This window comes from Artemia sp. Qi Xiang Cuo, chromosome 10, assembly GCF_049724085.1.
Source record: "Artemia sp. Qi Xiang Cuo chromosome 10, ASM4972408v1, whole genome shotgun sequence".
Classification (NCBI taxonomy): domain Eukaryota; kingdom Metazoa; phylum Arthropoda; class Branchiopoda; order Anostraca; family Artemiidae; genus Artemia; species Artemia sp. Qi Xiang Cuo.
In genome coordinates, this window is record NC_142803.1 from 26,160,557 (window position 1) to 26,304,735 (window position 144,179).

The following is a 144,179-nucleotide window of genomic DNA, read 5'->3' on the forward strand; positions in this document are numbered from 1 at the left end:
CAGCTGATGGAAGAGCCTTAATGAAGGTCCTGTGATTGTATAGTATACTAGACAAGTATGTTAAAATGAACAATGCTATGCATGAGAGTGATATTGCTGTGGTTAAGGTAAGAAGTTAAGTCAGTAGTTTCTTTGATGTAGAAGCAGAGTTGTGTCCTATCCCTGTTTACATAGATTATTTTGATGGACTCTGTAATAAGGAACATGACAAAGGCTATGGGAGGACATTGAACTGAACTGGAAGGTAAAAATGTTGGATACTTAAATTATACAGTCCTGCTTGCATATTATTTGATTTGCATATCTTATTCTGTCTCTTTACATATGTAATTGAAATAAATTATCTAAGTAATTTATGAAAATATAGGGAAAAGGACAGCATTATTCAGTCAGGGATATACTCTATTGTGGAAAGTATGACATTTTTTTTGGGGGGGGGGGCGAATCAGTATTTGTATATATCAATTCAGTGATTGGTTGTATGAACTTAATTCTTCAATAAAGGGGAATAGTTTTCAGGTTTTTTTTTAATATGGGCAGAGAGAATTTTCCAGTAGGAGAATAGTTGACAAGCAAATTTCCTAGAGAACATTTTTTTATTACTTTTAGATTTATGAATACAACAAATTTCCAAGAGAAGAATGTTCCATGGGGAAATTTTTTCAAATAAGTTAAATTTAAAAATATAATCATCATTAACATGGGGAATCTTCTGTTATGAAGGGAGGGAATTTTCTGTGGGAAAAAATTTTGCCAGGAGGGGAGTTTTCTTCAAGAGAAAATTGTCCTTGAACTTGCTTTCTTTTGAGATTACAACAATGCATGACAAGAGGCTAGTACAATGTAACATAATAAATAAAATAGAAAGTAGGACCTATAAAATAAAAAAAAGACAAAATGTAGGCCTAAATGAACATAAATTTGAAATAATGTAAATAACATAATTTAATAGTGAAAAATAGTAACAATTAAAATAATTAAAAAATAATAAAAATGCCACTGCTATTATTTGCTCTGTGCTAAAAAATAATGTTATACATGACATTTTGTATTTATTAGAAGTGAGCTTTGTTTACTTACCTTTGCTTGTTTGTGTTTTTTCTTTATTTTCTATTCATTACTCTAATTGTGATTTTGTATCTTTAAAATGGGCAATAAAACACATTCATTTTAAAATTCATTCAATATACATAATAATTGTAGCAAACATATTTAGCATGCAACCCCACTATAATTTACTGTCAACCCACCTAATTTACAGATATATCACCCAAATTAGATATTTCTAATGTATTATGTGCAATAACTCTTGTCTTATCATAGTTGACTGAATTTATGGTTACATAAGTTGAAGCAAGAGAGACACATTGGGAAAATGTATGGGAAACATCTAATTTTTGCTATATAATTTCATATTGGGGGGGGGGGGGGGGTAAAGCATAGCAGAGCTGCATGTAAAATAAGTTAGCTACAATTATTACTGTAAATTATACCTACTTGTTAGCAATAGGACAAATCTTGTGTTTCTATTCTGCATATTAGGAAGTATGGATTGTTTTTTAAACATCTTTCCTTGTCAATAGACTCTAATTTGGGCCTTTACCTTTTTCTGCATATTTTGAAGTAAGAATTGTTTTCTTACCATGGTTCCTTCTGAGATGGGCTGTGTCTGCAATTGAACCAGGGATTCATTTTCTTCAATGAAAATGGGCTACAAGGAATAGACTAAGTATTTTCAACTGCAATCTAGGGAACAACTGAACCACCCTGCAATTTGCAACCCTGTTTTGAAATCATGACAGCAGTTACAGCCTAACCTGACATAGGTCAAACCCTAAAATTGAGCTGTCTGTGAAGGGGATACCACCAGATGGCTAATTTGACAGTGTATATGTATACAATTCTTTGAGTTAGCCAACTGATCAACCAGTATTTTAAGCCTCAGAGTCCAGATGGACATAAGGAAACATTAAGAAAATAATCCTTACTCCATAATGTGCAGACTAATCCTAGTTAACACATTTTGCAGGAGGAGAGCCTTTGACTTCACTTCTTTCCTTGTTTTTCCAGTTTTTCTAAGAAATTCAAGAATTTCTCAGAGCCTATAGGCTATATTCACAGAATATATACCCTATCCCCCTAATGTGCAAATATACACCTAGAATTGCATCCTCAATCTAAATATATCATCTATTTTCATCATAAATAAACTTTACTCCCATATTAGCCATGTGGTGGATGTCAATCTGTGAAGTCAATTTGAGGATCATCCTGTCTGTTATCTTATTGACTTTTAAATTGGCAAGGCTATATATAGATTGCTTAGTCCCTTCAAACACTGCAAATGAAGAGTCTTAAGCTTTCAATTGACCAAAACTCCCAGAAAAAAGTACACTAGAAATAGCCTAGGCTAGCCTATGTCACTTTCATTTAAAGTATTTTCTGTTTACCTTTAAACATTCCTGATAGGTTTTGAAAGAAGGTTCACAAACTTCATCTGTTACCTTCGAACCTTTAAGAAAGTGATCACTGAACCAAGTGTTAAAACAACGATCATAATCTTTCTTTAGGGCATTACACTTTTCCAGCATGCTATTCATTTTAAATGCCTTACAGCCAGTGTTGCCAAGTTTTTGGCATTACAAATAGCCCAAACAGGAGCAATCACTAGCCCAAAAATAGCCCAAAAATAGCGAACGCTATTATAACCCCTATATAGCGCTGTTATGGGTAAAACGAGGAAGAGATATAATCGGTATATCAGATAACCTACACATAAGTATAAGTCAAAAGCAAAAAAGAGCTCTGTGAACGAACAAAAATAACAAATCCTCTACGTATACCGTCGTAAAATTGACAAGTGGTTTACTGAAAGCAAAAAGGCAAATTGTTCTTTACACACTTGGTTTATTGCATGCATACCACGATTTTATAGAAAAAGAGTATTATGTAAGCTTAAAAGAATACCTAGTAACAACCAGAAAATTTATATCTGCACTGTTTTGTTCCAAACTTTTAGCATATCACTGGCGAAATTACCGGATAAATATGCTCCAGAGGCTCAGATGCGATAATTGATAATAGATGCAGCCCACTTTGGGGCTGTTTTTATCTAGCAGTGGGAGAACAACCTTTATTCCATTTATTTGCTTTCAGTAAAGTGCTAGCCAATTTATGACAGCACAAGTGGAGGGGTGATAATTTTGTTCGTTTTTTATTTCAACTTCGTTCTATCAGCCCATTTAACCCATGGAGGGTATATACTTAATTATTATGCATTGTCGGGCATTCAATCTTTATCCAGTATGTTCATAAGCTAGGGTTAAATAAATTCGGACCGAAACCACAATTACAGAAAGTTTTATTGTTAACTGGGTTCAAACTTAAAAAATACAAGGAAATCCCATACATCAATACCAATACCTAGGGTATTGGAAATCCAATACCTTGGGAAATCCAATACCCCAAAAACCCCACTTCTTCGATGTCGCTTGATTCAATGTTTTCCTCAAGCTTGTACAATGAATGATTGAACCTCTGCAACATCAATTGAGATGGAACAAAGGTTTGACAGCACATTCCGTCCCCAGAAAAACATCATCTAATCACTAAGATGGATGAGAGCAACTGTAAACTCATTTTGTTTCTAGCTTTTGTTTTTACACAATTCATGGCACTGAACACACGCTCCAGGAAAGCGTTTGACACTGGAAGGGCAATGAGGTCAAGAACAGCAGAAGCAAGCTCTGTAAATGAAACCTCGACGGCTGTATTTATGTAGTGGTATGCAGCGACCCAGAGTTGTTCAGTTGACATGGAAGTGTCTTTATCTGAAACCATATGCCAATTTACTGACAGAAGCCTTCACCATTGACCTTCAAATGTTTCTATTTTTCTTAAATTCTCATTCTGGTCACTAACCAAAGAAGAAGATAGGTAGGTGGTCGAAGTTACATCTACTTTGGCTAAGACAGTTTTCTGGGGAGAGGAGATGCATCGATGAAAACAGAGTCACATGGGATGGGACCCTTTTTTTAACCTCCTCACAAAGTTTCTTAACAAAATCATAGCACCGTCTTCTAAGTTATTCCTTCTGTTCTCTACCAACTTGGGAGTTGTTAAGCATTCGACGAAAATCTATCCCAAGATCGGCATTTTTGAGAGTTAGCAAGTTCTCTTCTGTTAAATCTATCTCAAGCAGTTCAGACACAAACATATTTTTGAAACTTTCAACTTTTCTACGGAAAACTGTTGCAGTAAACGCGTCGAAGTCTCTAAAAAGCTTTGCAGAGTCTGCTGAAGTTTGCTGAAACATCAAATTCTTGTGCATGAATTCTTTCAAGAAAGGTAAAATAAAAGTCAGAGACAAATAATTGGTTTCATCTTCATACATCATAGCCAGTGTTTTGGCTGTAAAGCATCGTTCCGTCATGGCAACTCGTTTGAAAAGAGATTTCAATTCTAACCATTGGTCTAGAATACGCTCTAGTGCAACGCCACGGGAGAGCCATCGTTTACCTGATAACTTCAACATACTTTTTGGCTCTTTATATCCTGCATTTATCAAAGAATAGATTTGTTTATATTCTTCTATTCTTAGTGGACTGTTAGAAAACCAGTCGTATGTTTCTCTGATCAGGAACTCGAGGTTTGTAGGCAGGACTTTTGATGCAGCTGAGACACAGAGATGAAGAGAGTGGCATATACACTTAACTAATATTAAGCCAGAAATGCATGTTTTTAACTTGGTATAGTGAGAAGAATGAGCCCCAACCGTATTACTTGCTCCGTCACTCCCAAGACCAAACAAGGTCTCATGCTTTCACCCCATAGGCTATACCTCTTTTCGGCTGTGGCTCTACTATATGGCCGATTTCAAAGGCAGGCCCCGGCCCTCAGCAGGTAGTAGGCTTGAGTATATCGATTCTCGTTGTAAGTAGCAATCTCAAAATGGGTGAGCTTTGTTTGGGTACTCGGGAAAATGTAGGAATCCCCAGGGAACACATAGAACTTTAAAAGGGTTTTTAATGTAACAGCATAACTCTTTGTTTTTTACTTCATTATTTACACGTTCTGGTGCTCACTATCTAGTATTTGCAGGTAATTCTCATACCTTACCTCTTAACCGCATTCCCTTGTACTTGCTGCGGCATATCTTTCAGCCGAATATTTCTTTAATCTTAACTTTTGTTTTTGAGTAATCTTAATTTTTCCTGCAGCTTATCTTCGAACCTTATGTTTCTTTGTTCTTTACGTTTGTTTTTGACTCGTTGTAATTGTTGCTTACGGAAGTATTCTGACTGTGTAAACTTGTTCTTCGTTATCGTTTATCATTACCTTTACATTTTTTTATTTTCCCCGGACACCATCATCCCTATGAACAGCTCTTTCTACAGTTACATTTAAGATAAATTACTTTATCCTAGTTTCTGTCTGACTCCAAGATCCTTCTCCGTGATTGAATTTTTCCAACTAATAAAATTCACCCTGTCTGCTTGGCTAATTTGGTTGTGATTCCGAAACACTCAGAATGCAAAGTTTCATTACATTTTTCGATAAATTTTCACTCTGAATTCTTGCGTCTAGCATTCAGAAGCCTGAATCGGATGCTCAGAAAAAAGGTGTTAGGGTATTATGCGTTTATATTATGTTTATTGGTACGGTAGAGTAGACGTTCTACATACTTTCATTTTCAAGGAATGGTGATGAAGATATGGGGTGGCATATCCACAAATTAGAAGGGGATAACCACAGTCAAGACACATTACATTTATATTTTGGTTCAAATCTACAAAGAAGGTAAATGACCAGATAGGTAAAATTTTCAAACATGATTTTTTTTTGGGTTTCAAGTGAATTCAATTTCTAGCCCAAAAGTAACGAGATTTAAAACATTATAACCCAAAAACCCGCTTCGCAGGTTTGTAGTAGCTTCTCCCGCGAAGATGAAAATTTTATAGCCCAATTGGCGGGAAATAGCCCAACCTGGCAACATTGCTAACGGTAATATTTTAGTCTTTTTCCGCTCCCACCAAAATTCCTAGCCAATAATCTTTGCTAACAGTTTTTGTTAGGACGGTAGAAACGGGATTTTTAATGTTTAGCTAACAAAAAAAAGTGATTTTGCTAACAACAATTGTTTACTAACAATCTACAGAAACTAAAGAGATGTAAAATATAATAGTTGGCTAACACTTGTCATTTTATCATAGGCATATTAGGTACTTGTATGGAATCTAGTAAACACGCGAAAAGTGAAGTTTGGTTAATGGTAATGAAATAAAACAAAATGGGATGGAAATGTAACAGTTTAGAAACAAATTTGGGCTAGATATTTGCATTTTAGGGGGGGGGGGAGGGGGGGGTAAAGCATAGCGTATATTAAATATGTAACCTAACCTGGGTACCTTTTTTTGCCCCTTCAACCCCCAAAAAAACTAACGATTAAATAATTTCCACGCTGTGAACAAAACTCATTAGCCAGCGGAAACCCAGTTTTGAATAAAATTTATAATATTCTATATGTGTTTCTCTTCGCGTGTTTACTAGATTCCATAAAAGTACCGCATATTATTACTAATAATAAACGATCTATAACATGATTAAACGTAGAAAATGATTTCAGAGGAGAAAGACGCTAAGGCTGGCCTTTTAAAGAGGTTCACAGATGTAAATTTAGCGTAAGATGAATTCAGAGTGACGATGTTTGTTAATTACAAATAAACTTTGTAAAGATGCATTGAGCTTTTTGGTCACCCATAATTATTTGCCAATATTTCTAGTGAATTTTGTCTTGTTTAGTGGGGTGTTTTGATATTAATTTTCAGTGATTTTTTTCAAGGACTAGTGATATTTCATATATATAGTGATTTTGTATGGTAAAGAACGTATACTTAAAAGAATAAATCAACAAAGAAGCTAACTTCTGAAAGCAAAAGTAACGCTTTAGGGACAGCTTCACTAAGAAACTGGGCCGATAAAATTTGACAGTGACTTGGTTGATAAAATTATTACCTAGGTAGTTTTATGGCTGTAAGACACCATAAAAAGGTACCTTTTTGTTGTTTTAGTTTATTAATACTATCATTTTAAAATTCAAATACAGCTTCGACATTTAGTGGTCAACGTGTATTGAAATTGGACTCAGCCCTTTGTAAAGTAATTTTTTTCTTTTGTTTAGTTAAGAAAGCCTCCTTCCCTCAATCTCTCAAATATGTTAATGTAATTTTTATATTCAGTTTTGCAGTAAAACATTCTTTCTTGATTTTTTCTGGTGATGCATTTTATCCAAGCTGTGAAATTGTTTCAATAAAGATCAGTGCTGTGGAAGTAATTAATTACAAATATTTAAATGAGTATTTAATTACTTTTCAAAGTATTTAAATACGTGTTTAACTACAAATAAGATCAAGTATTTTAAATACATATTTAATTATTTATATTCTGTATTGAAATACAAATTAACTTTTTCAGATATTCATAAATAGTTTTGTCTGTAAAACACATTTTCTAGAGAACTCACTGTTTTTTAGGACATGATTTCGTATAATAAGAATTTTAAGATGTTGATTTAGAAGAAGACCCATACGAACACTGTGCTGGAGGCATGGGTGCCCATATAGGGCTCCAGCCCCTCTGGCTGAATGATGCCGCCTTATATTTTACATTTTTGTTTTGAGATTTCTATTATACAGCATTGGAAGTACCGATTAGACCAGGTAAGCCCACCTTAAATTTCAGCTTATGGGCACCCATGACTGGAAAAAATAGATACTGAACAAAAGTTCAGTATCTAAGGCAAAATTTTTAATTGGTTGTCATTGTTAGCATTCAGGCTTTTGAAGTAAGGAAGGAACTTAAAGAGTTTTAACTGAACAGGACTGAGTTCTGAGTGTACTCAAATTAAACTAAAAAGTATATTATCTGTGTCGTACATAGTGTTGGGTAATAATTTGATTAAACGATATATCGATATATCGATATTTTTAATTTTGATATTCGATGATCGATCTGTCAATTTCAATATTTCCTATCATTTTTTTTGCTCAGATTAACTTTTGGGTTTGGTAAAATTCAATAACGAAGCAATTCAATAGCAAAAAGAGTATTTTGCACACTTTTTTTTCCGAATTTTGAATAAAATACAGAAAAACTTCTATTACATGAACAAATATTGCAAAAACCCTAGCTTGGAGTTCCTCGGGCTCAGGATAAACATAAATAAGCTACTGGCTTTATTTGCTATTCAAATCAGCAACATATCAATATTTTCCACAGAGAATTGGTTCAGCCTTTCATTAATTAAATAAATAAGAAAATTGTTTTTTTTTAAACTTAAAGTAAGTAGTAATTGTCTCAGCAACACTTAAACTTAAAAAAAACAGAAATATTTGTGTATATTAGGGGTATAATCCCTCCTCAATACTTAGATCTTCACACCAAAGTTTCTATTTGTATTCCAGTAGTCTCCTTACTATAATTAGACGGCTCTTGTGTTTCAGGAGTTATTTTAAATAATCAGGACAAAAAGTAAAAATTAGCATAAAGAGCGAGGTATTGAAAAGGGGGATTTGCCGTCATATATGGTATAATTTCTGTTCTTTTTAAGTTTTAATATTGCTCCTTAGTTTTAGTTGAAATTTAGCGATGGAAAAATTTTAGTATTTGTAGGTATGAAGAAGTAGGCTAGCTATACTAAATTTGGTACTAAATACTGACCGCGTCAAAGGCAATATTATGCCCAAAGGTCGTGAACTTACACTATGTAATTTCTCCAATAGCGCCGCTTGTAGTATTAAAGATTGTGCCGACAATGCCTGCGCCACGCTCAATCATTTGGTGAAAATAAAATTAACAACCAAGTAAACATTACCTCTTTTTCTCGGACAATCTTGGATTCTAAGTGCCTGGGAGCTTATGTCTTGGAGATGGATAAACTATTGGCCTATTATTAGATTTAATGGAGACACATAAAATAACGTAAACACAGATAAAAACGGCACTAGGTAACTTGAACTTACATGCACAGGTGCACAATAAAGGACCCACTGAAATGACAATAGCAGTTAACACGATGGAAGAATATAATCATTTCGCCTGAGCGGTCTTGTCTCTGATTTACTAATCATCTTCAAAAGCACTTCTACCCCCCTATCAAACATAGCTCCTTAGTCCTTCGCCTTGAGAACTGGCTCACCATTGGCCCGACTGGACCAAGGATGGGAACCCGTCGTCCAATAATCTTTCTTAACTATTTTTGATAATTTAGACGTTCATACGGTTCCTATCGTTTAAACTTTCTAAGACATATTGTGCATAGCCTAATTTTGATTACTTACTCTCATAGTGAAATCTAAAGCCTGGATAGTGCAGTTCTTCTTCTGGGGGTGACGGCACTTTTTCTCTTTGCTGATTGAGGACTTTTCATTTTTGAAACTAGATTTAACTTAATTAGAGGAAGACGGAATTATCTTTAAAAAGAAGGAACTTTGGTATTTTAAATACCTCGCATTTTACTCATGGTACATATTTTACTCATATGTACCATGAGTAAAATGCGAGGTATTTAAAATACCAAAGTACCTTCTTTTTAAAGATAATTCCGTCTTCCTCTAATTAAGTTAAATCTAGTTTCAAAAATGAAAAATCCTCAATCAGCAAAGAGAAAAAGTGCAGTCACCCCCAGACAAAGAACGGCACTATCCAGGCTTTAAATTTCGCTAAGAGAGTGAGTAATCAAAATTATGCTATGTACAATATTTCTAAGGAAGTTTAAACGATAGGAACCGTGTGAACGTCTAAATCATCAAAAACAGTTAAGAAAGATTATTGGACGACGGGTTAACATCCTTGGTCCACTCGGATCAATGGTGAGCCAGTTCTCACGGCGCAGGACTGAAAAGCTATGTTCGATAGTGGGGTAGAAGTGCTTTTAAGATTATTAGTAGATCAGAGTCAAGATCATTCAGACAAAATTCTTATATTCTTCTATTGTTGTCACCGTTATTGTCTTTTGAAGTGGTCCATTGCTGTGCACCTAAGCATCTAAGTTCAATATATATATTGCCTTTTTTATTTGTGTTTACTTCATTTTATGTCTGCATTAAGTCTGATCATAAGTAAATAGTTCATATGTATCCAAGGTAAATGCTCCCTGGGAATTGGATTTCCAGATAGTTCAAGATAAAGAGGTCATGTTTACATGGCTGTAAATTTTATTTTCACCAAATAATTGAGCGTGGCGCAGGCCTTGTCGGAACAATCTCCAGTGCTACAAGCGGCGCTATTGGAGAAGCTAAAAGGTGTAAATTCACGGCCTTTGGGCATAACATTGGCTCTAACGCAGTCAGTATTTAGTACCACATTTAGTATAGCTAGCCTATTTCTTCATACCTACAAATACTAAAATTTTTCCATCGCAACAAATGGCGCGAGTCGGAAATTGGAAAAAAACTGTGAACTAATTAGGCTATGAAAACTTTGTAATTAAAATTTAAATGGTGCAGAAATGCAGATACATAAGTAAATTGATTAAGCCTATAGCCACTAGGCTACTACAGAAAAACCCTTTAGAATATCTCATAGGAGATAATAGCCTCCCCCAAATTAAGTTAAGTGAAAAAATTAATTTATTCTGAGTTGATTCAATGCTTGTATACATATATACTATATTTTTATTTTCTTTAAGTTTTAACTGGTGGAAGTTGGGAAAACTGGGTCGAGTTGACTAAATAAAAATTGTATATTGAAACAGAAATGGCTTTGTCAAAAGAGGAAGGTAAATGGACTTCTCTTTTAGCGGTGCTCGAATTAGCAAAGCTTTGAGCAGCTTTGCTTGAACTTTGGCTATTAGAAATAAATTTGTATCCCCTCAAAGAGTTGGGTACAATAGAAAAAATGGAGAAAAGGCTCAATGAAGAATTGTAAAATGAGAAAAAAATAGTATTCAGTTTTTAACAAGTAGAAGCAAGTGTATAATTAGTAGTTTTTTTAGTGTTAGTAATAAATGCAATGTAGAAGTGCCGTATATTACTAAATAATAAAGTGTTTGTACCGTGAATTGAAAGAATAAAATAAAAGATAATACGTAAAGAAAAACAAAATCTAGCTGGACCGATGAAATGTTGGTAGAAACAGAAGAATTTTAGGCATAATAGTAGCAAATGGGGTCCTAATTCAGCCTTACTACAGGTACAGGCTATAAACTTATTGTTCAAGGATAACACTGCTACAATTTAGCAATGGAAGCACATAAATTGTGGTCCGAACAATTATAGGTTAGAAGCTGCGATTTCCGAGTATTTTAGGAGTAGAGATGCTTCAAAAATATGGCATTTTACGACGCAATAAGCAATAGAATTACCTTTGTTAAAGCTAACAAATACTAGGTTAGTTATGTAGCTTCACAAGCAAAGGGAAGGAAAAGATATATAGATATATAATTAAGTTACTTGAGGAAAAGGATGAAAAAAAACGAGAAAAGTAACAATAAGTAAGAAAACAAAAGTGGAAGCTTAGCAAAAGTCGCCGAAGGAAGCAAAAAAAAGAGTTGTTACCCAGCTGTGACTGGAACTCTGCATAAGGCGAGAAATTCGGCGAAAGAAACTGTTAATCACAGAAAATTGAGGCATGGGGATAGGTCTTAAAAGGGTCTCCTTTACCTACACAGATGACCTTCATCTGAATAATGGTGATAGAAGAAAATTTGAATTTTAAACCATGGCTGCTTTAGAGCCATGTAGATGTAAAACAAGCCAGTGTTCATGCTTGTTTACAAAGAATATAAGCCCAGAGATGACCTAGACAGATGACCTTCATGTGAATAATGGTGTTAGAAAAAATTCAAATTCTGAATTAGCTCCGCAAAATGAGTCACAAGAAAATTTGAATTTTAAACCATGGCTGCTTTAGAGCCATGTAGATGTAAAACAAGCCAGTGTTCATGCTTGTTTACAAACAATATAAGCCCACATTAGGACAAACAAAGAAGGAAATGTATCCTTTTGGGATAGCTGATATTGATAATTCTGGTCCGCTCTTACGGTTACTCAATGACGAATCATCCTCAAGTTTAGTCTGATTATAAATCAGTAGAGTTTAGTCGAATATCAGATAGTTTTATATCAGATAAATACGATCTGATTGTCGAAATCAAATAGAGTGAAGCCAATAGTCCCTTATATCCCAATTAGTCGACAAATAGATTGTGCTTAGAAAGCTTATCACGCTAGAACAGAAACCTTATCACGGAAACAATTAAACAGGGCGTTAATAGGTGACACGTAACTTTTAAATAGGTGCAGTGAAACTAATTAAATTACAAATATTTAGAATCAGCATTAAAAGGCGATTCTTTTGATATGTATATTGAAATAAATATAATTTGGGGGAATGAAAAAAAAAAAAAATAATAATACGAGTAATGTCAAAAAACTGGTGATCAGAGAGAAAGGTTGGAACAGAAAATAACCAAAGGTAGGAAGCTCGTGGTCGACTGAAAACGACAAGTGGTGTTGGACCACGTCTTGTGGGAAGCCGGGGTACGAACTCAAGGCCATTTTTTTTTTTTTTTTTTTTTTTTTTTTGTTTAAACGACCGTAGGAAGGGATATTTCTCAGTCTTTCAAGTGTAAGAAATTAGTATTTTTATGCCAATCAGGGCCAGTCAAAACAATACTTAAAGGTTGAATAGAAACTTCTGTGAGCTAGTTAAGTTTTCGTTTTTTGGATCAGAATGCTTTGAAAGAGAAACAGAGAGTTCTCGTTCTTATAGCTCCGAGGCGAAAAAAAAGAGAAAAGCTTTTTAATTTCATTATATTATATCTATGACGTATGCTGTCCTACAGCTCTGTGTTAAACATTACTTCTAAAAAGAGACGGAGACATTAATGCCTTAAGCTCCTTGGCGAAAAATTTATTTTCATTAGTTTATATCTATGACGTATACAATAACAGAGAGATCACTGTTCTATAGTTCTGTGACAAAAACGTTCTTTCATTTCATTGGTTTATCTATGACATATCCTGTGCTCTAATTTTTGTGACATATTCTCGCAAGTCAGTCACGTTATATCTTACCTATACTGACTCAGGTCCCCTTCGGATTTTCTATGAAAAATCGACCTATGTCCTAACTAAGATGGATATTATCCAAAACAGTCCAGAAGTGTCTAGTTATACGAAATATTTTGTGTTAGTGCAGATTACATGTATTCTAGGCCTACACATAAAGTAGGATACTAATGTAATTATGTGCTGCACGCTTGCTTATTCATGTGTTTCTTACTCGAGAAATATAATGTTTCGTACTTATGAAACATATGTACCAATGGTTGGCTATTAATACGTTTATATGTAGAATTTCACGGCGGATGTGGAATTACATCTCAATAATAATATGTAAAATTTTAAAGCCATTTGATCAGTTAAGATATATGGATTGAAACCCTGTGTATGTCCAATGGCGACTAAGTAAAACCCACAAGGAATTCCCTAATAATGTGAAGGTGTTTTTTGCTGAACGGATTCTAATAAGACTTTAATATCATATTTATTTATTTAGTGCTGAAGGGTTTGCTCAAACAATAGCCTTCTAAAAAGATATTGATGTCAGTTCTTCATTACGCTTATATTTTATGCCAAACATCAACTGGAATCTACGCGGGCAAGCTTGGAAATCCTGCATCTAATTACCTTATTCGAAAGGCGAATATGAGGCACCAATGTTGAATTGTAATTACGGAAAAATCCTGAGACTAAGAAGGCTCAGGATTTCAGGAAAACCAAGAGAAGAACACGGGGAAACAGCTGAAATGCAGAGGTTAAACCCGGACCCCTATGAGAACGTCTGAGCCAAGAAATAGGGAAGACATTAGAAAACGAGTGGGTATAGAGGTCTCCACTCGTCCCTGTTATGTCTTGTTCCCTCATTGTAGTATCGTTTACGTAAAACCGTGTGGTTATTACGCTGCAACATGCGTTTCTTAAACAGCACGGACGTGCGTGAACAATGCAGGCATGAAATAATTTGTAAAATTAGACCTCAAAAATTAACCATGTAGCATAAACTCTGTTTAAATGATTATTTTAAATCTAATGTAAAATTAACTAAGTGTTGAAAGAAGTTGAAATAAAGTGTATATAGTAGTGTATATTAGAAAGTATAATAAGAAACCACACTTAAAGTTGAAGAATTAATATTTTATAACGTCGTTAGGCTATAACAACTTAGAAGAAACTTCTATGTATTAAATTTCCCAATGGGAATCATGTCGTTTTATTATAAACCAATTAATAAGTGACTTATTTGTACTATAAATATTTACTTTAAAGAACGTGTGATTCTGCCTCGTTATTTTTATTACAGGAAGTAAATGGACACATTGGATATTGAGCATTACAATGAGCTGCCCAGTACAGATACAACCTAGTAGCTTTTATTTTCATCATACCTCAACCAACGAAGAGTACTCACCATAGACTCCAGGCAATTTTCATCCCAGCTTCCTCTACAAAAACAACAGTTACCTTTGATCGTTGTTTCTTCGACCATGAACCATACTACGTGTCAGGTAACATTATATTTGAATCTCAGTATCCAGTGCTTTATCGAACTATATAATCACATAAATGCTGAGAACCCCATCGGTCAGTACAATATATAAATACATAGATATCGCCTTTGATACTCATTATGGACCCCAGAATCATTTGACTGTATAGTGATGATATTTGAAATTAAATGATATTTAACGATATTTGAAGTTAAATGATATTTAAAGACATTTGAAGATATTCGAAGTTGAAGTTAAAGACAATTTGAAGTTTAATTCTGAGAACCCCATCGATCAGTAGAAGATAAACGATATTTAACGATTTTTGAAGTTAAATGATATTTGAAGATGTTTGAAGTTGAAGTTAAAGACAATATGTTAAAAAAGTCACAATAATTTGATGACAACACGTTCCAAATCCAAACTTCAATTACTCCGTGATTAACCTAGGAATCACCGCAAAGGGTAATCGACGCAAGCCGTGAGCTAACAATTTTATAAAAGGCACAAATGAACAATTTGACGCGAGAATACATTCTCTGTGCCTCAAAATATCCTAAAAATGATATGCTGAGAAGAAAATAAACGCAAGCCCAGTGTTCGATCCCTTAATGATAAGGCACCCTATGAACTATAAAAAAAAGGCAGGTGAGAATGAACCCTGATAGCATATGCCAACACCTGTAGTGGGAATCATCATTTCCCAGTTGACAATTAGAGAAAAGTTGTCGTCTGAACACAATCAGGCTCGAACTGTTCCATGAAGAAACCATAACGTAAATGCTTCAAAATTTTTGCCAAGACAAAAGGAGTGAAGGACAATAATTTGCAACAGAAGGATGGAGTACACTAAGGACTCGAAGGTGATGAAATAGATGTGAATTTACATATGTTACTTCCTAATAACTTTGATAACTCAAAAATCCCAATAGTGAAAGTGTTTTAATATTACCAGTGAATATGGTAAATCCAATATTGTTTGTTATAAATCATTCATGTATGTACCACTACACGTTCAAGTAGAATTAAGTGTAGTATTATCATGTCATTCATTTAACGTAGCATAGAAAGAATGTAGTATGCCATATAGACAGCAAAATAAAAAAAAGCCTTGTAAAAAATTGAAAAAAAAATCTTTAGTAGCTAGCCTAGAACCATGAATAATCTTAGTCCGGTAGATGAACTGTGGATAGGGATGTAGAATAAAATAAGAAAAGTAATAGAGAAAATTTTTAGCACTCCTGATTAAGCCATAACATAAATATAAAATAATTATGTAGAAGAAATAGTAATTAAATGGCGGAAATTTTAAAAGATCAAAGGCAAGCAATTACTAATGATGGGACGTCATTAATTGATGGGAAGGGTAATATGTACCATGAGTAAAATGCGAGGTATTTAAAATACCAAAGTTCCTTCTTTTTAAAGATAATTCCGGCTTCCTCTAATTAAGTTAAATCTAGTTTCAAAAATGAAAAATCCTCAATCAGCAAAGAGAAAAAGTGCAGTCACCCCCAGACAAAGAACGGCACTATCCAGGCTTTAGATTTCGCTAAGAGAGTGAGTAATAAAAACTATGCTACGTACAATATTTCTAAGGAAGTTTGAACGATAGGAACCGTGTGAACGTCTAAATCATCAAAAATAGTTAAGAAAGATTATTGGACGACGGGTTCATATCCTTGGTCCATTCGGACCAATGGTGAGCCAGTTTTCACGGCGCAGGACTGAAAAGCTATGTTTGATAGTGGGGTAGAAGTGCTTTTTAAGATGATTAGTTGATCAGAGTCAAGATCATTCAGACAAAATTCCCATTCTTCTATCGTTGTCAACGCTATTGTCATTTGAAGTGGCCCATTGCTGTGCACCTAAGTATGTAAGTTCAATAAATCTATTGCCTTTTTTTATCTGTGTTTATTTCATTTTATATGTGTGCATCTAGTCTGATAATAGGTAATTAGTTCGCATGTCTCCAAGGTAAACACTCCCAGGCAATCGGATCTCCAGATAGCTCGAGAAAAAGAGGTCACGTTTACATGGTTGTACATTTTATTTTCACCCAATAATTGAGCGTGGCGCAGGCCTTGTTGGCACAATCTTCAGCGCTATAAGCGGCGCTATCGGAGAAATTACAAGGTGTAAGTTCACGACCTTTGGGCATAATATTGCCTTTGACGCGGTCAGTATTTAGTACCACATTTAGTATAGCTAGCCTATTTCTTCATACCTACAAACACAAAAATTTCTATCGCTACAGAAAAATTAGTTTTTTAAATTTAGTTTCTGATCGTTTTTCAAATAATTCCAAAAAATCTGCCCTGCCTTTTCTGTTCCATTGAAAATACCCCACAAGTAAATTACTCCTTGGAAATTCCCTCTCGTGTGAGATCCCCATCCCTAGACAATTCCATCCCTGCTGAAACTTCACCCAAAAAACTTCTTGTGGACAATTACGCTTAACAAAATTATTTTTAGCCTACTTTCATTTGAAAAAGCCTTCTTTTTCTTTTAATTTCTAACTGTTTCTCCAAATATGCCGGGAATTTTCCCTCCGTAGAAAATTTTTCCTGGATTTCTCCCCTTTCAATGTTTCAATTTAAAGTTTGTCCCCTTGAATTTCCCCCATGAAGAATCTCTCTCGCGGAAATCCCCCCCCCACGGGAAAATCACCAAGACAATCGCAACCCCTTTGAAAATTTATCTTGGTAATTTTCCAGGAATATCTCCATACATAAAACTTAATTTGCAAAGAGAAAGTAAGTCAAATAAAAGAATTTTGTATAAGAATTCTGGCAAAGTCCCTCTTGTATAGTTTCTCTTCAAAAGTTCTTCCTCGTAAACTTCCCTCCCCATTGAAAATTCTTCCCCTGTAAAATCCCCCCACAGAAAATCGCCCCTCCCCCACCCACTTAAAATTTCCTCTTCCCAAAAAATGTCTGTTTGCTTCCCAATAACAAAAGCTGTAAGTAAACACTATACAAATTTCATGGCTTACAACCCTTTTTTACACGGACTTGCAGGGTTGTGTCATCCCCAGAGGCATGATACTTGGCCCTGCAATTAAACTAATCAAAATGGTTATTTAAAAAGTTTTATGGATGACTTTGGTAAAAAAAAGGAGCATGGGAAGGAGGGGGAATCTAGTTGCCCACAAATCGGTTTGGTCAGGAAATGGGGAACTAGAACTGTAATTTCTACCCGAGCGAGCCCTCTCCCGATTTTATATGACTATTAGTTCGATACGATCATCCTAACAAAAAAAGGATAAAACAGAACAAATGAACACGCATCCGTAATTTTTCTTCAGGCAACAAAATTTCACATATTTTCAGATGGAAGCTAGAAACCCTCACAATGTGGTTCTCTGATATGCCGAATCTGTGATTTTTATTAAGATGAATTGACTTTTTAAGGGTGTTCCCGTCCTTTCTCATAAATTATACACATTTTCTCAGACTCGTAGCTTTTGATGGGTACATAAAACTTGATGAATTTTATATATCTAGAATCGGCATAAAAATTCAATTCAGTTGGTATATCTATTGATATAAAATTCCGTGTTTTACAGTTTCGGTTGCTATTTGACCGAGTTGCTCCTTACTTACAATATGTACCGCGAACTATTTGATTAGCTAATTGGAAACCACTCTCAGAAACGACATTGGTGGCGGGTATTGACAATAATTTTATGGCAACTTACTAGAGGTATTTCTGAGACCCATATTACAAGACTTCGATGACTTGAGTTGATCAGTTTTGCTTGGAACTAAAGACTCCCTACTGAAAATCTAGAGAGCTATGACAGATGCAGCTGCTGACGAAGCTTGCCTGGCATTGACTACTGGTGTGGTAAAGTAGTTTTATGGTTATAGGATGAAGTTGTAGTTGATGCCTTATTTCTCCCTTTATAGGGGAGAAACTTTTGGTGCTAAGGTAAATAAACTTTGGTAGCGTGCCTTAGGCTATGACCTGACTAATGGGGCGTACCAGATGGGATTATTTGAGGGAACTAAAACAAGATTGTATAGACTTGTCTATACCACAATACTTTTACTCATTTAACACACAACGGTACAAGTCTGATAATATATAAGCCGTCGGGACTCGTTGTCCCAGGAAGTCAACAAGAATAAGAAATCTATGATAAAGTACTATACAATAAGATACTTGAACACTAACAATAATCCAACAATATTCCAAGGTTTTTCTAAAATCAATGGACCAGAGGTCGGTCCAGCATAAAATTAGTATCTCACACCCCGTTCCCATAAAATGTATGTTTTATACATTTCATGAATCACATCTTATCAGTCCCATTGACACACATAGCAAGGAAGTGGTGATTTCTCAATTTCTTATTAAGCATACACATACCAGGATGAGTTCTTTATCTTAATAAAAAGTCCCTTTTTCTAAACTTTGTATTTGCGTCTTAATTTTTTTACTAAATTCCAAATTTGACTTAATTAGAAAGCGTCACCACAATACTTCCTATTTTGAGAAGAGTTGCCCCAACTCTAAATATTTTTCTTTTAACACAACAATTTTTAATTTCGTACATGGTTCTTACACTGCCATTTTTGGGACATTCTGTGCATATAACCTCAATTGGTTTCTTTCGGGTTATGCTTATGGCCAAATATATGCCATATCCTTTCTTCCAAGGATATCAGTTTTTTGGAATTTCTCCTTGTAATTCTCTCTTATCTCTTTTTCTTTTTGTCTTTAAGACTATAAAATTCTCTTTTCACCCTCATTCTTATATGCATCTTCTGTTTTAGTTTGACCCACAGTGGCTTAAACATTATATTAGTGTTTTTGCTTAAATTAGATATAAAGTTATAATAGAAACTATTTGATTAAATAGAGTTTAAATTTATTTCCCATTAATAATTGAACTTATCTGGGTGATGTGGTTGATTTATCATTTATCTCCCGGGGTTAGAAATGCCATGGGTAAATAATACATAACAATTTTTTGTAACCACAGACTTCACTAAAACACAAATTATAGATTTTTTCAACTTAACGGATGCCATTTAGGCTGTAAGCTATTTGCATATAAATCTTAAACATTGAACATTTCTGATTTATTTTTACTTTCCAGTCAATAAATTGGTAATAAATTCTCACTTAATACTGGATTCTGTTGACGCTGATTTTGGACAAAGTAAATGTATATAAATGCATCAGAAATTTGATGATAATACTATAATGCACGAACCAAAAAATTTGTTTGAAATACATCCAACCTTGGTTGATATTGACAAAAATTGAAGAACAATAGGTTGTAAAAAAAACTAGGTCTGTGATCTTAAGAAAAAATATATCAGTGTACAAATAAAGCATTAACAGTTGTATAAATAAGGAAAAAAATTACAAACTACTAATATACAAATAATTTATTTTTGTAAGTAAGAGGCTAATTATTTCCTTACTTGTTTTCTAAACACAAAGTGCCGCTAAAATAGAAACATTTCATTTCTGGCTGGCTTTTAATTGTATTTATATTCTTTAAACATTAAAATTAGCATTATTCATTAAAAAGAATAAACAATTGTCACCAACTTAGATAAAACAGTTATCAAAAATGCATTTGGTTAAAATATTAAAATTTACTTTAAGACACTATATAGTAATATAATAATACACGAAGCAATTTTTTTCTCATGTAGATTTCTCACAAAGCAAAACTAAAATTCAACTAAAATTTGGTATTTTCTTTTCCAAAAGCAGAACACTCAAAAAATCAATTTAATATATTTATATAACAGAAAACTGTGATTAGCCGCTATATAAGGGCTTGGAAATAGTTCATATAACACGACTTTGCTATTAAATGTATACATTTACAATTTTATGCAATAACAACTCAATATTTATTAACGGTTTTCAAAATGCCTTTATAGCTATATATTTTCTCAATAACATTTGTTACTATAATATACATTTTCCATTAAGATTATACATTTATTATTCGTGTTTCTTTTTTTTGAATCTTTGTTTTATAAATTTTATAAAACATATTTAAATGTAGTGTAATTTTTTAAATGGTTCTATTTAAAAAAAACTTGTGTCAGTAGGCTAACTATTTTTAGCTTACTCTATGTCGGTTTGTTTATACATACTTTTGAGCTTTCTAATTCTTTTCGAATTTCAGGAACTTAAGACATTTTAATAACGTCTTTGTCTGTAATCTCTTTTTTCAGCTTTAATATCCTTATGGGACAAGGCTCCGCTTACAGCTTAGATTTGATAAGTTAAAAATTTAGCTATTCACCTTTTTACCTTTTATGACATTATCAACGTACTTGTGCCTGCATCTAAGGTTTGCTTACCAAATGTTTCTTCCGGTTGCTCATTATACATTTCCAGGTTCTCTTGTCTGACAGGTAATGCTGAAAGGACTGTTATGAGCTTGCACACAGCAATTAATTAGTTATAGCCACACTTTTTATTTGTGGTCACAGTTTTCTTTTGGGCTATTCTCTTATCAAACATAGTGGCCCCTTTTCAGGGAATATACCTTGCGTTCATGGCATACGGTAACTTATTTTAAGTCATATAAGCGAGCATGACTATTTTCCCTTTAACTTCCAAACTTTTAGTGGTTTTGCTTTAAATTTAACTTCAACTTAGGTAATTTACTCTATTAATGTGGCTTTTGTAATTATTTATGGCATGCTAGTCATTTTTCCAAAAACAACTCCCACATGAACAGCATAATTTTCCATCTTACCTGAAGCATAACTTCAGTATTTTTATTTAATCCTGGATAGGATTACACCTGTGGCTACTAGGTGTAACCTAGCATAATATTCTGCTGACTTGTAGCAATTTAGTACAAAAGTCTCGTTTTAGTCTAATTTGGTCAGATTAATATGAACGTATATCGAAGTTTAGCTGGCTCCATTGAATTCTATACTGTACTTTCGTCTGACTAAAAAAAATCTATTTGTAGTCATGGTATTTTCCGTTTGATTTTAAGAGCATCATTTAATCAATTTTTGCGCCCATTTGTTTATAGAAATGCAATTTTTACGATATAGTGGTTGCAAATTTTATTTTAGCTTTAATTACGATCTTATTTGCCAAGGAAAAAGAGAAATTAATTTCATTGGCAATGCTAATAGCTTTGAGTGCGGTGTTTGCTATCGGCAGTTTTCATCGTGGACCTATTTATTTTGTGCATACGTGACTTTCATAACAAAAAAATGTCCAGTTCACCTTAAAGTCTGTTTTTGCGACAGGGCTAATCAGAGCTTATGCGATTTCCCTATATCCTTTTATGATTTGCCCTGGCCTTTTTCCTTAGTTTAATTTCTATCTTATTTCCATAGAGTCAGTGAGTGTAATTGTGCCATTTCACGACTTGTTAAATCAGCTGGTAAATGCGATATTTTGACTACTACCTTGTCCTAAAGCCTTATGGGTTTAGTGCCCGAGTGAAATTTCCAACAGGCTTTTTTAGTCTCCTGGACTTCACCCGAGTATTCAGTCCAAACCTCAGCTCCAAATTTTGACCTTAATTTCTGATATACATTCGGTTAGCTTGGTGGATCCCCCCAATGACAAGACGCTTAGCAGTTTTCATTTTTAAATGCCAGTGGTCTTGTCATTGATGTCTTTTGCCTGCAATTTCTTCGCCGTGGTTATTTCTGTGAATGGTGTGGTGTGAATTTATTTAATATGTGAAGTTATTTATACCCAAAACATCGTTATTCTATACTGTGCTATATTTTTTTTTAATTGTGACAAATTTTATCTAAGGATCTTATTTATGTATACTGTCCTTATTGGGTAAGTATTCATTCGTTATCTTCTACTGATTATAATAAGATTACAGCCAGCAGTCGACTTAATGTAAACTCTTGCTGCCTTTATTATTATTATTATTATTTTTTAACTTCCGTCAATTTTTTTTTCAAATTCGATCAGAGATACTACCTCAGACGGTCAAAGGTCAGTAGATGCATTGCATGTACTTAACAACGAGAGACCAGCAGTGATTGAGCTCAATCCAAATTTTCTAGCTTCCAATGACCCTATTTCATTAGTCTACCCTTCTTCGTTTTTTTCAACAACCCCCCACAAAAACTATTTTTTTCAATATACATATCAAAATAATCACCTTATAATTTTGGTTCTGAATATGTATAATTCAGTTAGTTTCACTACACCATTTAAAAGTTACGAGACAATATTTATTTACTGCTATGAAATGTGATTTCGATAAATCTATCTGAAAACCATTGACGAAGTTTTACTTTCTCATGGAAAAAAAATTAGTGAATAGGAAGCTTTGACGTCACTTATATCCGAGTTGTTTTTTCTCTGGGAACCGTTTAACAAATCTTTAGGCTATGTCTTTTTAGGGGTTAATATATCTACGTTAAGAATTTTCACTCCGGAAATGTATTATGAAGGAAACTTTTACGTTGTTTACTTCTTCCTTGGTTACAATTATTATTATTCAAATACTAAGCGACTGGGCGCAAAGCTAGTTCTGCCTTTTTCAGTTTCCTGATCTGAATTTTGTATTCCAAATTTTTGTTTCTCCTCTTAGTAATATTGACAAGTTTTTCCGTGGTCCCTATAATGTGACTTGCATGGTTCCAATTTTGAACATAATTTTGTTGCTTTGTTAAATATGCTTAACCTGTGTTCTTCTTAAAGTTTGGCTTTTTTCATTAGTGATTTGGCCACACTTGCTGCTAAAGAACGAACTCGCTGCTGCATTTTTGGCTTCTTAACTTTTCTCCACAGTTTTTCTCTGAACGTGGCTTTTCTTAACGAGGGCCCATGTTTAGTTATATCTGTTTCTGTAGAAGAGTTATCGGTTTCACATTCTGTTAGCTCGTGTCTGGTAGATGGTGTTTGTTCCAGGAACCATTTTTTTGTTAAGACTGTAGGCGAGTCTAGCGTATGAAATTCAGACAATTCTTGGGTTTCTTCCAATTTTTCTTCTTCTTTGGACTTAACTTATGGTTTATTATCTTTGGAACCAGTAGGTTGTCTTTGGAGTTCTTCTCTGTCACTTTCATCGCTAGTATTCAATTGAACATTGCCCCTTTTCTCTTGCTGGTTGTGGAAAGTTTGTAGCCAATACTGGGCAGAATATTTCTTCCATCTCTCCCAACTGTTGTGATCGTTAAAAAGTTCATAGGATTCATATGGCCTTCTGATATTTACTGGTGCAATTGTTTCATCTATTTCCTCATCTGAAGAAATGGGATCTGATTTCCATGGTTTTGAGAAAAATCCTTTTTTGATTCTATTAGGGCGTACTATTTCTTCCTTTTCTTTATACTGGTGCTTTAAAACATAGGTTATGCTATTTGGTAGAATTTTAACAATTTTAAAAGGTCCATCCCATCTCGATTTTAACTTTTTTGTTCCTTCAAGGTAGTTTTGTGTAGATAGGCCAAGTCACCTAAACAATAATTAGTCTTATTTTGGCTTTTTCTGTCATATTTTTTCTCTTTGTGCTGTCTTCGCATCTTCCAAATTGTCTTTACCTTGTTCCATTTCTTTTTTCATACGCATAACCATTTCTTATTTATATTGATTAATTAAAAAAAAATTTCCCACAAAATACGTTTTTCAAAGAAAACTAAAGAACTCCATTAAACAAAACAGAGCAGAAATAAAATAAAATAATCTACCAAGCGTGAAACTACCACAAATCAGCATCGATAAATAAATGAAACCCAAAACGAACAGAAATTACAATAAATAACCGATTAAAATTCAAAACGAGCAGAAATTAACACAAGTTGGGCTCAAAACCCCTATGCCTTTCCAAGGCCAGAACATAATTTGCACTTTACTGAAAAAATATACATGTTTTTATATTTATAACTTTAATAAATCAAATAATATTAACATTTTGATTACTATATATCAATATATGTATATTAAACTGACAATACACATTCAATTGATTTTTTTTCAGTAAAGTGCATAATTATGTTCTGGCCTTGGGAAACCCATAGGGGTTTGGAGCCCAATTCCCAAGGCCCAAAATCAGTTTTGGTCATTCCATACTTATCTTCCAGTTGCGGTTTCGATGACATTTGCTCGTGGCTAGTAAAATTTACGCTTAATTCTGAGCTGCTTAGTGATTTTTTTTCTGTATTTGAAATATTTTCCGCTGATCCTAGTACTATTTGGTTTAGCTTTACTTTATTATTACTTTGATTTTATAATTTTGAATATTTGATATCATTTTCAATTTTAATAATTTGATTTTCTACGAGAATTATGGGATATTCTTCAAGGGTGTACCCTCCTATAATTGCATCCATTGTTTTATTTTTTCCATCTTTTGTATTTAGTATTGCTAACACTTTAGCTGATGTTCCACCTTCTATTGTGATTTTCCCGTTTATTTTAAAGTTATAATCCGAATTGTCACTATCTTTATCTGTTGTTACGCAAACTTGCCTATTAGTTTCGTTTGGCTGGTTTTTGCTTATTTTATCAGTTAGGGGTTCCCAAGCGATCCTATATTTGCTTATAGCATCTACTCCTAGAATACACGGACATGGTAATTGTTTGCATATTATCACCGCTACTGTTATTTCTTTATCTTCTGTGCTAAAGTTTAATGGACATTTCTCCAAAATTGTCAGCTTGTGACCTGTTACTGATTTCAGGGTATTCTGGCATCTCTTTACGCGATTTTTTATACTAGGAGGAAAAACTTCCTCTCGAATTAATGATTTAAGCACACCCGTATCAAGTAAACACGGTAAATTTTAGAAACACTTAATTTTAAAACAACGCAAAATCGGTCGATTGTTATTATTTGAATCTGTATCACAACATTCTAAACTGTAAAGGGGTCTTTATAATGGTTCAGCTCTGACAACCCTTACAGGCTGGTTTCTCCATTTAAATGTCCACTGTTTGACCAAAAGTTTTCGGGGTTCTCCAGTGTTACTTTTTTGACCTTGGGTGTTGTTTATCGTTTGATTTCTAGGCGTGAACTCAGAAATATTACTTGGTGTTTGCCAAGTATTATTTGTTCCCTGCCGTCTTAACTTTCTCCCCCCCCCATGTTCTGAACTAGTGTCCTGTGTTTTACGTCGGGCATTCTTTGGGTATTCTATGCCAGCGATCTGCCGCATAGTGAGTCGGTTTACCACAATAATAGCAATTGAATCTTTTCCTATATTGCTTGAAGATTTGCCCTTCCGCATGGGATATATAGCTATTTCTGTATATTCTTGACCTGCTACTATTTTCTCTACTATTTTCCTCGAAAGGAGGAGGTGGGTACCCATAACGCTTGGTATTCCAAGTCATTAAGGGTCTAATACCATGGGATTGGTCGTCAAATGGGGAGGGTTCAGTCCATGGTGGGCGATTTCGGTCTTCCTCGCGCTTTGGCTCCCCAAAGCTCATCTGCTTTTCTCTCCTTCCATAGTTTACATGTTCTTGGTTTCCTGTGCTATTTATTGACATCTGGTTAAACTTTTAATGGCCTCGTCAATTTTTACCTCTGTTTCTACTAGGATTATAGCCAGCTCTAGATATTCTGGTTTTCGTGATAATTTTAGTCTTAGTAGCTTTTTCAGTAACCCTTGCATAAAAGTATGTAATTGTACTTTTTGCACTGTCTTGTCACTTCCTCCTTTCTCTATACAGACCGACAAATTTTGTCTGCATATTCTTTGATATTAGCTGAGGTACTGAATGTCACTACCTCTGTTCTTAATCTCTCGGAAACACTCGTTTTTATGAACCTTGTTTTGAAATATCCAATTAGAGTGCTAATGTCCTTAGGCTCTTTTTCTTTAATTACCTCAAAGTGTTTAAGAGCGCTTCCCTTTAATCTAGCTGCAACGCATTGATCTTTAACCTTATGGTCAAACAACTCAGTTAATTCACCGAAAATTTTCAATTTTTTAATAAACTCATCGAAATCTGAAATTCCCGTGTAACCTAGTATAATTTTGTCAATTTCAAGCACCGTTGATAAAGAAGTCATTTTTTCATCTGGCAAAGCCATTTTATTTCAATATACAATTTTTATTGTAGTCCTCTCAGCCCAGTTTTTCCGAAATGCCACCAGCTGTGGTAAAGAGATTGTCAAGGTATTAGGGTGAAGTTACAGTCTTATTTGTAACTAAAATACGATTGTAGAGACGTTGTCTATAACACAACGCTTTTATTCATTTAACACACAACGGTACAGGTCTGATAATATATAAGCCGCTGGGACTGGTTGTCCCAGGGAGTCAACAAGTATAAGAAATCTACAATAAAGTACAACACAACAAGATATTTGAACACTTACAATAATTCAACAATATTCCAAGGTTTTTCTAAAATCAACAGACCAGAGGTAAGTCCGGCATAAAATTAGTATCTCATATCCCGCTCCCATAAAATTTGACTTTTATACATTTCATCTCCACATCTTATCGGACCCATTGACGCATCTAGCAAGGAAGAGGTGATTTCATAATTTCCTATTCAGCATACACATGCCAGGATGTGTTCTTTATCTTAATAAACAGTGGTATTTCTAAACTTTGTAATTGCATCTTAATGTTTTTACTAAATTCCAAATTTGACTTAATTAGAAGGCATGACAACACTGGAACTTCACCTTCTGATCCCCACAAATTGGCTTGATTCTTGATTCTGCACTTGTATCTACTAATACAGATTCCAGTTAGGCCCAATCCATGTATCTTGCTATTTTACTCTCAGCTTGGGGAAGATTGTCAGGGGTAACATACAATTTCTAGAAGTGTGGATTGAAGTATGTGGCAATCATGAAGAGTGTAATCTGAGCAAGGCCTATAAGCTAAGGAGGTACTTTATCTAGCCAAGCCTTTTGGAGGTTCTCACCCACATTTGAGAGCCCACCCTAACTAACTGTAGTTTCAGAACGACCTATGCCATCTTATGGATGCAGTTGTGCATGCCGTGTATCTTCATTCATGAGTAAGAATATTGAATAGATTATTCTTCTTCTCAGCCATTTTCGAAACAATTTTCTATGTTGGATCTTTTCTGCTGTACGTTCACTGGTAGATACCAGAAAAAGCCGAAATAATATCGTCTTCGATATCGATATTTACGTTTCGATATTTGATATCGATATTTGGTGCGATATATTGATATCGATATCCGATATCACGCAACACTAGTCGTAAAAGGTCCAAGGCACTAAAAATAGGTGGAACATATGGGGAGAAGCCATTTTTGAGAAGTTCTTAAAATCTTTGTCTATGATTCAAGCTTTTACTTTTTATCAGGAAAATCATACCATCAGGTTAAAACAGAGACTCATGTGCAGATGATCTCATGTGCAGATGACTCATGTGCAGATGAGACTCATGTGCAGATGTGCAATGATCAACTTCGTAACATATGATAGCAGGTAGACTTGTAAATGTCTACTTGCCAATTATTCACTACTGGCTGCGGCTCTTTTCTTTCATAACAATTTTTTTTCTCTCCTAAAGCTTAAATTGTAAATCAGCAATTTTAAACTTATTCCTTCAACCTTAAAGACAAGGTTTGAGATGCAAAATAGCTTTTAATTAATTAAGAATGATTCGTGGGTCTTTTGGATGTCACATTAGAAGATTCATACTAAAGCATGGATGTACAAACTGTAAGGAGGTTCAGAATAAATTTTTAATTGCTGCAGTTCACGAATGCCTGAAGAAGAGGTTTTTGGACATCTACTTTCCTAACACTAGACTATTTTGCCTTGTTTTGTAAAAGAAAAATTGGAATCTTTGAAAGATGGGGAGACAAAAAGTATATTTGTTCACATCTACTTTATTTCTGTCTAGATATCTTGAACAAAATAAAAGACATTGTTGCTAAACTTTTTCCCAATTATATCTCGCTCTGTTGAGGTTGTTTATTTTTTTCCACTTTTTGGTATTTATTTTTGGCTCCTAGAGATTAAACGATGACCTTAACCGAGGGTCAGCTGCAGTCACTTGTCAAAGATTCAAAGGGACTCATGATTATTCTTATTTTGCCGATCATCATAACAATATTCACAAAACATAAGGTCTACTGTACACAAAAATTTTGAAAACTAACAGACAATTGCAATAATTTTTTTGAAAGCTTTCAAGGAATTTGCAAATCCAGTCCGCCCCACTGACACTAAGCCTGACAGAAATGATGCTAATGGAAATTCTGAAAGTGAAAATGACACCTCCGTAATCGTTTCAGTTGGAAATTTGCTTGACCTGAAGACATAAAAGTGGGATGAAACAGAACAATCTGGAAGTAAATGCTACTTATCCCTTCACTTGTGTTGTGTAAGCCACACGCTGACTCTTGTTGATAATAAAGATAGTGAAGCAGCCATGTCAAATATGCAGTGTAAAAAAACTTCATCATGCTTTAATTAGAAGTGGCAAGCACTGTGACGCGGCAGAGCTCAAAAGCCTCTGATAAAGTCCAAAATTTAATGTCAAAACAGCTAATTGTTTCCCAACACAACTCGGTAAAATTATTGACATGGTGTTGTGAAAAGGATTGTCAGGATGGGGGACTAGTTTGGGCAGGTTTACACCGAACTAAACTTACCAAAGTTAAAAGCGATTGACATCGCTTCTCAAAGACTATGAGTTTCTCAAAGACTATGCCAAGATAACTTAGCCTGTCACCAGGACACTTGACATACAACAGGGGGACAAGAACTGTTTTCTGGGAACACTGTTGCCCACCTTGATTGCACTAAGAAAGAAAATGATTGATACGAAACAAAAAGGCTCTATCAAGCACAACACAAGCTCTTGTAGAAGCGACCTTGGATGGTTTAGAGAACCGGTTTACACATGATTTTACAATGTAGCTAAGTGAATCTAGTTTTAAGGAACTAGCAATAGCTAGGGGAAGGCACCCTGGTTTAAATGGAAGATGGACACTGGGAGATATCTATGACCGGATCATTGATGTGATTTGTGACAAAATGAAATATATTTTGTTAGCCGAATCTGATTATCAGTAGACTAATTGTGTTGTCGAGTACAGCAAAGTGATGTTGATCAATTTTGATGAATTTTTTACTTTCGATAGTGATGGTGTTGGGACGAGCACGGATTCTTACTTTAGCTGTAACATGTAAATTCTGCTATTGAGGCTCATGGATTATAAAAACCATTCGGTTGAGTCCTTGAAAAATATCCAGACGTTGCAAGAATTTTCTAAAAGTTCAATACTGCCATACCACTGCCTGCTCCAGTAGAACGTCTTTTTTCTGTTTGGGGTTTGAGTTTCACTGGAAAGCTGAGTCTGCTTGGAGATCAGAGGTTCAAGAGACTTTTGTTGTTAAAAGCAAACTCTCAACTTTAATAATGTATTTCTTAAGAATTTTGATCATAAACTGTACGCTTTGAGAAAAAGGTGTTTTGTAGCTAAAGTAATTCGTATTTTAAATATGTTTTTTGTAATTAAATACAAATTACTCCACTGGCAATGTATTTCCAAATACTAATTAATTACTTTACGGTGTAAGTAATTAGTATTTGTAGTTAATTACATTTTAAAAGTATTTCTTACAACACTGGTAAAGATGAAAACAAAACCAAGCGTGAACGCAGTACTTTCGCATAAAAGGGTGCATATAAGTAAAAGAGAAATGTAAAATGAAATGTGAATTCAAAAAAATATGACTTTTGACATTTTAATGAAGTTTGAAGTAAAAAGTTATATTTTCCATCAGAATTTTTACACACTAAAACACAAAAGTACTATATTATCTTAACATAAATGAATATTTAAAATTTGAGTAACAAACGGAAGCTTTCCGTAATGATCGCTTTGAAACTACAGGCCTTTTAAAAAAGCTCATCCGTGCATAGAACGTTACATGATTGGCACTTTGTTTTACTTATAAAATCTTTGGTGGAAAAATAATAACTGGGTGGGAAATTTGAAAACCACAAGCTTGGAAATAAACTTAGAAATTTCAAGGATTGTTTGACCAAAAGGACCTCAAGCAAGAAAAAGAAAAATAATGCTAAGAATACGCTAAGCGTAAGAAATATTTGGAACCCTGAACTCTCTGTCAATGTTGTAAGCATATATACTAGTCAGTTTTTTGAATATTGCGCTTGAAATTCTCCAACAATTTTCTTTATTAATTTGATTTGCTAAGGAAGTTTTTTTTTAGTAATTTAAGCAAATAATTTTTGTCTAGAAGTTGTAAAATAATTGCTGGGATAATTCGAAGCTGGCAGTTTTTGTTTGGATGGCAAAGTAAAGCCTTTTATTTGAGTTGATGTCATTGTTTTCAGTTCTTTTTCTTGCTACAAAATGATCTTTCTTGGCTTTATCAGACACAGTTGGGTATGGCAAAATGGTCGAATCTCGCTTAAGGTCGTTTGATGGTCACGCATACTTTTAAAATACTACTACTGCTAACAACTCACCGTAGCACCAAACCACCTGAGACCAACATTAATTTTCAAACCTATTCTTGCACCCTGAGCTCGCAAAACCTCAAAAAGTTCATTCATTCTACTCCCACTTTCCTCTAGGATGCTTGAATCAACAATATAATCCAAGTCCAGGAGACTTCTTCCTCCCTATTTGATTCCGTGGTCTCCAATTGCCTTTTCTGTGCTCCTTAAGACAAAGTCCATCAAAATAATCCATATAAAGGGGGATAGAACACAACCCTGCTTAACTCCTGATTTAATACAAAACTAGCTGCTAACCTCATTTCCTACCTTAACCGCAGCAGTGTTATTCTCATATATAGCACTAATCACTTTAATGTATTTGTCTGGTACACCATACAAGGATAAAACCTTTACTATAGCTCTTCTATCAACAGAATTGAACGCTTGATCATAATCTATAAAACTGAGGACCAAAGGTGCTTGACAGCTCGGGCACTTCTCAATTATTAACCTAAGAGTGTAAACTTGGTCGACGCATCCTCCACCTTTTCTAAAACTGCACTGTTCTTCTCTTAAAACTTTGTTTACGGCATCTCTCAGTCTAAAAGGTATCATATTACTAAGTAATTTGCTAACTACAGAGACCAGACTAATCCCTCGATAATTACCACACTCAATTTTATCACATTTCTTATAAAGCGCCTTCATTAAGATTTTCTTAAATTCGATAGCTACTTCCCCTTTTTCAAAAATCATATTCATAATCCTTAGTAACTTATTTCTAACCTCAGAGCCACCACATTTAAAAAACTCATTTACCGCCCTATCAGCAGCTGGAGCCTTATTATTTTTTAATCCTTTTGGTTCTGTCGCTAACTTTTCCTCACAAAACAAATCTTCCTTCATATCCATGGTATCACCAACTTTTTCATTTTCCTCTATATCTTTTCCTGCAAATCTATTTCGGTTTAGCAAATTCCCAAAATATTCTGCCCATCTCTCTTTAATTCTTTCCTTATCGCTAATTGTGGCCCCATTCCTATCTTTAACTGGTCCAAGTCCCGATTGACTACTCCTTCTCAATTTATTAACATGCCAGTACAATATTTTACTACTATGCCGTCTAGCTGCATCTTCCAGATCCTCGGCAATTTTTATCCGTGGCCTCCTCTTCACACCTCCTCAGTTCATATTTTAATGCTTTCTCCACTTTGTTTACATTCCTTTTGTTTTCATATGATCTATCACTCAGATAATTCTTGTACAAGTCCTTTCTCCTTTCTATTAAACATAAGGCTTTTCCACTAATATTCTTGGCTCTATTAAACGTAAAGCTTTTTCACTAATATTCTTAGCTGTAGTCCTAGCTTTCTTTCCTAAGACACCCTCAGCAACTTCACAAATTATTTTTCTAAAACTATTCCATCCATCTTCCACATTATCAACTTTTAAACTCTCAAGTTTAGTATTCAACTGTTCCTGGAAAGTTTCTCTCAAATTCTCATCCTGGAGTCTACCAGCCTCTAACTACCCGGAAGGTAGTTACCCTTCCGAAATTTGAGCTTTAGATTAACCCTTGAGACTACTAAATGGTGATCTTTACTTTTAACATCAATAACAGCACTCCTATATACCCTAGTATCCCGTATTGATCCTGCCAGTCTTCGGTTTACTTTAACATAACCAATAAGGTTTGCTGTCTTACCATCACGTGAATACCATGTTACTTATGAGCAATTTTATGACCAAACACCGTATTGGTTGTAACTATATTGTTATACCTACAAAATTGCAAAAGTCTGTATCCATTACTGTTTTCCTTTCCTACTCCAAATTTACCTAGGCTAGGATACCATCTAGCCCTATTTCTACCAATATGGGCGTCAAAATCTCCTAGTAAAAAAAAAAATCATATTTCTACCTGGGACCCTGTCTATTTGCTCCTGTAACTGTAAGTAAAATTCATCTGAGTCACTAGTATTTCTATCAGTCAGTTCTACCGGGACATATACTACTATAACTGATACCCTGAAATTTTTAGTCATAAAAGGAGCAATTCATATTATATTATTAGTACATTCTCAGCCTAGCAGCACAGACTTAGCAGCTTCCTTATTTATCATGATCCCCACTCCCTGTCTATGTACCCAATCCTTCCTACCTGAGTATACAAAGTCTATATCACCTAATTTCAGGCTTCCTACCCCTGGGATATGAGTTTCTGAAACTCCTAAAAAGCCCTGTTTGAATCATCTGAATTTGTCAGTCAAAATAGCGATACGATGGTCATTTTTTAACGTCGTAACATTCCAAGCTCCAATTTTCATGTTCTTTAAATCATTGAAATTATTTTGGCTTCAGGAAAAGCAATGATTCCGGATCCCAGTAAAGGACTGGGATCACATATCTTCTCAAGTCTATACCGAAGTGCTTAAGCCGGCTTAGAACCTGACATTGAGAAGTCCCTGGGACCTCCATCAATGGAGGCTTTGTGCAATCCTGGGCCCATCTTGGTCACAACATGGTTTTCAGCACTTGGTGATGCTCTTCTATCAACAAGAGTCGAAATCCTGTACAGACAATCTCAAGCCTATTACCTCCGACTCATTATATATTAAGGCCTGCAAATATTATGCTACGATGGGGAGGCAGCCCATAGTAGACAAGTTAGCTCGAAGGAGGTTTTTCAGCCCGAAGACGCCCTTCAAAACATACCAAGACCATAAGAATTGTCCATTGATCAGAATCTCGTGCGAATGCTGTGTCGTTTACTAGGCTATAATTTCCTCGAGGGGCGCCAATCCTCAAGTGGGATTAGAGTGGACCGCAAGGTCCCCAGTCTTGCAGGTACCCCGAAAGGGTCGAGACAGCCCTTTGCAGAGGCCGTTGTCCATATATCTAGATCTTACGCCCTGCCGCAATTGTCCTCCGATAGAGGATCCTCTCGCGATGGTGTTCTGCATCACCATGCAATTTAACCCATTAATTAGAGAAGGTTTGTAACTCATGGGACTTTTGGACACACCGGTGAGACCTATCAAGTTTACATTTGAGGGGCCTTCTTCCTCCTCCGCCTGTATTTATGACTTTAAAAATAATTTCTGAATTTTTCCTCTTCTTTCAAAATTAGAGGTTTTCCACCTAACACCATTTAGCATTTTTCTTATTATTTAATACTACTCCAATTAAGCACAAATGCAATCCAATCTTTTTTGCTCTTCTCCCTTTTTCCTTTCTTCTGAGCCGGTCTAGTACTTTTTAGTACTCTTATTCTTTCAGACGTCAATTATCAGGGCATTAGAAACAGCGGCATCAATTGCTGTTTTTTGTGCGTTGGGTGGATGGGGGTGTAAGTTTTGTAAACTTGGTATAGTTCGGAATAATTACCTCTATGCTAAAATACGCTCCTCACATATAAGTGCTCTCTGATTATTTAAAGGGAATTACAGCTTACGCTTTCTTTTTTTAGTATTATTATTAGAAAATATGCCCGTTGAAAGAAAATTTATTTTAAACCAATAAATAAAGGTTGTTTTTATTAACGCTGAGTGTAGTCCCCGAAGCCGCGCCACACCAAAATGACGGCGGCGAATGTGTGATTCAGTATCGGTGGCGGCGCGCCGCCAGGTGCGGCGAAATTTTTTGGGCGGCGCGCCGCCGATTTTAGACCGGCGGCGTGCCGAATTTTCTGATTAAAAATAATAATAAAAATTCCACTTCACCAAGCACGTTCAACCTCGATTTTAGTAAGGATTTTTAATTGGTTGGCTAAAAACATACAAGAACAATATGACAAAAGAGGAATTTTTTGGGCCGTGCGGAAAGTGTTGGCGGAAAGTGTTTATGTTCACCGTCGATCAGACCAAGTAGAATTCTCATTTTTAGCCACTAGACCCAGGGAAACCTATGTTGTGTTTATGTTTAACATCGCATTGTTCCTATAAAATCCCGTGTTTAGTCAATTCCTTCTTGTTAATGATTTGGGCTAATGAGTGTATAACTTTCAAATTTTGAATTTCAAACATCTCCTGTTCATCAAATACATACGAAAAGGAAGTGAAAAAAAAACAAACAAATAACAACATCGAAAAAACACTGTATACAAATCAGATACCATGGCTTAACAACACCAACAATTTTAAATCAGCGGTTACATCACTTCAGTTGCAATTAATGTAACAAAAGTGAGTTTGTTCACTCTGCCTGGAGCCATTGATCTTTTTGCAGTCACTATCAGTCCTGTCGTGCTAAAAAGCCGTTTAGCTGGGGCACATGTGGCCGGTACAGCCAGAACTTGACGAGCGTAAACTGCCACTCGCGGGATCTGATGCTAGTATTGGACCTTGGGGTCCCACAGAATGCCGCAAATGGGCTTCTTCTTTGTATCTGCTGAATTAAGTTGTTTTATAAGGGAGAACAAACCTGCACCTTCACGATAGGGCTCCTGCGCCCTACACTACAGGAGGAACTAAACTGCACCTTTACCCTCTTTTCTTATCAACACGGAATAAACCTCCAAAATTCTTTTCTGAAAGAAGTGATCAAGTTATAACGTTTCAAGTCAAAGTTTAAGGCTACTTCAACTTCAGTGTGCTCTGCTAACTGTGCAAAAAAATGTAATTCATTTCTATAGATATATTTCTATACTAGCTCTAGATAATCTACCAAGCGGGAAACTACCGCAAATCAGCATCGATAAATAAATGAAACCCAAAACGAACAAAATTAACAATAAATAACTGAGTCAAACTCAAAACGAGCAGAAATTAACATAAGTTGGGCTCGAAACCCCTATGCCTTCCCAAGGCCAGAACATAATTTTCACTCTACTGAAAAAATATAAATGTTTTTAATTTTATAACTTTAATAAATCAAATAATATTAACATTTTGATTACTAAATATCAGTATATGTATATCAAACTGATAATGCAAATTCATTTGTATTTTTGTAAGTAAAGTGCAAATTATGTTCTGGCCTTGGGAAGGCATAGGTTGAGCAACTATGTTAATTTCTGCTCGTTTGAGTTTGACTCGATTTATTGTAATTTCTGTTCGTTTTGGGTTTCATTTATTTATCGATGCTGATTTGTGGTAGTTTCACGCTTGGTTGATTATTTGATTTTAATTTTGCTCATTTTTGGTTTAATGGAGTTCTTTACTTTTCTTTGAAAAAACTTATTGTTTGGAAACTTTAAATCATACTTTAAATCTTTTCGCTTTTTTAAGAATTTATAGTTTGGCCTGCTATTTGTATGCTGGAAAACAATTTTCAGCAAAATTTAACAACATATAAAAATCTTATATAGCCCTTATAAAAATCTGGACACAAATAGTAGAGTTTAATTTGGTTTCATACCTCCTCTAGTTGACCTGAAATGGAAAACTTGATGATGCTCGCAAAAAATTTGTTTACTTTCTTTGATAGCTTGGATACACTTACGCTATTTTGATTTGGTCAAATTTTGAGAGCAGAAGAAGCCCTGAAAGTTTGAACATAATACCCTCAGTCGTTCTTGGGATACTGCTGAGATGCCTTATTGGGAATTAGCATAAGCACAGTGCATTTTGATTTAATCTTAAGGCAACATTTACTTTTTAAACATAAAAGTAAATGGGAGGGTGGGCGTGGGAGGGGGATTAGTTTCCCTCTAATCACTTTCGACTATTAAAAAGGACATCAGCCCTTTCTATTTTCAATCGAATTTGCCCTTTTCGAAGTTCCTACGACAACTCCTTCGATACGAAGTGCCCTGGTCTAAACAACAACAACAACAAAAAAAATGATACATTATACCCACATCGATCTCTACTATAATAATGTCAAGCCTTCCAATCACTTTCGATTATTAAAAAGGGCACTAGGCTTTTCGATTTCCAAACTAATGATCCCTTTTTGAGTTTCTACGACAACGCTGTCTATAAACACCGTATATGCCCCCAGGGCATAAAATACAACCCTTACCCTAAGGCGGCTGTGGCAAACCAAAAGGCGGTAAGTGACAAGTTCTCGAAAAATGAGTTTTATACCTATATTATCCTATATAGACCTATATAGAGTTTTATATTATCTTCTTTCGTTCCCGAGATATTCTATCGTGATCCGAGATATTCTATCGTGATCCGTGATCCTAAGCTTTGTGATCCGTTAAAAAGGTGTTATGTGGATTTCTCGGGCTGTCTTGCAGGCCGAAAAGAGTTAAGTTCACCGAAGGGCAAGTCCTGCACTTAACTCCTTTTTGGCTGCCGTGGATACCAGTAAAACAAGTTTTCAAGTTGTCACTTATCGCCTTTTGATTGTCCGCGCCGGGAGTTTTTCATCACTTCCATTACTGTCTGAAGAAAAGAAGAAAACTAGACTATGCAAAATTAATGCAAAAGATCTTGCAAGTCACTAACTTTCGAGTAGTGGCGTGAAGTATACGAAAGTTAAACAGCTCTTGGCTATGCCAAGCACACAGCCTATACGAGATCGTTTATTACGACAATACAACCAAACCGGAGAAAAAAAAACCCTGAAGGGATGAAAAACAAAAAGTAACACTTCTGTACAGGTTACCTACCAATGATGAACAAGATTTGATCCCTGTGTGTCAAAAAAATGTTTAACCACCTTTGGCTTTAAGCACACCCAGGTTCTCGAAGTTGTTGTTGAAGGAATTCTTCGAGACGGTGTGTCATAATTTCCAAAACAAAGAAGGGGTGGGAACCAGCGCAAAGAATTGGATAAAGAGTCTTTAAGGATGCGCATCGAGTCATATAAGCCCTGTGTCGCTCACTACCGCCGATACAATGCACCATATACTAGGTATATATCAAGAGAAATTTCAGTTAAAGATATGTGGGAAGATTTTAGGGAGCGATTCCCAGAAGAGAGTTGTTCGTTGCGCAGTTACGGAGAGATGTTGAGAGCGATGAAGATCTCCAACAAAATGCCAAAGTCAGACGTTTGTGAGTATTGCGATGTTTTTAAGTTGAAGGATAGCGAAGCTCCGCAACAGATTTAGAAAAACAGGAGTATCAGTTTCATGGGCAAATGGCTGAAAAGGCACGAATCCAGCTACAGAGAGACGTGAAGGATAGCTTTTCACCAAAAACTTTGGTTTTCACTGTCGATATGCAAAAAGTTCTAATTCTCCCAATAATGCCTGCTGTTAAGGAGTCTTTTTTCATGAGCCGCCTGGTATATTTCAACGAAACGTTTGTGCCTGCAAAAAGCCGAACCACAGGGTTGGCTCCTCTTCCAGCCTATTGTATTGTCTGGCACAAGGCAAATTAAGGAAGAAGTGGAGCCGCAGTTGCTTCAGCTTATCATGCACTTATTGACGAGCATAGGGACACAGATGAATTCACATTTTATGCCGACAACTGTAGTGGACAAAACCAAAATTATATTCTGTTTTCTATGCTAGTGAGGATTTCGAACGAGTCCTGGGCACCCGCCAAGATCACCATCAAGTATTTGACAAAAGATCATACTCATATGTCTGCCGATGGACTCCATGGACTTATCGAGGCTAAAATTAGGAAGAGAAATGTTGAGGACTTTGGCGCTTTGAAGAAGCTGATGGAAGATTCCAGGGAAAATACTCGCGTCAGGGAGCTTTGCCTCAGTGACTTTCGCGAGTGGAAAAACGAAAAGTCCTCCAAAAAGAAGAAAGAAAACCAATCGATGCTGCTACAGAAAGTAGTTGAAGTTGTGTTCAAAAAAGGAAGATTCCAGGGAAAATACTCGCGTCAGGGAGCTTTGCCTCAGTGACTTTCGCGAGTGGAAAAACGAAAAGTCCTCCAAAAAGAAGAAAGATAACCAATCGATGCTGCTACAGAAAGTAGTTGAAGTTGTGTTCAAAAAAGGTGAATGCTCTATGTTTTATCGTGAGGATTTTGAGCAGGAGCTTGTCTCTTACGATTTCCTTACAGTTGCAGCGAAGAAAGAACTTGGCAAAGGATTGCCAAAGTCTCTGAAACAACCGAAGGGAATAAATGCCTCGAAAAAAGGTGATATCATGACAAAGTTGGTACCACACATGAGAGACCAGAGATCCAGAGAATTCTGGAAAAAGATAGCAACGGAAGACAAAGCATCTGACCTCACTTTTGAGGGTTGTGAAGAACAAGATGGACTATAATGATGTTTGCTTTTTTGAGTTCATAAAAGTTTAATTGAAGTCGAATGTTGTTCCTGTTTTCTGGTCAGTTTCCAAATAACCGAACAATTCTTTTATACGTTCTTTTACATTAAAATAGTTGAAGTTATGGTTCTAAGAATGCGATACATAGGAGAAGTTTCTGCGCGATTTTGACCCCTGCTTTCTGCCTTTCACAGGCGTGGGTGGCATCAGAGGGCAGTTTTCAACATGATCTATTCAGTGAGTAAGAAAAAAAATGTCGGTTAAAAAGTTTAATAGCTGAAAACATTGTCAAAAGTTATATTTTTTCGCACTTGAATTTAAACAGAAAAATGGCACATGCAGCATTTCGGTCAGCTGAAAAACATAACAAAAGGTGACATTTGACAAAAGTGCCTAAAGTAAGTGTAGATTGTGATTTTTTAAAGCACCGAGCGATTCAGCACGAAAAACTACGTATGGTCATGTTCAGAAATGTTTCCTAGCAGCTTAGTTTTCTAGTTTTAAATTAGGTTATTTGTTTAAATAGTTTTTCGTGTCTCCTGTAAAATTTACAAAGTGTCACTTATCGCCTTTTGGTTTGCCACAGTCGAAGGGCTGTGAGGGTGGTTGTCATCCTCTAAGACCTAATTTCCAGAACTTTTAACTACGTTAAACAAAATGGCTATCTCAAAATTTTGATTGTATGTGTTTCGGGAAATGGTGGGCGTGGAAGGGGTGTTAGTTGCCTTCCAATCATTTTCGACTATTAAAAAGGGCACAAGCCACTCCAATCTCTAATTGAATGAGCCCTTTTCGAAGTTTCTACCACAACTTCTTCGATATGAAGTGCCCTGGTCTAAGAAAAAAATAATAAATAAATCATTGTGCCAACATCGTTCTTATATACCTCCAGGGCATAACTACAAAACCCTTGCCCTAAGGGTTGTGGGGGAATAACCTCCTCAAAAAACATATTTTCTCTGTGAAAATCAGTTACTCTGAACAAAATGGCTATCATATTTTGATTGGATGTGTTTGGGGAAACGGTGGGTGTGGAAGGGGTGTTAGCTGCCTTCCAATCACTTTTGACTATTAAAAAGGGCACTAGTTATTCCAATTTCCAATCGAATGAACCCTTTTTGAAGTTTCTATGACAACTCCTTCGATAAGAGTTGCCCTGGTATGGAAACAAAAACAAAAAAAATAATACATTGTTCCAACATTGTTCTTTACTTAGACAGCTCGATTGCGCTGCGTATGACAACATCCTGAATTGCCTAATGCTCTTTTACCTACCTCTTTTCATCCGAAAAATCAGAAAGAAAAATGAACAGAATTTTAAAGTGGAAGGTAGAATTTTTGTTTCAAGAAAAATTTCTTCTTCTCCTTCCTATAAACCGATAAACATGGCAAGCCCCAGATGACAGTATTTATTTTTAAGAAACAGATTAGCCGGGATGACGGTTGAAGCCCGGAGGTCGATATCGATAACCAAAAAAGAGAGAAAAATAAAACAAAAAAAAACTGGCGGCGTATTAGTGACGCCGCCGCCGATAGAATCAGCGGCGGCATCAGCGCGCTGATGCAAGCTCGGTGGCGCGCTACCATTTTTTTTTCGGAAACGCGCCGCCGACTTTTTGGCGTGGCTTCGGGGTCTAGCTGAGTGGTAATAAAACATTTCGTCTTAACGAGCCATAATTAAGGAGTGACGCAGCTCAATAGCAACCAAAACTCTAAACAACGGAATTTTGATATCAATAGACATGTAAAAAATTGGTTTATTATGCTGATTCCAAATATACATAATTAATTAAGTTTAATGTAACCCGTCGAAAGCTTCGAGCCTGAGAAAATTTGCCTGATTTTCTGGATCCGATGCTGAACCGTGATAACCCTCTTTGCTTTGTACTTCTATAGTCGTGACAATCCATATGTGAAGAGGCTGTGGCTGACCTCTCCAAGTGGGAAAACTTTTAAGGGTAAAAGTGAATATTCACTTTCTGGTCACTATTTTACGCCCCTGCATGGAGTAACCACGGTGAGTATTCTACTTTAGATAATAAATACCTTATTAAAATATTATATCAATTTTTTCGAATTACTCTGAAATTAGAAAGTTAGAAAAACTGAGGGGCAAAAAATATACCTTGTTGGAAACATAAGCCAACGATAACGGGGAAATACTGTAAAAAATGTCCATGTAAAAAAATTTTTCACGTTAAAAAGGTCTAGGCAGACACAACGTTTAAGGAGAAATTTAACTTTTCAAGCGAAAAGTTATGTTACACTGATATGTAGAACAAGTCAAACAATATGTTTAACAAGCTATGTTAAATTGTCTTGTAAAACCTATGGGCTTGTCTTGGCCATAGGAATCTCGCAGTAGGTAACATATTTTTGTTGAAGGTTTAGAAAGAGTAACAACTGGTTTGGTTGTGGTTGGGCTACTTATTGGGGGTTAGATCTTCCATAGTTATCAATGAGAGTGCGAGAAGCCTTCTAATATTGCCATTTTAACAAAAAAAAGAAAGAAATTCGTCCATTGCATAGGTTCTGGCAATCTATTGTAAGCAGAGCCTCAAATAATGCATAGCCTTTTACTGTAGTTTTGCAAGCTAATGTTGAAGTGAACAAATAAATTAGGCCAGACATTAATTTTACATTAGTTTTTTACATTAGTTTTACAAGCTAATTTTGAAGAAAAACAATAAATGGGGACAGATGTGATTTTTATAATCTCCTGTTTAAGTAAATCAATAAATTATGCTAAACAATGCTTTTTCAATAATTCTACATTAGTTTTTACATTATTTATACAGGCTAATGTTGAAGTAAATCAATAAAACAGGCTAGTCATTAGTTTTACATTAGTTTTTATATTAGTTTTACAAGCTAATGTTGAAGTAAATCAATAAATTCGGCTAGACATTGGTTTTACAAGCTAATGTTGAGTTATATTAAATAAGAAGACCAAAAAGTCTTCTTTATAACTTTATTCATACTTCTCTATAATAATTTGATGTTTAAAAAGCTATACAGAAGACTATATATGATTTTCCATGTTTTAATGAAACATAATATTTTTAACTAATTTCATTTTTATGTTCCTGGCCTCCCCCAGGCCATTCAGCGTTTCCCCAGGTGGTGATAGGGGATCGCCCTACAGATACGTAGGATTCCTCCACAGGATGCTCGGACCAAGGGGGGACCTTGTCCCTGGGGTCCATAATAAAAACTGGGGCACCCTCGCCCAGGGTCATAAATATAGGTGGAGGAGGAAGAACGGCCCTCAAATGTATACTCAAAAGAGCTCACTGGTTTTTCGACAAGTCCCATGAGTTACAAACTTTCTCCCAGTAATGGGTTAAATTGTATGGTGATGCAGAACACCATCGGGAGAGGATCCTCTATAGGAAGACAACTGCGACAGGGCGTAAGATCCAGATCTATGAACAACGGTCTCTGCAAAGGGCTGCCTCGACCCTTTCGAGGTACCTGCAAGACTGGGGACCTTGCGGTCAACTTTATTCACATTTGAGGAGTGCCGCCCCTCGAGGAAATTATAGCCTAGTAAACAACACAGCATTCGCACGGGATTCTGACTAATGGACAATTTTTTTGGGCTTCTTATGTTTTGACGGGCGTCTTCAGGCTGAAAAACCTCTTCCTAGCTAATTTATCTATTATGGGTTGCCTCCCCGTAGTAGCATAATATTTGTAGGCATGAATATATAATGGGACAGAAGTAATAGGCTTGAGATTGTCTGTGCAGAATTTCGACTCTTGTTGATAGAAGAGCATCACCAGGTGCTGAAAACCATGTTGTGACCAAGATGGGCCCAGGATTGCACATAGCCTCCATTCATGGAGGTCCCAGGGACTTCTTGCTGTCCGGTTTTAAGCCGGCTTAAGCACTTCGGTGTAGACTTGAGAAGATATAAGATCCCCGTCCTGCACTGGTATCCGGGATCATTGCTTTTCCTGAGGCTAAAATAATTTCAATGACTTAAAGAACATGAAAATTGGAACTTGGAATGTTACGACGTTACAAAATTACTATCGTATCGACATTTTGACTGACGAATTCAGACGATTCGAACTGGATTTATTAGGAGTTTCAGAAACAAATATCCCAGGGGTAGGAACCATGAAATTAGGCGATATAGAATTTGTTTACTCAGGCAAGAAGGATGGGTTACAGAGACAGGGAGTAGGGCTCATGATGAATAAGGAAGCTGCTAAGTCTTGTTTAGGCTGGGAAAGTATTAATAATAGATTACTAATTGTTCATTTTATGACTAAAAAGTTCAGGGTATCAGTTATAGTAGTAAACGCCCCTGTAGAACCGACTGAAGGAGATACTAGTGACTCAGATGAATTTTATATACACTTACAGGAGCAAATAGACAGGGTCCCAGGTAGAAATATGATGTTGTTACTGGGAGATTCTAACGCCCAGGTCGGTAGAGATAGGGATAGATGGTATCCTAGCCTAGGTTAATTTGGTGTAGGAAAAGAAAACAGTAATGGATACAGACTTTTGCAATTTTGTAGGTATAACTGTCTAGTTATAACCAATGCGGTGTTTGGTCATAAAATGGCTCATAAGTTAACATTGTATTCACTTGATGGTAAGACAGCAAACCTTATTGATTATGTTATAGTAAACCGAAGACTGGCAGGATCAAAACAAGATACTAGGGTATATAGGAATGCCGTTATTAATTTTAAAAGTAAAGATCACCATCTAGTAGCGTCAAGGGTTAATTTAAAGCTGAAATATCGGAAGGGTAACTACCTCCCGAGAAGTTATGTTGTTGGTAGACTCCAGGAGGAGAATTTGAGAGAAACTTTCGAGGAACAGTTGAATTACTTAGTAATATGATAGTTTTTAGACTGAGAGATGGCGTAGACAAAGTTTTAAGAGAAGAACAGTGCGGTTTTAAAAAAGGTAGAGGATGTGTCGACCAAATTTTCACTCTCAGGCAAATAATTGAGAAGTGCCTGAGTTTTCAAACACCTTGGGTCATCAGTTTTATAGATTATGAGCAAAAGTTAGATTCTGTTGATAGAAGAGCTTTAGTAAAGGTTTATTCCTTGTATGGTAAACCAGATAAATAAATTCAAGTGATTAATGTTATGTATGAGGATAACACTGCTGCGATTAAGCTAGGAAATGAGGTTAGCAGCTGGTTTTGTATTAAATCAGGGGTTAAAGAGGCTTGTGTTTTATCCCCCTTTATAAATGGATTATTTTGATGGACTTTGTTTTAAGGACTACAGGAAAGGCAATGGAAGACCACGGAATCAAATGGGGAGGAAATAGTCTCCTGAACCTAGTTTTTGCTGATGATTTAAGCATCCTAGATGAAAGTTTGAGCAAAATGAATGAAGTTTTAGAGGTTTTGCGAGTTCAGCGTGCTAGAATTGGTTTGAAAATTAATGTTAGGAAGACTAAGTAAGTAAGGCTAATAACTAAATAAGTAGAACAACAGGGAAATTTTTATACAAGACAGTGGAACGAAATTTTAAAGGAATATTTCGACCCTATATCCAAGGGCCGTCCTCAGCAAAACACACGAAGAGAATAAAAAGACTATAAAAGAAACTTACTTTAAAATTCAATCATTAAAACTGTTTAAAAAAAAAAATTTTAAACAGCCCTTTGGATATAGGGTCGAAATATTCATTTAAAGTTGCGTTCCACTGTCTTGTATAAAAATTTCCCTGTTGTTCTACTTATTTATTTATGATGGAAAGGCAGTGTAGCCTTCGTCGCTATTTAAGGCTAATAACAAGCGAAGATGAGAAGGTGACGTTGGGTAATGAAAAGATTGATCAGGTGGACAGCTTCACTTACCTTAGTAGTATTATTATCAAAGATGGTGGGAGCAGTGAAGATGTTAAAAGTAGAATAGCCAAGGCTCATGGTGTTTTTATTGCAGTTAAAAAAGTTTGGAAGAATAGGAAAATAAGTCTGCAAACCAAGATTAGAATATTAGAAGCTACAATGATGACAGTGGTCAGATATGGCTCTGAAGCATGGACGTTCCGAAAAGCGGATGAAGATTTGGTAGATGTTTTCCAGAGAAATTGCTTAAGGATTGTTTTGGGTACCCGGCTGACTGACCATATTTGAAACAATAGGCTATACGAAAAATGTGGTTCAATACCGCTCTCTAGGGATATAATAGAAGAAAGGTTGAGGTGGCTAGGTCACGCTGTGCAGATGAAGGTTGACATATTGCCGAAGATTGTTTCTTTTCGGCCAACCGTCTTGGGCTAAATGGAAAGCAGATCGTCCCCTTTTGGGGTGGGAGGACATCATAAAAAAGATTTAAAGGAAATGGGAACTTCGTGGGCAGGTGTAAAAAGGGAGGCTTTTGATAGATTGCGATGGAGGAGGAGCGTGCGTAGCTCTGTTGGCCTCAGGTGGCTTGGTGCTGCGGTAGGTTGTTAGCAGTAGTAGTAGTAGTAGTAGTATTAGAAAACCATACTGTAGAGACTTCAAGCTCTTATCTGCAAAAGTGTAGAACTTTGTATTTTTTTACCAAAAGAAAAATCACGGATGCGTGTTTAATATTTTTTTTCCCGAGGGTAATCATACTGAAGCAGAATTTGAATATCGAGAGAGGGCTCATTCAAACAAAAATATAATGTCCTAGTGTACTTTTTAAGTGACCAAAAATATGTGAAGACAGCTAGCCCCCCTCCCACGCTTTTCTTTCCAAAAGTCGTCTGATCAAAAATTTGAGATAGCCATTTGGTTCAGTGTAGTTAATAAATACAATAAATATGGCTTTGGAAATGACATGATCCCCTATCCGCACTGAAGGAAGCTTGACCTACCTAGACATGACTAAGGTCTCCTGCCGGACGCCGCTTGGCGCAGAGAGTGACGTCTGCCTCCTCCTTCCACATTAGTCCATTGTAGGGGTTTGCACTTTGCTTGGTCTGCATAAGACCGGTCAAAGCGCTGCTTGTGATCAAATTTCTAATCTTCAGTGATTTATATCCAAATTGACAACCACCATATAAAGAACATTATTTACCACAATATCAGAACTTGGGGTCTCATCATTTTTTAATCTTATCTTCAATCCATTCCTATTTTTAATTGGGACGAGTACAGACTGACTATTTCCTTTTAATTTTGTAACAAACTCATATAATATTTACTATTTTGCCATTTGGCTGAATCGTCTAGATCTTCAGCAGTTTCATCAATGGACTCCACTTCAAACCTCCCTAACTCCTAGCTGCAACAATTTAGAGGTGTTTTACGACACATTTTGCGAAATTGTTTAGAGATACCTACCTAAGCCGAAAATGTATGTACTGGCATTGTCGAATTTGATGACGTTATATTTGAATTGACAAGGGGCGATCTCAGCCCTGTTAATTAAACAAATTTTGGATCTGGTTTCAAATCTTAAGAAAGATCCGCTGAAACTTATTCATGTCAGATGAAGAAAGGAGTCCATTAAGACAAAGAAGACGAGTGGATACAGATGCTATGTCTCAGATTGAGGTTAACTAGGCTAGTTTGATTAACCTGTGCCTAGCCTACATAAATAATTTCACAAATAAAAAGTTGAATGAAATACAGGAATGAATCAAGAGAGCCTTAACAATCCCCTGTGACAATTTTGAAATATATACCTCCATTTCAACCCCCCCCCCCGACCTGGCAATGACCCTTGATAATGCTTCTCAGTCTTAGTTTTATTAAAATGAGACATTGAGGAATAGATATAGCCGGTAAAATTCTACTTTAGCTACTTTTGGCTATCTTGGGAAGGGGTTAGGTTAGGAAAATGAGACTTTCAGGGATGGGTCTATGGGCTAAAGTATGTCCCGGGAAGGTATTTTGAAGTGCTCACCTCCACTCCTTCTCCCTCTAGAGGGTCCTGAAATTTGCCTACATGACAGGTCTATACCCATTGAAATTTTTACAAAACAACATTTTACCTTAATTTTCAGTTATCAGTTTCTATGTCTCTGGCTTTAGCTCTGAAAATGCAATTTCAGTTATTTGAGCAGAATTTTAAGACATATAAACAGTTTATTTCCAAAATTTAGGAAATGTATTTGCATATCTTTAAAACCTTATAAATTGGGATTGAGCAAAGTTGTGAAGCTGAAAACAATTTTGTTGTACTTCATTTAAGCAGAAGATCTACTTTGCTAGGTTTCACTTCTATAACTCCCATATTTTTTAAAGGTCATCAAAGGTCAGGATCCTCTAGAGGGAGAAGGAGTGGAGGTGGGTACTTCAAAATATCTTCCCGGGACATACTTTCACCTGTAGACCCATCCCTGAAAGTTTCATTTTCTTAACCTAACCCCTTTCCAAGATAGTCAAAAGTAGCTAAAGTAGAATTTTACCATATAGCCTACTGCTCAAATGAAGAAACAAGGAAAGTGTTTTTAGCCTCATACCTTTTTTTGAGTCCTGATTTATAAGGTCTTAAAGTTTGTAAAATCTTTTCTTAGATTTAGAAAAAAGCTTTAGGCTATATGGCATAAGTCCTCTTAAAATGGCCCAACAGGAATTGCATTTTCAAAACTAAACTAGAGCTAGTAACAAAAAGGGTAAATATTTACCAAATCATATTAGGCCCTATTGACTTACAAATCAAGTGAATATACCACTTGATTCCTTTTTTTATGCTCTTTCCAAAGATAATACTCATTTTTGTTGGAAATGAATTTTATCCCCACCCCTATATACCAATTCAGGGTATATATTTGCACATTAGGGGGATAAGGGTAAAGTTTAAACTTACGTCCCATTTACATCAGAAATAAAATTTGGTAAATATATACCAAATCATATTATTGAGTTAGGAATAAAGTGAATACACCATTTGATGCCTTTTTTTATGCTGATTACAAATATAATTGTCATTTCTATTGGAAATGAATTTTAGCCCCCCCCCCTATATATATGCCAATTCAGGGTATATATTTCTACATTAGGGGGGTGGGGGTAAAGGGGGCTGAAATTCATTTCCAATAGAAATTATTATTATATTTGTAATCAGCATAAAAAAGGCATTGAATGGTGTATTCACTTTATTCCTAACTCAATAATATGATTTGGAATATATTTACCTAAAATTCCCCCCCCCTAATGTGCAAATATGTTTCCTGAATTGGTATATATAGGGGTGGGGGTAAAGTTCATTTCTGCCAAAAATGAGTATTATATTTGGAAAGAACATAAAAAAGGGTTTTGAGTGGTATATTCACTTTATTTATAAGTCAATAATATGATTTGGTAAATATTTACCACAAAAAGGAAACTGAAAACCCATAATTAAGATTGTTGATAATTAGATGGTACACACATGTGATCTATGCAATCTTCAAAGCCCTTAAAGAATAGAAAGCAAAGCCATTATAGTTTTTTAACACCTGATCAAAATATAGGTAAAGGCACCAATGATTCAACAATACAATTTTGGAACCACTGTCAAAATTTTCCTTAAAAACAGGATAGCCTAACTCAACTTTTTTCACAATCTACAGAGTCCTTAGTCATGACTTGGAACACCATCTCTTGAAGTTGTTGTTACATTTTGGCAATGCGAAACATGGACACTATATCCATTACACTCAGATAAGATAAGAATATTCAATTCAATCAGTTTCCTGTTTTCAATACAAAATGAGCTCCCAACAATCCTTTAGCTATGTAATGTTCAAACTCTCATTACTTGGCTATTTTTTTTTCAAAAAAAGTTGGGATCAGCACCATTGCATCAAGATACACCTGATCTTCTGTAAAATGTTGCCACATTGGCTTTTTCTTGATTAAATCAACTTAAAATGGCAGCTAATATTATATTGACAAAAGTATGTTGCAAGTGCTGAAAATTCTTGTCTGATATAGTGGAATACCAGGCCAACTAAAAATGTTCCTCCAGCTAAATTCAAATGTAGATATTGACTTCTATCATGTGATTCATTTCTTTTGAGAATATCTTTTAGTAACTTTGTCAAAATTTTTGACAGACCCTGTTGAAATATAGGTGACTCTGTCAAAACTTCACTGAACATGTAAAACAGATGAGAAACAATTGGTGTCAAAATCAAAAATTTGCTCCAAAATTAATTTGCTCCAAAGTGCAAATTAAGGTACTTTCTCAACAGCAAGTGATTTTGATGGTTATTATTTCTAACAATATTTCACATGAAAAAAAAAACATATAAAAAGATTTCTAATAAATTGTAGTTTTACTGATTTGATGCTAGATGCTAGATTTTTCCATCATCTGAAAAACTGCCACTTAAGCTCATACCATGTTCATATTTTTAAGCATTTGACTTGGTTGATCACAACATCCTAGTTGATCTATCACTGAATAACTTTGAAGTAGACCCTCTCTTAGTAAATTTTGTGTATGTTTTCTTTCAAATAGATACCGACTTGTAATACACTAAAGTCCCCTTCCCACTTGGTCTAGAATTTTTTAAGGAACCTTATTAGGACCACTTTTATATCTATTGTTGGTTAATGAAATTGGTAAGAGATTCCCTCAAAGGTGTTAATTTGTAGATTACCTGCTGATTCTTGAAGTATGACATAGAAATATCAAAAGTGGCCCCATCAAAATCCTACCCATGTTTAGGATGAGGATAGGAATTTACATACAAATGCAAATTCCACTAAGTCAATTATAATATTAACAATAAATTTCTTAAAATTCTTGAAGTCACTCCTGTTTTTTTAGACCCTATCCCATTCAAAATTCTAGTGAAACATGTTAAACTCCTTGGTGTCACAAATTTCTAATAATGTTAAGTAGGACATGCATATTTCAAGGATTCTGGGTTTTGAGTCAAAGGGTAGTCAAAAATAAAACTTTTAAATGGATTAAAATGGCCAAATGTTGACAATATTTTCACTGCAAACAACAACAAAATCTTTGCTGGATCATTGAAGCTGAGAGGCCCATTCCAGATAGTGTTTGGAGATACTATCCTTGTGGCATATAGTGGCCCATTCCAGATAGTGTTTGGAGATACTATCCTTGTGGCATATATGCAAAAATGTAAAAAAAGAAAAAAGGCATATGAACTAGGTCACAAGATTACACTCCATATGATTATCCAATTTTGTTACTATTCTTGAAACAGTTTAGTCAGTTTTTTGCTTCCACTATCTGAATAATGTTTTATACATTTACACATTAAACAAAGTTGAAGAGAAATGAAGTCTTTTTAAATGACAAAAAAGGTTGGGGGGGGGATTAGTTCCCCTCCAATGCCTCTTTCTTTCCCAAAAATCATCTGATCAAAATTTTGTGGTAGCCATTTTGTTCAGCATAGTTGAAAAGTCCAAAAACAGTACCTTTAAAGATAACATACCCCCCAGACCCTGGGGATATGTCTAAGTTATAAAATTTGCCCATTGTTTATGTATAATATTGCTGTTTGGGAAGTATACAGCCATTTTTTTGGGGGGGGGGATTTTTTGGTTCAGATGGTTTTCTATGGTGATAATTTTCCGTGTGGAGGGAAATATCCAGGTGACGCTTCCAGGAGAAATTTTACACAGGGAAGATATGACAGGATTCCTATACAAAATTGTTTTTATTTATCTTACTTTCTCTTTAACTACTCAATTTTGCATTTAGAGATGTTGCAGGGGAATTGTCCAAGGGAAATTTTCAGTGTTTTAGGATTTCTGGGAAATAATTTTTATGGAAGGAGGGACTCCTGGAGTGATTGGAAAAATGATTAGAACTTAATCTTTTTCAAATGATGAAATTATGCTAAGGAGAATTTTTCAGGCTGAATTTTCTGGATGAAATTTTATTGAGGGGGTGATTTTCAGTGAGGATCAAAATGTCTGGAAGGAATTTTACGGGAGAATGGGAGGTATATATTACATGGGAGGAACTTTCTTGTTAGGGGAGGGAATTTTCCATGGAGTGTGAGCTAGATCTACTGGTATCATTTAAAAAATGTTTAGAAATTGAATAAAAAAGTAATTTTTTCAACTGAAAGTAAGGGGCAACATTAAAACTCAAAATGAACAGAAATTTCTCTGCATATGAAGGGATTGTTCCTCAATCCCTTGCTCTTTATGATAAACTTTGACTGTTTGTCCCATTTTTTAAAAAATGAGTCCTGAAACACAAGGGCTGTTCAATTAGAATAGGAAAGTTTTTTAAAAGTGCTAAAAACTTCAGCATGAAGAACAAGGTATTGGGGATTGGAGCATCCCCTTCATATGGGGAACAATTTTTGTTTGTTTGGAGTTTTAATGTTGCTCCTGACTTTTTATCAAAAAATTTTTCTTATTTAATCTCACTAAAGACCAGAGTGTCATTTGCATTTTACTGAAAACAGCTTGTATTTTGAGCACATTTTTTTATTTTGTCTTCTATTAGTTTTGTTTGATATATTTTTAGTCACTTGTCTAGCATTGTAACAAGAACATTGTTTACTGTTAGTTCTGGATTTTGGCAATCCAGACTATCGTAAGGCTTTTGACTTGATCCGCCACTATACAGCAGCAAATAACCTCAAAAAGATGGGCGCTAGGAAGCATATTTTGCTCTTAGTTGTTGACTTCCTGCGTAACCGCTGTCAGTGTGTCTATGCTCTCTTCCCTAGTGACTTAAACTCTGAGTGGGCTGAACTAACGTGTGGCGCACCACAAGGCACTAAGCTGGCAGCTCTTTTGTTTTTAGCGGTAATTAACTACATTATCCTCGAGTTTGAAGACAGATTCAAATACGTGGACGATCTCTCCCTACTTCTGAAATATCTTGCTGAAAAGTCAGACGTGTATCCCCAGTTCAGCAGTGAGATCAGGAACTCCTTTCTCGAGGCGTGTAGCATTAATGACCTCCAGCTTAATATGAATAAAACAAAAGTCATGAGGTTTAATCCGCTTAAGCGTGACCTCTCATGCCCGGTTCCTTGGTACCCTACTACCTCAACCTCAGTGATTCTCGGGGTTACTTTCAGTGACGACTGTTCATTTAGCGCGCACATCGCCGGTCTGGTGAAAAAAGGTAGTTACGCATTACAGTCGCTAATTACCTTGCGCCGACTGGGTTTCTCACAAAGTCAGCTGAAGACGGTTTACGTCACGTATGTGCGCCCAATCCTTGAATATGCGTGTCCTGTGTGGGGCCCTCAGGCTCATAATATTGAATACCTAAGTGAAGATCTGGAAGCCATTCAAAAACGGGCAGTGAAAGTGATACTAGGCCCGAAATACAACTCTTATGAGGCTGCCCTTAGTACCTTACGACTGCCAACGTTGCGTGATAGGCGCTTACAGTTAATGTGTAATTTTGGGCAGTCCCTTCTTTCGTCCCAGAAACACCGTTCGTTGCTTCCCCCACCTGCACCTATCACCGCCAACACCCGCCATAAAAATCAACTAGTGCCGCCAAAGTGTCGAACAACCCGTCACAGCAATTCTTTCGTGCCTTTTTTTGTTAGTTATTTAAACCGCCAGTGACCAGTTTTATGCAATGTACTAAACAGCGCCATTTAGTCGGGGCTTCGGCCACGGCTACGATAGTTGTTTATAAATAAATGAGTCTATGAGTCTATGAGTCTATGAGTTTTTAAGTTTGGGATTTTGACTTTTAATACTTTTAATTATGTTAAATTGGATTATTTCTGTTTTTCTTTTCCATGTTGTTAGGTTTTTAATTCTTTCAGTTTTTTTTTTTCGCTTTTGATGTTGTTTTTTTTTTGTTTACTCCTTTTTATTTTTATCCAATTGTTTTGTTTTTGTTTTTGCTAAAAAAAATGTTAAAATTTTTCTTTGAGACTTTCTCTTGTAGCACTGAAGAAAGGAAGTGACTCCTGAAATATCTGTCTTGTTTCATCCATTATTTTCCTTGGTCTTATGAACCCAATTCTTGTTTTTCTCCTCTTTTGCTTTTATTCTTTATTGAAGTTTTCATGCCCCCCTCCCTCCACACGTACCTAACGTAAAAGTTTCCACTGTATTCCTTTTGCTGTTCTTGAGATAATGCAGATACAATATTTTGATGGCCTGACATTGATAGTGCTTTTGTATTTACCTCTGCCCTTCCCCCCAAGTCAAAATTTGAAATGCATTTGAACCTCCAACATGCCCTGGGAGTTTCAGCTCTATCTTGCATGCTATTAGAGATTGCACATACCATAATTTGATTGTCTGGGCACATGTAGTGTATTTCAATTTACATTGTTACTTCACCATGAATAGATTCTGATTCCACAAGGACTTAAAGTGCTCAACTTAAATTGGGGGTCCAGGTGCCGCCCCCTAAAAAAATACTCCCTGAAGCTTTCAACTTGAAATTCAAAACCATTATGCTATTGCAGTATTGTAGATATGCTATTTGATAACCTGCCAACATGATGTCTTTTGATTTAATTTGCAATTTAACTGCAAATAGATTCTAAGTTCTATAGGAACTTGTAATATAAAAACAGTTTGGTTGACCAGAGAGAAAAATTCTCACCTCAACATGGAATTTGAATTCCTCCTATTCCTCATTTATCCCTTCTCTAATGCAACCTGAATGTTTCAAATCCATCCCCTGAGCTGTTATCAATCTATTACACATGTGGTATTTTGATAACATGGATATATATAGTGTCTTTTGATTTATCTCTGCCCTGTTACCTTGAGCCATAATTCGATTTCAATTGCCTCTGCCCCCTCAACACTCACTGAAAGTTTCAATTTAATACCTCAAGATTTTTCTGTGGTATTGCAGACATGCTCATTTGATAACTTGGCAACATATAGTGTCTTTTGTACATAGATTATAACTTCCGTAGGAATGTATAGTGTAAAACCTTTTGATGGATCAGAGAGGGTTGACCATTCCCCCTCACCACAACACAAAAGCCCATTGCTCCACCCTCTCCTTTTCTTTTCCAAACAGTACCTGAAAATTTCAACTCACCTTCAAGCTGCTCCTGAGATATCGCTGATAGGCTATTTTGAAGACCTGAATGTCTTTTAATTTTCCTTCCTAGTCTAAATTTTGGAAGTCCAGATTCCAAGTCCAAAGTCCAAATTTGAAAGTTTCAAATCGACCCCACCTCTAAGCTGTTCCCAAAATACTGCAGATAATTTGAAAACTTAGGTGACATGCACACAGTGTCTTTGGATTTACTGAGGAGAGCGTCTTATTTCCAGTGCGTTACCCTTGGGAAACTTTAGCAATCTTGACCTAGCAAACAATCTCTAGGAAGTCCTAGCTTATTGGACTACCAAGACCAAAAAGGGCTGTCTTTTCTACTAAAACCTATCTGTGCCAATGGGTAATTTAGACGCTTTAGCGCCATTGCTCCTGGGACTGTGGGGAGATTTGAATCCTTGGGCCATATTTGTTAGATCCTTCAACGTTTCTGAACAAAAGGGTTATCTCAAAATTTCAATATAATGGGGGCTAGGGGGTGGGATGGATAGCAGAAAAGGGAACAGGAGGGAGGATGGTTGCCATCCAATAACTTTTAGCTCTTAAAAGGGTACTAGAATCTTCAGTTTCTGTTAGAATTAGCCCCCTCCCAAGTTTCTTTGACAACCCCTTCCATACAAAGTGGCCAGGGAACAAAAACGTTTTTAGCCCTTTGTCAAATCCCATATTGAGAAAACTAATGTTTATTCGATTTTTCCTTCTGTATTTGGATCTCCTTATCCAAAGGCCTTAAGGATATAAGTTGTTAGCCCATTGAAAAAGAAGTTTTTTGGCCCTAATTTTTGTGGGGGAGGATTATGACCTGGAACCTTTTTTTTAGCACATTAGGTTCCTCTTGGCTAAGGACCAAGGACACATGGCTGTACGTTTTAAGCCGAATACGTGACAAACAGGGGCGTCATTTAGGGGGGGCTAGATGGGGCTATAACCCCACCCTGATTTTAGGAGGGGCCCCAAATTGGTTGTCTCAATTTCTGTCGGTTTGATTTGAAGTTTAAAAAAAAAATACATAAAAAATTGTTCTCAATTAAAACAAATCCGTTTCTAATATAGCTGTACTTCACAACAATATATAGTGGGCTTCATTCCCAAACACATTTATTTATTATTCCTTTTTCATGTACCATTACGTATTTTTATTGCCTATTTGTTAAAGCCATGGTGACCAGATTTCATTACAATAAGGTAATTGGGCCTAGGATCCATAATAAAATTATACATGTTGGTTACATGATTCTGGAGCAGTGATCCCCTCCATATATACGTATTACATACTCTATATTTCTTTGAGACTGTTTGTGAATCTGTTGTGACTCTTTTCTGAGTTGTGTGTGACTCAGGTCTGCTCTGTTTAAGGACTTGGTAAATAAAACACTACTTTGTACAATGGCAGACTTACTGCATTACTAGTAGCCATAGACGCATTATCAAACAGTTAGTGATAACAAACTGTAAGTAAGGAGCAACCCGGCTCAATAGTGACCAAAACTCTAAAAAATGGTATTTTGTTACCAATAGATGCATCAAAAGAATTGTATTTTTATGCTGATTTTATATATATAATTTTCATCAAGTTTAGTCCTACCTATAAAAAGTTACGAGCCGAGAAAATTTGCCTTATTTTTGAAAAAAGGATGAAAACACCACCTAAAAGTAATAGAATCTTAATGAAAATTACACCATTATATTCAGCGTATCAGGTAACCCTACTGTAGAATTTTGAAGCTCCTATCTGCAAAAATGTGGAAATTTCAAATTTTTGCCAGAAGAAAGATCATGGATCCATGTTTATTTTTTTATTATTTTTTTTTCCCAGGGGTGGTGGTATTGACCCAGTGGTCCTAGAATGTTGCGAGAGGGTTCATTCGAAGGGAAAGTAAAAGTTCAAATGACCTCTTTAAATGACCAACAAATTTGGAGGGCACCTAGGCCCCCTCCCACGCTCGTTTTTTCCCTAAGTCACCGGATCAAAATTTTGAGATAACTGTTTTGTTCAGCATAGTAGAAAAATCTAATAACTATGTCTTTGAGGACGGCTTAATTCCCCACAGTCCCCGGGGAAAGGGCTTCAAGTAATGAGTTTTGTCCATCGTTTAAATATAGCATTGGTGATTGGGAAGTATACAGATGTTTTCAGGGGGAATTTTTTCTGGTGGTGGGGGGGAGGTGGTTTCGTTGGAGGATCTTTCCATGGAGGAATTTATCATGGGAGAAGATAATTTTTATGAAGGCTGGATTTCCCAGCATTATTTAAAAAACAATCAAAAATTAAATAAAAAAACAAGTTTTTTCATCTGAAAGTACAAAGTAACATTAAAACTTAAAACAAACATAAAGTATTACGTATATAAGGGGAATTGCCTCTCCTAAATAGCTTGCTCTTATGCTAAAGTTTTTTTCAGCTTTTAAAAGAGATTATTATTCTAATTAAACAGCCTTTGTGATTCAGAAATCATTCTTAAATAACTGAAATAAAAATCAAAATTAGGTTATTATAAGGTTATTATTAGTTTAAAAAATAAAATTAATATGCAAATTTAATTTTAATTATTAATGTATGGTGAGCAAAATTCAAAACCTGTATTAATTAAAAACGTTCAGAAATTACATAAAAATACAAGTTTTTTTGAACCGAAAGTAAGGAGTGACATTAAAACTTAAAACTAACAGAAATTTTTAGAAAGACAAGAAAAATATATTATATAAAAGGGCAATTCAAAGAATTGATACAGATCTTGAAGAATGATACTTAATCCTACACACCAAAGATCATAACAAAACGAGAATATCCAAAAGGAAAAGATTTGTTAATAAAACAGTTAAAAAGAAATTGTACTAACAATCAAAGACCAAATATTTTGACTTCGCAAATGAAAGACTTTATTAACGGGGGGGGGGCGTAGCTTGAACCAGCTTATAAAAAAAAAGGTAAGAAAACCAGAAAAACTTAACAAATAAGAGCTATACAAGAACAACCTGAGCATTGAAAGAAAAACTCAAACCTATCAATTGTTATCAGTTCAAGAAATTTTCCGATTGGGGAGAGGAAATTACTGTTGAACATCTAGAGGGAGGTGGACATTTGTAGTTTTTACATTTTTCTGTGAAAATACCAGGGCAGTTTCATGAGCGGCCAATTTTCAGGTGGGCAAGCCCGTATTAAATCAACTGCACCGCATGCAATTTACATTAACTGCCATCCTTATAGACTCAACCTTGTTTTGGGGGATTCCATACAGAACTTGAGAGGAATGGCATCTTTTTTCGCCACTCTTCCAGAGCTGCACTGTTTTATCAAGAATAGCAGTACATGCTACCAAGTGTTTCTTAATGCTCAGAAAGCCACTGGCATAACTGTTTTTCAGCTGGAGTAATCATTTACTACAAGATGGGCATACTGGAATAGATCAGTAAGGAAAGTTATGAGAGATCTGATGATAATATTTAGTGAAAAGGCTCTTAGGAAATTGTTGGATTCCAATACTATGGTTAGAAAATATATTTAAATATATAAAATTATTATATAAAATCAAACTATATAAAATAAATCGTTAGAAAACATTTTTAGAAAAATGAGACCTTGTTGGTTCTCAGTGTAACAATGAAACTGTAAATTAATTTCCAACTTAAGTTATCTCTGTATTCATTAAACACATTTAAATTGCTTCTTGCTATTATTAGTCGATTTCGGGAGAGGCCTGTGCTAACCACTGTGAAGAAATATCATTGTTCAACAGCTTTGAGCTGACCAATTTAGGGGTGCTACAGAGGTTGCTTAGCTCCCCTTAGTTCAGAATGAAATGACGCCACTGGTGACAAACAAATTTGAGGCCCTTTTACAGCCTTTCTCCCCCGCCCATTAGGCATTGCGTTGTTCTTTTGATTAGGAGAGCGATACCTAAAAGTTTCAAGCCACTAGAACCCTACATGATATTTAGAAAATCTATCTGTAAATAATGGCGATTTGCATAATTTATGACTCTTGCCCTGGGGGCCATGAGGATTATATCATATCTGGAGGCTATTTATTGGACCTTCGACAAATACTAACAAAATGGCTATCTGAAAACATTGATCTGGTGTATTGAATGGTTATGGGGGGCATTTTAATAAAAAGGGGGACCGGAGGGGGGCTTGTCACCCTCCAGTCACATTTTACTCTAATAAAAGACCCTTAAACTTTCAATTTCCGCTTGAATGAACCATTTCCCAATTTTGTAAGGATACTCCTTCCATATGAAGTGTTTGGCGGAAAAAGCAATAACTGAAAGACACATGCTTGTAGCATAGGCACCATTACAGCGTTTATTATAGGCACATCTGATGTTTTACTTTGCCTTGAGTATGCTTGTTGGTTGTAGCACGTGTTGTAATAGGGTTTGTCCTCTGGCAACATCTTTTAATTCCTACCTCAATCATTCCTATAAGCTTTAAAATATTCAAAAGAGAGTTTTTAAAATTATCTTTTGGTCTAAAATTCTATTTATGAGTGATATATCTTTCATGAGTTATAAATCTTTCAATTATTAGCATTTTATGAGGAAAAGCTCAATCAAATCTGACTACTTTATGGATGAATTATTATTATTTATTTATCTACTATTCCACTATTCTTGGCTCACTCCCACACGTCTTAATGGCGTCGAATATATCCCTGTCCTTTGTGTACACCACCCATTGCTACTACTGATGAATGATTTAGTGAGAACTTCGGACGACTTGCCAAGGCAGCCTCCAGGCCTCAGTTTTATTTTTATTTTTATGTACTTGTGCTAGCTATTCTAGTCAAGAAAATTAATTTCAAAGATCTTTCCATTGCATAAAAAAAGATAAAGCTTATCAGAAAAAAAGAGGAGTGTTTATTATAGAAAGTTATAGTTAAAAACACTAAAATATTACAAACACTAAACGAAAACACTGGATTTACAAAATTACACCCAACCCACTTAAATCTCTTGTTATGAGAGCTATAGAGTCTGTAACCTAAAATGTGATATTAAACAATGATTTCAGTGTTTTAGAGGTTTAAATGCTCAACAGATTTGCCAAATTGGATTATAACTTTCAAACAACCACTTCTTTTTTAAGGTGGGGTCGGGGAAGTTGTCCATTATAAATGTATAGACTAGGAATATTCTTGATAAATCTTTTCAGGGTTTCTTATAAAGTTTTGTACTTTGCTGGGTCGATTTCCATGCTTGAAGATGCAGATAAGAATCCACAATATGTTACCATGGGACCCTTTTCATTAATAAAAAGTACCATATGACAATGACAGAAACATGGTGGTATATCAACGTTGTTCTAAGCCTTTCTTCGTTAATTCTATCTATTTTTTTGTTCTAGCAGGATCAAGAACCTGAGGTGTTCACAAGCATAATACCCCCTGGCGCTGATAAAGGAGAAGAGACTGTCGAACAGGGAAGTGGACATGATGAACCAGATAGTGATGAAGAAACAGTTTGCTCAATATGTTTTGAACCCTGGAATACAGCAGGATCACATAGGGTGGCATGCTTAGCATGTGGACATCTTTATGGCAAGAAATGTATTGAGAAGTAAGTGAGCTTATATCAACCTAAGAACAGATTGCCTATTCTTATCCAGTTATGTCAAATTTAGCTAAACAATTGTCCTCAGGATTACTTTCCTTGATGTTTTAAAGAAAACACCAGAGCTAGGTGACCAGTTTTCTTGTTTCTCATATATTCCTATACTTCTATAGAAAACAAGAGAAGATAAAGAGGAAATTTGTGAGACAATGATTAACACAGTAAATACAACCTCAGCAAATATTTTGGCAGTAGACCACGGCGCCGCGCCGATGAGGGAAGACCGGTGGCGGCGGGGCCAAAAATAGCGCGCCACGCCGCGCAGCCGGTAAGATGTTGGTGGCGCACCGCCGGTAAGATGTCGGCGGTGCACCGCTGGGGCGATCAATGTTGACCGCAAGCATTAATGTTTTCATCAGTCTTTCTCAAATCACAGCTTAAGTTTACAACAGATTCGAGCCTATTAATGATCAAAATTCACAAGTCGCTGGCTGGAAACTGGTCTTCTTCGTTATTCATCAAGAGAAGTAGAAATCTGGTAGAAACGAAATTGCTGTGACGTTTCAGAACCCTTGCATAATACGAGTAGTTGAACTATCCATGAGCTATGTATTCTTAACATAAATAATTATCAAAATTAGTAGTTTTTTTCATCAAGCATTACTGTATACAAAACTTCAAATACCGTATCACAAAATTCGTCAGCTATTTGGGTAAAAACTTTGAATATAAGTTTGAACTTAGAACCTCCATTTTTTTATAATGCCTTTTGCCTATATCTGTTTTGTCACCTTTAAAACAGTTTAAATGGGCGACTTCGGTATTGATTGTTTTTTTTTTGCTCTTTTGGATTCCTAAAAAGCCTTCTTGTATTAAAAACTGGTTTTTAATAACAATTAAAAAAAAAGATTTTAAAGTTTTTTTTGGCTTCTTTATAGAATATGTCTTGTAGGCTAAGGCTGAACTGCTGCTTTTTTATTGGTTTTGGCTGCTCTTTTGGTTATTGTTCATTTTTTCTTTTGGGGATTCATTCCAAATTATAAACAGATAAATACCTAATATCAGTCAAATTATAAACTGCATCTAAAAGGATTAAGTTTATCAAATTGAGAAATACATGATCAACACTTCACATGAGAAGTTTTCAATTACAATGAAACAAAAAACTCTTAATGGTTTATTTGATATGAAGAAAAATTAAGTGCCAGCTATTTTCTTAGATAAAAGATGAAAAGCTCATCTGTTTTAAATGTAACTAAACGAAATAATATGCAGAATGAAGTAGCTCCTGGAAGATGTTGGGATTTTCATCCTAGTTCGTCACTTTTAATCCAAACAAAATGTTAGGACACTTAGTATCAGTTATTGAGTTTAAGCTTTGATTTCCAAATGCTCACAAAAATTCCCAAATTTAAGAAAGTCGCAACAATAAGTCACATGTGGTCAAAATACTCAAAGACACCTCTTTGATCCCCACCTAGGCTCAAAGCTTCTGCTATGGTCATTTCCATGGAAATCTCCAAAGAGTTTCTTTTTAAAATAGCTTTTAAGCGTAGTTAGGGGTATTTAGCCTTTTTTGCTTTTCTTCAAAGCTTTGAAAAATGTGTTATGATATTCCAAATGTTACATTTTTTATATTTGTGTATATTTTTGATAATCATTTGTGGGGTGATCGAATTGTTAAACCACTGTAGATACTTAAGAACGTTGCAACATCTAGTACCCTGAGGTCATAAGACTGTCAAAGACTCCTCCTTGAACCTCCCAAATTGAAAGCTTTTATTAAGACCTGGCCTTTTAATTTAACTTGGGCACTGGACAAAGGGCGCCATTGTCAGTCGAGCGCAACGTTAGGTGGGGATGTCGATATCGTTTTCGTCACACCAATTCGTTTTAGTGTGAATCTGCCTGGTAGTTATGAATGAATGTTTTCAAAGTAAACCCGTTTCATCAATAAGAAAAAAAACGGGTTGGACGCATATGTCCCTTTCCCTTTGGACGACAAAACCATACAAGTGCTGAATCAAGTATAACTCACGAAAATCTTGTTGATTTTTGTCAACTTTTCAACTTTTTAGCATCACTGCTTTAAAAAAAAAAAAAATCAAGGTACTATCACTTAAATACAATAAAACCCTATCCCCCCCCCTCTGGATACCATCTTGATAGGATACCGTCTCTGCTTTAAATAAAAAAAAATTAACTTTTGGCAGCCCTGCTTTCAAAAATAATCGAGGTATTATCATTTAAATATGATAGCTCACTACCCCCCCCCCCTGGGATATCACCTTGATAGGATGCCGTTTCTGCTTTAAATTTAAAAAAAATAACTTTTTGGGATCCCTGCTTTCAATAAAAAAAATTCGAGATATTATCATTTAAATGTAATACCTCCCTACCCCCCCCCCACGGGATACCACCATGATAGGATACCGTCTCAGCTTTCATTAGAAAAATAATTTACTTAATAATTAACTAGGTCACTATATGGTTCAAACAAACACGCAAAATAACGTTAAACAGCCTAGTGTTCCTTGAAAAAAAAAATTGAGGGTATAAGTAAAGGGGTACAAATACAACAACAAAAATATCGAAATTATTCAGATATACCTCAAATGACTGAAAAACTGAGTCATAGATTCGCCGTGGCATTCAATAAGATCCAAAGAATCTAATTAAAATGGAGCACACACAAAAGCCAAATTAGGCCAGTAGCCTCTGAGAAATCGCAAAATACCCAAGACAATGAACAAGTCCTAATGGTGGGCCCTGGGTCTATCAAAATATTTCAATGGTTTCCCAGGGAATTTGATATCATTTTCTTCTGTCTTCACTTTAAATGAAAAAAAATAATTATCTTTTTGGCATCCCTGCTTTCAATAAAAAAAAAGAGGTATTATCATTTAAAAATGATAGCCCCCTATCCCTCCTATAGGCAATAATTTACAATTTATTTATGAAGCATATTTTTACGGTAATTTCCGGTTCAATATTTAATTCCCCAACATTGTACATAGCTTAGTCTATAGATAAATTATGTGTCAATAGAAGGTTGTTTTTTTTTTTTTGTGGGGGGGGGGAAAAATTTTTTCAGAAAAAATATTTTATTTTCTATCAGGGTTCAAAAATTAATTATTAAAAATTAATAAATTATTATCTAAAAACAGCAAAAAAAAATATGCAAATTTAGAATTCAACTGTAGAAACAATCTGTCGGCTGTCAATTTCAAAATCCAAGTGAAGGCTGAAGCTGTATAGTAGTGAATGCGTTCTATAATTCTATTCAACTTAAAAATAAAATTCTTGACTACGAATGATGTAAGAAATAGCGATTAGGGAACTGCATTTGAAATAATTTAAATTCATATCATTAAGACGATTCTTTTTTTGTCAGCACGTGAAGAACTGTGTATATTACACTATTGACACTTACATATTGCATCTGTCACTTTCTTCTGCAAAGTAACAAAAGAGACGAAAATTAATGAACAAGAGAGTAGTTAAGAATTATGGTATGCAAAGTAATATTTGGCAGGGAAAGTCACTGGTGATAAATCGCTAGGGGTGGCACCGTGATTGCGTGATATTCGGGGATTTGGGGAACCAAATTTTGTTTCGGGGTGACGCATAGATTTTTGGGAAAACACCCGAAAATTCGGGGATAGTGCAAGCCCTGCTTGATTTCTAATCAGGCAAGTCGGAATACTAAACCACACGAGAAGAAAAAGCTCCGACTTTGCGGTTGACGCAATAAAGAATTGCTGTAAAGTTAATTTGAAGTCGACCGAACGCCGCCACCTCTGCCGGTGGCGGGGGGGTTGTGACCAGCCCGCTGCGGTACGACACTTCGGTGGCGTTTGACCGGGCTTCTCGTCGGCGGCGTTCGGTCGATCCGTCGGCGCGGTGCCGGGGTCTATTTGGCAGTATATGCAACAGGTGTTATCAGCAGAATACAATATAAAACAAATAAAAAGAAAGCAAACTTTTGGTTTTATATCTCAGGAACCACTAAGGGTATTAGGTTGAAACCTCTAGAAAGTAATGATGGAGATATTAAACTAAATCAAAGGACCCTTTGTGCATCCAGGCTATTGAAACAGCCTATCTGCAATAACTCAGGTACAGCTAAGGGTATTAAGTTGAAACTTTCAAAGAATGTTGAGGGGTACATTGAACTAAATCAGAAGACGCTATGTGCAACCTGGCTGTCAAAACGGCGTACCTACAATATGTTATTAACGGCCACGCGTATTAAGTTGAAATTTTCAAGGTATGTCAAAGGGGGCGGAGGAAGTTGAACTAAATCAAAAGGCACATTGTGCATCCAGGTTGTCAAAAGGCAATATTTGAAATATCTCAAGAACAGCTAAAGGCATTAAGTTGAAACCATCAAGCAATGTTGAAAGGGATGTTGAAATAAATCAAGATATATTATGTGCATCCAGGTTGTCAAAAGGGCATATCCGCAGTATCAAAGAAACGGCTAAGGGTATTAAGTTGGAACTTGGGGAATTTTTGAGGGGGTATTGAGCTAAATCAAAAGACACTATATGCATCTATGTCGTCAAAGGGTGTATCTGTGACATGTCAGAAATCACTAAGAGTATTAAGTTGAATCTTTCAGGGAGTGTTGAGAGGGATCTTGAACTAAATCAGAAGATGCTATGTGTAACTAGATTGTCAAAATGATGTTTTGTACAATATCATAGGCAGCGCAAAATGGCGCTGCCTAAGTAAAGAACGATGTTGGCAAAATGTATTATTTATTTATTTTTATTTAGACCAGGGCACTTTGTATCGAAGGAGTTTCGATTGGAAGTTAGAGTGGCTTGTGCCCTATTTAATACTCGAAAGTGATTGGAAGGCAACTAACACCCCTTCCACGCCCACTATTTACCCAAAGACTTCCAATCAAAATTTTGAGATAGCCATTTTGTTCAGCGTAGCTGATTTCCAGATAGAAATTAGGTTTTTGAGGAGGACTCTCCCGCAAAGCCTCCAGGGCAAGGGTTTTAAGTTATGCCCCGGTGGCATATAAGGTTTTTATAGAAGGCGTTGTTGTAGCAACTTCAAAAAAGGCTCATTTTATTGAATTTTGTAATGGGTACTACCCTATTTAAAATTCGAAAGGGATTGGACAGCAACTAACACCCCTTCCACGGCCACCATTTATCCAAACACATCCAATCAAAATTTTGAGATAGCTATTTTGTTCAAAGCAGTTGAAAGGTCTGAAAATAATATCTTTGAGGATAACACTCCCCCCACAGCTCTCAGGGTAAGGGTTGTAAGTTATGCCCTGGGGGCATATAAGGTTTTTATTGAAAGCTTTGTTGTAGAAACTTGAAAAAGGGCTCATTCGATTGGATAATCAAAGGGCTAGTGCCCTTTTTAATGGTCAAAACTGATTTGAGGGCAGCTAACCCCCTCTCACGCCCGCCTTTTCCCCAAACACATCCAATCAAAATTTTTAGATAGCCATTTTGTTCAACGTAGTTTAAAGTTTTAGAAAATATGTCTTTGAGGATGATGACCCCCTCAGAGCCCTCGGGGCATGGGATGTAAGTTATGCCTTGGGGGCATATAAAGTTTTTATAGATAATGATGCTGTAGAAACTTCAAAAAGGGCTCTTTCGACTGGAAATTAGAAGGGCTTGTGCCCTTTTTAATAGTTGAAAGTGATTGAAGGATAACTAACACCCCTCTCGGACTCACCTTTTTCCCAACCATCTCCAATCAAATTTTTGAGATAGCCATTTTGTTTGACGTAGTTAAAAAAGTCCGTAAATTAAGTTTTTGAGGATGACACTCCCCCCAGAGCCATCAGGGACAGGTTTGTAAGTTATGCCCTGGGGGCATAAAAGGTTTTTTTTATAGAGAACGTTGTTATAGAAACTTCAAAAAGGAGTCATTTGATTTGAAATTAAAACGGCTAGTGACCTTATTAATAGTCAAAAGTAATTAGATGGCAAGTAACCCCCCTCTCACACCCACTTTTTCCCCAAACACATCCAATCAAAATTTTTAGATACTTCTTTTATTAAACGTAGTTGAAAGGTACGGAAATTATGTCTTTGAGGATGACACCCCCCGCACAGCCCTCAGGGCAAAGGGTTGTAATTTATGCCCGGAGTGCAGATAAGGTTTTTATTGAAAGAGTTGTCGTAAAAACTTCAAAAGGTCTTAATCGATTGGAAATTGAAAGTGATAGTGCCTTTTTTAATAGTTGAAAGTTATTGAAGATCAAATGAAGCCTCTCTAAAGCCCAACGTTTCCCCAAATACGTCGTATCAAAATTTTTAGATAGCCATTATGTTTAACATAGTTGAAAGTTCTGGAAATTAGACCTTTAAGGATGTCAACCCCCTCACAGCCCTCAGGGCAAGGGTTGTAATTTATGCCCTGGGGGCATATAAGGTGTTTATAGAAAGCGTTGTCGTAGAAACTCAAAAAGGACTCAATCGATTGGAAATTGAAAGGGCTAGTGCTCTTTTTAATAGTCGAAAGAAATTGGAAGGCTTGACATTTTTATAGTAAAGATCGATGTGGGTACAATGCATTATCATTATTATTATATTTTTTTTTGTTTAGACCAGGGCACTTCGTATCGAAGGATTTGTCGTTGGAACTTCGAAAAGGGCTCATTCGATTGAAAATATAAAAGGCTAATGCCCCTTTTAATAGTCGAAAGTGATTGGAGGGCAACTAGTCCCACTCCCACGCCCATTTGTCCATTATGTTTAAAAACTAAATGTTTCCTTAAGATTAAATCAAAATGCACTGTGTTAATGCTAATTCCCAATAAGGTGTCTCAGCAGTATCCCAAGAACGACTGAGGGTATTATTTTCAAACTTTCGAGGCTACTTCTGCTCTTAAAATTTAACCAAATCAAAATAGCGTAAGTGTATCCAAGCTATACAAGAAAGTAAACAGATTTTTTTTGCGAATGGTATCAGGTTTTCTATTTCAGGTCAACTAGAGGAGGTATTAAACTAAATTAAACTCTACTATTTGTGTTTAGATTTTTAAAAGTGTATATTTTTTTAAAAATAGCTGAAAAAGTTTCTCCAGTATATAAATAGCAGGCGATACTATTAAGTCTTAAAAAAACGAAAAGATTTAAAGTATTATTTTATTTTTCTCTGAAAATACTATGTCAATATAAAACGAACAGAAGTTAATTAAAAAACTTTTTCCACAAAATAAATTTTTCAAAGAAAAGTAAAGAACTCCATTAAAACAAAAATGAGCAAAAACAGAATAAAATAATCTAACAAGCGTGAAACTACCACAAATCAGCATCGATAAATAAATGAACCCAAAACGAACAGAAATTACAATAAATAACCAAGTCAAACTAAAAAACGAGCAGAAATTAACATGAGTAGGGCTCAAAACCCCTATGCCTTCCTAGGGCCAGAACATAATTTGCACTTAAGGATTGTAATAGATTGGGATGGAGGAGTAGCGTGCGTAGCTTTGTTGGCCTCAGGCCAACAAATGATTTAGACAGGAAGTGGTGAAAACTTGTATATAGATATTGTTTTATTTTGATTCAGAATAAAGCCATGCAAGACTCTTATTTAGCCATATTTTTCAAAAACACTTTTAGCATTTTTGAAAAAAAAAATCAAGGTAGGCTACTCAAGATTGTACTTTTTGCAATTGAATGGTATCTCTATCTTAATTTTGCGGAAATACAAGCGTAAAGAAATTTTACTTGGCAAATTAAAAAATGGGAATTCATTAAGGCATGATAAACTTTCTAATAGCTTGCTACAAAATATTGCACGTGTAACGATTGAACCACTTCTTCACGTAATTAATTCATATATTCGTTCAGGTACATTTCCTGGTAGATAGAAAATTGCACATGCAACCCCATTACATAAAAGGACAATATCACTCTATTGCGATATTGTCATCAAAATTAAAGTCATGGAGCAAATATTAAAAGGAAATATTTTTTCTTATTTAGATAAATTAAATTTCTTTACAGAGCGTTAGCTTAGATTTTGACCAGACTGTTCAAGCGAACAAGCGGTTGAAGCTTTTTTTTTATAAATTTAAATGATTTCTTAGATAATAAATACCGTGTTCTTTGATATTAAAAAGTATTTGACACTCTAGACCATGTATTCTTTTTAATAAATTTGGATATGCAGGTTTACGATGGAAGGGGACTAGAATCATGGTTATCCTCAGCTCACATCTTGTAAAACTCATTTTTCCATTTTCGGTTTTAAAAATAATTCATCACTCTTTGGTTGCACCTTACTTAAATTACTTTGCAATCATATGTCTAAACACTTTTTGGGCGCCCGTAAAACCACCACAGAAACTTCAAACTGCAGCGGAGACGCGAATATTACACTTTTTTCCTGAAAATTTTAGACTTGAAACGTATAAGAGATGTAAATATGTAATGGCATTGTAATTTGCAAAGGTCAAATAACTATTTCTACGAGAGGTCACTGGTGATTCAGCCTCCTTCTGGCTCTTCTCCTTCTTCTTCAGCCGCCTCCTGGTATGTACACATTTTAAGTGTACCGACTTCCTAAGGTTCTGCATTAGATATCTAATACCGTTAGCCTCAAATGAATACAGATTGAGATACATAATCCCAACTATTTCTTTTTGCCATAACGGGTAGAATTTGACCGAGAAAATAAATAAGTTTTATTTGTTGTGCTTTGATGATGGAGCTTAAGCGTATTTTATACTATTTTTATTTGTTTTTTGCCCTTTTTGGAGTCCTTCTGGGGATTGCTTGCCCAACATTACTTTACTTGTCCAGTCCTTCCCCCTTTCGGTTATATGTTTTTTTTATTCCTTTATTTTTGTTGTTCGTGCTGAAGCATAACAATTACCAGCTTAGCTCTTCGTTGGGGTTTTATTATTTTTTTTTTTGTAAAGTCGTATTTTATTGAGTAAATATCATGTTTTTCAAATTCATTCATGTTGGCTACCTGATCAAGGATGTTTATTTGGAGAACATGTCTCGTGCATTTTTGGCTAAAAGAACTGACGTTGGATCTCAGTGTTGTTTTTTTTTAAATCCCTCCTCTCCTCCCGTTGACATAAGAATCTTTTTCACTTAATTTCAAAATTCAATGTCACCTACACTAATTTAAAAAGTTTTTTTATTTTTTAATTTGGGTAGCCAAACATAATTGATGAAAACAAGATATACTACTATAAGTTTCAAAACCACAAAAAAATACATTCTCGTTTCGCAGGGTGCCCTTCCGCCATAGGGCACCCCTCTCACCGTAGAAATGCATTAATTATACACAAATATATCTCTTAAAACCTTGTTCTCAATCAACTATACATCATCCTCCATCCTCCCAATCTTCCCTTGGTCCCTGAACAAACCTAGGAGGAGTAGAATTCTGTGCATTTACAATATCTTTAGGCACGCCATTCTAATCCTCCTTTAAAAACACAAATAAACTACTAAAATCTTTTTAATACCCTTTTGGCTACTCAAAATTCATACTTCAACCATTAAAACATAATTAAAATCCTTTCATCTGAATACTAACTTCATTCCTCAAATTTTTTATAATATTTATAATTTAAAACTGTTTATACTTATCAAATTTTCAAATTTAAAACTCAGTTTTACTCATCCATTCCACATCTACTCTCTCCCTCCACACTCGACTCCGTCTCAAGTCATGTACATAACTTTCAAGCCAAACATTCGTCAAAGGAATTTTGACTTGCTTTTGACGTTTCCGCATTTTCCACCCATGCATGTTAACACTTGTCTCTAACAAACACAGCGCATAGTTCCTTGGCTTATCTTTAACTCAAAAGGACAGCTTTAGAGCTTTCTTCTTTTCTTCTACAGACGCTGTTTTGATTCCTTCATTTTCTAATATGTCCATTAATCTTTGGGGTAATCCACTGTTCGAGGGGCATTGAATCAATTCTTGCATCAGTCCGTCAAGCACTTTGTCTCCACACATTGAACAAGTAGGCGTTTGGGGTTTCAAAATGCGAGTAAGTCTGTCACTAAAGGGCAATAATCCATTAATCATTCAATACAAAAATTCTTTCTGTTCCTAATTAAACGGCAATTCCTTTAGATTTTTAAAAGATAACTGGAAATCAGTGAACGGCTCCTTTTCTCAAGCTCTGTAATTTGGTTCTTTCTCACTTCTAAGAACATCCCGCGATACCTTCTTTAGTTCCTCATTTCCCAAGTCACATCTCAGTGCTCCTAATTCCTCTGCTTTCTTCAAAGGGCTGACAATCCACCGCAGAGGGTTTGGAATTTTTTGGCTTAATTTTTACACCTTCTCTTCTGCATCCTCATTCGCTATAGAAAGAAACCACTGCCTCATAATTGCAGTTGATCCCTCCTCTTTAACAACGAGTTCACAAATCTTTCTGAGGAAAAGCGTCTTGCATATTACCCTGAAATCTGCCACTCCAGTTCCGCTTGATTCCACAGGAAGGTGTAGCATTTTCATCTGTAACTTTTCAAGTTTCCCCGTCCAAACAAATCTCCAGATGGCTCTTTTAATTCGTTAACTCTTTCGAACATCGTTTTGAAAAGGCTTTTTCTCGGTTGACCTAATATCCCGACTATTTTAGTCTCTTTTTCCTCCCAAATTTGTCTTGTGTTCAGCACTTTTTCATAAGCCAGTCCCAATACTCGCACTTTTTCCACAAATGGGAGACAACAGTTTCTTGCTATGTCGTCATAATTTGCAGATTTGTTCAAGGGTAGTACACTGCTCTTTTTTCTGTGTATTTTCACGTGAAATCCTTCCTCGTACCAATGCAACCAGTTGCACACAGTTTTCACATCTTTGTCACTTCCTGCGATAAAATTTCCGCCATCTAAGAATGCTGCACTTTTCAGAAAAACATTTTCAGAACTTGAACACCACACATTCTTTCTTCTACATACCGAAAGAGTGGGTTGAGATATAATTCAAATAGCGTTCCAGAACAAGGCTCCCCTCGCAACAGACCTCTTTCTAGGTTTATTATTGTCTTCAGTCTTCCATTCACTTTTATAACCACTTTCTGTGCAAAATATATTCTTTCCATTTTATCTATGACCTTTCCGAAATTCATCTTTAGTTGCATTAATAACCACAAAATCTCTCATATTATGGAATAATATGACCTTCACTGTGTGAATATAGGCCTTCACTATGTGATCTCAGTTGTTTGTACTGTGTATGTGTCGCAGCCATAAAGAAGAACTAGAGATTCAAATTTTTTCGCTGGAGTCGGACCTCTCTCTTTCCAGAATGGTCTATGGAACTGATCGAACACGGAAGATAGCGTTTCTATGCGGGTATCTATTTCATTTCTGCATCGCTCACTAATATCTATGATTGACCCAAGGCATTTGAATTTACGGTAAATTTTTTCATTCGCTAATTATTGAGAGAGATAAAAAAACCTTTAGAATAAGAATTTCATCCTTACTCCAAATACATTGTTCATTTCCGCCGTAATATTACTTTACGCCCACCCCCTAATGATCAAATGTATACCCTGAATCGTATATATGCACCGAAATATCCATCCGTAACTCTTCTTCAAATTTATTTATGGTTTATCAAAACATTGAAACAGTTGTTGCATATACTATTCGGGGTGTATATTTGACTATTAGGGGGGTGGAGGTTGACTAAAGTAAATTTGCGATGGAAATGAAAATTATATTAGGATTCAAGATGAAATTCTGACTCTGAAGTGTATGTATATTTCTTAGCAATGTCAGTAATCAGTGAATCGAAAAATTTACCAAATTTGTCAACTAATTCTATCAGAAAATAATTCAGCGAAAAGTGAGTGAGTGCAATTCGTCCTTGGCAGCAACTTTCCATTTATCGATTGTGATCCTCTGTTCCATGAGAAAACACCAATGTACATGCATTAACACGCTTGGGGTGCTTGGGCATTCCAAAGAAAAGGTGAAAGTCAGCTCAAATTGGTTTTTAGAATTAAAGATTTTCTTATTTTTCTTTTATTCGTCTTTTGCTTTTAGTTTTTTCAAGTTGCACCTCAAAAGTCTTTGTTTTTAAATATATGTCTTTCTAAATACTTTGTAAATATTTTTGTCAAACGGTTTCTTTTTTTTGTGTATTTCAATAAGGCATTGGAGACTACTATCTATGCCTTTTTCAGTTTTCTATATTGGGCGTATTGCATTGGCTTACTTTGATAGTTTTTCTCGTGAGACCGTTCTCTCCGTAAAATGTATACTGCCGCAAAATATGAGTCACACTTTGTTGCTAAAAATCGGACTTGCTTTAATAGTCAAATATATTTGAAAAGACTGCAGTATGAAAAGACAGTAAATTGTCTCAAATTGTCCGCGGTTTGAAGACAAGCGACAATGAGAATCCATATAAAGAAGCCTGTCGCGTGCCGAGTGCTGGTGCCCGGCGGTGAAGCCATCGGGCTCCTGGTACTATAAATATATTTATATGTCATGAAATTTTTACCTCAAGTGGGTTTATCTAATGCCTCCTCCCCTTTAGTATTTTTGCTTGTGAAAAAAATTATATTTGCTGTCCATATCAGAAAAATAGAGATGAACATAACTGGCTATCGCTCAGTTTTGTGTACGCTAGTTCCTCTCTTACCGCATATTAGGCTCTGCCGAGTAACACCTTGTACTGTAGGTTTCAAAATCAAGCTATAAAAAAAAGACAAACTTTAATGGCTAGTGGCTGACTTTCACCATGAAATAGTTCTCTCTGCCATGACAACTTGTCAACTAAATTCTATACTAGACAAACTAGAAAGAATACAAGTACTTTTACTTCAAAGAAATTCGTTTCGACAATAAAAAAGTATCACTATTATTCTGTGCAGTATCTTATTATCTTTACTGGGGATTCTGTTGTTTGAGATGCGTTTATATATAAATGTGTTCACATAGCAGCAGCACTTGCTACTTCGAATTTTGTTATTTTGTTTTTGTGTTTTTTTGTATATTAGCATTCTCGTGCTAGCTGAAACATATGTTTGCTCAAACAGTGAAAAGACATATTCTTTTCTAACAATAATGAGATTCTATGCAGCTTCGCTTTTTTATAGTTATTTCTTTTGCTTTGTTAATTGATTCCTTTCTTTTCAGATGGATTGCTTCTGCTGGGAAAAATGCAGTGTGTCCACAATGTAAATCAAAGGCTAGAAAACAAGATATTCGCCCCCTCTTTGTGCAAAACCTAAAAGCGCTTGACAACACTGAATTAGAACGGACACAACAAACCTTAGAAAAAACACGAGAGGAATTACGAAAAACTGAATTAGCTCATGCAAACGCATTAGCTTTACTGAGGACTCGTGAATCCGAAATTCAGAAACTAAACACAAGAATTACGCTTCTTAAGGAGTCTTTAGGCAGAGGTGAAGGATCCATTGTAGATGCTGATAATGAATATGATGCATCGAAGCGATGGGATATCACTTTAGAGAAGAAGGTTGAAGTAAATAAAGATGGTGGTTGTCGACTCTTAGCATATGACGGCCAGAGAATATTAGTTACAAGTCAGCCAGCTAGTCAGAACAGATTATTTAAAGGATATGGAATTAGGAAAATTTGTTCCGTGACTTTAGTGCCATCTAAGTTTCACCCTTTGCACGAAAAGCCAATTACGGATATGGCTTTTAATCCAGAAAAATATGACCAATTTTTAAGTGTATCTACTGATAAATACGTGAAAATAACAGACATGCAACGAAATGTTGAAATATTTAAAGTTCTTTTGGATTACCCATTAACCAGTGCTGCTTGGTGTACTGAAAACTCTAATCAGTTCTACGTTGGGACTAGTTTAGGACATATCTCACTTTATGATCTTCGAAAGCTAGACAAAGAGGCCGTTGAGAAAATAACTCAAAACGAGCCAACTATTACGTCTCCTGTTTACGGTCTTGCCCATGTTTCAAAGGCCAAACAAAGTGGCCTCCTTGCTCTTCGATTAAAACAGTTTTCTTTTTATGAATTCCAAGAAGAAACTAAGACTCAGTGTTTGTTATCCGATGATGATTTATTTAATTGCTTAAGCTATGAACCTTCAACACACAGTGTGCTAGTAACTACTAAGCCATCTTCAAAGCATCCAAATGTTCGTCATTTTGTCTATTCTCCAAATGAGGAAGGAGCTCCGTTTTCTCCAAGTGTAACTATTTCAGGCTCGTCAAAGATGCGTTTTCTTTCACAATCCACTATTTTCATTAATCCTGGGGGGAAATTAACCGTCGGATCTTCGTTAGAAACAGCCAATTGTGTTGCTTTATGGGACTGTAACGGTGGTAAACTTTCACATACTCTCCCATTAAGAGATGGCGCTTGTGATCTATTGAGTTTCTACTCCAACAATGAGTTATTCCTCGGAGCCATAGGAGAACAATCTCTAAGTGTTTTTAAATGGCACGAGTTGACTTGATTGATTTCTTTATAAGCTTTATATAAATATTAGAATTTTTCAAATGTGACATGTAGCCATAGGTTTGCAAAGGTCAGACAAATATTCAGGTATTCATATATTTGTCAAGAATATTTTCTAGGTTGGTGGTTCTCCAACTGATATTACTCACAAAACTTACCTGAAAGTGTATGTTTTCAGAAGTGGGAAATTTGTTTTAAAGACAGTTTTATCAAGTTAAGTTATGTCCACAGAACGGAGCAATCCTCCCTCACCTCGGAATGACTAAAACACATCTGAAATACAAGCTTTGCTTATTCAAAATGAATATTGCAACTTTGCTGGTGAATAACATTTTTTTCCTCCTTAAAAATGCTGCAAATTCAGGAATTTTTGTCCTAAAATACAGTACCCATGATGAACAGTAACATTTTCATATGAAATTAAAGAAATTAAAAGTCGGTTTTACTTCATTAGCTTTTTCTATTTGGACTGACCCGCATATGAAAAAAAAGAAGAAAAAAAGAGCTGTTATTATCGTGAATAGAGTCTTTGAAGGTACTAAATTATGGTCGGGAGTCTCGGTTGTGTATTAATTTTATATTTGGCAACTTTACCTGCAACTTTGTCTTAAATTCGGCAGGTTAACCGTGTATTTGGGATTTATCATATAAGAAGTATTATCATATAGATAATACTTATCATATAAGTATTATTCATCTTTTATCATACAAGAATCATATAAGAAAAGGTCACAAAAAAGACCTTGTTCCTGAAGTGATGGACTTTCATGATCAAGGCACCCTTTTATCCCTGTCCTGCTACATTACGGAGTTTCCTTCAAATATATTCCGTTCAATATCTAGGGGGGCGGGGGGTATTAGTTTTTGTTTTTTTCAATTCCTCATTGAAAATATAAAGAAAGGCATTTTCTAAGAATAAAGAAAAACAAGTTTTTTATAATCTTGGAGAAAGACAAAAAAAAATTTAAGGTGGCAAATTTAAGGGCCTCCTCCTGCCCCTTCACCAATTGACGCCATTATTATATAGGATTGACTATATAGCATAGGATTGGTTAAATTTTACGAATTTAAGGAAATTAACTCAGTTTTTATTTTGATTTTTTTTTTGGTTTTTTATTTATTTAGTTTTTATTTTGATAATTAAAAGTCAATTTGAAGGAAATTAAAAGTCAGTTTTTATTTTGATTTTATTTTAGTTTTTTATTTATTTTAGTTTTTTATTTATTTTAATTTAAAAAATGGCACTAGAGCTTCCGATTACCAATCCAATGAGTCCCCTTCAAAACCTTATATGCTCCGAATTTAAGAAAACTTCCGATTACCGATCAAATTTAAGACCTGAGTTATCTGTATTTTTATTAAATAAATCTAAGGAAGGATAGATCCTCTTGCAATACCCTTGGCTAGGATTTTCTGTTTTGACTGCCCCGCTTATGGTAAATAAAAAGAGCTGTCATTGTCATGAATGGAGTCTTCAAAGGTATCAAATTATGCTTTGGAATTTCGGTTGTTTATTTTAGAACTCGGCTGACGAAATTAATGCTATATTGATTTACATTTAGATTAAATTGTTGGAATAAGATAATTATTTATTTAAAATACTTGGCAAACTTAGCCCCAATACATTCTTGTATTTTATTTATGTGGGAGGGGGGGGGGGTTATAATACGCTTACATCATTGTTTTGGGATCTTCAGATTTCTTGTCTTTGAGTTTTATCATCTGTTTACAAATTGTTCTTTACAGTTGGTGTCTTAAATTCATATTTGTTTTGTTTTACGTACAAGCTTTTATATTCTTTTAAAATTACTGGTTTTCTAATTACAAGGATTTTTTAAGACCAGTCTTTAGGAAAGATTTTTATTGAAATTTATTATTTGTACCTTTATTTTTAAATGAGGTTTGATGCTTAGTAGTTTGGGAGTAAAACCCAAATGTAAATTATACCTGGTATGTACAAGTAAATTTACGTTGCTAAAAAAAGGTATATAGAGTGTGTTGTTTATCTTAGACAGCTAAATATTACTTATAGGATGCGGTGTCTTAGAGGATCACCCATTCGCAAAACCATTTAACATTCCTTGTTATATGCTGGAGATGGAGATATTCAGCTCTAATAAAACTTACGTCATCAGAAAATCTGAATTTTGTTTTTCCGATTAAACGGAGCTGAATTATGTATCTAAAGTTCAGGAAGGACAGTCTTTAAAAATGTTAAAGAATACCTGCTGAGAAAATGCTAAAAATCAGCTCAAAGGATTAATTATCTTAGCAATTTAGCCGCTTTAGGAGTTTTCTTTGTGGATTTCCTCGGTAGCTCTCGATGATAGCTAGTCCCTTCGGACACTTTGCTTATGGGTGCTTAGTCTTTGTGACCACCAGCCGACGCTGAGGTGCTCAAAATAATCTTAAGATACCGCATCTTCTTATAAAAAAAAATCGAGTCCAGATCTAACTAACTTCTGAGTTTATTCCGTCTTTCAATAACGATGATGGGAAGATCAGTTGCTCTATTTTTGCTCAGCAATAATTTACCTTTATTTTCATCAATTTACACTATAATCAACAAAGAAATTAAAGAAATACCCATTGCTAGGAGGTCAAGTGACCTTTACGCGATGGTTCAAACAATCTAATCAACAACATATGCAAAAGAAAAAGAGAAAACGATTGAACCATGATACTCACCAGCAACCCGCTCTCACCTTATGTCGCGGCTGATAAAGAAATGTCAAAATACCATAGACGTCTGTTCATACCTGTAAACCACAATTCTCTTATGATTTTTCTTTTGGTAGAATCAAAAATATGAAGTTTTAAATGATCTAAGAATTGCAGCTAGGAATGTACGACGTCATGAAACAACAATCATAGTGACATTTTGACTGACAAGTTCAGACGTTTTGAATGGTGATATAGATTTATTCGGTCAGGAAGGAATAATTGCGTGCATAGGCTGAGAGCAGGGCTAGGATGAGTAAGAACTAGCAGCACTTAAGCAGAACTTAGCAGCTTTGGGTAACGAAGCTGCTAAGTTTTGCTTAGGTTGGAAAGGTATTAATAATAGATATATAGAAAATTATAGATAATAGAAAATTATTTCCTAATTCCATATCCTTTAAATAATCTGTTCTGACTAGCTGGCTGACTTGTAACTAATATTCTCTGGCCGTCATATGCTAAAAGTCGACAACCACTGTCTTTGTTTACTTCAACATTCTTCTCTAAAATGATATCCCATCGCTTCGATGCATCATATTCATTATCAGCATCTACCATGGATCCTTCACCTCTGCCTAAAGACTCCTTAAGAAGCGTAATTCTTGTGTTTAGTTTCTGAATTTCGGATTCACGAGTCCTCAGTAAAGCTAATGCGTTTGCATGAGCTAATTCAGTTTTTCGTAATTCCTCTCGTGTTTTTTCTAAGGTTTGTTGTGTCCGTTCTAATTCAGTGTTGTCAAGCGCTTTTAGGTTTTGCACAAATAGGGGGCGAATATCTTTTTTTCTAGCCTTTGATTTACATTGTGTACACACTGCATTTTTCCCAGCATAAGCAATCAATCTGAAAATAAAGTAATCAATTAACAAAGCAAAAGAAATAAATATAAAAAAGCGAAGCTGCATAGAATCTCATTATTGTTAGAAAAGAATATGTCTTTTCACTGTTTGAGCAAGCACGAGAATGCTAATATACAAAAAAAACAACACAAAAACAAAATAACAAAACCTGAAGTAGCAAGTGCTGCTGCTGTGTGAACACATTTATATATAAACGCATCTCAAGCAACAGAATCCCCAGTAAAGATAATAAGATACTGTACAGAATAATAATGATACTTTTTTTTTGTCGAAACGAATTTCTTTGCAATAAAAGTACTTGTATTCTTTCTAGTTTGTCTAGTATAGCATTTAGTCGACAAGTTGTCATGGCAGAGAGAACTAATTTCATGGTGAAAGTCAGGCACTAGCCATTAAAGTTTTTCATTTTTTATAGCTTGATTTTGAAACCTACAGTACAAGGTGTTACTCGGCTGAGCCTAATATGCCGTAAGAGAGGAACTAGCGTAAACAAAACTGAGCGATAGCCAGTTATGTTCATCTCTATTTTTCTGATATGGACAGCAAATATAATTTTTTTCACAAGCAGAAATACTAAAGGGAAGGAGGCATTAGATAGACCCACTTGTAAAAATTTCATGACATATATTTATAGTACCGGGAGCCCGATGGCTTCACTGCCGGGCCCCGGCCCTCAGCAGGCTTTTATATATGGATTCGCATTGTCGCTTGTCTTCAAACCGCAGACAATTTGAGACAATTTACTGTCTTTTCATACTGCAGTCTTTTCAAATATATTTGACTATTAAAGCAAGTCCGATTTCTAACAACAAAGTGTGACTCATATTTTGCGGCAGTATACATTTTACGGATAAAACGGTCTCACGAGAAAACTATCAAGGTAAGCCAATGCAATACGCCCAATATAGAAAACTGAAAAAGGCATAGATAGTAGTCTCCAATGCCTTATTGAAATACACAAAAAAAAAGAAACCGTTTGACAAAAATATTTACAAAGTATTTAGAAAGACATATATTTCAAACCAAAGACTTTTGAGGTGCAACTTGAAAAAACGAAACGCAAAAGACGAATAAAAGAAAAAACAGACAATCTTTAATTCTAGAAACCAATTTGAGCTGACTTTCACCTTTTCTTTGGAATGCCCAAGCACCCCAAGCGTGTTAATGCATGTACATTGGTGTTTTCTCATGGAACAGAGGATCACAATCGATAAATGGAAAGTTGCTGCCAAGGACGAATTGCACTCACTCACTTTTCGCTGAATTATTTTCTGATAGAATTAGTTGACAAATTTGGTAAATTTTTCGATTCACTGATTATTGACATATCTAAGAAATATACATACACTTCAGAGTCAGAATTTCATCTTGAATCCAAATATAATTTTCATTTCCATCGCAAATTTACTTTACTCCACCTCCACCCCCCTAATAGTCAAATATACACCCCGGATAGTACACGCAACAACTGTTTTGTTGTTTTGATAAACCATAAATAAATTTGACGAAGAGTTACGGATGGAAATTTCGGTGCATATATACGATTCAGGCTATAAACTTGATCATTAGGGGGTGGGCGTAAAGTAATATTACGGCGGAAATGAACAATGTATTTGGAGTAAGGATGAAATTCTTATTCTAAAGTATTTTTTAGCTCTCTCAATAATTGGCGAATGGAAAAATTTACCGTAAATTCAAATGCCTTGGGTCAATCATAGATATTAGTGAGCGATTTAGAAATGAAATAGATACCCGCATAGAAACGCTATCTTCCGTGTTCGATCAGTTCCATAGACCATTCTGGAAAGAGAGAGAGGTCGGACTCCAGCGAAAAAATTTGAATCTCTAGTTCTTCTTTATGGCTGCGACACATAGACAGTACAAACAACTGAGATCACGTAGTGAAGGCCTATGATTCCATAATATGAGAGATTTTGTGGTTATTAATACAACTAAAGATGAATTTCGGAAAGGTCATAGATAAAATGGAAAGAATATCTTTTTCACCGAAAGTGGTTATAAAAGTGAATGGAAGACTGAAGACACTAATAAACCTAGAAAGAGGTCTGCTGCGAGGGGACCCTTGTTCTGGAACGCTATTTGAATTATATCTCAACCCACTCTTTCGGTATGTAGAAGAAAGAATGTGTGGTGTTCAAGTTCTGAAAATGTTTTTCTGAAAAGTGCAGCATTCTTAGATGGCGGAAATTTTATCGCAGGAAGTGACAAAGATGTGAAAACTGTGTGCAACTGGTTGCATTGGTACGAGGAAGGATTTCACGTGAAAATACACAGACAAAAGAGCAGTGTACTACCCTTGAACAAATCTGCAAATTATGACGACATAGCAAGAGAATGTTGTCTCCCATTTGTGGAAAAAGTGCGAGTATTGGGACTGGCTTATGAAAAAGTGCTGAACACAAGAAAAATTTGGGAGGAAAAAGAGACTAAAATAGTCGGGATATTAGGTCAACCGAGAAAAAGCCTTTTCAAAACGATGTTCGATGTTATCCTTTACAAATCTAAGTGAATTGCCGTTTAGTTATGAACAGAAAGAATTTGTGTACTGCATGATTCTAAAATGACTGTCTAAAAATTTCTATTGGATGCATATCAGGAAAACACGTGTGTGTGTCTGGGGGGGGGGGGGGTGAGGCATAAGATCGCTGCGCTCTCGTCACTTTGACTCTTCAAAAATGGCACTAGAACTTCCTATTACCAGTCAAATGAGTCCCCTCCAAAGCATATACGACCACCCTTTCTATAAAAACCTTATATGCCCCCAGGACATAACCTAAAATCCTTGCCCTGAGAGATGTGTGTTTGGGGGGGGGGGGGTTCTTCCTCACAGATATAATTTCTGGACCCTTCAACTACGATGAATAAAATTGCTATCTCCAAGCTATGATTAGAGGTTTTTGAGGGAATGATGGGTGGGGAGGGTGGATGCTCTCAAATCACTTTTGACTCTTGAAAATGGCATTATAACTTCCAATTTTAAATCAAATGAGCACCATCTGAAGTTTACGTGACCGCACATTCCATAAAAACCTTATATGCAACCAGGGCACTAGGGGTTTCTCTCAACACTTGAGGCATTGTTATGTGTTTGTGGACTATTTTGAGCAAAATCGCTCTCTCAAAATTTCAATGAGATGCGACTCTTAGAAGGGAACAAGAACTTTTAATTTTTAACGAAATGAGCCTCCTCTAAAGTTAAACAACCAACCCCTCCATAAAACCGTAAATACCCCCAGGGCATAACTAACAGCCCTCGCTCCCAGGCTCTGGTAATTTTTATCAGCCCCAAAAGCCTTGTTATATGATCTTTGGTCTACTTTGAATAAAATGACTGTCTCAAAATTAAAATTGGATGTATTTCAGGAAAACACAACATGAGGGAATAGCAGTCCACTGATCACTTTTACTCTTAAAAAGGGCACTAGAAATTCTGATTACCAATCCAATGAGTACCCTCCGAAGTATATACGACCAGCCTTTCTATAAGAACCTTAAATGCCCCCAGGACACAACTTACGACCCTTGCCCTGAGAGCTATGGGGACAGGGTTTACAGACCCTCCAACTACAATGAACAAAATTGATATATTCAAATTTTGATCAGATGTCTTTGGGGAAATGATGGGCGTGTATCAGGGGTTAGTTGCTCTCAAGTCACTCTTGACTCTTAAAAGGGGCACTATGACTATCAGTTTCAAATCAAATGAGCCCCATCTTAAGTTTTTACGACCGCCCATTCCATAAAAACCTTATATGACCCCAGGGCATGACTAACAACCCTCCCTCAAGGGCACTGGGGGGGGGGGGAGGGGTGTCAATCCTAGAGACATTGTTATATGTTCTTTAGACTATTTTGAGCAAAATAGATATCTCACAATTTCAGTCAGATTCGTTTGGTAAAATCAGGGGTAGTCAGGGAGTAGAGGGGGGGGGGCTAGTTGCCCGCCATCACTTTTGACTCTTAAAAGGGAACTAGAGATTCCAATTTTCAACTGAATGAGCCTTATCTATGGTTTATACAACCATCCCTTCCATAAAAACCTTAAATTCTCCCGGAACATAACTTACAACCCTAGCCCCCAGGTTTTGGGGGTCTGTTTCAACCCCAAAAGCCTTTAAATAGGATATTTGGAATATTTGAATAAAATGGCTATCTCAGAATTTCTACCAGATGTCATTCGGGAAAATACTAAGTGTGAGGGGGGGGGGAGGTATCTGCCCTGTGATCACTATGAAACTTAAAAAGGGCACTAGAAAATTTTTTAGAAATTTTTAGACAGTCATTTTATTCGAAATATTCCAAAGATCACGTAACATGGCTTTTGGGGTTGATACAAAGCACCAGAGCCTTGGGCCGATGGTTGTAAGTTATGCCAATGGGGCATTTAAGGTTCTTATTGAAGGGATGGTTGTTTAAATTTTAAAGGTGGCTCATTTGGTTGAAATTGGAAGTTCTAGTTCCCTTTTAAGAGACAAAAGCGATGGAGGTCAACTAGCCTTCCGTTCTCAACTACCGTTCATTTTACCAAACGCATCTGATTGAAATTGTGCGATTGCCATTTTGTTTAAAATAGTTCAAAGAATATATAACAATGCTTCCGGGGTTGATAAAACCCCCCAGAGCCCTGAGGCAAGGGCTTTAAGTTATGCTCTAGGGCAGGGGCGTCGTTTAGGGTAGGGGCAAGGGGGTGGTTGCCTCCAATAATGAGGAGAAAAAAAAATATTATATGTCTCATGCCCCTTGACTATTTGGATATGAACCCCCTCTTGCCACGTCAACAAATATGCTGGAGATTCGCCCCTGTCCGTGGGGCATATAAGGTTCTTATGGAATGGGTGTTCGTAGAAAAGTTCAGGTGGTTCTCATTTCATATAAGTTAGGCAATTTGTTCATTGCTTACATATAGTATCTGTTATTGAAAAGGGTATGCATGTTTGACTTCTACTTCCCCAAAACACGAAGGGCATTAAGATGAGTCTTTCACGGAATGTTGAGGGCAGTGTTGAACTAAATCAAAACATGTTGTGTGTACATGGGTTGTCAAAAGGGTAACATTTCTCCGAGCTTCTTAATCCCACAAAAGCTCCGTATGATCTACCCGATTTCGAGAGTGTACTTAAGGAGCCCTACCAGATAGATCTACAGCCACCGTCATTTGTTGATGTTCTGCGGGCACTGAAAAACATGAAAAATAACAAAGTCCCCGGAGAGGATGGCATCTCAGCAAAGATGTATAAGTCCCCCCCGCTATTATGTCAGCTGAAAGACTTTCTTGTTGACGTATGGACGACAAAAAAATTCTCGAAAGACTGGAGAATCTCAGCACTTATAGTAGTATATAAAAAGGGATAGAATACAGTCTACTCAAACTGACAAGGTATATGACTAATAGACCACAACTTTATGTCATTCTGCAAGATAATCCTCAGCCATTTCAAGCCTACCCGAAACATTTTGTATAGAAAAAAACACGCAAGTTTCAGAACTGAAAAGGGCAGTCAAGAACATGTTTCCTCGCTCCAGCCAATATTAGGGCAAAGTGAAGGATTTAGATTGTCCGCTATCACTGCCTTCATCGATTTTGTTGCCATTTTTGACTCCCTTATCAGGACAGAGCTTTAGAAGATCATGGTGGAAGACGGTGTCCCAGCACAACTGATCGAGATACTCAAAGGAGCCTATAAGTCTATAATTACAAGAGTCCGAACTACCGACGTCGAAACAACCGAATTTGACGTTAATTCAGGGGTCAAACAGAAGTACCCCCTTTCGCCAGGTCTATTCAATTACATAATAGACTGGATAATAACGAATTCGCTTTGCACCCACAAAGGCTTTGTCGTCGTTGCTGAGCTCCTAAAGATGGTCAACGATGTCTCCTGTACATCAAGGAAAACTGGCCTCATGATCAGCAAGTCTAAAACAAAAATCATGAAAGCAAATGCCCTAAACCACCCAGATATCCAACTAGAGGGCAAAACCATCGAGACTGTTGAAGAGTTCTGCTACCTTGGTTCTATCCTAACACTGAATGGAGGTGCAGAAGCTGACGTTAAAGCTCGAATAGGAAAGGTATGAGGTGTCTTCACTAGCATGAAGAAGTCATTTCGGAATAGACATGAAGTTAGCATTAAAACAAAGATGAAAGTCTACAAGGCAACTATTCAATCGATATTGTTGTACGCCTCTGAAACCTGGCCTTTAAAGGCCAAAGAAACATGTTCACTAGAAGTATTCGACCATCGCTGCATGAGACATATACTACGGGTCAGCCGATTTTTTCATATCTCAAATGCTTAGGTTCGAAGACGTTGTGCCCAGAATGCCCCCCTCTCGGTAATCATAAAACAACGACGACTGAAATTCTTGGGACACACACTGCAACGACCAGCTGGAACTATATCCCAGGATGTCCTCACCTGTGACCCCTTTCAACTTGGAAACGGAGAACAGGCGGCCAAAGGAAGAATCTCTGGCAGACATTAAAGAATGACCTGGATCCTTGAGGTGGCCTTCGACGACATGGACGTCTGTGGGATGAAAACTACCTGAATATTGCAGAAGAGGCTACTGCTGACAGATTGTGTTGAACTACGTCAGTCATCCGATCGTCCATTTTTGCTTGAAAGGATGGACCATCGTCTAATTTCCGCTGAAAGCTTAGCTTACCCTGTAAGCTTAGCCAGAGTCAACCCAGCTCTAAATGGGTACCTGGAGAAATCTGGGGAAGGTAAACAGGAAGGGTTTGCGAAAGCATAGGTTGGCTGGCCCCCAGCCCCCCATTGCACTTCCTGGCTGAAGGGCCACGAAACGGAGATCAGCACCGCCGGTTTGGACCTTAAGGGTCTAGTGCCGCATCCTTTTTTTTTTACTGTTACTACTAATAATACACTATTACTGCTACTACTGTTCCTACTGCTATAACTACTTCTATGATAATAGTGCAATTAAGGCTACACGTATGAAGGTGAAAATTTGACAGAACATTTAGGTGAAATTTAAATAAATCAAAACGCACTATGCGCATACAGATTGTCAAAATGGAACATGCATGTCACTACTAACACTAATACAACTGCTACTTTTATTAATGCTACCACTGCTACTAAACTATTCCAACTGCTACAGCAACAACTTGTAAGACTTAGAGTAAAAAGGTGAAAAGGGCGTCAAAAGGGTGTCAAAAGGCCACATCACATAAACAATATTTTTGGAACGACTTACCGTGTCAAGGTGAAACTTTCTGGGCCTCATGAAAGCTATGTTCAAGTAACCAAAGGGCAATATCCATATGCTACTACCGCTGATACTACTGCTTCTAATACAACACTAACAATGCAGCTACTTCTACTACCACCGAAACTACTGTGATAACAGTACTATTAAGGCTAAGTCTATGAAGTTAAATTTGAAGAATATTAATGGCAAATTTTAACTAACATAAGACACTATGCGCATTTAGATTGTCAAAACAGTATATCTTAAGAATTCATTTTGTATGAAGTTGTAACTCTCAAAGAATGCTTAAAGGGGAAGATCAATTGACCAAAAGGCAATATATGCACGCTACGACTAATACTACTACCACCAGGGGCGTCCTGAGGCTCATTTTATTGGGCGGGGGGCAATCTTAGTTAATTTTACCGAATGGCTACCTGATTTATGCCGAATTTTCTGCAGAAATCATGAATTCTGCTCAATTTTGGCCGATTTTGCAAAATTTCTGCCGAATTTTTACCTTAAGCAAAAATTTTACCGAACGCCAAAAAAGTTGGGGGGAGTGGGGCGGTGCACCCCTACCCACCCCTCTTCGGGACGTCCCTGACTACCACTGCAACATTTACTAGTTCTACTATTACTATTGCTTCAATTACTACTTCTGTCGCAACTACTTGTAAGATTAAGAGCATTAAGATGACAATTTCAAGAAGTATATGAATGATGAGGTTATCAAAAGGGCATATCAACAATGTCATAGCAATGGCTAATTCTATTTAGTTGAGCTGTAATACTACTGCTGTGACTACTATTACAACTATACCTAAGGGTATGAAGATGAAACTTTCAGAGAATATTTCTGAAAATTTCTGTTGTACAGATGACAACCTGCCATTCGTGTGCAGGTTGTGAAAAGGACATATCAGCAATATCTTAGGAACAGTTTAGTGTGTAAAATTAAAACTTACAAGGCTTGTTGTGGGATATTTTGAACTAGCCAAAAGACAATATTTGCATCATAATATTACTACTTCTGAAACTGCCGTATTATTACTAAATTGAAACTGCCGTATCATCAGCAAAATGTTTGCTGAAACAAGGGATTGCCAAAGCGGGGTGAGGATCATTTATATAAATTAGAAAAAGCAGAGGACCTAGGACAGAGCCCTGAGGTACCCCAACCATCGAGGACTGAGGAACAGGCGAAGAGAGGAAATTGCCTCCATCTATTCGTTGCTTTCTCTTATGAAGATAAGATTTAACTAGATGCAAAGCCGGTCCGCGCACACCACAATTATCCAATTTATGAAAAAGAAAACAATGGGATATTGCATCGAATGCTTTTTTAAAATTTAAATATATTGTTGCTGGCATTTCACCTATATCTAAGCATTTATGAATATATTGGATGAGAGCAATGATAGCTCGCTTCTTTAAATCGCTTCTTTAAAAGCAGACGGGAAAACTCCAGTTTTAAATGAAAGATTAATTATATGCCGTAATGGTAAAATTACTGCAGTAAATATTTCTTTAACAATTATAGAACCAGACCCGTCAATTCCCGCTGAATTACCTGGACTTAGATCACACACTAATTTGTTATTTCAGACTGAGAAATACGTCCAAGAAAAATTGAATTACTTTAAGGAGATGGAAAGTATGAAGAGAAATGTTTATTAGTACGTGAATCAAACTGGTTCATTACTGATGAAACAATTTTCTCTCCTATACTAGCGAAATAAGTATGTCGATCCATCTTCTAAACCTTTGTTTTGACAATCCTATTAGTGCGGTTAATTTATTTTTGAAAATTTGAAAATTTTTAATATTATAATCAGTTGGATTCTTTAACTGCTTTTTAAATAACTGATTTTTTTCTTAACTGATATCAAAATTCCAGACGTTATCCACGGCCTTATAGAAAATTTTTCACTGCAAATTTTCTTCGTAACAAATGGGCAACTAGAATCAAGGCAGCAATTGAAATTTCTTAGGAAAGTATCAGCTACCATATCTGTATCCTCCGTGGATATTACATCCTGCCAATCCATCAGACCAAGGCTTTCATTCAGGTGCTTTAATGTTATTTTATTTATAAACCGTACTTGACGTTCCTTACTTACGTGCGGTATTTTATAAGTAAAAGCTAAATCTGAAACCAGCAGGAAATGATCCGATATATCACCTAAAAAAGCAAAATTTGCTTTAATTGGTAAATATATAAAAATATTATCAATGAGAGAAGCAGAACTATGTGAAATTCTTGTGGGCATCAGGCAAGTAGGAAGCGGATATGCAGAAAAGCAAAAAGACAATAAATCCATAGAAGATTCATTTGAAGCTTATAGAAGGTCAATATTGAAATCTCCAGAAAGGATAACATCTTTATTTTGAAAATGAGGTTCATGCAAAAATCATGGAGTTTAGAGAGGAAAGACTTGACTGGAGAAGAAGGAGTTCGGTAGAAACAAGAGAAAGAAATGGAACTTATTTATTGTAAGATGAAATGCGGATACAGAAAAAATTATTGTACTCAATTACTTCATTTAAATTTAAAAACACAAAAAAGACAGAAAATAAACTTATAATAAGCTACAGAGGGACAAAAAACCTCACAAGAAAGCAAATAATAAATCCTATGAACAGAGAAACATTACATAAAGTAATAAAAATTATATCACCAAAGGAATATCATTATTAATCACCCTAACTATTCAATCTTAACCCACTGTAAAGACGGAGACTTTTTACACTCGAGCCATAATTTGCTCCCTTTTTGTTTAATACGCGTAAGATGAACCGAACCGGAATCACGCATGTCCTTTCCCTTAGACAATAGCTCATTCCGTAGGAAATTTAGCTTTGGTGGGAGATCAGTGCACCCTTAAACCTATTCACCTCACTGAGAATCGCCTGAATGCTATGATCTGTGTCTAGTGATTCTGTGATTCATCTAAAATGCAACAAAATTAAAGCTGAAATCCTCTTAAAATAAAATTAATCATTATTTTTAAGAATTATTTTATGTTAAAATCTAGTCAACACGAATTAGGTCTATGTCAGCTCGGTCTATCTTAGAATTTTAAGAAGGCTAGCTAGACGGCTAGTAGGCTAGCCGTCCTAGCAGAGTCCGCGAGGAGGGGGTTCAATTCCTGGTGTCACTGGTTATTTAGTTTGGAACGGGGCAGTGGCGTGACTCAGTAAGCCAGATTCGACCCAGTTCTAAATGGGTACCTGGAGAAATTTGGGAAAGGTAAACAGGAAAGATGTGCAAAAGCACAGAATAGCTAACCTCCCACTCCCCATTGCACTTCCTGGCCATAAAATAGGGCCATAAAATAGGGATCAGCACCGCCGGTAGGAACTGTGAAGTCCAATGCCGCGGTCTTTACCTTTTTTTTTACCTAGTTGACTTTAAGCTGGTAGGCATGATGAGCAAATACTTGTGCTTTCTTTACATCCAAAGATAAAACACCCTAAAAGACAATTATGCAACAGTTTTGGATCAAACAAAGTCACAGAACGTTAGATGACGCTGATGATTTTACCTTTCGACATTAGCAACCGTTTCCATTTATAAAAAGTATCCCTTACCCTTGGCCTAATCTATAATTGCTAACGCCAATATGAATTGCGTTTTCCCTCAGTTTCATAACTCCACTAGATCTAACCTCCCACACACTGCCTTCTCAACTATCCCAATGTACACACTGACTCAAATTCTTATAGGAATACCAAAGAGGTTTCGTTGCCTTCAGAAAAGGCCATCTAGATAAAAATAAGAATAGAAAAACAAATCTTCGAAAAGAATTTTACTGCCCCTTCTCTTTTATTAAGATACCTTTTACCTTTCTTTTAACATACTTAAAGCTACAAGAGACAACTAAATTTATCATAGGCAGCGCAATAGCGCTGCCTATGTAAAGAACGATGTTGGCACAATGTATTATTTATTATTTTTTTGGTTGGTCTTAGACCAGGGCACTTCGTATCGAAGGAGTTGTCGTAGAAACTTCGAAAAGGGCTCATTTGAATAGAAGTTGTAATGGCTTGTGCCCATTTTAATAGTCGAAAGTGATTGGAAGGCAACTAACAACCCTTCCACACTTACCACTTCCCCAAACCCATCCAATCAAAATTTTGAAATAGCCATTTCGTTCAACATAGTTGAAAGATCTAGAAACTATGCCTTTGAGGAGGACGCTCCCCCCAAAGTCCTCAGGGCAAGGATTGTCATTTATGCCTTGGGGCATATAAGGTTTTTATTGAAAGCGTTGTCGTAGAAAATTCAAAAAGGGCTCATTCAATTGGAAACTAAAAGGGCTAGTATTCTTTTTAATAGTCGAAAGTGATTGGAGGGCAACTAACCCCCCTCTCATGCCCACCTTTTCCCAAAACAGATCCAATCAAATTTTTGAGATCACCATTTTGTTGAACGTAGTTGAAAGTTCTGGAAATTAGGTCATTGAGGATGATAAACCCCCCACAGCCCTCAGGGCGAGGGTTGTAAGTTATGCCCTGGGGCACGTGAGGTTTTTATAGAAAGCGTTTTCGTAAAAACTTCAAAAAGGTCTCATTCGATTGTAAACTAAAATGGCTAGTACCCTTTTTAATAGTTAAAAGTGATTGCAAGACACCTAACCCCCCTGTCTCGCCAAAAATTTCCCCAAACATATGCAATCAAAATTTTGAGGTATCCATTTTGTTCAATGCAGTTGAAAGTTCTGGATATTAGGTCTTTAAGGATGAGAACCCCTACACAGCCCTCAGTGCAAGGGTTGTAAGATATACCCCGGTGGCATATAGGGCTTTTATAGAAAGTTTTCTCATAGAAATTACAAAAAGGGCTCATTTGAATGGAAATTGAAAGGATTAGTGTCATTTTTGATTGTCAAAATTTAATGGAGAGCAATTAACCCCCTCTCACGCCCACCATTCTTCCAAACATATCGAATCATAATTTTGAGACAGCCATTTTGTTGAACGTAGTTGAAAGTTCCGGAAACTATGTCTTTGAGAATGACAAACCCCTCAGGGCAAGGGTTGTAAGTTATGCCCTTGGGGCATATAAGGTTCTTATAGAAAGCGTTGTCGTAGAACCTTCAAACAGAGCTGATTAAATTAGAAATTGATAGGGCTAATGCCCTTTTTAATAATCGAAAGTGATTGGAGGGTAACTAGCCCTCCTCTCATACCCACCATTTCCCCAAACATGCAATAAAAATTTTAATATACCCATTCTGTTCAATGCAGTTGAAAGTTTTGGAAATTAGGTATTTTAGGATGAAAATCCCCCCAGACCCCTCAGAGCAAGGATTGTAACTTATGCCCTTGGGGCATATAAGGTTTTTATAGAAAGAGTTGTCGTAGAAACTTCAAATAGGGCTAATTCAATTGGAAATTGAAAGGGCTAATGCTCATTTTAATAATAGAAAGTGATTGGAGGGCAACTAACCCCCCTCCCATGCCCACCTTTTCCTCAAACACAGCCAATCAAAATTTTTAGATATCCATTTTGTTCAACGTAGTTGAGAGTTAAAGAAATAGGTCTTTAATGATGACAACCCCCCCCCAGAGCCCACAGGGTAAGGGTTGTAAATTATTCACAATAAAAAAACGTGCTCCAACCTATAGTAACTGAAAGTTGTGTATGGGTGTGTGGAGTGGTTATAGTATCATAGTTGCAGCCAGCTGTAGCTGCAATCTAGTAAAAGACGAACTGCAGCCCATAGTAACCAAAACTTAATCCGGGTTGCAACCTAGTAAAAGATAATCACGAAAAAAATAAACAAGCCCGTAACTCCTAAAACTAGAGCCGGATCAAAAAAAAAAGAAGTACACTATTAGAACATTCTTGTCCAATACCCCTATATACGAAACTAACTATTCCTTGTTATAACAAAGAACGGACTCTGTTCTATACTAACTGGATCCGGGTTGCAGCGGTAGCTTGCAACTTAATAAGAGGCGATCACATCCCATAATAAGATCCGGGTGGCAGCGGTAGCTAGCTAAAGTAAACAACAAACTCTAGCCCTCTAGTAATTTTTAATAAAAGTTTTGTTTAGACTTTAAATTGACAAATGCGCTAAAATTTGCATGCGGCAGGAATTGAACCAACGACCTTCGGACTAGAATTCCAACGCACCATTCACTACGCTACGCATTACATAATCCGGGTTTCAGCTGTAGCTGGCAACCTAGTAAGAGACGATCACATCCCATAGTAAAAAACAAAATATCACATAACTCCTAAAACTAGAGTCAGATCGAAAAACAAAATACACTATTAGAACCGCATTGTCCAATATCCCTTTAAGGAAACTAACTGTCCATTGGCTTGAAAAACAAGTAAAATATATTGGTTTGAAAATCAAAAAAGTGGCTGCAACCACGATATTCCACATCGAAAGCAGGTTACATAAAGGATCGATATAGTTGATATAAAGGATCGATAATCAACGGTGTTAGTCAAGAAGATCTCATGTATTAGTTGTTAACAGAAGTTTCGTTTAGACTTAAATTCGAAAAATGTGTAAAAATTCCTCCGGCAGGAATTGATGGACCTTCATAGTAGAATTTCAACACGCTATCCACTGGTTCACGCAGGTTTTCAAAAACCCAATTTTAAAATTGTTTATGTTATACTTAAATGATCCGGGTTTTTACACAAAGGACCGGTATATTTGATCATAAATAGGGATTATGTAAGTTTCACCAATATCATGGCTGTAGAGATAGCTATTACCTAGTAAGAACAAACCACAAGATATAGTAACTAAAGGTCAAGGTAGTAAAAGAATCTTTAGGAAAATCGCTTTTCTAGGTTTACATAAAGGATCGATATAGATCATCATAAACGGTGTTAGTCAAGAAGATTACATGTAGTAGTCATTAATAGAAGTTTTGTTTATACTTTAAACTGACAAATGTGGCAAAAATAGCCCGTGGTAAGTATTGAACCTACGACATTCAGAGTAAAATTCCAACATACTATCCACTGCGCCATGGAGGCTTTGAACAACCCATTATTAAAATGGTTTATATTGTACTCTATAATAAAGAACAAATGCTAGCTTACAGTAACTGAAATATTGATTAATAGTTGTAGCCTTAGCTTTAGTAGCATACATAAGGAACCGGTATATTTCATAAATACATACTAAGCCAAGCATTCCATGCTCATCTTAACTTCTAGAACCTGATGAATAGCGTTGTGCTGTGTTTTACATTGCGATACAGGTAATATATTCAGATATATATTAACAAAATAGTTTTGGTGTACGTGCAACTGTTGGCTTATTCACCTCGAGCTATACACCGAAGAATTATCTTTGAGACCTCTCTGATGAGAATCTTACAGCCTTTAGAAGCCGAAAATTTTAGAGGAAAGGTCAATTGCCATGCACTTATATTGAACATAACATAATCCAGTCCCAAATATATCCAGCTACTCCTGCTAATGCAAATTCCATGACATCAAGAGAAGCAATCGAAATATCAGGTGTAGTAAAGCTGATTGAGTCAGAATTAGATTTTAGTGAAAACATTAAGATACTTAGGATATTCAAAGGTATATCCTTTGGTTCGTCTAAATAGACGGACCAGAGGTCACCCTAGCAATTTAGATAAAGTTGCTCGATCTAAAAAAAAAATGTATCTTTTATATCATACTTTAACCACATCATTTTGGACCACAGACCTACATAAGCAAGGAAGCGGTTATACGGGTTGCAGCGATAGCTAGCAATCTAGGAAGAGACGACCACGTCCAATGCTAAGAAATATAATAACCCATAAGTAGAGATGCCTCAGGAGGTCCGATCAGGGCTCCTTATATGGGCATAGAACCACGTGGTTTATGGACTTTGTCAGTGAGAATTTGAAAAACAGTAATTTTGTCACATTTATGGATGGTTTTATGGATTTTCTCAGTGAGAATGAAAAAACAGGAAGTTTGTCACATTTATGTCTGTTTTCATGGATGGTTATGTGTGTTGATTATTTGATGTTTTTATGGATTATTGAGTCTCATGGGGGCAGGTCAATGACACTTCCTTCTTGTTGTTGCTCGATGCAAATGCCAAGGTCAATGTTGTTATTGTTTTGAACAGAGTCATTAGAGAGAACACGTGGTTAATGGGGTCAATGTTATTGTTGTTATTTTGGGCACGCGATAGAGTCATATGGGGACAACGTGGTTAATGGGGTCAATGTTGTTATCGTTCGAAGCAAAGTTAATGACACTTCCTTCCTGTTCGAGGCAGATGTTATAATCCAATTTGTTGTTGTTATCCGAGCCAGATGTTATGAGGTTCCGAGAAACAGTTAATGACACTTCCTTCCTGTTCGAGGTAGATGTTATGATCCGGAAATAGTATTTGTTGTTGTTATTCGAGCCAGATGTTGTTGTCGTTCGAAGCAAAGTTAATGACACTTCCTTCCTGTTCGAGGCAGATGTTATGATCCGGAAATAGTATTTGTTATTGTTATTCGAGCCAAATGTTGTTGTCGTTCGAGGCAAAGTTAATGACATTTCCTTCCTGTTCGAGGCAGATGTTATGATCCGGAAATAGTATTTGTTATTGTTTCCGAGCCAAATGTTACGAGTTCCCGGGAAACAGCTAGATCCCCCTTCTCAGCCAATCAGCGACTCGGTTACATCCCCCTTCTCAGCCAATCAGAGGGCTTTGTTTACCATAACAATTCGACCTAGATATTTCGTATATAACGGGCATGCAATGCGATTCAATTAACAGAAACTATTGTGACACAATTGATATAACAATGGATAAATTTGATGAGCTTGAGGCCTTGGCAGCCGCAATTAGCAATGTAAGTACATTTTTATTTTCAAAAGAATTTTCCTTGGACACCCTCTATATTTCCAGCTAAATCCCCCCCCCCCAACAAACCATACAATCTTTATAGTCAATGTAAATATATTCCTTTACCCTCAACCCCCCCCCAAACCATACAATCTTTATAGTCAATGTAAATATATTCCTTTACCCTCAAAACCTAACCCCCCCCCATTGTCTTACAACCCCATCGCAAAAAGAAATACTTTTTTCGATAAATTCCTGCCCTCTATATTTCCAGCTAAATCCCCCCCCCAACAAACCATACAATCTTTATATTCAGCTAAAATGTAAATATATTCCTTTACCCTCAAACCCCCCCCCACAAACCATACTCAATGCAAAACGTATATATATTCCTATACCCTCAAACCCCCCCCCCCACAAACCATACTCAATACAAAACGTAAATATATTCCTTTACCCTCAAACCCCCCCCCCCAAACCATGCAAACATCATTATAGTCAATGTAAATATATTCCTTTACCCTCAAAACCTACCCCCCCACAACAAACTATACAATCCCAAATTCTCGCAAAAAGAAATACTTTTTTCGATAAATTCCTTCCCTCTATATTTCCAGCTAAATCCCCCCCCCCCCAACAAACCATACTGAATGCAAAACGTAAATATATTCAAAACCTAACCACCGCAAAAAGAAATACCTTTTTGTTAAATTTGGCCTTTCTGTAAGCCTTATCAACTTCTGCATATCTCTTAGCTATTACCCGCTCTGGTTTTGACACAAGGCTCTATGCAAGGTTAAAATTAGCAGTCACCCTCTTTCCGGCTTACAAACGCGGCAGGCAAAGGGACTATTCTTCTGTCAAATTAAAACACTTTTAAGCAATTGAGGATTCCTAGCCTGTATGGAAGGAGAGAAAGAGATTATGTTTAACAATATATTTAGGGCATTATGTGAAAGGGGGCAATACATCGCTTCTAACAGCTTCGTTGTAAGTAAATTATGTGAAGGGGGATTCTGTGTGTAGACATATACGCAAATTGAAAATAAAAATATTTCTTAAATTTATAATTTTTTAAAGAATTCTATAAAACTTATTTTATATTCCCTGGGGTGAATCCTGTATTTTTGTTGGGTGAGAGGGTTAGCGCTTTTATTAGAGATAGAAAAGATAATTGCTTCTTCATCATTTAGTGATTTTAGCTTTAACATTTGAATAAAATCTAGTAAGATATGCCTTTCGCTTGAATAAAACGCATGATTAACTCTATGAGAGAGATGGCTTAATTTTCCTAAATTTGGGGCCGGGAGGGGGGCGAGAATCCAGGATTTGGGCGGGGGAGGGGGTTTGCGCTTTTATTAGAAATAGAAAAGATTATTGCTTCTTCATCATTTAGTGATTTTAGCTATAACATTTGAATAAAAACTAGTAAGTTATGCCTTTCGCTTGAATAAAACTCATGATTAACTCTATGAGAGGGATGGCTTAATTTTCCTAATTTAGGGGGAGAGAATATGGTTTTTTTTTGCTTTACTAAAATGAGATAAAATGCTTTGTCTAAACAAAATTATGTTTAATAACTTTCCTTCTTTAAAAAGGGAGAAATTATTTTGATTTGATTTTTCTTCTCTTCTTTAAGGCAAATTATGAAGAATTTGCGGGCACCACATTGATGAGACCTATGGCTGGCGCAAATATCGAAGAATGCGTGCCCCCTCCTTCCAAGAAAGCGAGGGCCAATAATGCGCCCCCTGCGAAGGCGACAGTTGTCCAATATGATCGTTGGCCAAAGGCCCCCAAACAAGTGTTGCCTGCCCATGTGCAGCCATCCATGCAAGCCCCTGTCCCGGCTACGCAAGTTACAGCTCCTGCACAAGAAATTAACGTCGGCCCCTCCACCCTCCAACAGACGTTACCTGGGCCTTCAAGACAAGCCGTAGGCCAAACATTGGCTCCTTCTCACGCAATATCTGAGCTATCAGCTCCCCATCAAGTGTCAGTGCACTCTCCGTCAAGTCCTGAGCCTTCCATGCAAGATAGAAGGGTTGGCTCCTTCAAGCAAGTCATAGACCAACCAATGGCTCCCTATCATGTAATGGTCAAGCCTCCAGCTTTCTATCAAATGGTTGATCAATTTGAAGACGTGAGTATTTTTTTTCAATCAAGTAAGCTATTTTTAGCTGTTAGAGAACCTTTACTTTTGTCTTTTAACTTTTTTCTATCATTCAGGACCAAGAAATATCTAAACAAACCGATTTTTCAACACTGTGTAAAAGTATATCTATGAGATTTATTAAAATATTAACCTCCCTCCCAACCCTTATTTTCTCTGCCCTCCCTCAGAGATATCCAAATGTAATTTTTTAGCAAAGAAACCATTCTTTTCTAATCTTTGCTATCGCGTCGATAACTCATAAGTGAATATTTTTAGGTAATTTCTATTAATAATCGCTGCATTTGAAACTCAAAATGCTATTTTTCTAATCTTTACTATTTTCTCTGTTGCTATCATATATATTTTAGATACCTTTGAAACACCGACTGCTCTTTTCACGTAATTTGAGAGAGAGATTATCCCCTCTGTCACATATTGACGTTCTAATTTACACTGAATATTTCTATCGTGCCAAAGATTTTAGTGAAGGGGAAACCGAGTTAACGGTTCAATCCTGGAACACTCACGCGGCGGCTTACAATAATTAAACTCATGTGTTCACCGAACCTGTAGAACGGAATTAGAGAGAAACTTGGACATATGCAGTCTAAGCGAATATTTCAACTTTTTTTGGGGCATTATGTAATTGGCCGCGGAGCCAGTGGGTCCGGGAAGCGCCGGGGGAAGCGCCACGGGTCAGGGAAGCGCCACGGGATGCGAGAAGCAGTCGCGGGAAGCGATGCGGGCCCCGAGAAGCGCCACAGGGATGCGCCACGAGTCAGGGAAGCGCCGGGCGGAAGCGTCACGGGAAGCGCCATGGGTCCCGAGAAGTGCCACAGGGATGCGCCACGAGTCAGGGAAGTGCCGGGGGAAGCGCCACGGGTCCAAGAAGCGCCACAGGGATGCGCCACGAGTCAGGGAAGCACCGGGGGAAGCGCCACGGTTCAGGGAAGCGCCACAGGGATGCCCCCCCCCCCACAGGGAAGCGCACCACGAAAAAAAAAAAAAAAAAATCGTATGTCATATCTTAGATTATCTTCAGTTGAATTAACCAAATGTTATTAAGCAATAATAATCCAAATTTTAAAAGCAGTAGGGATGATTTGAACACTTTGAAATAAGCTATTTTTCCTTTATAGGTTGTCCTGGTCCCCTACTCGCCATCCAGTGACGAAGGGGAGGAACCACCAGCGGTCTTTCAAGACAATTCACTATGGGACGATAGCATGGAAGTACCTGACAATATTGATGAGTTTTTAGATGATTTTTTTAAAGTAGATAATAGCGCAGTTGAGCTGATAGACTTGACCCAAAATACCTTACAAATTTTAGATGATTTTACAGGGAACCCCCCTCCCACTGATTGCCTGCTTCAAACAACTGAAGTGGAACAGAGTCCGGATATTGTTGAACAAGTAGGGGGAGGGGATACATCATTCCCAGACTTTCAACTGTCGAATACAATTTTGAATAATATAGTTGTTTTCACTGCAAAATTTGGGGATCCATTTAATACACTTATGGGGGGAAATTTTGTTTTTGATCCTGTAGAAATAGTGCATGCATATGTAGATAAAATTCGTGCACTTCTGGAGAACCAAATTCAATTGGGGGGGGGTCGGGATTCAATTAAGGTGTCTATTGTTTTAAAGGTTTTTTATTTGAATGAAGAGAAAATCGAGGTTTAATATCATTTTATACATTCCGAGATGCGCGTAATTTATCCAAATTTATTAAATTTTGAGGGTGTTTTTAGTGAGTGGGTGGGACAAATTATTGCGCATCTCGAGAACTATAATGAAAATGGGAGTGGGTCAGTAGTTTTATTCATTGAAAATTTAAGTGTAAATATTTGTAAATTTAAGAAAGATTTTATTTTAAGAGGGGGGCATTGGGGCACGGGTACAGTTTTAAATTATAATCCAGATCTAGAAGGTTGTCAAGGTGTCCAGAAGATCTGTTTTGAAACAGATCAAAAGTGTTTCAAGTATGCTTTCCTCATATCAGCATACGAGCCTCTAGCACGTGACGCTACTAAGAAGAATTTAGATCACTGGGCTGTACATGGGAAGGAAGGGTCCGATTTCCCAGTTGTAGATTTTTCATGTTTAGAAGGAAAATATCCAGTAACGCTTCGATCCATTGACATTTTTGAAAGGGCCAATGTCCACTTAAATATCGGCGTTTCTGTGGTACAATACGAGACTGAATTTAAAGATGGAACTCGCTCTAAAAAGAAGGGGGTAGTCTTCCCAGTAAGGGGCCCGTAAGTTGATTTGGTTAAACACTGGGTTTGGTTGCTATACACACCGCCTAGTCAACCAAACACAATTGGCCATTTTAACCCTATCACTGACATTAGTAGAGTTCTGGGGGAGGGGAAGCATAAGGGGGTACGTTTCTACTGTCCAACATGCCTGTCTCGATTTTGGACTGAACTAAAGCTGCGAAATCATATGAGACACTGTAGACGGCATGGGTACCAGACAGTGGAAACGGTTTCAGGGGATTGGGCCATTCTACATTTTAAAAATTTCCAAAAGACTCTCCTCCAATGCAACAAAATATCTTTGGACTGCGAAGCTAAGCTGGTGGAGGTGAATGACCCACAATATCCAAACCGTATCAAAGAACACCAGGCCATTTCAGTGTTCTACGCCCACGCGCAAAGAGACAATTCTAATACCATGCGGTTGTTAGAAGTAGTAGAAACATTGGATGAGGGAGATGAGAGCATGGTCAAGGCATTGACTAAACTGATTGGCACGGCTAATGGTGCTATTTCTCGTTTGAGAAATACGCATTATCCAATGGTGCTGTCTGCAGAGGATCGTCTCGCTATTAAAAATCAAAAAATATGTTGGTTTTGTAAGGGGGAGTTTGTAGAGGAGTATAAGGGCACTAAAGGCACCCGTGGGGAGCGGGCAAACGATAGACATCATGATCACTTGTGGCAGGGAAGATCATCTGGGAGTAGTAATTTTAGGGGAGTTGCGCATCAAGCGTGTAATTTAAACGTTAGCCAACAGTTTTTTATCCCTGTTTTTATCCATAGCTCTAATTATGACTTAAAATTTATTTTACCGGCACTGGCACTTATGCACAGGGAGGGAGGGGGAGTAGATAGTCCATGGGTAAATAATTCATTTACCTACAACATCATTCCCAAATCGGCCGAGAAGCTATTGGTTCTCGAACTGAAATGGCAGGTAGTGGATAATGGACATACGTGCTGGAATAAAATTAGGTTTTTAGATTCTTTTAGTTTTTTCCCCAAATCCCTTAGTCAACTAATTCAAGTGCAGAAAAGCGACAATTTTGATAGCTTTCCCTTGCTTAAACAGCACTTTCCAGACAGTGAAATGTATGACCTATTAACCTGCAAAGGTGTATACGCATACGATTATTACTGTTCTGGCACTCGCTTAAGAGAGGAGAAACTACCTCCAATTGAAGCTTTTCACAATTCACTCACCAACAGTGAATGCACAGTCGAGGAGTACGAGTTTGCCAAGAAGGTGTGGGCTAAGGGGAATTGTAAGAATGGGTGGGATTATTGTAGACTGTACTTGGCCAGTGACGTTCTAACTCTGTTGGATATAGTCAGTAAGAATACAGACCAGATCTATTCAGAGTTTGGACTAGATATAGGATATTATTTTTCTACACCACATTTAGTAATGGATTTAATTTTAAAAATTAGCAGGGAGGAAATAGGCCTAATCACCGATGTAGATCAACACCTTTTTGTAGAGCGTTCAATGCGGGGAGGGTATGTTTTTCACGGGGACCGCGTCTTATCAACCGATCCGAGTGGACAAAGCACCGGTGTAAAGTCAAATGCAGTGTTCTTGGACATGAACTCGTTGTACCCCTCGGCAATGTCCCACTACTCTTTGCCGTGTGGGAACTATCAATGGCTTGAGAATCCTTGTGAGTTCCCCGACATTAACACCGTCGAGGACAACGGGCCACAAGGATGGTTCTTTGAAATTGACGGTCACATTCCGCTGGCCCTTCACGACTCAGTCAAAGATTTTGTTTTTCCCTGTATCAATCGAGCAGCGACCAGGGACTCGTTGAGCCCCTACAATCGATCATTGGTTGAGGATATGGGGATGCATTGGACTCCCTCTAAACAGAAACTGATTGCTGATTTGGACCCTAAAGAGAATATCGTTGTTCACCATGTGCTTTTGCACTGGATGGTGAACAATGGTTTCAAAATCACCAAAATACACAGGGTCCTTCAGTTTAATCAGAAACCTTATTTGAAAACGTTTATCGACACTTTTGTCGATAAACGTTCTAGGGAAAATTCAAAGGTGGAGAAGGAGTTGTACAAGCTCATTCTAAATTCAGCGTTTGGCAAAATGTGCGAAAGCGTACGTAACAGATCTCGCTGTGACGTCGTAACTGCCCCTCTAGAGTGTGCACGAATCATTGCCGACCCTAATTTTACATCATTCACGAGCATAGAGACCGGCATGGTTCTTCTACACAGAAAAAAGCGAAACGTAGTACTGAACAAGAATATTGCAGGAGGTAGTTCAGTACTAGAAATTTCAAAAAAGCTCATGTTGTCGTTCTTTTACAATGTGTGCAAGGTGCAATGGCCACGGGAGGGGGAGGTACAAGTATATTATGGGTATACAGACTCTCTACTACTAAAAGTAAAAACTGAAGATTTATTGGGTGATTTGCATAATGGGCTGCACATCAGCTCGCGGATGGATTTCACCAACTGGAATCCACCACTCTACCCCAAGCTGGCAAAACGTAAAGCCCCCAACCAACTCTTACAATTAAAATCATAAACGGGGAGTGATGTTATATACAGGGGGATTTTCCCAGGTCCCAAACTTTATTGCGTGGAAACACAGAGTGGGGATGATAAGAAGACATGTAAAGGGGTGCCTACACGCTTTGTAAAGAGCAATTTTAACATGAGCGTATGCAAAGACTGTGTAGAAAGTATCCTAGTGCCAAGAGCACAAGTGCTTGCAATTTGCTCTCTACAGTATAGAAATTATACTGTGAGAGTAGAAAAAAATGCAATGTCGTGTATATCTGACAAGGTCTATGTGCTCGAGAATGGTGTGAGTGTCCTACCCCACGGCCACTATCGTATTTCAGATCGAGTTGAATGCGTAGACTATCGTAATCAACTTGGTCTGGATAAACTAATCTGACTAACCACCACTCAACCTCATCTAACCCAAGCACTAACCTATCCACTAACCCGTAGCAGTGACGACAACTTTTTTTCCATCGCGGCTCCAGGGGGGTGGGGACCCTTCCCAAGGCCGGCTCCCGGGGGGGGCGGGGCCACCAATCACTCTAATGTTCAACTGTGCTAGTTCCAAGGGTTGTTTTCAAGTGTTGTATAGAAAAGTGTTGTACAAAGGTGTTGTACAGAAAGTGTTGTATAGAAAGTGCTGTAGATGGACAAAGGTGTTGTACAGAAAGTGTTGTACAAAAAGTGTTATCATTGTTCATGTCGAACAAGTTTTCATGTTGACCATGAAATTTTGTCAATTGTTCTTGTTGAACAAGTGTTTATCGTAATAAATGTTGCCATGAAATATTGTTTTTGTTGTTCTTGAATAGACGGGAAAATTACTACTTATTCATTGGGCACATGTGATTTACAGTTAGTCATAGTCCGACTGTTGTCAACAGCATGTATCAATTTAAAACACCCTTCAGATCGTTTCTGTGTGGAGCCTCAATGTCGGGGAAAACAACGCTTTTAGCTAGAATAATTCAAAATTGCGATAAAATGTTTTTGGAAAAACCGAAAAAAATCTATTATTGCTATAGTATTTGGCAGGAGTCCTATGATAAAATAAAAGCTATTGCCACAACCATACCAATACAATTCATAAGAGAACTTGATGTTTTCAATAGTATTGAACCGAAATCGTGGCTGATTATTGATGCTTTGGCTGAATCCATTGAACAGTTCTCACAGGAAATACTGCAATTGTTCACGGTCCGATCTCATCATGAACACATTTCCATAACCCTGGTACTACACAATCTGTTTCATCAGAGCAAATGTATGCGAACCCTTGCTTTGAATTGCACTATCTATATTATCAATCGAGTCGTTAGGGATTCTAGCTCGCGTATAACTCTCAATAAGCAGATATAACCCCGCGCTCCGAAAATTCTTTTTTCAGCATACACACAGGCAACTAGCAAGCCCTATGGTTACATTTTATTGGATCTTAATAAGAGCACACCCGAGGATCATCGTGTAGTCACCGACATTTTCGACAATGACATTACAGTATATCTTCCGGTGGACAGCAGAAAAGGTTATTAGTCATTATCATGACACTAACGAAACTACATGAACAACGGCATCTGTTTTCCGTTTTAAGCACTTCAAAACCAATGCTTAGGAGGGCTATACTAAAACATGGTGTCGACAATGATTTCATTAATCTAATATTTGAACTTTGTTGAAATTTGACCGAGGGCAATGTTTAACTGCCAGAAGGTGTTATATAACAGATAAAGCAACATCGATCGACTGTACGTGCCTTGGCTTTTAAAAACAAGGTAAACAAATTTAAAAGAAAACGGCTCCTTCAAGCAGGCGGTAGCTTTTTCACACTTTTACTACCGATAATCGCAGGACTTGTAAACAGTTTTCTCTAGAGAATGGCAAAACCCTATAAATTGACTCCATTTGAACTTGTTCTCTCGCCCATCGAACATTTTGAAGACAATCTAAGCAAGTTCATTAACGATGAGAATATTGCCGATGATAAAAAAGTGCTTTTACTTCAAGATGCACTGCGACGTATGGATAAACATAAACCATCTCGCGAGAGACCCATCGTCTCTAAACAAGAAGCATCTCAAGATTCTGCACAATCAAAGGAGAAGGAATTGAATTCAATTGTATTGAAAATTGGAAACCTATTGCCACTGTCCTATCGAGAACAGAGTAAAAGAGTATTATCTTATCTCGTGTTGGAATCTGGTGATCAAGTTCAAGTCGACGGCACAGGGAAACGAATTATAATTCGGGGAAAAAGTTATAATCTAGTTGATTTAATTTGTGATATGGTGACGAATCGTAAAGGACTCTTATCCTTTGACGATAATCTATACAACTTTCTAAGTGTATCAAACTTTCCCAAAAGTCTTATTGGCAATAAGCAAATTCTAAAGAAACTAAATGAACATCCAACAACACCATTTAAAAAAGAAGAAGAAGAAGAAGAAGATACTAGCACCACTGATTTTACAACACCTGTGGCTGCTAGTCAAAGGCGAAGACAAATTGATTGGCCCTCCAGTGTGCCAAAGGGGAGTGGACATTACACTACGTGTTTACGTTCAAAAGGGATGAAGTTTTGAAAGGTGTTTATGAAAATATTGGTGAAGCGGGAAGTTTTTCCCCCAAAACCGTTTCTAGAGCTGTGTCCGGCACCACAATGAAAAATCCAAAAGAGTATCTAGAAAATGAATCAAGTTACACACTACATCGAAATCATAGACTTTACAGTAAAAAATATCGACAAACTAAAGCCTTTTCCCCTCTGCATATAATGCGAATGGATCTTTTAACTTTAGACACAGTTCAACAACGTTAAAATACACCCTACAAATATATTCTAGTGGCAATCAGTATTTTTAGTCGCTATGCCTATGCCATACCACTACGATCAAAGAGAGGTGTTGAAGTTACTCGGGCCATTCAAAGTATTCTTGAACAGGACTCGTATAGAAAAATTCAATCGGATCGCGGCAGTAAATTTGTTAACCCCCATGTGCAAAAGGTTCTTTTGAAATATAATACAACACTTTATCATAGTCATAGTCCGATAAAGGCTGCGTTGGCTGAACGATTAATATGAACGAGTTGTCTATTAATTTCAAGATATTGTACACTGAAAAATACATCAGTTTTTATTCATGATTTAGATAAAATCATGCAGATATACAACCATTGACCCCATCGATCCCTGTCCAACTCTCGCCCTCGGGAAGTTCACTATAGTGACAATACATTTGATGCTTTTCTAAAGCAATACTCAAATGGCAACGAGAAGAAAAAGAAGAAAAAAGTCAATGTTGGTGATACTGTTCTAATTAATAGAACCACCAATATTTTTGAAAAGGGGAATTATCTATGGAGGACCGAACTTTTTAAAGTGTCCAAAATCCTAGACACTATACCTATAACTTATCGGCTACGAGATACCAAAGATGATGAAATTCTCGGTGGTTTTTACGAATATGAACTGCAAAAAGTTAGACTCACTGGTGAGATTTATCAAATTGAAAGGATATTAAAGAGTCGTACTCGTAGAGGCAAGAAACAGTTAATCGTTCGCTGGCTAGGATACAACTCAGATTTTGATTCTTGGGTCAGTGCTGAAGATATTAACAATGCCCAATGATTTCTATGTGACTTTCATGTCCAATGTTTCTGATCCTCTCTACAATGACTTGAATAAAACAAGTGATTTTTGGACAAAACTCTCCCCCACCATCAAATTCGACGGAAAGTATGAAGTGGCTCTTGTCGACTGTATTCTCAAAAATACTTATGACATCCTGAGAAAGGATCGTAAATATGAAATAAAAATCAGACCGTATGATTGGCCACCACCACCAGGTGATCAAGAACAAATTCAAAAAATCAATTGGTTGGATTATCCATATATTGAATTACCCTACGAGGAACTCACCTGTATGAATGATTTATGTCGTTCTATCAATAAAAGAATTTCCGCTCGTAAAAAAGGAGTTTTTCATTGCAATTTTTCAAGGGAGGAAGGCAAGATCTACATTATTTCGCCCATTGCCAGCGAAACCATTATTCTCAATGATAATCTAAGGGATTTTCTTGGCTTTAAGCTGAATATAATCAACGGCAATAGTGCCGGACACACAAATTTAATTTTCGCTGACTACCCACCTGCCTTCTCCACAGACACTTGTATATTTCTCTACGCCTCATTTGTGGAAACATCTCGGGTTGGTAATTCAAATTTCCCCCTCCTACGTGTTCTTGAACGAAAAACCAATCAAGAACATATTCATCACTACAATATAAAGCATCTTCAGTATATTCCAGTAAACACTTCCTATTTGGAACTCTGTCAGTTAACATTAAGAACTGAGTTGGGTGATTCAATAGCAATTTCGAAGGGTTTGGCTGTGATTACATGTCATTTTCGACCCATCGTTCAACAGCAAGATGTCTAATAGAAAAGTGGTATTCACTTGTCCTGATATTGACTGCTATGTTAATACTCTTGGCCCAAGACAACAGGGCAATGGAATGGACTATTACAAGGGTCCCTCTTCAATTTCTGGCTATGGTCTTGGCTGCTGCTCTGCTAAGCTGTATCGCTCTTCACTACCACTGGCTAGAAAATATCTTCTACCAGCTGTGACAGATTTTGCAGCCTCTACACTATACGATTGGGGTTCTGGTAAGGATTTTAAAAAAAGTGCTACGGAAAATCTTAGGTCCAGTGCGCGAACCCTTGGCGAGAAATTAAAACAGATTGGTAAAGGTTTAAAAAGGTTAAGAAACAATGCATCACTCATCAGTCTCTACTCAGGACGGAAACGAAAGACATCCCTTTTGTCAAAGAAAAGAAAGCCAACACGTAGTGTAACCAGAAGGCCCAGGAAGAAAATTGTTAGATCGAAACTTGATTTCTTCTCTTAAGATGTCCTACCTGCCACATAAGGATTCTCAACCTTCAATCACCGCCTCATTGAATCTGTTCAATGCTGAAAATGTTGATGTGAGTGTCAAGCATGGACACTATGAAAAATTCTATCCGCTGCAACCCCTCTCCAATAATATCCACTTTCAAATTTATTCCAATGAGGACTACTTTATGGACATGTCTTCGACATTTATAGATTTGCAAATGAAAGTGCAGAAATCCGATAATACAATGCTAGTTCGAGCTGATGGGATATCCTATGAAAATTGTATACTACATAATTTATTTCGTCAAATTAGCGTCTACATCAATGGCACATTGGTTAGCACAAGCACAACTCTTTCAAACTCTGCAAGCTATATCCAATTCATGCTGATGACACCCAAGTCATATAAGGAATTGAGAGGCGCTTCCAATGGATATGAATATATTACTAATACTGATAGTACAGATGCGCTTAAAAATGCTACAACTAGTGAATTACATCTAGTTGGAAAAATATATCATGAAATATTTAATATACCCCAATGGCTGCCGCCCAATGTTAAAGTAGATATAAAATTGACGCTTGCACCATCCAATTTCATATTTAGAAAGGAACTTGCCGCAAATCCCGACGTAAGTCTCTCCCTCACCTCAGCAATACTTCATGTACGCAAACAGCAGGTTATGAGTTCTGTTGCTTTGGCCATGGAAAAACTGAGAGCCAATGGTAACAATATTAAACTACTTGTTCCTCATACAATCACCAATCAGCTTCATATAGCCATGGGGTCACGCACCTTCACCGACTCATCCTTTATCAATGGTGAAATTCCGTCAAAACTAGCTTTGGCATTTGTAAAAAGCGCCAGTGCAATAGGATCGTGGACTGGATGCCCACATAAATTCGAGATGTTTGGACTTTCATCCCTTGTGTGCAAAGTAAACGGCATCCCACTCTACAATCTATCTTTTGATAAATCCTATAGAACATTGTATGAGTTGACCATGCAAACCCTAGATCATGATTTACAGCTACTTGAAAATGGAATAACCGAAGATATGTTCGCTAAAACACATGGTATCATTGTATTGGTTTTGTCTGGCACACAGGATATGAGTGTAGTACGTACGGGGACTGTGCGTTTAGAGTGTACATTTGCCAACCCATTGGGTGAGAGTATTGCCCTAATCTCACTAAATCAATATGAAACCTATTGGGAAATCACTCCCGAAGGTAGTGTTCTACTAGACTTGGCGCCATGAACACCAGTCAAATAATCTGTGTATTTAAAATGGACCCCTACATGTCCCGGTACAAATCCTATTGTCTACCCTCAGACTGTCTTGGAAAAATTCAAAGTGCGAACAAGACCTTGATTATTGTTAATAGCAGTCCCTCGACTGTGCTGACGGGTCATTGGCTATTCATCTTTCAAACAGCGAAGAATATCGAATTTTTCGATCCTCTTGGACTATCCTATACATTCTACAAACCACACATCAGCAACTATATTGAGAGCAGTAGGAAAACTATTATTCAAAATCGGAAGAGGGTACAGGATCTAACGACTAGATGCTGCAGCTTCCATGCGCTACTATATTTTGTGTTCCGATGTCGTGGCTATGCTTACAAGCACTTTCTCTATATTTATAGTGAAAGCTCCCGTCTGAATCACTTTCTAGTGGAAAATATACTTACAAGTGTATTTAATATTGATTTCAGTGCCCTAAGAGTAAAGTGCTTAAAAAATGTTTGTGAATTTGTTTATTAATAAAATGTATATATACAACAATGTCTTTAAATCTACACTTTTAGATTTCTTCATCGGTGTATAGGTAACTGTCGTGAACCACTAATGCCGGTAAATCATTTGGATTCACTGTATATTGATCTTGATTGACGGCAATGTCGGGGTCACATTTTCTGCAGTACAATGTAACTTCACTCTTGTCATATCTCTTTGTATAGTCAATGATACTATTTGCATTCATATTATGAAATTCACGAGTTTCAATCTGTCTATTTGAAGCAATATCACATAGAGTGTTTTCAAGTGGTGAATCACATTCGGTAACTGCCAAATAAAAATCGCTAGGTTTATAGTCATAGTAGGCAGTGTCTTCACAACGATGACGTAGAAACAAAATTGTCCTGTTACCCCAGCAGTTGAATCTTAGACCAGATTCCTCTTCCCAGAATAATTTAAATCCACGACGATACCAATCTCGTAGAAATAAACTAAATCACGTATAAGATTCTTTCCAATCATAGCGGGGTAAGTATTCTCCCACTGATCACATTTATCATTTCGTCAATTGGAGCATAGGTGCCCGATAGGGTGTGAGTCACACACCTCCTCAAGACATGAATTACATCCTTTAATTTGTATTGCATAACCTCTATGTAATTTTAAAGAATTACATAATTTACACTTTTCATTATAGTCATCAATAATTGTAAAATTCTCACATTGAGTCCAACTGCCAAGAGTGTACATGCACAATGGGCATATATAGAACATTTTGGTTTCCGATGTCAACTCTCTCACAGCTAAAACGAAACTGATCCTCTTTGCGCCATAAATTCAAAGTGTAGGAAAGGGGAGAGGAGTAACTCTGTGACGTTGGCTCTTTCGAAGGAGGAGCCATCTACATTGGCAATGAATGTATATCCATGATATCATTCTGACGTGTCGTGATCAAGATATCAATAAATTGAGTATAAGCATTTGAATCACATTTTAAAAGTTGAAGAGATAAGTCGAGAAAATCATCATCCAAAATCAAATGTTTTTCCGTAAACACTGATCTAATTCTCTCTTTCTCAAATTTATTCATTTTTCAATCCTTTCACTCTGACTGCCAACTCTAGACTGAAAAGAAAGTTGGCTCGGAAACAATAACAACATTGATCTTGACATTCGCTGAGAGCGTGTCCAAAACAACAACAAGAACATTGACCCCATTAACCACGTGTTCTCTCTAATGACTCTGTTCAAAACAACAACAATATTGACCTTGGCATTTTGCCTCGGAAACAATAACAACATTGACGTTGGCATTTGCATCGCGCAACAACAAGAAGGAAGTGTCATTGACCTGCCCCCATTAGACTAAATAATCCATAAAAACATCAAATAATCAAAACACATAACCATCCATGAAAACAGACATAAATGTGACAAACTTCCTGTTTTTTCATTCTCACTGACAAATCCATAAAACCATCCATAAATGTGACAAAATTACTGTTTTTCAAATTCTCACTGACAAAGTCCATAAACCACGTGGTTCTATGCCCATATAAGGAGCCCCGGTGGGAGCTCATGAGGCATCTCTACTCCCATAGCTCCTAAAAATAGAGAAATTTTTCTAGCTAATATGTTATATTGGCTTTGTTGTCTTGTGTTATTGATGATAAAACTAGATGTGGGCTATGGATAAAACTTTTTAAATAAGTGTTGCTAGCTTTTCAAACCAATTTCTTGGCTTCTGCTTCTGAATTACGAGCTTGACGCTAAAATCATGTAAAAACCATATATCGTTCATAAAACTTGGTTTTTGTCGACAAATTTGACTTGATGCGGCTCAGACATTAAATGTCGTAATATCGCCTATGCTTGTCTCCTAGCGAATAGCTCGTAGTTGTTCTTAACTTACCTTTTGTCGTCTTTTATTACTTGTTTTCATTCACAATTATTACTCGCACATAAATCCCCCAACTCTCCACATTTTGTTCTGGTATGAATATAAAAAGTATCTTTTATATTATCAAAGAAAACATTTGACACATCTATTATCGCATTGTTTCAACCCGTGTACCTGTTAACTGAATCTGTGACGAAACAAAAACTGGAAAAATAAGTTATGGTTGGCAGAATGCATGGAAAATATATAATTTGGGTTATTTTATTTTCACAACAGGGGGTTAGGGATTAAGTATGCCGGGGCTGCATGCTAAATATATTAGCTACAATTATTCTGCATATTATGAAGAAAGAATTGTTTTCTAACTGCATTTCTTAAGTGGGGTCGAGATAATACATAAGCACCGAACATTTTTCTGCAACAAGACGAAAGTTATCACCCCACAATTCTGTGGCTTAGTTGAAATGAAGAGAGATTAGTGTTTAATGCCTAACCCCTCTCCCTTGACCTCGCTCTATATTTAGCTAGAGACTAATGGAGAGTGCTAAAATACATTAGTATAGAGAACCTCTATACTAGGGTTCTTTTATACGTTGAATTTGATGGTTAGATTTTTATGAATATCGCCAGCCTTTTGGGGGTGTTTATCACCTTTTCTAAATTCGATGAGTTTGCTCAGGCTCGTAGCTTTCGATGGTTAACTTGGAAGTTAAAGAGATCGCTATTTTGGAATCAGCATAACCAAGCAATTGTTTTTTTGTAATTTTTTTTTAATGTTCCTTGTAATGCACTATTTAAGGCGTCTGTCACCACCCCTCCTGCCTGAACATTGCCTGACTGCCCCCAGCTACTTCATAACGATAGATCTGGAAATAGCTAGTTACAAAAAAAACCTTTGATATCTATTTTCTGTGTTCTTTTTTATCTACCAAAAAAATAACATTACTTTTTACGCTTAGTGAAACCATAAGAGGTAAACTAGCCTACAGTAGGAATATGTATCTTGCTAATATGTTACATTTGCTTTGTTGTATATGTCTTATGTTATTGGTGCTAAAACTATGATATGAGCTATGAATAAAACTCTTCTCAACGAGTAAATTGTTAATTAGTTTCAAAAATAGTTGGAAACAAATGAGTGTTGCAATCTTTTCTAACCAGTGTCTTGCCATCTTAGATTTATGCTTCTGAAATATGAGTTTGACAATAAAATCAAGAAAAACCAAACATCATTCGCAAGGGCGTATCCAAGTTTGTTTTTTGGGGGCGGGATTTTTTTTTGGGGGGCTACAAGAAAACTTCAAAAATGAATATATAATATTTTTGTTACGTTTTTACGAGTAAGACAAAAATTTCGGGGAGGGGGTAAAATCCGGCAACTCCTCCCAATTGGATACGGCTTTGGTCATTCATAAAATTGGTTTTTTTGTCGACAAGCGTGACTTTAATGCGACTCTGGCATAAAATGTCCAATATCGTCTATGCTTGCCTCCTTACGAAGTAAACCAGTTTTTACAACACAAAGGGGATTTTTGCCTTTTGAAAATGATTTGAACTTGAAGAAAAATATGTCTCTGAAGTGCCTGCGGTCAACCTCTCTTTACCACATTGTTTGAGGTCTGTACTTCTAAATCTATATATTTTTTAAAGGAAATGTTCAGGTTCTGGCGGTCTGGTACGAATATAAATTAAATCTTTTATTTTACAACAAATGTTTTTTTTTGTTTTTTTTTTTTCAACAAGAAAGATATCACCTCAAAAAAAGCTAGTCTAACCGACGGGGAAAACAACCTAGAAATTATTGGCATTAAAAAAAACATTTCAAATCCTTTTGTTATGGTACAAATATGAATCACGTCTTTCATGTTACAAAAGAAAACAATATTCGAATTGCAGAAAAATGCTGTCTTTTGTAAAAAATTAAAGAGAGAAAAAGCAGGTTTAATTTCAACAAAGCAGTGGAAGAAGCTTAATTCAGATAAAACCCGTCTTTTCTCTCTTTTTTTTTGTAAATGGAAAAGCAGTGTAAAATTATAGAAATTATTTCCTTTTGTAACGTGTTTCGATCACCCTAAAGATGGCTAGCCAACCCGAGTCAATTATATTGCGCAAGCAACCTTGAAGGGAAAAAACTGGTAATTTGACTATAGAACAAGCCTTTCAGATTTACAGCTAAACATGAAAATAATACCAGGTAAACATGAAAATAATACCAGGTGCCAGAAACTCCTTAGCTATTATTTCTTTCTTTTTTCCATCTCGCTTCAAAATATTATCAGAAAGCCGTCGGCTCGATATATCGCAGTAAAATCACCGTATGCCGTAGTTGTCAAACCTACATGCTAAACAAGAATAAATTACATTGGTTGGCTTTGGTCCGCCCTATATTTTAATTTTGACCAATAAACCACGCCGATTGATACCTATAGGAAATGATGGAGTTGCAAAAAGCGCCACCATAGCGGAATAATTTGGATGGAGCCAATCGAAATGAGTCTTAACCTGAACGTTAAAATATTCTAGCTCGAAAGAGTACATTGAAAGACAAAACCCTAATAAGCTTGTATTGCAAAAATAATCATCACAAAACTACAATTAAAAAGGCACATTTACGATTACAAAAACATTAACTAAAAGGCAAAGCAGTAATTCAATTAAACTGTATGCTAATATAACCAATTATCCCAGAGCAGGAAGATCAAAACTACAGCCCTAAAACTATATGTATTTGCTGGATCTAACCCACCACACTCTTAAAACGAAGTTAAAAACATTCTAGCAGTTTCATTTCAAAGACTTATTATCAAAATGCATAAAATAAAACTTAAAATGCTTGGTGCAAGGTCGGTTTTTAGTTGTTGGTTCAGTTTGGGATGAACTGAATCGAACAAAATTCTGGAAGCGGAAAAGGAATCGAAGTCCAAAAATTGTCCTAATGATAATATTGAAGCGAAATTAAACTCAATTTTAGAAAAGTTTTTGATAAAATGAGTATGTTTAACCCTTAAGATTTCAGGTTTTTTTTCTCAACAGTATTTAGGTTTCCTGCTAAAAGAGAGACTTTCTGAGTACCTTCAAACAAAATAGACCATTAAAATAGACAGAACCACTGTTGCTGATTATTTTGGGCCGACAGGATAACCCCTCCGAAAAGGCACTGGCCAATGGTAGGGTTAACACTTCTCCAAAGCAATATGAAATTGTGATAATGTGTTTGCGAACGGTTTTACTTTTTTAAAATCCAGCAACCCGACATTCAAACAAATCAAGCACCTATGTCGAGAACTAGAAACCAAAACGAGCTAGTTTCGGCCAGAACAAATGTGGTAATTCGGTGGTCCTGGTTTTCGTAGAGTTGTAGGCTAGCGATTAATTTTTTAACTTTATTTTATAGAATGCTTGTTGCAAGGAATTGCAGATCACCGATGCTGTTATGTTTTTCAATTAAACCTGTGTCTGAACAAGTATAAGCTAATGCTAACAAATTGGTACATTTTCCATTGTTGATATTAGTCTGATGGTTAAATTTCAGTTCAGTTGGCACTTTAAAAGGTTGAATTAACCCTCACAATAGAGTATCAAACCGCCACTAAAACTTTGCATTTCTAAACTAAGAGCAGGCCTCTCATGCTTCAGGACCTGCAGTCTGTATAGTCGTAAATATAGTAAAAGCAGTAACTCAATAAACATATTTCTGGGCTATCAGCTCCCTAATAATATTATATGCTTTAATATACTGCTCCCATTCTTAATTGTAAATCATTTCTAACGGAGATACTAGACCAAAGGAATGGCCTGAAACTTTAAGCAAGATTAGGAATAGGCTTTAGACTTTAAGCAAAATTAAGAATAAATAATATATTCTTTTGCTTAATGAGTGTCATAATTTTTTAATATCCAGGTGACCATTTTACTTTCATTTTCTTGTTATTAGTTTTATGGAATTGCAAAATAACAAACATTTGTTCAAAAACTGAACATTTTCTGCCACTGTAGTTTTGATGCCAATTTTTCTAAGTTCATAATCTTCATCTACCCTGTAGAAAGTATATACCATTTAAACATCCCATTAATCCAGCTGTCAATCAGTGCGTAAATATTCAATTTCGTAGATGTCGTTTGTAAAACAGTTTAACAATGTCATACTTTCTCACAATAATACCGTGATTATCTCAGTGACACTCTTGAGTTGTTGATTTATTGGGTGAGATTCATATAATGAAACAGAGAGCCAAATATACACTAGACAACTGAATTTCTTTCCGACTGACAAGCAGCATAAAAAAACTGCACAAGCAACAAAAGATAGCTTTAGTCTTTCTCTGGCCATAAAAAATGTTTAAAGAACGTACAACTTAAAGGTAATTCCAAAGAGAAGAGGTAACTTATAAGAGTGGAAGCCGGCGCAACTGTCGACGAAAAAAAATATCAGCACCACCTAGCGTTCGGCGACATTTGGCATTGTTTCATGTGTAATAAGAAGAATAATTAATCTAATTAGTCATGGGTAAAATTAGATTAGAAATAAGTGTGTGATCTGAAAATAACTATCAAAAAGCTTGAAAAAAATGATAAGTGTTGCCAAAACGCTAGATAACTTTGATAATTTTTTGTTGACAGTACTGTAAGAAATGTCCTTCTAATTTTAGAATTAATATCAGTTGCTATGAATTCAGCTTAAGCCAATGCCCTTTTCAGGGCATTGAACCCACTAAACTTATCTTTGTAATCCTTTCCCTGTATACAATTTCCTTATTTTGCAATAGAAACCCTTTCTTAGAAGGGTTGAATTAGCTACGTTTGTTTGACAAATAGGGGGAACATATCTTTTGATGTAGGGGGAGACTGAGGAGGGTAGGCAGTTGGATTTGTGACTTTGCGCAAGCTTTTCGTATGCATGTAGAATGTAAGTCTGATATGTTCCTTGCTCTTTCTTAATTTTATTATGTTAAAATCTTAGTAAATGGATATATATATATATACATATATATCACATTCTTTAATATTATTATTAAATTCCTGTAAGCAGGAACATATTAGTCTTAATATGCTAGTTATTATGCTTGCTTTCCTTAAATAATAATAAAAACCTTACTTCATGCAATTATAAAACAAGAAATGATCTTCGATTATGAATAATAATCATTGAAAATGGAGTTTATATGAATTAACAATTAACTAAAAGGTTATCTTCTTTAATAATAAAATCTTAGTTTTTCTTATACCTGTGTTGTGTTGTTTATTTATTTTCGATGGTCAGGATTTTGTCAAGATATCTCTCTCACTTGGTTCATTTTGTCTATTGAGGCTTATTTAGGGGATCTCGGGTCTCATGGCTGAGTTTGGCATGGAGTCATCACCATGAGAAGACCCCCCCCTTACAAAATGGTGGCAGCGAAAACGCGATGCGATTCTATTGCATTAAAAGCGCCTCTTTATTTTTTTTAACGCTACGCTGAATTTTGAGAGAGCAGAATCTTGATTATAAATCCTTTTTCTAATTTTTTTATAATTAATTTAACATAATTAATTGAATCCCTTTAATTTTTCTTCGCCTTCACTGCTTGCCTGTACGCTTATGCCTTTTTTAGATCTATAAAAATAAGACTAACCGCAATAATAAAATTGAAACAGTCAAATAATAATTGGATATTGCTCAACTTGGCACCCTCATAAAGGAATTGCTGGTTGGTGGAGTTTGAGAATAGATAGTAGCCTTTTCTTCGGTTCCAGTTCACTCAAATAGGATTAGTTGGTTGCTTAAGTTTGGTAAGCTATAATTAACTTCTCCTTAAGTAATGTCCCTACCTCGGGAAAATGATAAACCGGAAGCTTCAGCCCTTGGGCAAGCTTCTAATGTTAATGCGGGAGCAACGCCCGCTCCAGTATTTCAACATGTAGCCTATGGCACAATTTACCCATTTTCCAAAGTAAAAAGGTTGATTAAACCACAGCAAATTTCCAGTTGGGTTAAGGACCTTCAGAGAGTTTGTAGATTAATGGGTTTAGAAGAATCAGTAATGATCGAGAGGTACGATTAATGTCTGATAAACCGTATAGCTCGTATATAGAAAAATATGTGACCGCTACAAATTTTTCTGGGCTAAAAGAATGCCTGTGCTCTGCTTTTCTTTATATAATTTCACTGGCCAAAAAATTTCAACATACTATGCAAGTTAGACAGGAAAATAAGGAGCCATTCTAAAGATTTTTATTTGTATTAATTTAGAATTTGAGAGCTATTCTTTTGTGGTTAAAAATGTCCCGGGAAGCGAATCCCTTCTTTCAGGTATCAACGTATTAAAACAGCAAGTCTTTGAACAAGGATTAAATGAGAATATCAGAAGATTCATTCGTGAAAAAGGGTTAGGCGCAAATATTGCAGAAGTATTCCAAAAGGCGAAATTATATGAAGAAATTAACGGAATTTGTTCAGGGATGGCCTCCTTATCAGCGGCGGTGTCCACACCCTCTTATAATTTTAGTGGCCAAGGTTCTTGTTAAGAGCCTAGAAGAGGACGGTTTTTTAACAATAGGGTCTTTCATAGAGGTTATGGGAGCTATATTCCTCCTAATAATGGCTCATACGTCGATCCCCCCCACCTGGGTAATTTCAGAGGAAGAAATTCCAGAAATTTTCTGTCTTCTTATAGTAACCGAGGTAATCGAGGTCTGAATTAATCTGGCTACTCTAGACGGGGAAATTAGTATAACTCATTTAATTCTCAAGAAGGTACTCATGGATATCAAGGCGCTACTCCGATTCCAATCCAGATAACTAATGCCAATGCTTCAACTTCCGATAGTAACAATCCTGATATACAACCAAGAATAAGTGTTTTCTGTGTTATATGTAAAACAGATAATCATCACACTTATAACTGTGAAATTGTAAAAAAAGGCCGACATGCTATTCAGTCTGAAAACACAGAGCAGGGACTAACGGGGCTAATTAGTACGGTAAAGTCTATTTTGGCTTTTGATGATTCAAAATCTCTTCATAAACCTTGTTTTTTAAACTTTTCTAATAGTAATAGGAACTCTTTTCCGCTTTTTAATAAGGTTTCAATTTGTAATGTGGAAAATGACTCCTTTTTGGACTGTGGTTCAGAGAAGTCTCTCATTTCGAAAGCCTTCTTTGATTCCTTGTCTCAGCGTAATAGAGAACCTCTTAAACCTACAAATACTGTGATTAAATCACTTTCAGGACATCAATTACCTGTAGTGGGCATTGCAAAGTTACCATTGATATTACCTGGTACAAATATGACAGTTAATCGTTTCTTGGATTGGTTGGTCGTTTATAATTTGACGTTTGATGTACTTTTATCTTTTAATATGATGCAAGTATTTGTCAGGTACTTGCTATGTTGTATATGTAACTTAGTATTTAGAACCAGGGTAAAAAATAAAGTGGGTCATAATGATGAACGCGTATGCTGGAGTGTAGTAGTAAGGTCTGACACACGAGTTGACCCTGGAACATTTAAAAGTATAGACTGTAAGCTGATTCCTTCAGAAAATATTTCAGTTATTAACGGCGATAACTGAATTATTAGTCTTAAGCCATATTATGAAAAATTTTACATGACAATTTATGTACTGTTCAGGGACATAAGACATATTTTATTATTTTTAATGACTCTGATGGTACTTTTGAACTAAAAAATCACACAGAAAGATAAAACTTTTCGAGTGTGCACAAAGAACAGTTAGCAGCGTTTTAATAAAATTATTAGGAGGTAAAGTCAGTTGGGGACAGTCATGAGGCTACTTGGGAGGATGAAGAATTTATTTCAAGTTTGATCTTTATCCTGTACCAAAAATAGTTTTCCAAGAATTAATTCAATTGCTCTTAGCTAATAAAGGTTGCTTTTCCAAACATGCGTATGATGTATTTAAAAATGATTGAATGGTTTTTCAACCTGATATACAACTTTAAAAAGATTTCAAACCACCCAATCTCTTTATAAGTCCACAGAAGTTGGGTTTAGTTCTCGAAGAACATATACAAGCTATGCTGAGATCCATTCTTATAGAGGATGGGATATCGTCTCTCCCTTCTCCTCTTTTCCTTATAAGGAAACATTCTGTCAATAACAATGAGGATGGGAACAGATGAAATACTTGATTTTTAACTGATTTACGTACAATTAGTATTAACATGAAAGACACAGCCTTCTTAATAACTTGAATATCTGACATTTTACAAAATTTATTGAAAGAAACTTTCTATACTGACTTAGACATTTACAGTGTGTATTTCCAAATTTCTATTGATGAAAGGTACCAAAAAATTCTACTCGTTCTCATAACCTATAACTGTCCGCAGCCAACGCTAAACAAGAATACCACAGGGATGTGTATTTGTGGCAATAACTTTCACTAGATTCATGGATAAATTATTTCCAGAAGGTTATCTGTCCTTCATTTTCAATTTTTTTTGATTATATATTCATTAAAACAGAAGCTTCAAACACTAATGAGAACTTACTTAATCTAAAGGTATTATGTGAGAGTTTAAAGAATTATAAGATTAAATTGTCAGCGAATAAGTCACAACTTTTTTAAGAATATATTAAGGTATTAGGTTTCATAGTGTCACGTGACAAAATCAACCCTCAATTATCAAAATTATATGCTATTGAAAAATTAGTAAGGCCAGAAAATATTTATGAATTAATATCTCAGTTAGGACTTTTCAACTATTATAAATGCTATTATCTTAATTATCATGATTTAATAGCTCATTTGACAAAATTATTAAAGAAGACCCAAGCGCGGACATGTAAGGAAGAGCAAGAGATCGCTTGGTTGTCCGTAGTTGGACCAATAAGTCATAAGGATAGTGAAATTGTAATTCATATGACAAACAATGAAGAAGATTGGGAAGTATTCGTTGACTCCTCTGAGAATGGGGTCGTGGCTATTCTTAGTCAGGAAAAAGATGACGGAAGGATGGGAGTCGTGTGTTCTTTTTGTATAGGTTTCTATAAGACCATTTAGAAGCAGTATTATATCGTTAGGGAATTATACGAAACCCTAAAAAGCTCTCAGATTCAGTATTATATTTGGGGAAGACGGTGTAATATTTATGTGGACGCTAAAAATTTAGAGTATTTACGTAAACACCTGGATCTCTCTAGTAAGATGGAACGAGTATCATTACTGATGGATAATCATTTATATGCGTATAGACCCATTCCTGGGACTAAAATGGTAGCTGATATTTTATCGAGGCCATTTCGGGAGATTATAGACAGCAGTCAGACCTTATATCTGGTTCATAACGAACTAGAATTTTTAGCAGCGGGCGTTTTTAGTAGTAATTTTAATATATATTTCGTATGTCTTCAAGCTGGGGAATTTAGCCCTCGACAATTGCAAGATCCCGAGATAAGAATTGCTCTTTATTTACTGAAAGAGCCGGATGTGTTGAAGGACCACCATGCTCAAGAGAAGAGCTTCATATAGGATACTCGCGCTAAGTCACAAGCGGATACTAACCCACATTCCTAGTGTTAACCAGGGAACCATACGGGTTGGCCAATTCACGGTGAGCATAGTCTCTACCGCATTTTTAATTTTGATGATATGGATATTGAAAAAAAAATAAAATGATATTTGATAATGTCTCTTCGTGGTTCGTTCCTATTATTCAAGAGTTAGTTTTAATAGATGACGTTCTCTATAGAATTGAGTATGCTCCGAAAAGTCATTCTAGTCTAAACCAAAAAGCAGCTGCAGAACAATCTATTCAGATAGTTTTGCCTAGAGCGATGATTCCAGGCATCTTAAAATTATTTCATGATCATTTATTGCTTGGTAGTCATGCCAGCTACGAAACAACGTTATGGAAACTCCAACAGTTTTTTATTTTTGAAAATATAACCTCCATTATTAAGGAATTTGTCACTAATTGTGATTTATGTAATCGCGCAAATAGTAAGAAAATTAAACCTCCTCTCGGAGAAAACTTGACACCAAGTATGCCTTTTTTGGCTTGGGGACTTGATGCCGCACGCCCGTTCCCAATGACAAGTGCAGGTAATCGTTACGTATTGTTAGGGTTAGATCATTTCAGAGGATTAGTTGTTTTGCAGAGTGAACCTTTGTTAAATACCGAATTTACTAGGAAATTCTTATGGAAAAGAATTTTAGCTTGTTATGGATTACCTGAGGCAGGACTCTCTGACCATGGGTCAAATTTTGACTCCACAGAGATCAGAAAAATGTTCAAAGAAATAAATTGCAAAAAGATATATTCCAGTCCGTATAACCCACAAAGCAACGGCGCTGTGGAACATAAAGTAAAGATATTGAAAAAGATTCTTTCGCACACATGTGCAAATCTTTATCAAGTAGAATGGGATCAAAAATTACTGCTTATTATGTTAAGTATGAATGCATCTTTAAATAGTGTGAGGAAATTTTCTAGCTTTACAATAGCACATGGGTTTAATGGGAGACTCTTGGCCGATCTGGCAATCGGAAAACCAACAACTTTAAATTACTTCGACGGCTATGAATCATATGTAACACGGTTAGTTCAGAATATAAGCGAAATACACCAAGTCTGTGCTAATGAAATTAAAATTCAAAGAGCCAAACAAGCTCACCATTACAATAAGACATCAAAGGAGGTTACTATTGAGGTGGGTGACATCGTATACTGTCGGGACATTACTTCAGTAGGAAGAAAGTCAACCAATTACTCTTTTCGTGGTCCATATGCTGTTTTAGCAAAATTGTATGAGAATGTATTCTATTTAGGATCATTAAATCCCTCTGAAGGACGTAAAAGAACTGTCAATGCTAGGCATTTAAAAAAAATTAGATCATGAACCTTTTTTAAAGTATAATCCAAAACACGCTGAGCCTTATGACAGGCTCATCATTAATTCAGAGAAAAGGATGGAAAATTCCAAGTCAGAATGCAATGATTGTACACCTGATGCAGGTGAAAAGGTACCCCATAATCTTAGGACAAAAAGAATAAATCCACTATTAATGTTGGAAAAGGTAGTACCTGAATCTGCTCCTGACTCAGGACCGGAGCAAGAGACTCCGTACTCTCCTTCTGATCAATCTTCCCAATTGGAAGATTGTGCTTCCGAAAATAATGCTATGCAAATATCTGCTATGCAGCAGGAAACTTTAATTAACACCGAAATTCAATCCTCTATACAAAATAGAGATTCTGATCCAGTAGTTGTAGAACAACAGAATGTAACAAAAGGAAGAGAGGGTAATCCATTCTACTCCTTAAGAAAGTTAAAATAACTGTTGTATCCAGCTTATCCATATTAGCCTTCATCACTTCTAAATTTTCCAGCAACCTCATCCGTTCTTTCAATAGTAAATTGAACTCTTGTTATTTATGAAGTTCTTATATACACTGATTGTTATATCCTCCTTTTCAACGAGTGATAAATATTTCTCTGAATTTTGAGTTAATAATTTAAAACCCTAGAGATTTTGGTCTAACTTAGGGGAATATTCATTGTCTCATATTCATTTTAATCATATGAATTTCAATTTTTCAGATGTTTATTACAATGGATCGATGTTGTATTTTAAATTAATTTCATTCTTATGATATTGTTGCCAAATAATTCCGATATTACTGAGGAACCAAAAATATCTGAAGACCGGAAAGTTGGATTTCAATTTTACGAGTGAACTGGTCAACTGGGTAGAGTGGTTACGGAATGAAATTACAAAATGGCAATTCATTAGAATTGATCTTTTCTTGCTTTCTTCTTTTGCCCTTAGCCCTCACGGAATATATGTAGCTATAACTTAAATTAGACAGACGGTGGCGGATTTAGTTATGATAGATGGTTTGGTTATTTAGCTTGATGTTTGGGTTATGTGTGATTCTTCTCTAGTTACTGAGTTCTATTAACTTTTAAGCACCAATTAACATAACAATAATGTATGCAATAATTAATAGGAAAAAAAAATATATATATATATAATTTAATAAGAACAATGTTTACATTTAAATAGTAATTGACCTTCTAAAACCTTTTACTTATAAGTAAAATAATAGTCGTTGTTGACCTTATTCTGTTCAATGGTCTTAAAGAAAAGAAAATAATAGTGTTGTAAAAAGGTTCTACGTTCCTTAATGATACAATAAGGCACGGTTGTAGAGGTGAGGATAATAGACCCAGCACCGCAAAAGATAAAATAGTATTAAATCATTAAAGGCTAGCGTACAGAAGCTACCTTCAGCTGATAAGCTTCTGTCTAGTAATAGTCTTACAATTTTCTTGGTCACTTACTCATTCAATAGCGTTGCTGCCTAACATTCAAGTGATGTTCTTTTGTTGTATATTCATTATGTATTTAATTCTGTGTTTCAATGTTTTCTTGTCTTATGATTTATCCTAGTAAAGGCCGGCACAATGGAGTGGGACGACCATAATGTATTTCTTTGGATTTTCGAAGATATAAGCACAACAAAATCTTAAAAAACTTTACGCAAGCTTATGTTACAAGGTCGGATTTGTAAGAAATGTCCTTCTTATTTTAAAATTAATATCAGTTACTATGAATCCGGCTTAAGCCAATGCCTTGTCAGGGCATTGAACCCACTAAAGTTGTCTTCCTAAACTTTCCCTGTCGCAATAGGAACCTGTTCCTTAGAATTTCTTAATTTTACAATAGGAACCCGTTCTTAGAATTTCTAGAATTAGCTACGTTGTTTGAGAACAAAGGGAAGATATCTTTTATAGCGGGGGACTGACCATAGAAGTCAGTGGGTTTTTTGGCTTTGCTCAAGCTTGTTTATGCATGTAGAATGTAAGTCTAATATGTTCCTTGCTCTTTCTTAATTTTATTATGTTAAAATCTTAGTAAATTGATATATATATATATATATATATATATCAAATTCTTCAATATTATTATTAAGTTAATGTAAGAAGGAACATATTAGTCTTAATATGATAGTTATTATGCTTGCTTTCCTTAAATAATAATAAAAACCTTACTTCAAGCAATTATAGAACAAGAATTGATCTTCGATTATGAATAATAATCATTGAAAATTGAATTATTATGAAATAACTGATAATTAAAAAGTTCTCTTCTTCAATAATAAAATCATAGTTTTTCTTATACCTGTGTTGTCTTGTATATTTATTTTCGATGGTCAGAATTTTATCAAGATATCTCTCTCACTTGGTACATTTCGTCTATTGAGGCTTAATTAGGGGTACTCGGGTCTCATGGCTGAGTTGGGCATGGAGTCATCACCATGACAAGACCCTCCCCCTTTTAAAGTACCGCCACTTTCCATTCTATAAGTTACCCTTACTCTGATTAATTCTTTATGGGCAATAAAACTGAAATTTATATCCCTTTGTTTAATGAGCCAAATTACAAGGTATCGTCGGATATATTTTTAGAAGAAGCATCTTCAAGCTTCCAGTTGAAATTTTCCTACCTTTCAGCATAAAAAACTGAATTTCATCTTCCTTTTAAGTTTCTAATTAATTTTGTTCCAGGATTGTATTTTGTAATTTGGCTCGTTATTCATTTATTTTTAGAGTGGCTTCAGAAGTGGTTTAAGAGAAGAAATTTTAAAATAACTGAAATTAAATTTTCACTGCTGCTATAATTCCAAGTTTCAAGTTTCAATTTCAATAATTCCAAGTTTCAAAATTTCCAATTTCTTTATATTTAAGGAGTGATGGGTCAATAGCACTTTTCTTAAACAGGTAGAATCCAAACGGATCCGAAAACTGAAACGATCCTGAAAGAACTTTACGCATTTGATGGCTTTGAAAATTTCTCCCCATCATTTCAAATGAATCGGGCAAAGTTGAATCAAAAGGCAAAGGCTCGTTGGAGTCAATATCGGTTGTAGGAATTGCGAAAGGAATGAACGATGACGTCAGATTCAAGTTAGATGATTGCCAGATTGAGGGTGAAGAGGTTTTGGTGGCCAATGGCAAACGTCCCACAAGAAGAGCGGAGCCAACAAATGCAAAGACGCTAGCCGCATAGGCTGTTAGAGATACCGCAGCAACCTAAAACAAAAATATTTTAATTCAAAATTCTTTTTAAAGTACTTTTAATGAAAACAAAAACTTTGTTGAATTAATCAATTAATAAGACATGACTAATACATTGGATGAAGGATGACATATTGTCAAAAATTGACCTTGTCGGCCAACCATCTAAGGGCAAATGAAAAGAAGTTGTTGTCTCTGAAAAGGGTGGAAAGATGTCGTAAGGAACGATTGAAACGAAAATCTTTACGCAAAGATTACGAATATAAAAGACTTTATTTTTAGATGTAGTATACAACACTGCATTACGAATATTCCCTAAAAAGTTCTTCTTTTTTTTATTCTAAAGCTCAAATAATATGATGTAACACCACGTTTCTTTCTTTTTTCAACTTTATTCACTTACGTACCTTAAATCCTAAGAATTAAATCAGAATTTTTACATCGTTTTAAGCTTTTCATAATATTTGAAGGTGCAAGATACACAGAAAATCCTAAAAAAAAACCGCCAAAATCCTTACACAAAAGCTACGAAACAAACATCGGCATGCATTCTTCAATTCTACACACACAACTTTTGTTACAAAACTTTCTTGACCAACAAAAACTGGCTTATTATTATTATTATTATTATTATTAAGCTTTCCGTTAGTTCGCATGAAACTGAAAATATAGCGGAAATATATAGGAAAATATAAGGAAATCATATCTTAAAATGGGCAAGGTATGAAAGAGCGTAGACTAACTGAGATAGCTACTGAATCTAAATTTACAAAAAATCCCAAACCTAGAACCCAAACAAACCAAACAGAAAATCAGAGGAAAGCTTTCGTTTGAAAGGATCATACATTAAAAACTAGCCACCTGTGTTCACAGTACGTCATTGCGTTTAGTTTCCAATACAATAGCCAGGCCAGGATTTACCACTGGGCCCACGTTTCCCGGGCCTAGGGGTGCACAAAGACAGGGGGCGCAATAAATTATCACTGAGTTCAGAAATTCCGTGGCCACTTATAAACTATAAGATATCTCCCAAGAATGGCAGCTGAGAGCTCTGTACTACCTCTCCCTTTCATTACTTTTGGATCTTCAGTTGCGTTATGTTCAGTGCTTCTACTATCCGCGAATTTTCAGGGATTTCCCCGAAAATCTCCAAAAATGGATCGGCAGAAACATTTGGGCCTGGAAGCGTCAAAGTTTTAAATCTGACCCTGCTTACAGCCATAACGAGCCTTAAATTCAAAGCCAGTCTTTGTATTCTTTAATAAGTTTTAAGTTTATTATTGTTAACTTCTTTTTATTGACATTATTGTCCTATTTTTGATTTTTGACGCTGAAATACGAATTCGGCCTTTCGAGCCTTATGAAATGGAATTTTTTAAATAAAGATCTGATGTTAAAAAACATCTTATCATTCTAAAACTCCCTTTATTTGTTTATTATTATTATTCTGGTATCATCATCTCGAATATCAACTATATTTTTTATTGTTAATTTTTTCATTTTTCATGTGATTTTTATTTTGTCATGTTGAGTTTACAACTGTTCTAAGCGTTAATTTCCTCACCCAAGAGGCATAAGTTTCCATCAGATTTTATATAAATATATATATATATATATATATATATATATATATATATATATATATATATATATATATATATATATATATATATATATATATATATAAAATATATATATATATATATATATATATATATATATATATATATATATATATATATATATATATATATATATATATATATATATATATATATATATATATATATATATATATATATATATATATATATATATATATATATATATATATATATATATATATATATATATATGTATATATATATGAGTATTTTATTTTGCTACTGGTGGAAATCAGCTTTAAACCTTATCTACTTTCATTAATCATTTTTATTTTAGTTTTGTGAAGAAGGCAAGAATCAACATTCACTTGCGTCACTGTAAACGTAGTTGCTTTCACTGATATCCATGGAATATCAGTATTTGCACAGTGTGAAGCCAGAAAACAATTCTTACTTCATAATATCAGAATAATTGTATCTAACAGATTTTGCATGTTGACCCAGTTTACTTTACCCCCCCCCCCCTAATGTGCAAATATATTTGTTTCCAATGTGCCCAAATTTGTTTCCCAAGTATTATATTTTATCATTCTAAAACCTGATGTTAAAAAACATCAGGTTTCTAAGCTGGGTTTGAAGGAAAAAGAAATAAATTTATTAATTGAAATGAGGGCCGATAGTTTACCACTGGGCCAAAGAAGAAAATTTATCTGGGGAAGGGTCAAATACTGGTCTTTATTTTTGTCCTTAATGTGGAGGGTTGAATGAAAGTGTATATTACTTGATGTGTGAATCTGAAAAACTGACTGATTGGAGAGTCTAGGTGTGGCGAGGATTTTGATTTTCAGTGGATGTTGAGAGTGGCTGTTTCAGTGGCGTATGAATGTTTTATGGGTGTCAGAAGTTTGGTACAATCCCCCGAGAAAATCCATCCCCCGAGAAAATACCTCCGGCGGAAAATCCCCCCCCACAGAAAATTCCCCTTTTATAATTCCAGATGCTCATTCGAGGAGAAATTGAGCGTTTTATTCACCTGTTTAAGTCAGAGACAATCCTAAAATGTTGCTTATAGTAAAGAGTCATAAAGGTTCGTTGTCTTAATATTTATTTATTTGTTTTTCCCAGAGCCACTTCATATGGAAAGGGTGATCGTATAAACTTCGGCGGGGCTCATTCGATTGCAAATTAAAAGTTCTAGTGCACTTTAATATGAAAATAAAAGGAATGTAAAGAAAGTGGAGAAAGCATAAAAATATGAACTAAGGAGGTATGAAGTGGAGGCCATGGATAAAATTGCCGAGGATCTGGACGATGCACTCGGCATAACAATAAAATATTGTACTGGCATGTCAATAAATTGAGAGGGAGTAGTCAATCCGGCCTTGGCCCAGTTAAAGATAGGAATGGGGCCACAATTAGCGATAAGGAAAGAATTAAAGATGGGCAGAACATTTTGAGAATTTACTAAATGGTTGCAGGAAAAGATATAGAGGAAAATGAAAAAGTTTGTGATACCTTGGATGTGCAGGAAGATTTGTCTTCCGAAGAAGAATTAACGACAGTACTAAAAGGATTAAAGAATAATAAGGCTCCAGGTGCTGATAGGGCAGTAAATGATTTTCTTAAATATGGTGGCTCTGGTTAGAAATAAGTTACTGAAGATCATGAATATGTTTTTTGAAAAAGGGGAAGTACCAAATGATTTTAGGAAACCCCTAATTAAGCCACTTTATAAGAAAGGTGATAAAGTGAGCAAATTACTTAGTAATATGATACTTTTTAGACTGAGGGATGCTGTAGACAAAGTTTTAAAAGAAAAACAGTGCGGTTTTAGAAAAGGTAGAGGATGCGTCGACCAAATTTTCACTCTTAGGTTAATAATTGGGAAGTGCCTGAGTTGTCAAAAATCTTTGGTCCTTAGTTTTATAGATTATGAGCAAGCGTTCGATTCTATTGATAGAAGAGCTTTAACAAAGGTTGTATCTTTGTATGGTATACCAGACAAATACATTAAAGTGATAAGTGCTATGTACGAGAATAACACTGCTGCAGTTAAGGTAGGAAATGAGGTTAGCAGCTGGTTTTGTATTAAATCAGGAGTTAAGCAGGGTTGTGTTCTATTCCCCTTTATATGAATTATTTTAATGGACTTCGTATTAAGGCTTACAGGAAAGGCAATCGGGTACCCCGGACTGAAATGAAAAGGGAAAACTCTCCTGTGCTTGGATTATGCTGATGATTTAAGCATCCTAGAGGAAAGTGTGAGCAAAATGAATGAACTTTTAGAGGTTTTGCGAGTTCAGGGTGCTAAAATAGGTTTGAAAATTAATGTTAAGAAGATTAAGTCACTAAGGCTAGGAATAAGTGAAGATGAAAAGGTGATGTTGAGCAATGAAAGCTTGATTAAGTGGGCAGTTTCACTTACTTTGGTAGTATTATTAGTAAAGATAGTGAGAGCAGTGATGAAGCAGTGATGAAGCAATATGGCTCTGAAGCATGGGCGCTTCGAAAAGCGGATGAAGATTTGCTAGACGTTTTCCAGAGAAATTTCTTTAGGATTGTTCTGGGTAACCGGCTGAATAACCGTATTTCAAATAATAGGCAGTACAAAAAATGTGGTTCAATACCGCTCTCTAGGGCTATAATGAAAGAAAGGTTGAGATGGCTAGGGCACGTTGTGCGGATGAAGGATGAATGACAGATTGCCAAAGATTGTTCTTTTCGGCCAACCGTCTAGCGCTAAACGGAAAGCAGGTCGTCCTCGTCTAGGGTGGGAGGACGTCATAAAGATAGATTAAAAGAAACTGGAGGTTTCCTGGGAGGTGTAAAAAGGGAGGCTTTGAATAGATTGGGATGGAGGAGGAGCGTGCGCAGCTGTGTTGGCCTCAGGCGGGTTGGTGCTGCGGTGAGTTGTTAGTAGTAGTACACTTTTTAAGAGCCAAAAGTGATTGGAGGGCAACTGCCAAACAATTTTTTCCTCAAGCGCATCCCATCAAAATTATGAGATAGCCCTTTTGTTCAAAATAGTTCAGAGTTAAAATAACAATCCCTCCGGGTTTGACAGCCCTCCCCCCGGGGCAAGGGCTGTAAACTAAGCAAATGACCCATTGTAAAGATATAAGGTTTTGATGGGAAGGGTGGTCAAATAAACTTTGGAGGGGGATCATTCAATTTGAAATCGAAAGTTCCGGTGACATTTTTTTAAGATTTAGCCTGCTTTTCAACCAGTTGCTAACGAACGAGTTGTTACCGACTACAGTGTCCTAAATAAATTTCTTATTCTAGTTCAGGGGCCCTTGTGTTTCAGCAGTCGTTCATATGGCACGTCAATATGAAGTGCCGCCTGGAATAAATAAATATTAATATATTGAACCCTTATGGCTCTTTACGATAGGCAACGCTGTATGATAGCCTCTGACTTAAACAGATGAGAAGAACTTTCAATTTCGCTTTTGATGAACATCGGAATTATACAGAGCGAAGTTGGGGGGAATTATCCGCGGGGGAGGGGTATTTTTTGGGAGGGGGCATTTCAGAAGAGATTTATTCTTGTTTGAATAATAAATACATTTGACTCACAATAAAGCATGAAGCATAAAGCCCTTGGATATATTAGCAAATAAAATGAAACAAGTAACATAAAAATACCAGTAACGACTGGTTTTTTACGAACCTTCGTAACTTATTTAATAAAAATATGCTTAGATAGTCGCACAAATTTGTAATTTAAATTTTGCAGTGCAATCACGTATTTGATGTAATGTTGCAAGATAACATCACCAAAAGCTAGGCATCAAGTTTAGCTACATTGGAAAACGAAGTAAAAAGCGCCATCAGGGAAATAAAATTCAGTTTTTTTTTATTCTGAAACACATCCACATCCGTACCTTATTAATCTTAGAAAATTTGAAAGAAAAAAGTTAGAAAGATTGGCAAACCTTCAAAACATTTTCGGCAAGCAAATTCCAACAATCACGAAGCAATACTTTATTGGCAATAACGTCAACATCAGTGTATGTGAAAAATCCGTGGAGGGCGCTTTGTCGCATAGAAACACTTCTCTCGATTTCCCCTTGAAACTGTTCAAACGAATTCGAGTCAACAAACAATGACCAGTCCTATATAGAAATTTAGTGGGTTAAGTTTATATACATTTAACAAGAATACGCCAAGATTACTCGTCATTCCTTGCTTTAACAGGAATTTCTTAATCCTTATGAGGATAATGAATCAGTATACCAGTCAGAATTTTATTGCACTTGAGAATTTCCTACTTTTTTGTGCTTTTATGCTGTTCTAGAGAAATTTCTTAATCGTTATCAGAATAATTAATCAGGATAATAGTCAGAATACACAATTTTAAGGCACTTGGTTTTTTTTTTTACTTCTTTTTGTGTTTTTGTGCTATTCCTGAGAAATTTTATAATCGTTATCAGGATAATGAATCAGGATATATGAGGATACTAGTCAGAATTTTAATGCAATTAAGGATTTTCTAAAGTCTTTTTTGTGCTATTCTAGAGAATTTTTTTATTGTTATTCGGATAATGAATCAGGAAACTAGTCAGAATTCAGAATTTTAACGCACTTGAGGATTTCCTACTTCTTTTTGTGCTTTTGTGGTATTCTCGAGAAATTTTATAATCGTTATCAGCATAATGAATCAGGATGTTAGTCAGAATTCAGAATTTTAATACACTTGAGGATTTCTACTTCTTTTTGTGGTTTCGTGTTCTTCTAGAGAAATTCTATAATCGTTATTAGGATAATGATATTAGGATATTAGGCAGATTTCAGAATTTTAGTGCACTTGAGGATTTCTTCTTCTTTATGTACTTTTGTGTTCTTCTCGAGAAATTTTATAATCGTTATCAGGATGATGAATAAGGATATTAGTTAGAATTCAGAACTTTAATGCACTTGAGGATTTCCGCGTCTTTTTGTGGTTTTGTGCTATTGTGGAGAAATTTTATTATCATTATGAGGATTACGAATCAGGATATTAGTCAGAATTCAGAATTTTAGGGCACTTGAGGATTCCCTACTGCTTTTTGTGATTTTCTACTATTCTAGAGAAATTTTAAAACTTTTTAATTTTTTTTACTCTAATGAAAGTCCATAAATATGTTTTTTTTTGTAAGCTTCAAGTCCGTTTATTGAGCTCCTGAATATCGCATAATAAATACTTACTAGTTGTGGTTACCTCTACAGTTTGAGACCATATTCAAGGACAATTTAGAGAACACTAATAAAATCCTTTTGTTAGTGTTCACACTAACAATCGTAAACATTAACAATCGTAAAAGGCTTTTACGATTGGTAATCTTTCAAATTTTTAACGATTCCATGACAATAAGAAGCATAAAATAGAACAACCTTATGAGCTAAAAATCCCATAAAAATTAGCACCAGGAAAAGAGGGAGAAGGAGGTTGGGTACTCCTGTATTAAGCACACTCTTTTTTAAACCAGTCACGAAAACCCGAGGCCTCCACTCGACAAAAGCAAAGATTTGACGCTATCTAATGTTGTATAAACAAGTATTCAGGGGTTTCTCACTCTGGGAACTATATTTAACTGTTGTTTTTTAAAGTTTAGGGGGGGGGAGGCACCTAGGTTAGGTTACGTAATAATATATGCTATGCTTTACCCCCACCCCCTAATGTGCAAATATATAGCCCAAATTTGTTTCTGAACTATTTTATATATTCATCCTATTTTATTTTATTTCATTAGCATTAAGCAAACTAGACTATATAAAAGAGCGCGTTTAATACAGGAGTATCGGAGGTTGTCTTATCATTCTTTCATTACATTCATATTTAAATCTAAACTCTTGAAGATTTAACTTGTATTTTTGGATAAAGTCTATATGTTTTTATATAAATATATATCAGACCAAATTTAAGTTGTGTTTTCAGGCACCAAGTTTAAAACGTGTTTTGAGTGGGTTCGACAAAAATCGTTGTCAGGTTCTCCATGTTCAACCCAGCAAAACTTCAAGGCATTTTCATCTTACGGATCCCGAGCGTGTTGGACACAAGTTCCTCAAAATTGTAACGCGCCAGTATAGCATGGTTGAGCACAGGTTTGGAGAAGACATTCACCCGTGTTGAACGCGGCACTCAAAACGACAATCTGCACAACCCATATCAAAATCCGTGATGGATGTGGGTGGCCTATAAAATAACTACTACTACTAACAACTAACAACAGCACTAAGCCCCCTGAGAACAACACAGCTACGCACGCTCCTCCTCCATCCTAATCCATTCAAAGCCTCCCTCTTTACACCCTCCCAGGAAGTTCCAATTTCCCTTAAATCTTCCTTTGCGACATCCTCTCACCCCTACCTCGGACGTTTTCCTTTCCATTTAGCCCTAGACAGTTGTCCGAGAAGGTCAATCTTTGGCAATCTGTCATCCTTCGTCCACAGAACGTGCCCAAGCCATCTCAACCTTTCTCTCATTACAGTCCTTGAAAGCGGAATTGAACCACAATTTTCGTAGAGCCTACTGTTTGAAATATGTCAGTCAGCCTGGTACCCAAGATAATCCATAGGCAATTTCTCTGTAAAACATCTAGCAAATCTTCCTCCGTTTTTTGGAGCACCCATGCTTCAAAACCATGTTTGACCACTGTCATCAGTGTAACTTTCAATATTCTAATCTTGGTTCGCAGACTTATCTTCCTATTCTTCCAAACTTTTTCAACGGTGAAAAAACACCCTAAGCCTTGGCTATTCTACTTTTAACATCTTCACTGATCCCTCTACCTTTACCAATAATACTATCAAGGTGAGTGAAGCTGTACACTTGATCGATCTTTTCGTTACCCTACGTCACCTTTTCAGCTTTATTTATGCCTAGCCTTAGCAACAGTCTTCTAACATTAATTTTCAAACAAGGCCTGAAACAAGGCTTTAGTTTTCAAAAAATGAATGGTCTCCACCACTTAAGTCATAGTTGGCAGACAATTCCTGGACTTCTTTGACAATCAAACGGTCTTTTTCCTCCTTCAGATTCTTTTGTCGTGTCTGACCTGAGATGGTGCATCTCCTGCTAAAGTTACGTCAAAAAAGACTATTTTTTTAAATCCATAGGTCTTGACTGCACCTGAAGAATACACCGAGGCAAGGACTTCACCTGCAATTAAAGCAACAGACTTTTCCCGCGGAAAAGCAAGTTCTGAGCAATGGCGGCTAGGCTGCAAAAAGGCCATAATGCCCTTGCTTCGGTTCCGTACTTAGGACTAATCATCAGCGTTGCTACAAATAGCCAAAGTTTTAGTCCTAGGCTGTATGGAAAATGGCGGCAAATATAAGAAAAAAGAGACAACTAGCAGTTTGCACACATCTCTAATTGGATTGATTGATAACCCTATGAACTCAATTTTTTTTTTTTTTTTTTTTTTTTTTTTTTTCTCTACAAAGCAATTACAATTTAACGTTATAAGATAACATAAGGGATCACCCTGTCTTTTCCATAATAAACGTTTTTAGTTTATATGGCCAAACTATTCAGAAATGATTGAGCGGTCTTGCCATATCTTGCAGAGCTTGGGTAAGGCAAGATATCCGAATAAACGACAGAAAAAGCCGGCGGCAACTTTCCAAAACAAATCTTAGAAAAACCATTTAGTTTCTCTCGTTTTGTGCCAGAGATAGAGATATTCAGTTTTAATAAAACTTATATCACTAGAAAGTATGAATTTTGTTCTTTTCGAATAGATAGAGCAGAATTTATGTTTTAAGTGCAGGAAAGGGTAGTCCCTAAAAATGTTTTACCATACCGGCTAGGAAAACGCCAAAAATCAGCTCAAAAGAATTGACATTTGATCAATTTTGCAGCTTCGGGAAATCCGTATCGTGCTGCCCACTTTGACTGAAAACTTTGCCACTACAGAGGAAATAAAATTTCACTGTCTTTTCAATACAATTTCATGATCAAACCACAAATTTTCAACAGCTTTCAATGATAACTAGTCCTCTGGGAGAATTCACTAATGGACCCTTTGTTTTTGAGACGGCCAGCCAATGTAGAGCCTCACAAAATAATTTTGAGGTATCGAATCCTCTTAAAGTTACTCATTTATGTGGACAATAGCGACCTGCACGGTATTTCAAATAAGAATATTTACAAAAAAGGGAAGTACAGCGATTTTGCATGTGATACCATTCGACATACCAGGGCCACTAAACCCTCTATACCGCCAATAAACTCCGTATGCCATGACTAGTTTTAAATATATTTTTGTAAAAAATTCGTTTTGAATTTAGATGACTAAATTTTATTCTACTTCAACCTTGCTTTGAGATTAAACCTATTTGTTACCAGAATTTTGTTAATAATAAAATTTATTTAATATATTTTAATTTATTAATAAAAAAATTTATTAATAATATTTATTCACTAGAAATACGAGTCATTATATCCCAAATTAATGCTCCCTGTTTAACCTTGAAAGAGCACATGCCCAATAACGACAAATCATGATTTAAAATACCATGCCTGGCTTATATAATTATAATTAATACGGGGAGAATGTGTTTGTGTATAGAGTTGAGAGTAAAATAAAATATTTTTCACAACTCATTGATGTTCTTCTTGATTTCCCCCTAGCTTAAATTCGAACACTTTGAAACGAGCCCTTTCAACAATAAGCACTTAAAATAAAAAACTCAATTTACTTAAGGAAACCCGGTTTTCCCAACAGAAGAAAAATAGCCCTTTTTTACTTTTCCAGAAGAAGAAGAAAAAGGTTGCCAAAGCTAAAACCTTGAAATCACTTCATCAACTATAAACAAACTTACAATGGCACTGAGAAATTCTCTCTCTAATTCGTTAATTTCACTAACGTCCAATCCAGATGAAGCCGCCCATTCGTCATTGTACACCTCGTCTTCAACGCCTTCATCATTCATAAATTTTGACGCAACCATCTAAAAGAAAAAGGAAAGAAATTAAACAGAAAGATTAACTTGATTATAATGAACAAGACAAACTTGCATGTTCAATTTTGGTCAGAAAAACAACGCATGTGACAGCAGAAACTAACGCTGCCACCAATCTTGAAATGGCATAATAGATAGATAAATAACAAACTATAGCCCCCCAAATTTAGACTAGACTAGGTCAACTGTCTTTGAATTAGGCCACTGTGCGCCGTACTTTAATTTAGATTCTATCAAAGCCAGTGCTAACCTGAACTTTTTTATATAATTTTCTTTAATACTTTCAAGTTGTAATTTCTCTCTCTCTCTTTTTTTAATTTCTCTCCTGCTTTTATATTTTTTATACCGCCTCCAGTTGCTTTGAGTAAGGCTGAATATTGAAATTTAAGTGTCGTTAAGCAAGTTACAAGGCAAAAAAGGAAGTTTAAAGGAAACAAATCAAATAAAAAAATATAAATAAGCCATAAAAAACAAACGTAAAAAGGGATTAAATTAAAACGATAAAAACTACCCTGTATTACAGGATAAATATCAAACCTCTCACCAAATTATGACATAATTCACAGCATAATTAAAACATAGAAGACTAATAAAAAGAAAGAAAGAAACAGGAACAAAAGCTGCGAATTAAAATAAGGGCTTATGTTTCACGACGACAAGTTTGTAAAAATTTACACAACAGTTGGACTATATGAGATACATAAGAAAGCATGCGAATCATCTTAAAATCCAGATGTATTTGGGAGCAGGGGCAAACCCTCTCCCCTTCTGCTATCGTTTCTAGCCAAAGACCAAGCTTTGCTTCATGACTCGTATAAGTTTTCGTTAAGGCAGACAAAGGGATTCTTAGGCTGTATTTTCAATTAACTATTGATTAAGAGAAAATTTTAGCTATTGAGCAGTAGTAGCCAATGAAATATGAAATACAATCCTGATCACCTACTTCGGGACCAACATTACAGACTTGTGACCCTCGTCTGTGGTACTCAATGATACTTTCCAAGTTTATAGCAAACAGGACGTCTATCTGGGCCTCTAAGAACACGTGGGAAGTTGAAGTAGCCTAACGATCATCCGGATTTAAAAAAATGTGTTCAGAGCGTTAACCACCTAGCAGGTTTCTAGTCGTCGGGAAAGCTGGGGATAGAAGTTGACATTCATAAGAATTAAAATCCATGGCCACTTGGACCTTCCATGGGGATGTTGGCCATTGTTTGACGGCCTATGGACCCAATAGACTTTTTAACACCCCAGGATCCCCCTGATTCCTAATCAGTATTTAAAATTTTAAAAACCAGCTTATGATGACCTTTAGTTGTCCTGGGTCCATTTCCTGAACAACAAAGTTCAAGAATTTTAATATAATTGAAAAATAACCTGATCTATATACCTCCTTTATCAACTGATATTGCAACTCCGAACCATAAATCGTCAAACCAGTACAATATCCGGAGGAATTCCCCTCAGATTGGCTCAAATACCCTGCAGGCTAAATTTTCTATATTTTCAGTTCATTTTAATTACACAATACATCAAAAATGTGGCTTGAAAATCAGTTATTTTTTTTTCAATTGTTTTGACAATACAGTTCTGACCATAAACAGATATAATAATTAACAACTGAAAATAAATCTAATTAAAGTTGGTTTAGAGAATGTCAATATTTACTAGTATCCAAGATTAGAGGAAGCTAAGAGGGTCTATGGGGGAAATTACGTCACATAACTATTGTCTTCGGGCCATTGTTTCGAACCAGAGGGACCGCCTGGAAAGGATACAATACCGAGCTCTTCTGATAGTTTCTAAATCTCCCAAAGTCCCTTATTGCTCCTTTTTAAAACAATTTTCCGCCTGGAAAGGATACAATACCGAGCTCTTCTGATAGTTTCTAAATCTCCCAAAGTCCCTTATTGCTCCTTTTTAAAACAATTTTTCGCCTGGAAAGGATACAATACCGAGCTCTTCTGATAGTTTCTAAATCTCCCAAAGTCCCTTATTGCTCCTTTTTAAAACAATTTTCCGCCTGGAAAGGATACAACACCGAGCTCTTCTGATAGTTTCTAAATATCCCAAAGTCCCTTATTGCTCCTTTTTAAAAAAATTTTCCGCCTGGAAAGGATACAATACCGAGCTCTTCTGATAGTTTCTAAATCTCCCAAAGTCCCTTATTGCTCCTTTTTAAAACAATTTTCCGCCTGGAAAGGATACAATACCGAGCTCTTCTGATAGTTTCTAAATCTCCCAAAGTCCCTTATTGCTCCTTTTAAAAATAATTTTCCGCCTGGAAAGGATACAATACCGAGCTCTTCTGATAGTTTCTAAATCTCCCAAAGTCCCTTATTGCTCCTTTTTAAAACAATTTTCCGCCTGGAAAGGATACAATACCGAGCTCTTCTGATAGTTTCTAAATCTCCCAAAGTCCCCTATTGCTCCTTTTTAAAACAATTTTCCGCCTGGAAAGGAGACAATACCGAGCTCGTCTGATAGTTTCTAAATCTCCCACAGTCCCCTATTGCTCCTTTAAAAAACAATTTTCCGCCTGGAAAGGATACAATACCGAGCTCTTCTGATAGTTTCTAAATCTCACAAAGTCCCCTATTGCTACTTTTACATACAATTTTTAGCCGGGAAAGGATACAAGAACGAGCTCTTATGATAGATTCTACATCTCCCAAAGTCCCTTATGGCTACTTTTTATAAAAATTTTCCGCCTGGAAAGGATACAATACCGAGCTCTTCTGATAGTTTCTAAATCTCCCAAAGTCCCTTATTGCTCCTTTTAAAAACAATTTTCCGCCTGGAAAGGATACAATACCGAGCTCTTCTGATAGTTTCTAAATCTCCCAAAGTCCCTTATTGCTCCTTTTTAAAACAATTTTCCGCCTGGAAAGGATACAATACAGAGCTCTTCTGATAGTTTCTAAATCTCCCAAAGTCCCTTATTGCTCCTTTTTAAAACAATTTTCCGCCTGGAAAGGATACAATACCGAGCTCTTCTGATAGTTTCTAAATATCCCAAAGTCCCTTATTGCTCCTTTTTAAAACAATTTTCCGCCTGGAAAGGATACAATACCGAGCTCTTCTGATAGTTTCTAAATCTCCCAAAGTCCCTTATAGCTCCTTTTTAAAACAATTTTCCGCCTGGAAAGGATACAATAGCGAGCTCTTCTGATAGTTTCTAAATCTCCCAAAGTCCCTTATTGCTCCTTTTTAAAACAATTTTCCGCCTGGAAAGGATACAATACCGAGCTCTTCTGATATTTCTAAATTTCCCAAAGTCCCTTATTGCTCCTTTTTAAAACAATTTTCCGCCTGGAAAGGATACAACACCGAGCTCTTATGATAGTTTCTAAATTTCACAAAGTCCCTTATTGCTCCTTTAAAAAATAATTTTCCGCCTGGAAAGGATACAACACCGAGCTCTTCTGATAGTTTCTAAATTTCCCAAAGTCCCTTATTGCTCCTTTTTAAAACAATTTTCCGCCTGGAAAGGATACAACACCGAGCTCTTCTGATAGTTTCTAAATTTCCCAAAGTCCCTTATTGCTCCTTTTTAAAACAATTTTCCGCCTGGAAAGGATACAATACCGAGCTCGTCTGATAGTTTCTAAATTTCCCACAGTCACTTAGTGCTCCTTTAAAAAACAAATTTCATCCTGGAAAGTATACACCACCGAGCTCTTCTGATAGTTTCTAAATTTCCCAAAGTCCCCTATTGCTCCTTTTAAAAAAAATTTTTCGCCTGGAAAGGATACAACACCGAGCTCTTCTGATAGTTTCAAAATCTCCCAAAGACCCTTATTGCTCCTTTTTAAAACAATTTTCCGCCTGGAAAGGATACAATACCGAGCTCTTCTGATAGTTTCTAAATCTCCCAAAGTCCCTTATTGCTCCTTGATAAAAAAATTTTCCGCCTGTAAAGGATACAATACCGAGCTCTTCTGATAGTTTCTAAATCTCCCAAAGTCCCTTATTGCTCCTTTTTAAAACAATTTTCCGCCTGGAAAGGATACAATACCGAGCTCTTCTGATAGTTTCTAAATCTCCCAAAGTCCCTTATTGCTCCTTTTTAAAATAATTTTCCGCCTGGAAAGGATACAATACCGAGCTCTTATGATAGTTTCTAAATCTCCCAAAGTCCCTTATTGCTCCTTTTTAAAACAATTTTCCGCCTGGAAAGGATACAATACCGAGCTCTTCTGATAGTTTCTAAATCTCCCACAGTCCCTTATTGCTCCTTTTTAAAACAATTTTCCGCCTGGAAAGGATACAATACCGAGCTCTTCTGATAGTTTCTAAATCTCCCAAAGTCCCTTATTGCTCCTTTTTAAAACAATTTTCTCTTACATCTCTTTCGGCACTCCGTGATGAATTGTGTTTTAAGTTTAGTCTCGGTATTTTGGCAAATTCGCGGCTTCGTGAAATCCTCCCCCTGAACAACTCCTTCGCACCAACAGCTCCCGCGACAAGCAGCTGAACCGGTACCTGAAATTCTGCGGGTAATAGCAAGACATAAGCAAGATAAATGGCAATTTGATTATAACAGGTACTTTCATATAAAAGATTCACTGGGTAATATATGTTATTCAATTAGGCCAAGAATCGTAATCAGGACTGTGAGGTGGAATTAGAATTGGGCAAAAATTAGATACCCCCCTCCTTCCCTCCGCTAAATGGGACTGATGTAGGCATTTGTTCTACACTAAACAGTCAGATTAGGCCTTATCTGAGGGGAAAACACAGAAAGCGTCAGGTTCCCAGACGACCGTGGTTAGGATTTGCCCCCAACAACGCGTAGCACTCCAAGACTGAGAAAAAGGAAATAAACGCGAATTATTGGTCTTTATGTGAAAAAGTTTAATGAAAATTTGCATTAAGTCAATATTCTGTTTGGTAAACAAAAAAGCATAAGTATTCATAATAATAAAGAAAGCATACCACAGAAATTATAAATAATCTAGATGAAGATATTTTGCCCAGGTACTCAGGATTTTTGAGTGTCAAACGTTCCAAACAGAGTATTGCCAGTATCAAGGAACAAGGTGAAATACAGGCCTCCCTTGATATAGTCGCGGCCCTGTCTAAAGTTAGCTTCTCAATGGATTGTTTAGTACCAAGCTTGCGAAAGACATCAACAGCAAAATCTAAAATCATATTCACAAGTTTAAATAGTTGATTATTCAAAAGGCATTACGCACCTTGGATCAGGAAGTATTCGGATATAATCCAAGTAGAAATTAAATTTCCAATCATCAGCTTTTTATGTTTTCTGATTTACTCCAAAAACTAAAAATATATTTTAAACACACATAAAAAGCGGAAACAAAACAAGACGTGGAGACAACTTATTGGCACATTAATGATTAAAACAATAATGTGATAGATGTAAAAGAATCACATTAAGGTAAACAAAAAACAGATAAAATTTAACTTTAAAAACCTAGGGTCAATAAGCTAAGTGACTATTAATAAATATATTTTACAAAAATTAAACACGTTTCGAAAAAAGACTGAAAGGAAGAAAATTTTTCTCGATAATCTATAAATATAAGCAAAAAGAAAGGGGGGGGGCAGAACGGTTTGGGCTTTACATAACATAGGTATCAAAATCTAAGCTATAAATGCATAAATGAAAAAAAGATAAAATTTGGAAGTATGGCTCGCAAATAAAAAAAAAAAAAACTTACGTGACAAACAAAAAAAGTAAGTAGGTGAGTTCAGGGAAACGAGTTCAGCAATCTAATAAAACCAGTATATAGTTGTAAGAACAATTTATATTGGGAAGCATAAAAATTTGCCAGCAAAAGCTGAGAACGCCAGATCGAGACCAGAAAAGTGAATTTTATTCATCTAAAGAGAGTCCGACATCTTTTGAGCAGTTTAGCAACTGTTAAATTATTTCAGTCTATGTATTAAGCTAGGTGCCCACAAAAAGTAAATTCGCTGACTCTAGGCGAATTCGTCAGGCAAATATTTTCGTCTTCGCACATCCAAAATTCACAGTTCGCACCTTTCAACTCCGAGTCGAATTTTATTCGCACGATAGATATTCGCAAGACGAAACACAATAAACTTCTAAATACAGGAAAATACCTCACCCAAAACTTTCTTGATCGTTTCAGCGTATCTCTCCGACGTCTTAAAGAAAAAAAAAGCAGTAATAATCTATTATTCTTTTCTTTCTGTCTTTTGAAATCATATTTGAAATTTCGCGTTCTGTGAGGCATACCACGCAAATTCGCTGTCGTGATGCGAACTGACGAATTGGTCTCCGAAAAAAATTCGCTTTCTGTGGGCACCTACAGGGTTCGGACAGGTCGATCCGTTTATACAAACTGTACAAATAGTAAAAAACAGTAAAAAATCAGATACACATACTGTGCCAACGATTGACTGATACAGGTAAAATATTTGGAATCACTCTTGCTGCTTCTTGGGCATCAATTTGGATACGAGGTCTTTTTTCTCTTTGCAAGAGACTGCTCCATTCTCGCAGATTCCACCATCTGCTCTCTTTCACTTGTTCTGGACTTCACAGCTCCTTCGAGCAAAGAAACAGCTAGGGCAATGTATATTAAAACCTTGGACTCAGCAGCCTTCTTCACTCTGTTCTTTGCTTCCTGAAGTTGAGTATCTGCTACTGTTCTCTTTTCTTGCTCTGATACTCTAAGTTTTTTCCTTTTGCTTTCCATGTCTTCTATTTCTTTCTTTTTGTCGTGGACTTCCTGCAACTTCTGCTTACTGTCCGCTTCGGAAGCTGATTCTTCCTTCTCATACAGCCCTTCTTTTTTCTTTTTATCCAGATATTGTTGTTACCGAGACCGTGCGGAACAAGCAAGATTCAACAGCTCTTTTGTAATAACAAACCGTTCTGGTTTTCCTCCATAAAACCTCAACGTGTCATATACCATGAGTCTCGCATCCAGAGCGCGTTCAGACACCAAGGCCTGGTCTTCACCGAGAATCCTACCACAACGGGAGAACCCACGCTCAACATCTACGCTGCCATAAGACAACGTCAGCACCGTTTTAATAAGCTTGGTTAGTTCCGGGTACTTGTTGTCCCTGCGCTCATTCACCAGTCCAAAATAATGGCTCCAAAAATGATCGATCCGAGTAATGTCCTCACGGGGTCCAGTTTCCGTTCGCAGAAGCAGCCACTCAGCCTGGGTGACGTCTAAGCTTACTCCAATCGCAATCTCGCGTGCCACAACCGCTATGTCTGCAATGCTTCTTGAATCCTTTATGTTGATCGGACTCAAACAGCGTAAAGCCTCCAGAAAACCATCCTTTTCCAAAGGACATTTGTTCAAAATATGGAGAATACCCGCAATAAAATGTTTTCGCACATTGACATAGAAAATGGCCTTGTCTTTCAGTGTTGCTTTCTCACCGAAAGCTCGTTCCACATTTTCTGAAACTATGGGATTTTCTGCAAATTTTTCAGCAAGGTTCAACATTTAAAAGGCCATAAAAAGAAAAATCGTGGATATGTCCGAAACTGGGCAGTATTCGCATCAGCCATTTACAGCGTTCAGTCAGGAAACGCATAAGTCGCGAGGACTCACAGTCTCATTAAGCAGAGACTGCTAGCCTATATACTGACCTTTGCTCATTTCGGACAGGCCCAACATGACAAAAAACAAAACATAGGCTACTAAGTCAACACAACAGCATAGCCCAGGCAGAAGCAGCTTACTAATCCCAACACAAAGTATTAGTTAAGTTGAAACAGCTCAACAGTTGTAATTAATTATCGATCTACACCGAAAGACAGCACAGTCTACAAGCAGAGTCAAAAGCAAAGAGAAGCACATCTCGGCTTACTTAACAAGCGGTGAAAATTGCAAATCATGAGCAATGTTCTTGGTGCTCTTCAGCCGAAAATATAGAAATAATAGGATTTTAGCCAAAATATAGGCATTTTATAGGAGTGCATTAAAATATAGGAACTTATTGGAATTTATAGGCGAGTCCGAACCCTGGGGCACCTAGCTTTAATTAGCACTCATGCAATGAAACGTATAGATTTCTATGCTGAGTAATGACAAATCTGGAACTATTATTGTAGGCTACATTAGCAATTTTAAATAAATAACAACAGGATAAGGTCACTAATAGCAAAACAACATGACAGCTATTTTGATAAATATTCACAGGCCACCATTAGGACGGAAAAAAAGGAACATACATGAAAAACATGAATACTAAAGAAAACGAATAATTACATACATAAAAGAACTAAAAAAAATTAATATTAAAAAAATAATAATAATCCAAAACGTAAGACTAAAAATTCATGAAACAAAGCAACTAAGATTAAAACCAGAACAACACGAAATTAGTTAGCTTTACAATAGAAGCAATACATAGCTGAACCGCTTAATGAAACAATCAGGTTCATTTAATGAAAATTAATCAAGGAATTGAAAATAATAAAATTATGATTTCACTTTCATATTTTATGTTATTTTTCTGGTGCTGAAGATTGAACGTCAACACTGTTCCAAAATATCTGCCACATTTTTTACTACTTTTGGTATTATCCCATAGTTTTATTTTTTTTTACCCTTTAGATTTTTTTATTAATCAGAATTTGACAAGTATTTCCCAATAATGTGGCTATGCGGCCAGACACAACACACCATTCAACATACTTAATGATTGAGAGTCGGAAATAAACTTTACCAGGGCTTGGCCACAGATATTAAGGTATATGAAGAGGGTGAGAAGCACGGTATCAATGATAGAAGTCTTCTACTGATAAGAAATTTACTAGTTCTTTGAAAAGAGGGTAAGACTTATATACCTAGCTCATGCGTGCCTCATCACATCCAGGTACTGACATCACATTTGCCAATAAGTTTAACATGTTGTCACAAGGTAAGTGAATGTTAGAATCCAGCTCTCGAAACGAAAACCCAAACACAAAACTGTTCCATTACTTTAGTATATATAATCTCCCATGTGGACTATGATTTCCTACCCATCAGTTTCAATGGACTTATTTTCAACCGCCAATTTACGTTTCTAGTCATCAGGACCTTTATTGCATAAAAGTTATTCAAGTAATTAGAAGATGGATCTTTTTAAACGCAGTTAATAAATCAAAGTAAAAACTGAAGTCCTACCAGACTAACCTCTTCGCCATGCTACAAACAAGCCTGACGTAGCGGAAACTTGTTTATAGTTCATAATGGAAGTTTTCTTAGAAAAAGTTGAGGGTTCATAAAATTTTGGAATTTAATTTATAGAATAAAGTAAATAGCAGTGGTACCTACAACAGAAGAGTGCAATCATTTACAGAAAAAGAAGTGATGATTTCCCTTGAAGAAAACCAAAGAAATTTCTTTTAAACCTTTGATTGTAGTTATGTCTTTTCCAAGGTTATATAAGTCGCTAGACAAATACAGTACCTCAATTTGTAACCTGTCTTTAGACTAATGGTGAATATTTTTAGAAACTTTTTTGAGAAATTTCATATTAAATGCATTCAAACAAATTTTGTGTGGTCATATTGATGCAGTAGTCCTAGAATATCGTGATAGGGCTCATTCGAACGGAAATTAAAAGTTCTAGTGCTCTTTTTAAGTGACCAAAAACATTGGAGGGCAACTTGGCCCCCTACCACGCTCATTTTTTCCAAAAGTCACCCAATCAAATTTTTGAAATAGCCATTTATATAAATATGTCTTTGAGGATGACTTAATCCCCCCCCCCCAGTTCTCGGAGGAAGGGCTGCAAGTTATGAACTTTGCCCATTGCTTACATATAGTATTGGTTAATGGGAAGTATACAGACGTTTTCAGGAGGGCTTTTTTTTTTCTGGTGGAGGGGGGGGTCGGAGGAGGGGTTTACGTAAGAGAATCTTTTCATGGAGGATGTTTAAAATTAAATGAAAAACACAAGTTTTTTCAGCTGAAGGGAAGGAGCAACATTAAAACTTAAAACGAACAGAAATGATTACGTATATGAGGGGGTTCTCCCCTAAGTCAATACCTCGCTCTTTACGCTGTTTTTTTTCAGTACTTTCAAAAGAGCTATCTATTCTAATTAACCGGCCTTTGTGATTTAGGGGTTTGTGATTCGAACAAAATTCAAACTTTAGCGTAAAGGACGAGGAACTGACTAGGGGGCAAACTCCCTTATATACGTAATAAAAATATATTAATATAGAAGTTCGTTACGTAAGTTAATTCGTAAGTTAAGTCAGAACAAAATTTCGAGAAAACCATTTAGCCAAAAAAAAAAAAAATTAATATGCAAAGTTCGTTTTAATTATTCATGTGCGGTGAGCCCGAATCAAAGCTGCATTAATTCAAAAACATTCAGAAATTAAATTAAAAAACTAGTTTTTTTAACTGAAAGTAAGGAGCGACATTAAAACTTAAAACGAACAGAAATTATTCCGTATATGAAAGGGGATGCCCCCTCCTCAACGCCTCGCTCT

At 36.1% G+C, this 144,179-nt stretch overlaps 4 protein-coding genes and 1 pseudogene across 7 annotated transcripts in view; 3 read left to right on the top strand and 2 right to left on the bottom strand.

The window, feature by feature from the left end:
- LOC148947617 (uncharacterized) overlaps positions 1–2,600 on the bottom strand; it is a 17,347-nt gene extending 14,747 nt beyond the window's left edge. The window contains exon 1 of the mRNA XM_089095322.1: positions 2,451–2,600. Coding sequence (XP_088951448.1) covers positions 2,451–2,600 — 150 coding nt within the window. The remainder of the gene's footprint in view (positions 1–2,450) is intronic.
- Positions 2,601–46,438: 43,838 nt separating this feature from the next.
- Positions 46,439–75,136, top strand: LOC148947618 (E3 ubiquitin-protein ligase RFWD3-like). 4 transcript variants are annotated; one of them, XM_089096171.1, is made up of 3 exons: positions 46,439–46,556; positions 59,359–59,570; positions 72,686–75,136. In XM_089096171.1, exons 1-3 carry the CDS (start codon positions 46,515–46,517, stop codon positions 73,998–74,000), a joined length of 1,569 nt encoding a protein of 522 aa, XP_088952297.1. In that variant the 5' UTR covers positions 46,439–46,514; the 3' UTR covers positions 74,001–75,136. The 4 variants fall into 4 exon arrangements, with proteins under 4 accessions (XP_088952297.1, XP_088952295.1, XP_088952296.1 ...); XM_089096169.1 differs by having other exon boundaries at positions 46,444–46,586; XM_089096170.1 differs by having other exon boundaries at positions 46,444–46,586; positions 59,362–59,570.
- Positions 75,137–83,230: 8,094 nt separating this feature from the next.
- LOC148947619 (uncharacterized) lies at positions 83,231–83,680 on the top strand. Its single transcript, XM_089095958.1, has one exon. It carries the CDS (start codon positions 83,231–83,233, stop codon positions 83,678–83,680), a length of 450 nt encoding a protein of 149 aa, XP_088952084.1.
- A 31,264-nt stretch (positions 83,681–114,944) lies between these two features.
- Positions 114,945–118,152, top strand: LOC148947620 (uncharacterized; annotated as a pseudogene).
- Positions 118,153–122,268: 4,116 nt separating this feature from the next.
- LOC148947621 (protein CNPPD1-like) lies at positions 122,269–141,345 on the bottom strand. Its single transcript, XM_089095959.1, has 5 exons — positions 141,336–141,345; positions 138,668–138,873; positions 133,589–133,717; positions 128,716–128,895; positions 122,269–123,188 (listed from the first exon to the last, which is right to left on the bottom strand). The coding sequence occupies exons 1-5, from the start codon at positions 141,343–141,345 to the stop codon at positions 122,799–122,801; spliced, it is 915 nt and encodes a 304-aa protein (XP_088952085.1). The 3' UTR covers positions 122,269–122,798.
- Positions 141,346–144,179: the final 2,834 nt, after the last annotated feature.

Bases quoted from the DNA above. Each gene is read 5' to 3' on its own strand.
- LOC148947621 (XM_089095959.1), bottom strand. The intron at 128,896-133,588 runs GTAAGTTTGTTT...ATTTCTATATAG, and splicing joins GAGAATTTCTCAGTGCCATT to GACTGGTCATTGTTTGTTGA. The intron at 123,189-128,715 runs GTTTGCCAATCT...TTTTTGTTTTAG, and splicing joins TTGCCGAAAATGTTTTGAAG to GTTGCTGCGGTATCTCTAAC.
- LOC148947619 (XM_089095958.1), top strand. From the start codon at position 83,231: ATGGTGGAAGACGGTGTCCCAGCACAACTGATCGAGATACTCAAAGGA.
- LOC148947618 (XM_089096169.1), top strand. From the start codon at position 46,515: ATGTCAGATGAAGAAAGGAGTCCATTAAGACAAAGAAGACGAGTGGAT. The intron at 46,587-59,358 runs GTTAACTAGGCT...TTTTTGTTCTAG, and splicing joins ATGCTATGTCTCAGATTGAG to CAGGATCAAGAACCTGAGGT. The intron at 59,571-72,685 runs GTAAGTGAGCTT...CTTTCTTTTCAG, and splicing joins GGCAAGAAATGTATTGAGAA to ATGGATTGCTTCTGCTGGGA.